This window comes from Lepisosteus platostomus, chromosome 4 (genome assembly GCF_059453375.1).
Source record: "Lepisosteus platostomus isolate fLepPlt1 chromosome 4, fLepPlt1.hap1, whole genome shotgun sequence".
In the NCBI taxonomy this organism is placed as follows: domain Eukaryota; kingdom Metazoa; phylum Chordata; class Actinopteri; order Semionotiformes; family Lepisosteidae; genus Lepisosteus; species Lepisosteus platostomus.
The window spans coordinates 11,779,084-11,904,929 of record NC_142614.1 but is presented as its reverse complement, the minus strand read 5'-3'; the positions used below and the strand labels follow the sequence as shown (position 1 = coordinate 11,904,929).

The following is a 125,846-nucleotide window of genomic DNA, read 5'->3' as shown; positions in this document are numbered from 1 at the left end:
TATGGTTGACTTGTAACACACCTGCCCCTAGTGTCAGGTGTATTTTGTGCTGCTGGAAAGCACTGCTGAGTCCAACTTAATAATTACCTGTCTCTCCAAAGTCCTACTGTCCAAACAGAGCAGTATTTTAGTATTATTAGCAGCATTTTTGATGTTCATTTTGCTTTTTGTAGTTGCTGTTTTAATAGCCTTTAACTGAAGAGAGACAGTGAGCCTGACTAGTGTCCAGGTTTCTTTGTTAGCACATCTTGGTGGGATATAAATGTGTCCAAACACTGCGAAATCAGATTTTTATATATTATTATTATTATTTCAAAGAGGATATACATTAAGATCTATGTATTTAAAAACATTTATTATTTAAAATCCCCATCTGTGTTACATTCATAATATTTAAATTTCCTAGTGAAAACTGACGCTGAATATTTCCTAAAAAGTTAGGGTTTTATATAATGTATACCTTTACTACCACAACTATTGCCACCCCGTGTTGGAAACAAGGTTTATCATTAATTAAAAAAAGTATTAATTGATTATTAAAATATAAATATCTCTCACAGGAGCCTCGTCTTAATTTATGGAACACTCACAATCAGTGCTAGCAAGTAATACCAACCAATAGTTGAGACATTTCAGTGGGCTAACTGGAGTCTGATACAGTCTGCCGATTATTTGATCTGAAGCTGCATATATATATATACAAAATGTATTGTGTATATTTGACACTTAAATCCATTAGACAGTTTTAGAGTGGATTTGCTAATTTTCCAGGAAGATAAATGGCACCAGGTTAAAATGTGCAGGAAAGTGAAAACGCAGTCCCCTCAAGCTCATTTTCTCCCGTGGGAAGGTCCCTCTCACTTGTCCTGTAACACAGAATGCGTCTTGCCCAGTGATTGACGTCAGGCAGGTGACAGGACAGCTGTGTGGCACCGAGGACCCCAAAGTGACATGTTCAGCTGTCACAAGGGAGAGCTATTTTTACCACCTGCCCTGACTGCACAATTGGTGGGCCATCTTTATCATGGACATCTTCTGTTACAAATGGTGTGTTTGGACAGCAGCTTCAGCGTTTTTTCAAGCTCCATATGTGTCACTCTTCTGGGGCAGCACAGCTTAAACATTTCTCCAAGCAAAAATTCAGTTTCGCAGGGGAGCATTATTTTAAAACCAACTCTAAAACCATTTTAAAACCAAGTCTAGGTCCATGTGCATTCACTCCCTTAAACAGTATGCAAAGCATCCACTAAAATTCTTTAACGTTATAAAATGACCTGTAGAGACCTCTGCTGTCCAGCCTATGCTCACAAATATTAAAGATTTCAGGATTTTCACAGAAATATTTTAGTCCTTCCTAATGCGTTTCACATAGATTTTTAAATCATTGTACTGTAGATCCACACAATCATACCTATTTAGTTGTACTTTTTGTGATATTATTTTAGATGGATTTTGCATTTTACAGTAAATTAATCTTGGTTAATACAAATATCAAACACATGACTCTAAAAACTTTTCAGTTTGAACATTTTAGTTTGGTAGTGTATTTAAAACCAAGAGGAGGAGGTATTTCTTTACACAAAGAGTTATGGGATTGAGGAACAAGCTGCCCAGCCATGTTGTTGAAGCAGTCAAGAAATGAGATGAGATGAGATGTTTGGAACAATATACTACCAACAACCCAACAGGGAAGATGGGCCACATGGCCACCTCTTACTTATAACTTTTCTTATATTGTTCCTATTACTAAAAAGTTGCAGCAGTAATTTGGTTGATATCTTTATTCAAAACAGCTTAACACAATAACATTATGAAAAACACAATGCATAAAGAATATAATAAGAAGCCTGCATGTGCAATTATTATAATAAAATTGGTTTATCCAAAACAACTTGTAACAATTTTTTAAAAAAGCAACACATCATGAATGCACTTTAAAATTGCATTCAATTTCTGAACAATATGCATAGTAAGACAATTAAATAGCTCATTAGGTTTTAATTTGATACAGTAATGAATTAGCTGCCTAATTAATACCCTGATGCAGTGGTGCATGGCTCTTAATCAGCTCCTCTTTCTTGCAGAGTCTCTCTGATTCTTATCCATTCGCCTGACAGGGGGCTCCCAGGCTGAGGTCGTCTGAGCCGAGGGCTCTCCAGCACCGATGGCTTTAAGAATAGTTCAGCTTTGTGTGGCTCACCCAGCTTCTAGCAACCTCATAACCCAGGATCCCCTCTTCTGAATGATCCTCAGTGACTCATCACATGAGTCAGCAGTTTCTTCCACAATCTGTAGTGTGCCTAAATTTAGATGGATGAAGCACAGCTGTCTGGCCTCTGTTCATGCCCTTATAAGAGTTTACTGTGATATTACTGTGTGTAGTAAAACTAAAGAGGGTTAAATCATAATGACACTGGTAAAGGAAGGAGTGGCATTATTAACCTTAACACAAACTGTGGCTTTAAACCATGATTAACAGAGAGAAAGTGTCACGAATAAGTCTCAGAAAAGGGCTACAGTGTTCCAGGACAGATAGCCCTCCATGTTAACCCTCTTTAAAACGGATGTGAGTTTCAGAATTTTTAAACAAGATTTGAAATGCCGACCTCTCCACTGGTGGCTTGTGAGACCCGAGCACACAAAACTCCCAGTGGACAGCAAAAATTTTTATGCTAGGAGACTTTATTCACCCAAACTCCTCTAAACACAGCAAGAAAGACGTAACCCAATACCAACCGAACGCCAGCTACAACCAAGAGTCTTTCTATAGTTCGGCCTAGTCCAAATTGCTCCTTCACCAATTATGTAATTAATCAATTAATCCACCTCACATGAACCTCTGTACAGTACTAGAAATTGAAGCCTTAACGGATTCTAGTGTTCTGGGCTGAGGCATCGCAAATGGTCCAATCGATTGAATGTCAACACCGTGCTGAAGGAGGCACCATCCTTCAGATGACTTTAAATCAAGGTCCTGAGTTTCTCGTCATCACGGATCCCACAGTACTGCTCGTAAGAGGTGGGGTGGCACTAAGTTCTGGTCAAATTCTGCATACTGGCCATTCTAAATGGTCCCTGTTAATTCAGCATTTCATTGCACTTGTGTATATGACAATAAACTGAAATAATTCAACTGGTGAAGTAATTCCTGGCTTCTCTGATCTGTGATGCAGTGGGGCAGAACTGCTTCCATGCAGCTCTTGAGTGGGACCTGCTCTTCAGTGCTTGATGAAGCTGCTCCTCTCCTGTATTTGGGATTCTTCAGGATGATCATTCACAATGTAAGCCAAGATCTTTCCCATCTGATCCTAATGACACACCTTGCAGGCTTGTTGCTGTTCAGGCTGCTGTTATCAGTTCCCAGTCCATTGCTGAGACATCTGCTCTGGGCTGACACACTTCTTTGTTTCAAACGATTTACTTGCACTTGTGTATGAACACGGTGATTATCACTCACAGCTCACTGCCTTTCCTGCATCACTCTTGGGCTGCTCTCTGGGCCTTGAACAGGACTGGAATGTCTTGTTATTGATCTGCAATCGGACCATCACTGGTGTGTGCTACGAGTACAGCAAGTTAACGATCCATATCACTGAAATGGAGATGAAAGTATGTGAGACCAAGCAAATCTAGAAAGTACCTCTCTGCTTAATAACTCACTTAAAATAAAACTAGAGTAAAGAGTTTCTACCACAGTACCACAGAGCTACCACAGTATTACACCTATATTTGTGAATTTCTTAGAACAGAGATAGAAAATAGATGGATTTAGGAAGGGCCACAACCAAAAATTTCTTTATGCCTCTGTCCATTTTCCCCTTTTTTTCTCCTATTAGAAGAAGAGTAAGAGCCATCTAGCACTGACAGCAAAGTGAGAATTGATAGGCGGACTGACAGCTCACAGAAGCTCAGCTCCTCTCTGTCTGCTCACATGTTCACCTTGGTGACAAGTATCTCCAGTAATTATACAAGAGGAAAGGCTCACACCAATTCTCTGCACTTCACAGCAGTAATCTGACTGTTAATGAAACCAGAGGTCTGTTTCGGATAAATCCCAGCTTTAGTTTCCTGCTTCGCTAATCCCTATAAAATGAACAGCAGCTATTCAAGGCTGGGTTTAGTCGTTAATGGGTTGTTTTTATTTAAAGGGGATGCTTTTGTTGTCCGATTTGTCTGTTTCTATGCTGTTCCCTATTTCTGCATATTTCCTTAAGAGTTACCCCAGCAAGAACAGCTAAAGAAAACAGCTTCGTGGAGAGGAGGGAGGAAAGAAGGTGAGTGTACCAGTCTTGTGCATCCTCAGGTGTGTAGTGTCTCTCCGGCTGGGTTCAGAGCATTTTGTAACTAAGGATAATTTTCTGCTCAGCCTTCATCACTTCAGACTGATAAGAACCTCTGAGACAGTATTTTCTTCTAGAATATTTCACTTGGAGATATTAGACTCTAGGTGTGAGGGGCAGATGGACAGAAGGGCTGCAGAAGAAGATGGAATTTAATTTTTTGGTTAATTAAGGTAGTTGGGTAAAAGTCTATTTTGGGGGGATGGCACAGTAGCACAGGGGTTAGTATTGCTGCCTTGCAGCACTGGGGCCCTGGGTTCAATTTCTGCTCTTCATGTGGGTTTCCTCCAGGCACTCCTATTTCCTCCCAAAGTCCAAAGACATACTCATAGGTTAATTGGCTTCTGGAAAAACTGGTCCTAGTGTGAGTGTGTGTCTGTGGCTGTGTGTGCCTTGTGATTGACTGGTGTCCTGTCCAGGGTGTGTGAGTGTGTGTGTCTATGTGTGTTCTGTGATGGACTGGTGTCCCATCCAGGGTGTATCTCGCCTTGCGCCCATTATTTGCCAGGATAGGCTCCAGCTCCCCTGCACCCCTGAATTGGATAAAGTGGTTAGAAAATTAATAAGTGGCTACCTTGAGGCACCTAAGGTGCCTTGTTCAAGCGCAGACTGAACTATATGGCTCCAACTGTATTTCCTATCTGGGTGCCATTAGTGACCAGCTGTGCACTGTCTCCATGGTGGGACAGACTTCACCAGGTGCCTCTGCAAGTTGCTGGAACCACTATTGCATGGAATGAAGAAGACTCCTCAAAGGTGGATGGTTGTGTCAGCCCAGGAATCTTGCTTTGCTTTTCCGCTCTCTGACCTCCCGACTTTCACCTCTATCCCCTCTTGTCCTCCTCTGACTGAGATCCCTCTCAGAGATGTGGCAGCCAGTTTCCTGTTTATAAAAATCTGTGCCGTGCCTTAATTTTCACGGCTATGCATCATGTTAGCACTTCAGGATTTATTGTCACTTAATTGTGGAATTCTGCAACTCTTAAGGGCAGCTACCAGCACCCACAGGGACTTCAGTGCATTCCAGCTCCTCCTCCACACTTTATCCCACAATCTTCCCTAGTCTGCACATTTATTTCTTCACAAGTTCTGTTTTGCAACCACCTTTTCCTGAGCCGTGTTCTCTGAGCACATAAGAGCGATTACAAAGGAAAAGAGGCTCATTTATCCTGTCTGGTAGCTAACAGATCCCAGGATCTCATCCTGTCCTTTCTTGAGAAAAGCCAGAGTTTCAGCGTCAACAACATAGCTTGTTCCCCACTCCCACCACTCCTTGTGTAAAGATCTGTCAGCTGCTCTAGGTCTCAAGAGCACTTCCACATAGTTGGATTTTGGGTCCAGTCAACCTGAATTTTATTATTTTTGACACTTAGGACTGTCAGAGGAAACAAGATAACTAAAAGTCCAAACAGGCAAGCAGATCAGTTAAGTCATAATTTTGTGCTGGTGGTGTAAAACGTGGCTGGGATGAAAGCCAGCAGGTACAGTGTTCCTCATAGAACTGAAAACCTCTGTTCCAGCACTCCATGAAATTATTATTGAGAACGTGATTTCAGGTTGGGGTATAAATTGTGCCAAGGTGAATACTTTTTAAAATAGAAGCGATGGCAGAAGAGAAATGGCGTCCCAGTGGGAAAGGAAGAACTTTTTCCACTAATCAGTGTATCTAGGTTTCATCCTTGGGACTAATATACAAAACTGTTCAAATCAATCCAGGCATTGTAAAACACGACCAAACACACCATAGCATCGAAAAGTTAATATACAGTGAGAAGTGATATCTTTGTTAATGTAAAAAATATATATAATAGTCATTTTCTTTAAAAAGTTCACTTTTTAAAACACTGTTTTCATTTTAAAGCATAATTGCCAAAAATAACAAGATATAAACTGGAATCTCAATGGATTAACTCTCCCTCATTGATTATTAATATTTAGGTTCTTCTAGTAACCCTAATGCTTCCTGGGATAGGTTTTGGCTCCCCTGGGATTAGAAAAAAGAGTGAATGGATGGTGGCCCTAAACCACCACAGTAAGCCCTGCAAATTGAGGTAACTTCCACATTGTATCCCCCTCAAAGTTAACTGTTAAGGGCTTAAAGCTTTTTTTGGTGAGTGTAATTCAGCAACCCTTTGTCATTCAAGTTGCACTCTTCATAAATTAAATTGATTGCCCTGCTCTTATTGCAACTCGCTCGGGTCTCCGACGATAAAGCAATCAGCCAATTGCAAATAATAGGAGGGAATAAAAACCACTGTTCCGTTTTAAAATTATGATGGGCAGGAGTTTTACAATACCTGCTTCTAATTAATTTAAAACTGTGGTACGATGCACCATTCACTCTGGCAAAACCGGACCTCGTTGGTTTATTAAAACTTATAAACACACAATTTATTATTCTATTGCCCCCCTGTGGACATTCTTTGATATTGCAGCCTCTTTTTGTCTTGTGTTATGATTATGATGAGGCGTTGCTTTTTATAATTATGGGGTACTGAAAACAGTCGGACAGAGGTAAAGAACAGAACCAGTTAATTAAAGGGTCTTCTAAAGAAGAAGGTTTTGAGTCCTTTTGAAGGGTTTATTTTAATCTGACTTCTAAAGTTTTGCGTATCCTGCGCACATTTTCACCAGGGATACGTACTGTATTTCGGCCAACGCAGACAATTTCACTGTGAAATTCGTTTACCGTCCCTGCCCACCAGAGGGAGCACTACATTAGAAGGACGTCATCAGCACGCCTGTCCGTGTTGTGGACATTATCTGTGCTCGACATGTACTGTATGTGGACCACATTCCATTGCACCATGTTTACCAAACACTTGTCTGGATTGACCAGACAAGTAGGGTAAGTGTGCCCTACCTTGAAATCATGGATATCTCAATGCCAAACCCGTGGAGCCTTATTATTTTTTGCTATGTAGCTATATTTAACCAAAGCTAAAGAGAACTACTTTCTTAACTAACAGGAAGGTAACGTATTTAACACTTAACATTATTACCACTTGTTGCTTGAGCAATGCAATTGTAATTTTTCATTCTGGAGTTAACATTCTGGTGCTTGTAGGGGACAGAGAATTACATCACACCCGTCACTAATGTAACGAATATGTCCCTGCGTATCACAGGGATCTCAGCCGGGTAGGCTGGGGGAGCTCTCCTTTAGCTCAGCCGACAAGTTCTCTGTTGCGTGACGCCAGAGACCCCGGTTCGCGTCCAGGAAGTGAGGGACAAACTGGCAGGACAGGAGCGGGCGAGGGCAGAAACCCAGTGGTGATTTGTGAAATGGATGACAATTTCTTTACTGCGGTAAATTATTGTTCACGGCACACTACTCCCTTTCAAACTGTTTTTTTCTCTCAGTTTGCACTCATCCAGGCTTTTAGCACAAACGCTTTTCTCTGTGCATGGAGAGATAGCCGATTCACTGCAAACATAAATGCTTAAGCACTTTTCCGTGAGACCGTGTCTCCCATCGCTTGTGTTTTGCCATTTATAACCTGATCGCTCCCAGGGTGCGTTTGTTGTGGTTCGGCTATGTCCTGAGGCTACTCATCCAGAGCCGCTTCCTTTCCTGACGAAAGAGGCGAGTTGCTGCGCTTCCTGCTGTGCGAGCCCTCTGCTCTGTGTTTTAACATCTTCTCACGCTCGGTCCCTTCAGTGGCGTTCGTCAGGCCTGTCTCGGATCCTGCCGGGTTGGGGCAGGAAAGAGAGACAATTCAAAGAAAAGTTTTTGTCTCACTGTCTGCTCCGACGTTTGGGAGCGGACGGTGAGGGAGAGCGGTGATTTCTGACCTGTGACAAGGTCACATGGCTCTGCACAGCGGCGCGGTTTTGTATGAGGTTCACCGATCACAGCTGGACTCTAAACGTGCCTACAATCACTGGATGGTGGCTCTCTTTTTCTTAAAAAATACTTCAAAGCAATTTAATTGGATATTATAAATGAGCAGCATGGTGGTGCAGTGGTTGGTATCATCATCTTAAAGTGCTGGGGCCCTGGGTTTAACTTCACATCTGGGATGCTACACTGGAATATGAATAGCTTTAAAAAGGTGAAGTTGGAATTCAAGAAGCAATGTGCTTCTAAACACAGCAGAAACATGCCAAGGAGTCTGAAAATGTTCCATCAGTGTAACTCAGATGACTAGGTTTTTTAAATGTTCTTAGGCCAGAAATCACCTTCCCAACTCCTGGGGAGCCCCAAGCATATTTTATAGTTTACTATTATATCACCAATTTCTAAAGATCGGAGACAGTTCCACTGTGATCAATTAAACCAGTGATCTATTAAATTAAGTAATGGAGTTTTACTGAGTTTGCATGTTCTCCTCATTTTCATGTGGGTTTCCCCTGGGTGCTCTGGTTTCCTCCCACAGACCAAAGACACACTGGAAGGTTAACTGGCTTCTGGGAAAACTGAGTGTGTGTCTTTGTGTCTCTTTGTGCCCTCCAATGGACTGGCGTCCTGTCTAATTTGTACCATGCCTGGCACCAGTTACTTTCTGGGATACTCACCAGCTCTGCTGCAACCCTGAATCGGATAAAGCAGTCAGGAAATGGACGGCTGGATATACAGTACTGTGCTTTTAAGCCCAGATGTCTACACTTGACTGTTACATATAAGTATCCTCAAGTATCCTTAAGTACAAGAAGTATCCTCAGGCCCAGAGATCAAGGGCATAGAAGTTCGAGAAACAGATGACAAAGAAAAACTACTGCAGTTTTTGTTAGGATGTCAAACATTTCTTTCAATAGGATGAATCAATCACAGAAATGCCGTCTTTTCTGCATCCTCGATAGTAGCCAGGATAGAATAAACGGCATGTTCAGCCCTTCAGCTCAATAATGTTGAAGGGAGTTTGTCCTGTCCAACCCCATCTATTGACGTGGCTGCTTTTAATGACTGTTTACTTTGTCAACAAAAACAATTTCCTGGAACAAAGCCAAGCAAAGAGATGGAAACTGGGAATGACAAAGCAAACTGAGGCCATTCATCCTGTCACAGTCTCTTCATTTCTAGCATGTGATCTAAAAATTTCATCCAGGCACAGTCAAGATTTAGTGCTGCCCTATGAACACTGATAAAAATTGGAAAACATTGTTTTAATGAATTTTGTTCCGAGTTATCAATAAAACAGACTTCCACATCCTGGTTTTTGTACAGAAATGCAAACGAGAGGTCAAACGAGTGGAATGTATGGTCTCTCATAACCAAATTGGGCATAAAAAGATCCACCATTATCAGATTGTGGATTGCATACAGGACCATAGACTAAACTCTAAACTTCACTGGCAGCCAGAGGTATCTATTTCTCTGCACCTGATGTAGGCAATGAAGATTGTAGAGGAGGTACAATTCACAGAGGGGGGAAAAAAAACTACTGATATTTCTAATAAAGGTTTAAATTTCAGTTACAAGAATTATAGTTAGTGTACCCCCCCCCATTTTTTAACCACTTCTTCTAATTCAGGGTCATTGGTAGAGCTGAAGCCTATCCCAGCAAGCAACAGACACTGGGGTTGCCAGTGGAGACTGAGGTATGCCAGTCCATTGCAGGGCACACACAGACACACACACCAGGGCCAGATTTCACAGAAACAGTTAACCTACCAGTATGTCTTTAGATTGTTGGAGGAAACCCACACAGCATGGTGAGAACATACAACCTCCACGCAGACAGTACCACAGATCCGGAATTGATCCTAGGGCTCCAGTGAGGTAGCGATGCTAACCAGTTTGCCACTGTGCGGCCCTAAAGCCATTTACAATTAATTCCTTTTGCTTGCTTAGTACCTATTTTGTATTCTAAACCGCGCAAGGACTACAGACAGCACTCATCTACAGAAAGACGCAAGACAGTCGGATTGATCATTTCAAAACCAGAACATCTGATGTTGGCGAACACGTAGCTGAAACTGCACATTGCAGCTTTGAAACGCCTTTACGATTTTTTTTCCAGTACGCGATCTATAGCACGTCCCAACATTTTACAACAGCTCTGCCGCTTTAAGAAAGATTTAGAACTTCTGCATGAAGTCCTGGTTGGAGGGTTTCTGCTTTATGCCCCTCGGGAATAACGAAAACAACAGGGACCGGACTGGGCTCGGATCCAGTTCAAACACCAAGCACGCGCCAACAGGGAAAGAAAAATTTGCATTGCTTCAGAGATCTGATCTGCTGCCGTCTTTCCTAACTCGCCCTAACAAGTCGGCACAGAAGACCAGCGGTTTCTCCTTATGGAGACAAGTGCCGCAAAAGCATCTACAATTCTGGGAACACTCAAAAGTGCGCCACAATAACAGTTCTGTTACGGCAAGGTAAGCTTTTGTTCAATATTTGTTTTTCTCACAAATCCTTTATGCTCCACCATTACAAGTGTGGTGTATTAAAAAGTAATAGATTTGATTACTTCAGCACACGCTAAAAAGAACCAGATGTCTGTACAGAAGCCAGCGTTTCACAGTTTTCAATTCTGAATTAAATCGGAATATAAATAGCTCCATAAATGCTCCGTCAGAGTCACTCAGAAGACCAGGCTTTTAAAATATCCTTCGAGCAGAAAGATCACCTTCCCAGCTCATGGACAGCCAGCCCTAGTCTAGCATATTTATAGATTACAATTAAATCACCAGTTTCTAAAGATCTGGGACAGTCCCACTGTGATCAATTAAAACCGAGAATTCGTTAAATTAAGTAATTCAGAAATCATATAGGACTAAAATAAAAAGATATCTTCAGATGACTATCTTGATTTATCGATAGCTTACTTACTGTTGTTACCAATCTATAAAAAATGGTGATCCTTATGAGTAACCAAAATGATCCTCTCCTGGACCAGGGCCTGAAACTCTTCTCTTGAGAGAGAGAGAAAGGTGTTTATGATGACACACAATTTAAATCTTTTATCTAGGAATTGTGGGGGAAGCAAAAAACAGGCAATAATTTACAAACATCTTAATTATAAGGTTTAAATTAATGGGTGATCTTTTAAAATTACTTCGAATTAGATTAGAATGACACAATCTGCTAGAAATGCATTTTTTGACAATGTGACATTTTGACTATCATGATAAGAAAACAGATTGTCAGCTCAATTACCTACTAGTTCAGGTGGGTAGCTGTGGCAGCATGCGTAGGCTGCAAAGGAACAAGTAATAGGTTTATTCTGAACCTTTATGCTGAAAAAAAGAAGAAAGAGAACACAACGTTTCGGCCGTGAAGCCCTCTTCAGGTGTGAGAGAGACAGGGCAGTAGGCAAAGGTAAAGTAGCGGGAGAACAAAGGTTGGGAGAGAGGAAGAGTGAGAGGCGGGAGCAGGGGACAGAAAGAGAGGCCAATCAAGAGGTGTGAAGTCAGAATGGGTGCAGAGAGGTTTGAAATGAAACTTCCAATGAATGGAGAAAATTTAACAGAACAGTAGTTTGTCGTTAAGGGAAGGGAGAATGTGTGATCCTAGCTGCAGAATAATTTTAGTTTCGGTGGTCTTTCTGATGTATGAGTTCGGAAAACCGTCTTTGAGAACACAGACGGAGAGATTAGAGTGGTCGTGGCCGTCAGAGGTGAAATGAGAAACAATGGGCTTGGAGAGATCTTTAATCTTCACAGTCCTGATGTGTACTCTGAAGCGGTCTCCGAGTCTCCTTCCTGTTTCTCCAATGTAGATGGTTGGGCATTTACTGCAAGAGATACAGTAAATAAGGTTGCTGGAGGTACAAGATGCTGTCTGGGTGATCCGGAATTGTCCTGAGGGGCCTTGAATGAGTGTGGTGGTGGCTGTGTACTTGCAGGTGATACAGCGAGCTCTGTTGCAAGGGAAAGTGCCTGGTGTGGATGGTTGTTGAGGGCGGTCAAGGGAGCTGTGAACAAGGAGGTTACGCAGATTAGGTGGTCAGCGATATGAGATGATAGGGCGATCAGAAAAGAGGGCCCCAATGGAGGGATCATCCTGTAGGATGGAAAAGTTGTGGTTAATGGTCCTGGGGATCGGAAGTGTGTTAGGGTGGTAAGGAAGCACCAAAGGAATGCGGTTGTTACGGCGGGAGTTCCTGATCGGGTTGATGGTCTGGGGGTGGTTTTTGGCTCGGGCAAGGGCCCTGTCAATCACACTGCTGGGGTATCCTCTGTTGATGAAAAATGAGTACATTTCGAGGGCTTGGTTCTCGAAGTCGATGTCGTCGCTGCATAATCGTCGTAACCTAAGGAACTGTGAAAAAGGAAGAGAGTTTTTAGTGTGGTTGGGGTGAAATGAGCTGTACAGGAGGTAGCTATGTGAATCCGTGGGTTTGTAATAAACTGAAGTGGACAGTCGGGGGTAGTTGATAGACAAGTGGATGTCTAGAAACGGAAGAGTGGTGGAAGATATGTTAACCTATCTTACCTACAATTACCTACTTGCAATTAACTCGTGGGTTAATTAGACTCAATGGCCTCAACTTGTAATCTTTCTAATGCAGATATACTTGTGTATTGAAAGTCACAAAAATCGGCATTTTACTGAAATACAAGTAATTTAAGAGCATAAATGATTGAAGTCTCTCAAAACTTTTCCCAGAAAATAAATTGCAACACACTGTACTTCTTGTTAGTGTGTTACTGGTGGGTGGTTTAATTGTAATAACACCACAGTTCATACAGTAGATACACTACTTAATGAATGATATAGAAAATAGAAGTAATGGTCATTAATCAAATTTAAACATTTCCTGTTTCTGCACCATCAAAGGAAACTCAAAATTCCAAGTAATGTATTGCAGAACATTCTCGTCTTTATTATTCCTGTTAATTCCTTCCTGTTGGCACAGTAAATACTCTGTTTTATTTTCACAGTAAGCTTTGACAAATAGTCTTGTGTGACAGGCTGTTGTAGGTATTTCTGATCAATTCACTGAGAGCTACATCTTCTTTCATCATACCTGGGCATTTTCATCATGATAATTACCCAAATGTGCAAGACTGAATCTAAATAATTACTAAAACTGTCCATTCATTTTCTTGCTCCAATTCAGAGTCACAGAGGAGCCTGATCCTATCCCAGCAAGCAACAGGTGCAAGGTAGAATACACTCTGGACAGGATGCCAGTCCATCACTGGGCACGCACAGACTCACACCAGGGACAATATTCCCAGAAACCACAGAATGAATAACAGGTATGGAAATTGATCTACTAACCTCCCTACTGAAAAAATACAGGATAAGTAGTTTAACAGTAGGAAATCTAATGTAGCTGGGATTAATACAGAAGAATAACTAGGATTCCTTTGAAAACGGCTGATCAATGACTGTGCTCTTCTGAAACTGGTTACATTTTCTTTAGGTTAAACGTAAGATTACTACATACAGTATACAAGTCCAAATGTGAGTATTACAATTATACAAGCAGTACTTATATGCTGTACATGGCCAGCATGGTAGCACAGTGGTTAGTATTGCTGCCCTACAGTGCTGGGGACCTGGGTTCAATTCCTGGGGTGTTATCTGTGTGGAGTTTGTATGTTCTCCCCTTGTTTGCATGGGATTCTTCTGTCTTTGTCCCACAGTCTAAAAACATACTAGTAGGTTAATTGCCTTCCGGGAAAATTGGTCTGAGGTGTGAGCATGTTGGTGTCTGTCAACCCTGTGATGGACTGGCGTGCTGTCCAGGTTGTACCCTGACAGAGCACCTGTAATTTTTAGACAAATAATTAACTGTTTAGGCTTGTAAGAGTAAATATTCTGACTAAATTCCCCTCTCTGCTTATATAATGTGGCTTTTCTAAAGGTTCTACATAATTCATGTGAAGCAATTTCTCTCTTCTCTGTCCGATTTCCTGTGCAGTGGGGCTGTTGTGCCAGCAGGGGGCAGCACTGCAGTGTTGGATGAAATTGCTTCTCTCCTATGCTGGATCGATAAAATGCCTTGCGATCTTTTGAGATGTTATACACAATACAGTGGATTATGTTTGACAAATGAGACTTAGAGAAAATAAGAAATTATTCTTATTGCATCAAACAAAAGAGAAGTTATGAAAGCTCCTACTTCAGAATGAGCATCACCTTTATTCGCCAAGTACATTTTATGTACGAGGAATTTACTGTGGTGTACTTGGTACTGAAAAGCAATTCTCCATGTACCATTCACAAGAAAGACAATAGGAATCATTAAGGAAGTGTACATGTAACTAGGAATTCAAGTTAGGCCAAAAGACAGCCCTTGGAAAGAGCCTGCTCAGATACTGGGTTGTTCTGGTTTTATGAGACCAGTAGAGTCTTCCTGAGGAACATTTCTGAAACAGGGAGTAGCCTGGTTGGGAGGGGTCATCAGCGGTCCTTTCTGTCCACGTCTTTACACTGGAATTGTACAAGTCTTCAATAGAGGGCTGATGACAGCCCATGACCCTCTCTGCAGTATGAACAAGAGGTGCAGGCAGATGTGTTGCCAAACTAAACAGTCAGATGGAAGAATAAACTTTAGTCTTACTTGATCTACACCGATGAATCAGAAGCTTCCGTAAACATACAGCTGTATGTCTCTCATATCTGTGGCAAAAAGATTAGATTTGACCATACAGAACATACAGGACAAAGGAGGCCCAGGGGTGAGGAGCCGCACCCAAACCCACAATCAATCCAAATGGTAACAGGCGTACAGATAGCAACCCACAACAGAGCAACATAGCAGGAGCAGGCTGTTGTACGAGATGAGAGAATAACTTCACAGCTTGGTTGAGGACTGAACTGTAAATGGGTGCTGGTGATGCTTACTCATGCATGAAATTGCAGCAACCTGGAGTACAGTAGCTGTTGGGACTGTGGACCAGAGGGTTACAGGTTCAAATCCTAGGCGGGACACAGCTGTCGTCCCTCCTCTCCAACTAAGGTGCTTCACTTGGATGGCTCCAGTAAACATCCTGCTGTATAAGTGCGTGTCCAGGTTGCTGCATAAGTAATGTACTGAGAAGTAGGAAGACAGCACTGCAAGACATCCTTACGTTACTATGACAACCACACTCACCACAGTAAATTCATCCCTACGAGCAAGTCTCCTTAGCTTTGGTGCTTTAGGTCATATTTCAACACGAACAAGAACTTCTCGAACAACCACTTAACTCTCCACATTGACGACCCTGGCTGATCCTGTTTGTCCAGGGACCTTGCTCTTTAACCAAAGCTTGCGCCCCCGATACAAACTGCTAACTGGTTTGTGGCTGTCCTTTACTCTTTCCAAGATTGTGTGTCACCAGGGAGTACTCAGAACTCAGGGTCCGTGCCATCTAGACTCCACGCAACCTGGCGGATAGGAGAGCACCCAGAGGAAACCCACTCGAAAATGGGGAGAACATAAAAACTCCACACAGATAGCACCCCAAGAATTTAACTTTGGGCTCCGGTATTGTTAGCAAATACTTTTTTTTTGGTAAATAAAAAGTATTTGACAAAATTCTCCATTAAATACCCTCGATTCTTAGAAAGGAAGTGATTGTTTTCATTGGAAATGTGCCGAAAAGTGCATTCCAACAAATTATGGAAGGAGAGTGAAAATAATACATATGCATTGAAATAAATATTTGGAAATGTGACTGTTTTCACAGACATTCTAAACATGAAAGGCTGTGATCTTTAAGATGTTGATCCATCCATCTGTTTCAATCATTCACAAAAATGCATATATGCAAAGTATGTGCTTCTGCAGGCTATAAAATGCTCATCTGGAAAACAGACTTTTTTAGTGATGTTAAGACACACAGGCAGGAGGGATTCTGTGCTCTTGTACGTACCCTTTCCTCACTCTTTTGTGTACAACAATGCACAGCTTTTCCTTCTTCACAATTATTTTATAACTATATTCCGATCATCCTTCTATTTCGCTTGGGACGGACTTGGATAAGATGTGTCTTATTCAGAAGTCCTCGTAAGCCCTTAGAGGTCCCACTGTGAATATATTCATCTTTTGTTTCAGTGCGATGTGGATTAGGGCAGTTGATTAGGATGTGCAGTTCTGTAGTAGATTTAAAACAATTGGACCTTTGTAAAAGGCAAAAGAACATTTGAATTGAATTGAAAAAGCATTTGAATTCCTTTTTTTTCATTTCACTCTAAGAACCTGTTATTCATCATTCAAAGAAGGAAAATAGTGGTTTAGGTGTTATGTTACAGTGTTTTTGGATATGCCTAGTTTCTGCCATAAAGCTTATCATTACCATGTTTAAATATTTGCATATTATTTTGTTCTGTTCTGTGTTTTGCTCCTACTTTGTTTCTTGTGTTCTATATAATTTTTGCAAGCATTGAATTTTTCATCTATACTAGAATTTGGGGACCTCAGCGTATAATGACTCATTTGTTAATAAGATGCTATGTCGAAAGCAACTTAAAATTGATATTTTACTGGCTCTGCTGGGCCTCACTCTCAATTCAAACCCATAACCTTCTAATGGCACATCCAGAACCCAGACTAGCCTTCCATACTGGTCTGGTATCTAGTTAAGTCAGTTGCATCCTTTTGTTAAAGTGTGGTTACCAACTTTTTGCCAATGAGCTGTGTTAACACCATAACAGAATAAAGCCTTTTGCACGTCTAAATAACAGTAGCTACCTTCTTATTGGAGCAAAGCAATTCTATAAACTACTGTGGATGTACATAATAAGGCATGTAGTGGGATCTGGGATTGTTAGACCTTTGCTTGTTTGTGGAGAGCCCTAGATCTTTGATTGCCCAGATAAAAGCTGTACTGCAAGGGTATTACATCTTGTTTTATTTCTTGCCCTGTATTGCTGATAGCTCAACATACAACCTGTACACTGTTTAATTTTTTATATATTTTTGTCTTTATCATGAATGTCTTTTTTGTTGTTTTGCATGATTGTCACTGTATTTCTTACTCACGCATAAAAAAAAAATCCCAATGCAGAGTGAGCCATGCTGTTACTTGAGTGATAGCAGTTTTGTTCAATGCTGTTGTTCTCCAAGGATTGGAAATTAACATTATTTCTACGGCGTCACTTAGCTCAACTAGTTAATGCATGCTGTCAGTGGAGTGGTTGAACCTAATAGCCCAATTGAGCACATCTACAGGTCTTCATTGTGCTTGTGAGACACAGGACACATCGTGTGACTTTATCATAAAGGTGTGAGGTTGCGCATATCTCTTTATCACAATAATCAGGCCACGGGGCTTAGTGGCTAGACAGCAAGGCACTGTTCCAAAATATTATACTTTTGTGTTGACTGAATCTTATCCTTCTTGAGATCAATTGTATCTCCCAGACTCTCCTGGCTGCCAGTTGCAGGCTTTTGGAATCTGTACAGATCTGGGATTCTGTAGGCTTGTATAAAAAGCAAGTCGCTGTCAGGTGCATGGACCACCTGAGCCAGTCACACTTATTCACCCCAGTGACCGTAATAATCATCAGGAGAACATCACTAGCTACTCTATGCATTCGAAACAAATTAAACACCTTCAAGCTGATAAGTTGTGAAAAACATGACTGATTTATTTTTTGATCCATCACTTTAGGTATTCCTTGTTTTAGAGGATCAGACCAGGCCTACTTTTAATTACCCACTTAGAAGAATGACATCAGCCTTTGAACAAACGTTCACGACTGGTTTTCCATGTTTTCAATTTCAATGAAATGCTGAATGAAATTGAATTTTGAGTCAGTGTGCTATGATGTATCCTTGTTAAGTACAGTATGCTTATATTTCAGACTTTTGTTTCTTTATATAGACTTTAGTTTTTTCAAGTTGCTGACTGCTACATTAACAGCTTCATTCCATATTTTTTTGTTCATTTATTGTAGACAGAGAAGAGAATGTAGCAAGCAGACTGGTTTGCTACTGCCCTGCCTACACACAATTCAGAGCTACAGATAATATCAAGATAAAAGTGTAAATCGATAGAAGAAGTCTTTCCACTTCCTCCTACCGTGAAAAACAGAAAAACCCATTTATTTTTTTTCTTGTAAATTGTGGCTAAGCTCATTTTCTACTGCAGAATAAACAACACTAGACTTGGGGTGATTAAGTGTTACCAGCTTCTGTTGGCCATAAGACACATTTCTCTGCAGAATAAAAGAAAAACAAAATGGCTTGCACTCTTTTTTGAAGATGGCAAGAAGGCTGCAAGGTTACAATAGATCACGCTGCCTTATCTCTTCTAAAATGTTTTCAATAATACACTTCTGTGACACTTATTCCCCTTCAAATGCCCTTCAGTTTAGTTTTACTTTGTATTTATTCTAATGGTATATTTGTTTAACAAATTATTGTCCGTCTAATGATGAATAGAGTTTTTATTTTATTAGTTGTTGCAGTTACACCTTTAAGGTTGTCATTCATTCTTAAAAACGCTTATTGCAGTGAATACATTTCATCAGCCCCTTTTCCTATAAAACCCATTAAATGTTTACCTTGGATTATCTTGGGATGGAGGGTGTATTCGTCTTTTGGGCAGAATTGTACAGATAGCTGTCAAAACCAGAACATACTGTAAGGACGCTATGTATATCTAGACAATTTTGAGAGAGGCAGAGGGTGTAGACCTCCTCATTATTTCCAAGACTCCAAGGAAGGAAATAAAAAATAAGTATCTTAGACTTAATTAACAGTGTATTATTCTGTGTAAAAGATCACTGGATTATATAAAGTTGTAGTGAATACATTTAACCAGGACAGATTTATATCCTCTGAAGCACTTAAACCTAATACACTCTTCTCATTGGAGTCTCATCTTGTGCAGCTTGTATGGGTTGCTGGACTGTGAAATCAGGTGGAAAACCTTGCTGTGCCAGAGATAATTTCACATGACATTCAGAAGGGACTGAAAGAAAGTTTATTATGTCCTACAATAAAGAGATACAGAAACACTGCAGACTATACAAACAAGAGGGACTGTAAAACAAAGAGGGAAGTAGCAAACTGGGAAACCATGGGTTAATAATTACCTAAGCAGCGCTCCATTTACTGCTAATCTGATGACTCAATTCAGTGTGCATCTATGATCAATAGCAGAACGTCCCCTCACCTTTTTAGTCTCTCAATCCGGACATGTCTGTTTGAATCTACCATCTCCTACCATCCTGACCTCATTCTTCAGTGAACTTCTACACAAATCCTCACCTGTATCACTGCAGGTATCTTTTGATCAATCGATTGTTATTCCTAGTAATATAGTCATGAATAATGGTGTTCGTCCATCCATATTCCAAACCGGTACAGGGGTCTATAATGGCTATCAACGGGCGCAAGACGGGGTACACTTTAGACTGGATGCCAGGGTACAGAGGGTACATACACACACAGACACCTGCATACTCACGACAATTTAACCAAAGCAAATTAACCTACCAGCATGACTTTGGACTGTGGGAGGAAACTGGAGCACCCAGAGGAAACCCATGTGAATACATGGAGAACCTACAAACTCCACACAGACAGCACCCTAGATCCAGAATTGGACCCAGGGCCCCAGCATTGCAAGGCAGCAATGCTAACCACTGTGTAGTCATGGCATGCATGATTACTGCAAAGTGGGGTAAAATAATATATGATAAATAGAACTTAGGTAATGCAGTATAATTTGATTTATTTTTAGAAAAACTGTAGGTTCCTTTAGGATAATCAGCGTTATTAGTTTTGCTTAACTAACTTTACTTTTGAACAACAACAATAAAGGATCCACACAGAGTCAATATTCATGCATGGTATATTGAAATTTGCAAAAGGTTTTTAATACACTTATAAAATATTTATTCTCCAATTACAAAAAGTGTTTGTATAGAGACATGGTTAAATTGTAGAAAACAAAGTATACAAAAAAGTGGCTAATGTTTTAATTGGGGTCATGTAATTAGTGAAGTACTTGGAACAGTGCTTATCTTTTTACAGTATATAAATGATCTGTAGAAATTTATGTTGATATATTTGATATCAGTGATGTAGTCTCCACAATGCTTAGTAAACTACTCAGGTATACAGAAATGAGGAGAATTAGCAATCTTAGTAGAAGCTACAAAGGCAATATATAGGTAAAATTTACGACTGGATAAATGACATATTATGTTAAATGTAGACAAGAGCAGAGTATTAGGTGCAGATAGTAAAAATATGCACTACAGATACAAAATGGGAAACACAAAGAAGCTGCTTGTAAAAATGAGTTCACATTCACATCATGATGTTATGAGGAAGCAAAAAAATGTCAAACCGGATGTTAGGATCTATAATTCAAAAGGTCACATTTACAGGTATGTTTTAATAACATTTTTCAATGCACTAGTATCAGCTTATTTAGAATATTGTGTACGATTTAGTCACCATAATTCTACTAGGGTACAAAATACAGCCCTTCACAGCCTTCACCATTTCTTTGTGTTTGCCTGTTTCTGATGTCAGCCTTTTGTAACAATGTAATAAAGCCATCCATCCACTGTCTCACCACTTCCAGCTCAGTGTTGCGAGGGAGCTGAAAGCCTGTCGTGACAAGAAACGGGCACAAGGGAGGGCACACCTTGGGCAGGACATCAGTCTACCACTGGACACACAGAGACAGACACACACACTCACACGAGCCCCAGTTTCCCAGAAGTCAATTAACCTACCAGCATGTCTTTGGACTGTGGGAGGAAACCAGAGCACCTGGAGCAAACCCACATGAATAGAGGGAGTAGCATAATAAATATTAAAGCTATTTACTGTTTGTCCAAACTATTAGAAGAGGGAAATTTCACATTTAAATTATGGACAGGTAAAGGTCACTGCCTGTACCTTAAAAGCTAATTATTAACCAGTGAAAAAGGTGGAACATTTACTGCATTGAATCAAAAGAACTAAACTTTTGTCTAAGTAACACATTTAATTAATTGTATATGTCAATGTAAACTGTAAATGCAATATTAAGCTTTTTAAATTTTGCAATAATTGAGGCCGGCTATTTTAATAAAGAAAACTTTTATCAATTATCATCAAGAACTAAACACCAGGTGTTGGATTTACTGTAAGCACGCAGGTTCTCATCTGTTTCATGCAGAGACACTTTAAAACATTTGTGTTCTACTAATCTGATAACGGTTGTTTTCATAATGCACACAGGCCATATAAGAGCAATGATATGACATCCAGCTCCTCACGGTGATTGCTTTCCAGTTCAGTAAAGAGGATATTTTATTGAACTCTTTGTCTGGCGACATTTTCAAGTTCTGAGAGAGGATCTTTAGGAAAGCATTGCACTCTGTACAGACATCAAAAGATGTCTCTGGAGAGGATGGAAATAGATGGAAATAGATAGCAATGGATTCTTTTTTTTTACTTTATGTAGTTTATTTTAATGTTCAAAGGTTTGGCAATATTTCCGCGCACGAGGTACAGGAGAGAGGATGAGGCCAAAAAGACCACAGAGAAGGAGAAATATCAGAAACAGAGAAGGGAGAAGACACGGAGAGAGAGCCTGATACTTAAAGTTCTTGTTCTTTACACTCTCAACAAAATGGGCATGGGGTTTTGGCTTTCACCAATACAGCAGAGTTATAATTTCTCCTCAATAAATTTAAAAAATGTAACAGACAGATTCTGCGAGGGAATCATTTTGTTCATCTCCTAGAAACCAGAGGACATCGGTCAAGTTGTTTGTTGACTACTGCTGATTTCTACCCTCATCTACTTTTGCTTCTTTAGCTATGCCATGCTGCTAAGCAGGTGGGCACAGTTCTTTACTCACGGGATTCTCATGGGATCTTCCTTTATTTTATGTTCTTTACTTACTATCTCCAGAGAATCAAGTGTCAAGGGAATGAGAGTATGATAGTGACTACCCCCAGGGGCTCCGGTTTTCTCCTGTAGTCTAAACGTGTGCTGGTAGGTTAATTGGCTTCTGTAAAATTGGCCCTGGTGTGAGTGTTTGCTTATCTGTGTACAGTATATGTGCTTATGATAGACTGGCGTGCCATCCAGGGTCCATACTGCCTTGAACTCATTGCTCGCCGGGATAGGGTACAGGTCCCCCATGACCCTAAATTGGATAAAGTGGTAGGAAAACTCAGGACCCCTGAAGACAGTAAAGTAGCAGCAACCTGATGTCTGAGTCATTTCTCTCTGTATGCGGTGCTAATATTAAAGAAGACTAATGCAAATGTCCCTGTGTTGGAATGCATTTCTCTCTTTACTGAAGACAACAACAGACCCGGCTAATGTGTCTGTGGGGACAGCCTCAAGGGTTAACAAGGTTGCTGTTGGCAGCAATTCCAGACAAATGTAGCTACTGAAATGTTACTGGTGATCTCATGCGTCTGTTGAATTGACTGGAGTGGGACCCACTCACTGTTGTGTTGAGTTGTTGTGTTAAAGCAGTGTAGCTATAAAATAGACTTATCTCAGTTGTCTAATAACAGGCAAGATTTTCTTTCTCTAGTCTATCTGTTTCCAGTTTCAGACAGTAACCTTCTGAAAGTAATTGCATTACAGCAATTTAAGTCTCCAAGAAATTAACACTGAAAATTTGATCTTCAAAAATGTGCTGGCTCACATTACATAGCTTGAATATCAGGAGCTGTTGTGTATCTAATGTGCCTGATAGAGTCATTTGCAGCCCTGGAAACTTATCTAGGCATGTAAAATCTAGGCAAATAGAATATCATTAAATTGGCCATGAATTGACCATGACTGATAATCAATGTAATTACTAAAGCAGTAGGTAAAGTATGGCTACTACGTGGTATCAATCATAATTTGTTCAAGTGTGATTTTAATTATGACTTTGTTTAATCGCAATTGCTTTATTGGTTTCTTAGAAGTAGTTTTCTGGATTAATATACTTGAAAATAAATGGGTTAAACTGTACATGCATTAAAATTTGCATACAATGTACTTTCATTTGCATTGCTTAAATATTAGTTTTTGATAAGTGACTCACAGATTATGAAGAAGCCTGCGCATGATCAGTGATTGCACAAAAAATAGACTGAAGGCCCGTATTATACAGGTGGAGGAAGCCTTGTTCTGCAATAACTGTTTTCTGGTGAAAGCGCAGGTCTTTTGCCTTTGACCCACCTCAGGGAAGGTAAGAGTAAGATGCTTGCATTCATGTTCAATCACTCAGTTATTCTGTTTTAATCACATCTGATTTTAAGAAGGTTTGCAGAACTGGATAGCTTTGTTGCCTCGCAGTGCTGGAGTCCTGGGTTCTCTTCTGGACCTGGGGTGCTATCTGTGTGGAGTTTGCATGTTCTCCCCATATTCGTCTGGGCTCTCACTGGGAGCTCTGGTTTCTTCCCATAGTCCAAAGACATTACTTGGTTGGTTAATTGCCTTCTGGAATAATTGTCTCTGGTATGAGTATGTGTGTCTGTGTCTGTGTGTCTGCCTCACGCCCGTTGCTTGCTGAGACCCATAACACTGGATTAGATGAAGCGATTAAAAAATGGATGGATAGGTGATTCCAAGAAAATCACATCCTATAAGTATACAGAACCATTCTGGTATAAAATTGTATCAGCTAGAAACAAGAGAAGGACTGAACAATAAAATATTTGTTATTGTTTTTGGTGATCTTTGATATAAAAGTTTACCGAAAGTGTGTGTCTAGCTGTGCAAACTTGTGCATTTGGTTTCAGTTGCCTTTTTTCAAGTTATCTGTGATACGTTAAATGGAGGTTTAGTGGCATGTAAGCTGCATCTTTAGCTGAAGTGAAGTGTGGTTTTGGCAGGCCTTATCGAAATATCTGCAAATATCCAGAGGTCAAAACCCTGAACTATAGAAGTGTGCACCATTGCAGCTGCCTATTCACAAGCTCTGTGATAATATTGCAAGTTTATTTAAGCAAGGGTGCACACATACTGTAAGTCTGAATGTTATACATTGGTCATGGCCTATTACTTTACTAAGAATTATGTGTTATTAAAGATTTGTGTGCCTTGACCAAGCAGCCTGGTGCCTCTCCATAAATGCAGAACGATGTTACAAAAGAGGCCCCTTTGATAAGAGACTTTGTAAAACTGTATCAATGCTGAACAATGTAGTGATATATAGTGCAGGTGATATATAACTGGTTATATGTCGCCTCATATAAACTGGAACATGAGTCCGTTTCCCCACTGACTTGAAGATCCTTTTTAAACCGATGGATTTCTAAACTGACCAACTGAGTTGCTTATAAGGGTGTTGCTTATAAGGCCGTTTTAATAAATAATGTAATAAATGCACTTACAGTAATGCAAGTTTTTGTACACTATTACAGGAGTAGGTATCAATAGAACATAATAAAAGTTACAAAGGAAAGGAGGCATTTTGGTGGCTGGAAGTTAACTGATGAAACACATTTTTGAAAGAAGCTGGGTATCGGCTTCAACAACGTGACTGGGCAGCTTCTTCCACACTCCCACCACCCTTTCTATAAAGAAAGACCTCCTGTTCTTAGATTTCTATGCACCTCCATATAGTTTCTCCTTGTGACCTCTGGTCCATGTTTCACTATTCACTCTGAAGACATTTGCTGGTTTGACTTTGTCAGTTCTCCATATAATGTGCTCTGTTTAAGACCAAAAAGCCTTCAGCCTGTCAGTGTAGGACACCTCTTTATACTTAAGAAGGTCTCTGGTTGCTCTTCTCTGGACTGATCAGAGTTGCATATATTTTTCTATAATGTGGTGACAGTATATTGTACAGGATACACTCTTAAACAAGGTCTTACTAGCATATTATAGAATTATAACCTAACATCCCTTGGTTTGTACTATACATTTCTACTGTATATATCCTAACATTTTGTTTGCCTTGTAATCGCTTTCTCAACTTGTCTAGAAGATGTAAATGATTGGCGTCTAAGTCACCGAAGTCTTTTCATAAGTAGCCTCTTCTCTCTCAGTTTCCTGCTTCTTATTTATTGTTTCTGTGTTTACTACCAGATGTAAAACCCTACTGTACATCTACTTCTCACCTGCAAAACTGACTAACTCTACCAGAATCTAGGTCATTGACAGAAATTCAGGGCTATTGTCATAGTCCATATCCGTGTGGTACTCCACAAGTTACTTCCTCCCCTATGAGTACCCTCTCTTTTCGATTTAATAACCAATTCTCTTTCCAAACAGTCACGTTCCTCTGAATGCCTACCCCCTGTAATTTGAGAATTAATCTCTTTTGAGACACCTTATCAAAATACACAATATCATATGCCCTGTGTGTATCTATTACAGTTTGTTGAACAAATTCTAACAAATTGATTACTACCTTTTCAAAATCTATATTGACTATTTCCTAAGATTTTATTTCCATACAGGTGATTCTCCAAATATTATATAAATAACTTGTTTGATCATTTCCAGATAAGTGCTTCCATCAGGCTTATAGGTTTTTAATTTTGTGATTCAGTATTCTCACCCTTATTATGGACTGGCACTGCATTAGCAATTAGGAAGTGTTTTGTCAGTGGTTTCCGAATAGCATCTCTCATTTTCTTGAGTAGCTTCTGGGAAAATTGGCCCTGGTATGAGTGTGCATGTTTGTGTCTATGCTAACCGCCAACACTGTGCCGCCCTGTAGATTATGATGTAATCTGTTCTACTAATTCAACTCCACTGGCGTATGTTTATGTATGAAAGACCTTGTTAGCTGATTTACTGGAATTTAAAAAAAAATCTGAGAACATTTTGCTGCAGAGGAGAGTATTGCAGATTGACAACGAGAATTCCCAGTGTTTGCTCATTCATAGGATTCTCATGGGATCTTCCTTCATTTTATGTCCTTATGATTGAAATGCACCAAATAGTAACAATGTAACAATGGCCACTATCTGGGTTTTACTAATCTTTTGTTCCTCTCTTTTATTGCCTGCTTATGGTTAAAGAGGATTTTCAGAAAAACATGGAAACTGGTTTGCGGTTATTAAGACCTTCTAATTGGCATAAAGTTCAAATGAGCTGAATAACAGTTAGAGTTAAAGTTTATGAGTAAAATAAAACTTAAAAGATTTTTTTCAATTCAATAAATGAGTTAAAAGTTAAATACAACATGTCACAGCATACATGTCACGGAATAATCGCAGAGATGCAAGTAATGGGATGGGCCAAGAAAGGGCAAAGGGCTAAGCATGTTATTAAAAATAATAATCAAAGCTGGAGTGCAAGTTCTAGCAAAGACTTTCTTTCCCTCCTGTGCAAACAAAAAATGAGATGTCTGTCTTCAGCTGTGCAATAATGAAATCGATTTTTTCATAAGCTGAGTGTCTGACTGATCCCCTGCTGTATGTCTGTAATTGAGCTGGTAAGGAATAACCCCATTTTGTCTATTTGCACACGTAGACCAAGATTAAACACCTACCAAATGCAAGTTAAAAATTGGCGCTTGATTTCAAATAATTGTTTCCGCATCTTGTTAACATGCAGCAGAAGCTGAACAACAATTCTAAAACTTGAACGTTGAGCTAGACAGGTGGTTCAAAGCGTACACCCAGGTATTAGCAGGGGGAGCTGGTGTGCAGTGATTGGACGTTCAGATTAATTGTCATATGGCTATACAGTATGTTCACATTTCCAGTGAAAATGCTTCGGTTTTAGTCTTCATCCAAGTACTAAACATCCTGCCTCCAGTACACCAGTACACCACTGAAGGAGTTTAATCTTAACTTGTAAGCATGATCATCAGTCTTTAGGTGTGTTATTGTTTAAGCCACATGGTGAATCCTCCAAGCATAGACTGGTGCATGTGATAAATGTGCAAGGTGCACTGCTACAGATAGGTACAAGAACATAGGAAAACATAGGAACAGTTCTGTCATGAAAATGATCAAGTGGCTTTCTTTTATTCATCCATTTTCTAACCACTTTGCAGTGGTTGCAGGGGAACTGGAGCCTATCTCAGCAAACAATGTTTGCAAGGCAGGATACAGTACACCCTAGAAGGGACACCAGTCTATTGCTGTCTGATGCAATACACACTCACACACATACACGTACTTCAGGGCTAATTTTCCCATTAACCTACCAGTATGTCTTTGGATTATGGGAGGAAACCAGAGCACCCAGAGGAAACCCACACAAACACAGGGAGAACATACAAACTCCTTACAGGTTCTGAATCCTTGATCCCAGCGCTATGAGGCAGCAGTACTAACCACTGTGCCACTGCTGCCAGCATAGCCTTTACAATACACCTTATAGTGTAGAATCAAGAGAAAATTACAAGGACCCTTATTTAAATACTTATTTCTTGCAAGAGCCGATGCAATAAGCAGGCCTTTCCAAAATCAGGAGGTGCAAAGCAGGGCTCCACCTTGGAAGGGATATAGGCCATTATCTTCATTTCCCTTCTGTGCTTACTAATCCCCTGTAATTGCTTTTTTAGAAAAGCCACTTCTTGCCTTCTCACTTTCCTACCTGCCAAAGCAGCACAGAATAAAAATTAATTAAACATTTAAATAGGAGATCAAATAAAGATATTTAATCTCATAAGTGGCTTCATCTTGAACATCTTAGACTATACAGATAAAAAAAAATATGATTAATCAATCTCCTAGGCCATTTTCTCATTATACAGTAGTTCTTTCTCAAATGGTTCTCTATAACACGGCTGTATTTGTGTTCTAACTGGGGCTAGAACGTGCTGATTTCTCCGAAGTCACACATTAAAATGAGTCTGTCATTTACAAATAGAACATGTGTTGTTAGTCTCAAAGAGTGTGTTAAGTTAAAAATTTGTCAAATATTTGTAAACTTTGTTTTTTTGTACCTCAACCTGTGTTAAATTTGAATCCTATTTTTCATTTTGTAAATTCCAGCAAAAATAGGGAAGAAAAAGTTCACGCCTCTTTAAAAACAGGGTTAAGGTGCAGGTCTTTTTAAATTAAGTAACAGCCCCAAAAACCCCTTCCACAAAAGCCTGAGAACACAGCATTCCAATAGAATAGGTAGCTCGGTTTTAACAGGCCCATAATGGGTCAATATTGATATCTACCTCCTAAGAAACAAAATGCAACACCTGTGAGTTGCGTTGGGATGCGTTGCTCCTGCATACTTGCTTTGACACATTGAGCTGGAAACTTAAAACCTTATTCTCTTTGAATGACTGAGAAAAATGCATTTCTCCTCCAGCCAGCATCCAGACACTGTGACTGGTGGTGCTCAGCACCAACCAAGTGCACTTTGTTGCTGTATGTCACACCTTTCAAACAGACTGATAATCCACCTTTAGACTGGATTAAAGACTGATGTCTGTTGTACTGTACCGTGCCTCCAGCCTTCATTGGTGACTGAAGAGTAGTCGAAAGGGCAAGAAACAAAAGCAACATGATTTTGGTTTTCAAGACATGTGCCACCGAGGACAGCTGATTGTGACCATTACCACATGAAGCACGTTGAACTTGTGGTACAACTGTACCCCCTTCTACAGTATACAGATTACAGTATCACAAGCATCTGCTCGACTTGAGTCATAAAAGACACAGAGCGGCAGACATGTAATTGAAAATACTGTGTCACTGTAACCGATCAGATTGATAATTCCTGCCACTTTCTAGGTCAGATGACATTATCTAGAACTAAAGGGAGATGTCGATTGTCTTTGCCTAAGAGAATAGGTTGGCCTCTCTGAACTGTTTACGAGTTCGGTCACAGACCCAGTGATGTGTTTTGGTCAGCCTTCTAGATCTCATCACAGAACCTCCTGATGTGCTCTGGGAAGTGGCTGGCATAACTCTCAGGCATGATGTATTGTAGTTCTGGGTAGTCACCCCTGTGATCTATTCAGGTTGTGCTGAAGCTCTGCAGGTGGTTTGTAAGACCTCATTTAGGATATACTGTAGCATTCAGTTCCGGTGACTGTCGGATGGCCGATCAATTAGCTGCTCGTTTATTTCAAACTACATCATAAAGTCTTTTTTTTTAGGAATTCTTTTCTCTAAATCATATCAGAGTACTAACTATACTTTTATAGATACTTTTATCTTACTTTAAAGGTTATAAAAGGTTGAATCAATTCCAAACCTCTAAAGAATAATAACAGTTTATTACTCACTTCTCTCTGTTCACCAGTCTCCTCTACCCAAAGAGCCCCCAGCTCTTCTGTCCCTCCTGGTTTATCACAGCTGACTCGTCAGCTTTGTCAACAGGTGTACTTGCAGTAATGGAGGCCTCAGTCTCAGTTTCACTGACTGACCACACCTGGTTCTTTTCCAGCTTCTCCCTACAGAAGCCTCCCAGAGGAACACCTCATCTGAACCCTCCAGTCAGGAATATAGGTTTTATAGCCTAAGAAATAGTACAAAGTAGAGCAACAGGAATGATCACAAATCAGTGGTCCTGGTCACAAATCAGTAAATTGTCCTATACAGAGAGATTGAGGGTGCTAAGTCTCTTCAGTCTGGAAGAAACTAGGTAAATTCTAATTAATAAGTATATAAAACCCTGAGGATATAGACTATCCCAGTTAGCGACAGACACAAAGCAGGATACACCCTAGATGGGACATCAGTCTATTGCAGGGCAGACACAAGCACAAACACATCAGGCCAAGTTGACCTACCAGTATATCTTTGGACTGTGAGAGGAAAACAGGAGGATCCAGTGGAAACCCAACTGAATATAGGAAGAACATGCAAACTCCATCCAGATAGTACTCCAGGTCTAGAATTGAACCCAAGCCCCCACTGCTGCAAGGCAGAAATGCTAAATGCTAATCACTATACCACCACTCCACCTTATTTTTATCTTTTCATCTTTAATTCTTCTGGGGATTCTTTAGAATTTGTATTAGAACCATTAATACAATTCATTATGAGTTGGATATAAAGTTCCTGTCTTGAATAACATCTTTGCTCTGTTTATCTAATTTGTTTGAACACCGGTGGAATCATGGAGATGCAAATACTGCTGTGACCAAAAACAAGTTACACAGATACAAGGAGCAGCTGAAACACGACACATTATAAATAAGGAAGTAAATGTGATGTAACATTTAACCACCAGAAGACTTTTTAAAATAAAGTTGACACCATTTTCATTTTTGTTCATATTATGGGAAAATAAATCAATCCCAAATAATATTTAAAGAAGAGCTTGTTTACACTTTAAGACTCTGTGTGACTGTATCGTATTTACAACGAAAGTGACTCATGCCATCTGTAATAGTAGAGCAGAAGTATTTAACATTGGAAATCAAATCAGTATAAGCCAAATTAAATCAAGAAGCACAAACTAACAGCTTGCAGACGTTGGCTCACATGCCTTTTGAGGTTGGGTTTTTGCTGCAATAGTGAGTGATTGCAGGAACTGACATTTCTTTTCTTGTATGGACTCGGACAAAGCCTTGGTCCACCAGCACAAAATACAGTTTAGAAACTAAGATGCATGGTCTCTCACAGTACTCTCACAGGCCGAGGCAGAGAAGCTCAGTGAAGGCATATTAGAATCGTAGGACATCATGCAAAGAGGGCCGCTCGGGGGCGCAGTGTTTAGCATTGCTGCCTCGCTGTAGTGGGGCCCTGGGTTCAATTCCTGGGGCGCTATCTGTGTGGAGTTTGCATGTTCTCCCAGTGTTCTCATAGGTTTGGGTGCTCTGGTTTCCTCCCACAGTCCAAAAGCATGCTAGAAGGTTAATCGGCTTCTAGGAAAATTGGCCCTGGTAGGAGTGTGTGTGCCCTGTGATGGACTGGCGACCTGTCCAGGGTGTACCCTGCCTTTTGCCCATTGCTTGCCGGCATAGGCTCTGGCTCCCCTGTGACCCTGTAATGGCTAAAATGGTTAGAAGATTGACGTCATGAGCAGAGCATGTCAAACCATGGTAAAAGTGCAAAATAACATTGTAAAAAGTGAACTATAGTAAACTTAAATTGGAGAAAGGCACAAGAAGCACACAATAGGAGCTGCATTCTGCCTTTCTCGCTGCTCCTGTAGCACATGTGTGTGCAAGGATCACATCAGTCCTGCTGCAGCACCCAGATGCTTCCTGGTGTGTAGTATTGAACAGTTCTGCTCTGGCCAGTTGTTCAAGATCCGCATGACACTGTGCAAACTAGAAGTACTGTTTTCAGGCCTTTAGTACCTCTGCTCTCCTGATCTTAGACAAGGAAGTCATCAGCACGACTCGTTCATTTTGCTGTCGGTGGCGTTCTGATCCAAGTGGCTCATCCAGCTGTTTTTTGAAGCATTCTAAAGAGTCTCCTTTCCAGAAAGGAGTTTGAGAATAAAGTGGTTGTGTACACAAAGAAGGTGTTCAGATTATGAAGTATAGAAGCATTAAGTCCCTTGTTTTGCTTTCATCTTGATCTCCTGCTCTCAGGTTGCTGGTAGTAAAGGTGACATTTGTGTTAGCAGACATTCGGTTACCAGTCAGGTATTTTGTTTCTCTCGAGGTGTGCACAAAACAGTCTTGCAGATAAAGCATATCAGGAGAACAATCTGCCTTTTGCTCTTCTTTTTTGCTATAATTAACTGGTAATTGGCCCATATCTAAAGGTTCTGCCCCTCAATCGCAGACATGATCGTGCTTATCTTTGAAAAACAAAACACAAGGCAGCGAGACATCGTGAGATGTCAGTGTGGTTTCAGCCACAGATCTCTTTCTGTGTCCTACCCACAAAAATTGGCACTGCATTAAAACTTACCCAGATTTAAAAAAGAAGGTTTGTCATGCAATTGAGAAATCAAGTTAAATCATTATTGTTCCAAAAATGAAATGCTAAAAAAAATACCCAAAGTTCTGTGGAAATCTCTCCAGCGGAGACAAATGTGAATTTGTGGTCACTGCTCCAGGAAATGCCAAGCAGTTGTCAGACAATCTTCTCAATGATGTTTTTAACAAGTGGGACTACAACTACTATTACTGTTTCAGAAGAGGAATTATTTTGCAACCTCCTTTTTTGAAAAATCATGATGATTGTGTTTCTAGGTACAACCACAATGTTCTGTGCAAAAGTGAAGGAAGTGAAACGGTTCCCAACTTGAGAATAGTTTCTTGTAACGGTTTGCTTAAAAGCTCTTAGCTAACATGCAATACTAATGCATCGTTTGATAAAAACTGGATCAAAATGAAAGAAATACATATCGCAAAGGAAAGCAATTTTTCTGTTCACATGGGTCTGAAAATGATCAAGACGTTTGTAACACTAAAAGATGTTCACTCAGTCAAAGATAGCTATTGATCTGCAGCAAATATGATTTCATTTGTATATAAAGCTGTGGAGGTGTACAAGTTTTGCCAAACATCGTTATTTCTTCAATTTAGATAAAACTGTACAATGTACCGCAAAAATTCCTCTCAAGCTTTGTAGCGTTCACATGTTTGAAAACAGTCTGGCTGAGGATGAACAATTTTATTTCTTTGCACCCAGAAATCTGTCTCCTGGTTTATATTATATTACATGCGCTGATGTGGAAGCCAAAGAGAAGAGGCCTGGTGGCAACATAAACTCTTGAGACCATTGTCATGGCACAAATCGTGATGCATTCCACATGTAATTCTTTTTGTGGTTAAAGTCAACATTTTATTTCTGGAGACACAGGCATAACCAGGCTCAGCATAAAACAAGGACTGAATTGGATTATGGCTCCTGGAATGTATAATTGGTCTTCTGCAGGGGGCCAAGGAAAATTGTTTTTTTTTCCCAGATAGTTCCTGGTTTATACTGCCTTCCAGTTTGCTGTCTGAAGGACAGTGCTTTACTGTCCTTTACTCCCTCACTATGGCATGGCTTAAATAACCGCAGTCAAATCCTTTGTGTAGTTTAGCTGAGAAAACAGTAGTTAAAAGGAAACATATTCAGAATCTTTTAAAAGTGGGCTTTCTAAATTCTTGATCTTTTCTCCCTTAAGGCTTCCCTTAAATACATGTGTCTCTTTCTACATTCCTTAAATACTCATTATTTGTAAAGAAAACAATCTTTCAGTCCTCTGGCTGTATGTAAAACTTCAATGTCGAAAAACAATAAAGGCACAGCAAATTAAATAAGTAATTTGTATTTTAGAATCTTGGGAAGGATTGAAAAGACTGATAAATGTGGAAAAGGGAATATTGGTATGAGGCCAGGGGAGTGTTTTGTGACAGATAATTGACTTTCTGGATGAACGTATCCAGCTGGGTGTGGACTATGGACCTCGAGTCAAAGATTTCTTGCTCTTTTTTGTTGACCTCTGCTGTAACACATGCTAGCTAGGATGATCTAGTTTTAGGGAGATTGTGTGCTCAGCACAGGCAGGAAGGCAGGAGGCCTTGGGTCACAGGTCTACCGTGCAGGAAGGGCATCTCCACAGGCAGGTTTCTACGTTCAGCTTTTTCTTGTCTTTAGTGGAGATGGATCTGGAGAGTCAAGTTGTGGAGGAAACATTAGGGCACCTGTGAGAAGGCAAACAAAGATGGAGGTTCAAACAAAAGGGAGATTCTTGTGTGGACCACAAATCCCAGAATGCTTTGGGAAATGAGCTGCTGCCCTCAGTAACCCGACCAATCGTCTTACACCAACTGGTCAGCTGACTGAGGGCAGCAGCTCATTCCTCACATGATTATGGTGTGGACAAGAATCTACATACAGTATTGTGTAAACCTACTGGTCTCTCGTACCACCCTAGAGCCCAGTGCTCCCAGTGACAGGGAATCAGTGGTAGTGTGGGACTCGAGAGGCAAACATGGTGTTCACAAAACACACTGAATCTTTTATGGGGGTGACATCACACCCAGTCTTGGTGGAATTGCATTGGAAAGTTGTGGATCCTTGTATCAAGGGCAACTTGTTCAATTTCTTCAATTGAGGTTTCTCTTGGGCATGTCCAATGCAGCAGCCTTACTTCTGAATACAAACTGCTCAGAATGCAAACACAAATAGGATGTCTTGATGAGAAAAATGTACAGTAAAAGGTCATTTAAATGTGGTTTCTGTTATTTGATCTTTCTGGAAAGAAAAAAAAACATCAGTAGTTAATGCCAGTCCTTTTAAACGGTAAATTATGTCATGTTTAGGTTGTGCCTTCAATCTGTCAGGAACTGGAGCTGAGAAAGAAGTACCACACCTCATTCGGCTATGTAGGACCTGAGCCCAGATGCCATGACTGCCTTCAGTACTGACATGAAGAAGGGGGCATGAAGAAGCGAGTACCTCAGAATATCAGCAGCGAGCTGATCGCTTCCATTCCTGTAGATTATGCTGGACGTATTCCTGTTTGTGTGGCTTAATTTAAGTAGTGCAGACCTCCATCCAAAGCAAAAGCAACAGATGTTTCCTTGGAGGAGCCAAGATTCTGTACTTGTTTGGCAGTCTTCCAATGCATTATTTTGGATAGATCTGTAGTTTTTTTCTCTACTGTTGTTAAAACACAATGGTTTCCATCAATTTAAGTGACTTCCCTAGAGAGATGCTGCCTTACATCTAACCTCACCTCTGACCATCTGCAATCCTCCATCCCACTTCACAAAGTAAGCATCTTCATTTTCCAGAGCACCCAGAGGTAACCCACACGAAACTGGGGAGAATATTTGAACTCCATACAGATAGCAACCCAGGCAGATAGCCACTGTGCCACCCCCATATTATTTATAGTTTTTTTAACCCAGGAAATGACATCAGGTATTCTTTTATCCCTCCTGGATCTTCATTGAAAGCTCAGCATAGTGATTGGGAGTTTTAAATGAATGTGTTGTGCCTGAAAAGCTTGTGTTAAGCATTTAACCCTACTGTAGTGCAATGAAGACCAGAGTTATAGTGGCTCATCAGGAGAATGTTCATCTTGGTTTCCATGGTGCTATGTCATGGACTAGAGAGCATGGAACCACCCCCACCCTCCCAGACTGGTGGCCAGTCTGTCAGAATACTGCCCAGCTGTATGGACTGGTGCAACTGGGGTAAAGAACCTCTTTCAAGGTACAACAGTAAGATCTGCAGCAAGACCTCGGACCCACAACTTGTTAGAGCTGATGTGTGGTGAGCGTTCTGGTGCACTATGGCTGCCGTCGCATCATCCAGGTGGGGCTGCACATTTGTGGTGGTGGAAGGGAGTCCCCATTACCTGTAAAGTGCTTTGAGTGGAGTGTCCAGAAAAGTGCTATATAAGTGTAAGCTATTATTATTATTATTATTATTATTATTAAAGTATTAGTTATGACTCTTATTCTTGTTATAAATGCTTATTCATTAAAGATATATCACTTCCACTGCAGTGCTAATCAAAAATCTAGTCTAAATCTAGGTGCTGCCAAAACATTAACAAAAGACAAAATAACCCCCTCAAAAAGCACACTTGGTACAGGAATTGTACATTTCAATTAATATTCAAACCAAGGAGTTCCATATGATCTGACATCTAAACACATCTTTTACTGCAAACATAGAATAATGGTTCTATTTATAATTGATACTGTGATTGATAATGGATTCCTTTGGGACAAGAGCTTATGCCACAAATAAGATTTCTGAAATCATTCAAAGGTATGGGCAATATTCCCTAAACAGTGTGTGCATAACAATAGAATAATGTTTTAACATTTTTTGTGAATTTTAAAAGTTACCCCCCTCCTTCCTGCTCTGCCAACCCCTTTTCTGCAGAAAAGAAGTTGAACAGGAAGTCACTCGTCTGGACTTGATGCTAATGTACCACACAGGGTGCCTAAGACATTGTGAAAGAATGATGGTAATCTGCACTCGAGCAGAAAAAAAGCAAGCAATGTTCATGTTCGGTAGATATTTTGCACTGTTATTCAGCATCTCCAAAAAGTAGATGTAGTGTTGCACTGTAATTTCAAATGGCTTAAAAGGGCAAGCGAGCCGAGGAATCAGAATATTGAAGGAGAGAAAGCCAGTGCATTGGACCAAGCGAAAATCAATCTTCAGGCAATTCAGGATTATGTAACAAAACGTGTGATCAATATCGGACTATTTAAGAATGTGAGTAAGTCATGTTTTTATCAGGTTGTGCAGTCCATCACTTAAAACTGCACCTACAGCTCCTCGACACCTTCTTCATTTGTGACCAAGTACTTTATCTTGTACACTTTTGATGTGTCATTTCCTGTCCAGGGAGAGAAAGCAGTAAAATCCATGGGCTTTAAGGTTCAGATTAAGGTTCAGAATACTGCCGTTTACGACAGGCCCAGAGCCTTTCCACCTGACCAGGGAAATACGTTCCAGACAGTCGCAACTCCGTTGATAAAAGCACAGTTTCTTTGTGTCACGCCAGATGTAAATTACTTCAGGGGAACATGAGGTCGAAAGACAGCCTGCACCCCTCCCCCCACCCTTTCCATGAGCTGGTGAGGTACAGAAACACAACAGCACCAACTTTGGGAAAGGTTCACAATGCTTTTAATGGGAACGAAACAGGAGCCTTCCTTTTATTCAGATCTTTTCCTTTTCTGAGCTGTAATGCCAAGATAAATCACTTAGCAGACATTTATAACTATTCCTGCAAACACGCACCAAGGAGCTAAACAAATAATGTAAAATACCAGGATGAATGCTGGGGCATTCTCCCAAGCCCTGGAATTAGGGGTGTGTGGCCAGGATGGGATTTTTTCCAGACCCCATTAAATTTCTGTATGGAGTTGAACATTGTGACACTCCATTCCCGGATTGTATAAGCCTTTCATGGATGCATTGCTAGCCAGCATTTTAGACACAATTCTTTGTGATTGGGCGGATTGCGACAATTTATGGCGGGGTCACAGGTCACAGATTGTTCTGATTGGACAGTGCATGTGCCTGTCAATATTACAGTCCAATCCAACACAGCAAGATCGAATAAGGTCTGGTCTTGCCAAATAATGATGTTGCAGTGAAAAGAAAACAGACAATAAGGGATATCTTTTACAGCTGTTTCTAAACTCCTGACAACTCACTTGGGCATGTCGTAATGGTATCTTTAAAATAGGTGGGTCCAGGACAAAGCCCAAACACAGCTGTAAGCTTATATAAACAGTGCTCTTTATTTTTACATTAAAGAAAAAATATTCAAAATACACCACAACCAAAATAAACACCAAACAAAACTTTAAGCTCCTTTTGAGCTGCTGACTAAACTTCTTCCAGGCCCAATCTAGCATACGGGGTAGCTAAACTGCTGACCGGCTTCAAAACAAATCATTCACCCTCTGAGGCTCTTCAGTCTTCCATAAATCTCAATTTCACAGTTGACTTTCACCAAAACTCACAGATTCCTTCGGTCCTCAGTAGGTCATTCTCCCTCTGGTGAATCGCACACATAGAGGTTCCACTATCTGTCCTCCAGATGGCCAATGTCACTCCAACTGACCTACACAGGAAACCACCTTGTGACCAATTGTCTTCCAGCAAATGGTCAAGTAACTGAGAGCAGAAACCCCTTCCCCCCAGAGGCTTCTGGGAAATGTAGCTCTGACAGGGCTGTGATCTCACAACTGTAAAACTGGGACGTCCGAACATAACAAGGGAATTCATTTCCAGACAACCACTGCATCCTATTCTCTTTCCTCAGTTCGTTTCATTTTTCATTCCCAGTTTTGAAACCCTTGTCAATGTGTCACTACTAAGTGTAAAATAATCACCTGTGTTGACCCTGTATACTGTAAATTCACCCCTTAACCCCTTATACACCCCTTAAGATTTATGTACTTGGTCTCCTGTGTTCTATACTGAAGAGATTTAGCTCCTTTAATCTATAGTATCTATTTATAAGAATTCCCTGAAAAAAGGAAATTGTTTTTGTTACTCTTCTGTGAGCTCTTTCTAAACTCTGAGCTCTGTCCTTTTCATTGTATGGTGCCAAAAACTCAACACAATATTCTAAATTCCCAATTAATGGTATGATGAAAATCTTGAACTTGATTTTAACTCCACATTCTTTTAACTGTGCACCCAAATATTTTGTTTGCTGTTTGGCTTGTGAGAGCCCAGCCCCAGTAGGGACAACAAGATTCCTCTGGGAGAAGGAGCTGCTGATCAGTCACCTGACCAGTTGTGGGAAACCAACTACGACAGAGAATATGTTCCCTAATGGCATGCGCTCTCACATGCTGTAATGTATATTCCTACTCTCAGGATCAGTTTGCACTTAGTTTAATTTCACTGGTTGTGTGTCTACCAAATCCATTATGTTTTCTCAACCTTTGTGTAATTGTCTTATTTATCAGGAGATCAGGAGTGCTTCTTTCCAGTCTCACTGGATTGTTAAATTTCCTTGACTAATTGATTTTGCCATGGTAGACACCTGTTTGTGAAATGACTACCTCGCAGGTGCTTTTGAAACTGTGGGAAAGGGAGGCCAGAATCGGGGGATTTTTTTCATCATGACACTGCTTCTAGACTCAGGGTAGAGACTACTTTATGCAGGCTTGAACAAATAACACACCCTTTACACTGATAGCGGTACATAGCTCTAAAGTAACTTAATCACCATTGAGCCTGGGAAACCCAGTTCCACACAGCCCACCTGTCTAGAACCTGTGACGTCCCTCAGAGCAGCTTAAGCTGTATTTTCTCATGCCTCTCTAGCTCAGTGAGTCCCACAAGCCTGCAAACCAAACCAATCAGTCCCTAGAGAGAACTCCTCTCTGAAGATCTCACTCGCTGTCCTCCCAAGCGGCGAGTATTCAATTCAAACTTTATTGTGTCCTAGGAGAAATGTGTTTTACGGCACAGTCAAACACAACTCAATGACAATAAACATCATTAAAAGGGAAGAGAATACAGATGCCAGGGATGTGTAGATCAGGACCCTATGCAGACGGCAGAATCCGGAAGGGAGTGAAACAGACACGGGGCGGAGACAGCGAGGAACTGGGCAGGCTGACGAACAGGGGGGCATGACGACGGTGAACTGGTGCTCGGGGGAGTGTGACCATGGCAAACAAGTCTGAGGGAGTCCAGGGGGGATATCCAGGGCGAAGTCCAAGAGTCCAAAACCGGGAAATCCAGACGAGACGAAAACAAGACACAGTTAAAAACTGGAATGGGATCCGGTGCAGGGAGAAGGAGTAAAGATGGGATGACGGGGACAGGCGCTCTGAGCCCCGGACTGAGCTGGAGCCATAGGAGGCCTGTGCCCTCAAGCCGCGGGCATAGGGCGACTTGATGGTAGGTGGGCCTCCGGGCGTCCATCTTCCGGGAGTAACGAGAGCCCCCGCCTTAAATAAGCAGGGGCAGGATTGGAGGCAGCTGCACATAATCAACTAAAATGTGAAAGAGCCGGAGCACCCTTAAGAGGAGGGATTACAATCGTGACAACAGAAGTGTTACAGGAGAAAACTAACAAGAGACAAGGTAGTTACTTTGCATTGTTTAAGAGTGTAATTGCAGTGGGAATGAAAGATTTCCTGAGTCTGTTGGTTTTACACCTGAGGGCACAGAGGCATCTCCCAGATGAGAGAAGTGTGAATTCGCAATGGAGGGGGTGAGACACACACTCCCTGATGCTTTTGGCTTTCTTAGAGGGTTTTGTAAAGGATGCTTAAGCTGATTTGATTATTCCCAATTATTTTGCCACTTATATTCACTAATTTACCCAACCTGTTACAATTACCGGTACTTATGTTGCCAAACCAACAAGTGAAGCAGTATGTTAAGACACTTCCAATGAATGATTTGTAGAAAAGTGTAAGGATAGTTTTATCTACCTTAAAGTACCTGAGTTTTCTAAGAAAGAAGAGCCTCTGTTGGCCTTTTTTATAGATAGTATTTACAATATTTGTCCCATTTTAGGTTTTTGTCAATGACCAGTCCCAAGTACTTACAGTCATCGACAATTTCAACAGGCTGACCATCAATTGTAGTGGGTTGAGGGGGTGTGGTATTTTTCCTAAAATCAATAACCAGTTCCTTTGTTTTTGAAACATTTAACTTTAGGGAGAACTCGTTGCACCAGTTTGTAAAATCATTTAGAATGGGCCTATGATGGTATTCTGTGTCCTTTAATAAACTGACCAGGGCTGTGTCATCAGCAAACTTAATGAGATGTCTGTCAGTTTGGATATGCAATCATTGGTGTACAAAATGTACAGCAGAGGGAACAAGACACAGCCCTGTGGTGATCCAATTGATGTGTTGCGAAGTCAGATAAGCACTTCCCCAATTTGACCTGTTGAGAGCTGTTAGTTAGCAAGTCTAGCACCCACCTTATTAAGTTCTCATTCAGACTGAAGTGCTTTGAGAGTTTCTTTGCAAGCAACAGTGGTTGTATTGTGTTGAAAGCAGAGGAGAAGTCAGCAAATAAAATCCTTACAAAGGTCCCTGGTTGTTCCAAATGTTGATAGACCAGATTTAACAATGTGTGTATTGCATCGTCTACTCCCCTCCTTTCCCTGTTTGCAAACCGCAGGGGGTCAATGAGGGCTTGTGTGATCTTTGTGATGTGTTGCTTCACTATTCTCTCAAGAGTTTTCATTAGGAGATATGTGAGGGCTGCGGGCCTGTAGCTGTTAAGGCCACTAGGCTTGGCAGTTTTAGGAATAGGAATAATGATGGATTTCTTCCACAGAGAGGGAATGATCTGTAAGTTTAGGGACATCTGGAAGAGAAAACTAAATATTGCAAAGCTGATCTGCACAAGATTGTAGGACCCTACCACACACATTATCTGGACCTGCACTTTTCATAAAATTGATTTTATAAGAGTTCTTATAAAACTTTTCAGTAGCCCAGAGAGGTGGGAGATTCTGCCCCATTCTGCGCACAGCCTATCCTGACAGATTTCACTCCCTCGCAATTAACTGAGGGCCACTCTTCAGTCTGCAGTTTCGCCCAAGTCAACAGGTGGCCATATTGGCTCAAGACCACAGCTGGGCATGAATTATGAGCCAACGTGGTGGCTTTCTCTCAAAGCCACTTCTTACTACCTCACAAACCAGTAAAGGATTTTTTTTCAGTGCCTTGATTGGGACTGGGATTTCCCAAGCAGAGGTGGATAATTGGACAAAGGTCCCTAAATTTTCCAGCCAACCTGATGCCCCTCTCTCATTCTTACCAGTTCTGACTTTTTACTGGTACTAGAGATTAACCTAAATTTAGGCGTGCTGAAATGAAAGAGAGTGGAGCAGGTGTTTATTTAGACGCTATCTGATTGTGAGTTTTTGTGGTTCACTAAAAACATGAGATGTGTCAGGAAAGAAGGTTTCAAAGCAACAAGAGTACATTATAAATGATTCTAAGATAAATGTGCTTGTAATAACTAATACATTTTTTCAGAGAAAAAAGGAAATCATAAAAACACCTGCTTTAAAAAAGCCTCTTTATAACTTTCCCAAATAAGTACATTTTATGGATTAATTTACAGCTGCGGGTTTGCATTACACTGGTATTCTTTAATATTGGTTTAACAAGGGAACCAGAACAGGTTTGCTTTAAATGGGTCTAATGGCCTTCTTTTCCATTATGGTAACAATTGAAAAGGAAGAGAATGCACATTCCAGTCGCATGAATACTCAAAAAAAGCAATAAAATCCTCTTTGCTCTTTTTGTAAGCATTCTAAAATGTTAGCAGATACACGTTACAATATAGAAAAATGTCATTTTATGTAATGTGGAACACTAAAAGTGGAGGCATCACTCTTAAAAATGATCAGATTCAGCAAATTTGTATGTGTAAAAGTATGTGCATTTCCTTCAAGTGCTCCGGTTTCCACCCACAGTCCAAAGACATATTGGCAGGTTAATGTGAGTGTGTGCGTGTCTGTGTCTGGGTGGATGGCTGGATGGAATATAACATTTGAAAGATTTCTTTTAAAAATTCATGCCCAGAGAAACAAGCAATGCTGAAAACAAGCTTTTTACTAGCTTCTAATCTTTGGAAGAAGCAAAAATCATGAGTTGAACAGAAGAGTCAAGTAATCCAATCTGTAAATTAGTTTAATTTTCTAGCACTGTTTCTTGTCATGGGCTGTGCAGTGCAAGCCCAGGAATGGATAAGTGCAGCTGGATTTAGTCTGAAGAGAAATTTCAAGTTACACCCTGTCTCTTGTCAGTTTCTGCAAACAGGATATTAATGATTACTCTCACTTCGGTAGCTGTGCTTCTAAGTGAAGCAAGATGGCTTTGATAAATGCAAAAGACCAAGTGCTCTGCGGACCAGGAGACATACTGGTTTACTCTCCAGGTTCATATTGTACTAAAAGCAGGTCTGAATGTAACCACAACTTTGTGAATGTTGCTGGAAACCATTTTAGTGTAATAAAGCACAGCAATACTGAATTTAAGCCCAGTTTAAACATAGCTATCGGACTGGAGGAGTCACCCTTAACATAAAAAAGATTTTTGCTTGTTTGGTTTTCATATCTAAAATTTAAAAGGCATTGCTTTGAAGAGGCGCGGCCTGGATAACAGTGGGATTGAGAGGACTCGCCCCGCACAGTAGTGGACAAAAGCTGAGAGTGACTTTTAAAATAGCACTGGACACCTAAGAAAGCAGAAACAACAGAGAGAAAGCGCGTTTTCAATAGCGAAAAAGAATACAATAAGAGAAAAACGATATCGTTTGAACTTTACAAAGCAGAAAAAATCCTCTACAATTTGGAAAGGCAGTCTGTTACGCAACGCCCATGTCTGACATAAGATACAGTACATTTGAAGATTTCGTGTGAACACTTGCTTAGTTTCTGGCGCTTTTTCTTACGATGATAGCTCTGTCGCTTCAGCCTCCAGAAAAAAAAGTGGACGAAAAACCTTAGCAAATTAAAGAGCTATCTGTGATTCTGTTTGTGGTTTCTTCTTAACTCTGGGCGAAAACGTCGTTTGGCTGGCATCGACAGCGGCGTTTTAAAAAGAGAAACGTCTTTTCCTCCCCACAGCGACCATAGGAGCGTCAGGGAGATGCGCTGCTCCGCGAAGCGACACCCTTAGAGATCTCCCCCTGCTTTTCACCCCGACAGGAGAGACGCTTACCTTAGCACACCGGGTAACTTACCGACAGCCACGAACTCCGGAGGAACAGCGTATTTGTGAATGTGTGCGCTTGATCAGGAGGGAGCGTCATTAAAGAGCAATTGGACATTAAATATATTTTTATTAAGATCAACATTTTCGAAAACTGTGTTGAAACGCCAGGGTCAGTGAAAATATTTTTTACGTGAAAACATTTACTTGTAATACCTGGTGCTTATTTTGTCACCTTTTAAAAGTATTTAGACCTTGAACTGGAAAAGCAATAGCAAATTTGTGATTTGGAGCAAAAACGTGTATGTATATTCGTTTGCAAATCGACTGATGCATATGTGTTTGCTCAAATATCTATACTTTTTTTTTCCTTAGCTAAAACAAGCACGGGTGGAATTTCTGAGCCGAAGACAAATTCGTTCGCTTAACTTCTGATATGCAGTTGTAGAGGTAAGATAATTTTAAAATGTGCCTTGTTCGTAGTGTTCGCTACAGAGATTGTTGTGTTGACTGCAGAGACAACTCTGGTTTGGACAGCGACTTTAGAGACGCCCTTGTATGAACGTTAGAGTTAGCAGACGTTTAAATTTAGAGGAACAAGTAATAGGTTTATTCCTTGCTGAAAAAAGAAGTAAGGAAACACAACGTTTCGGCCGTGGAGCCTTCTTCAGGTGTGGAGAAGTTGACACCTGAAGAAGGCTCCACGGCCGAAACGTTGTGTTTTCTTTCTTCTTTTTTCAGCATGGAATAAACCTATTACTTGTTCCTTTGCAGCTTACGCATGCTGACGCAGCTACCCACCGGAACTATTTAAATTCAGAGTAATGGTTAACTGCTCAAGCCTATCATTTTAATCAAACGTATTTCACTACGTCCATTGTTTGCTGATTGCGAAATTTCCCACTATACGGCACAGCCTAACGATGATGCTGTTTGAACTGGCCATAGTTCATTAAAGGGCAGTCCCTTTTTTTGTGCAATACTGTGCAATAAATAAAATACTGACTGGAATACATGATAGGATGTATTTTTATTTGCCTATCTTTAAATTGCAGGGGCACTTCCGTAACGCTTTCCTTACGCATTGCACTATACTAATATGCGAGAAAGTTACCGTAAGTTAATGCGAGTTAAGACTTGCTAAATGACTTCCTATTAAAGATAAAATGTGAACACAGCTGAGTTCCGAACCCTTTGCGATGGTGCTCACTTTGAGCAATTTATGGTAGTGATCTTTGCTCTAGGCAGTTTTTAATACATGCATTTCCACACTGCCATCCTATTCAGAAACAAATGATTCCGCAAAATGTTGATCTTATCTGAACCACGGAATTGTGAAATATGACTAATGTTGTATATACGTAAAGTTTGTTTCTGCAGTTTACATTTATCTAAAAATGCATTCTCTGTAGTACAGTGCACTACAGATTTGTTATCGTTATTTTGATGAACCGCCCTACTACTAAAAATGACGTATTGTCCTATCTGAAAATGTGTGTAAAGATTTGGTCATAGACCACCACTTATACTCATCCTGTAAAGCGCTTTGAGAAGCCACCTTTAAAGGTGCTATATAAATAAAGTTTATTATTATTATTATTATTATTATTATTATTATTATTATTATTATAGTAATAATAATAAACACCACCCAGAAACATCCTAGTCATTCTCTTTAAGACTCTTAGAGTAATGCCAAATTAACTGGATATTCTGCATCTCTGCTTCTTGTGTAGTGTAACTGCCAACAGATCAGCTCATGGGTGAATCTACACCTTTCTTAATCTTGATGTAAAATACTCTTCTTCACCCAGAATACAGGAAAAGCTTGGTTTGATCTGAAGTCCATAACATAACACAAACCTTGTTCTTTGTTTACATCTGTGCAGATTTCTATTCCAATAAAAAATGATCTACTCCATCTCTTGTGACAGTGGATAGGGTATGCACTGAGCCAGAAATTAATTTCCAAGATACAGCTGTGTGCCACAGCTGATATGTGGGCACAGCCTTGACACGCCTCAGATCTGAAGATGTCAACAGCTTTAAGAATTTGTCAGTGGTACAAAGTGTTAAGCAGGATGGATTGTGTAACCATTGAGTTGGCTGTACGATATACTCCGGGAAGAGCACAGCACAGAGGGCAGTGAACTCAGATTTGAAGGGGCTAAAATTGTATTGAAATCAAAATGCTCCTATCAAGCAGACCAGTGAAAGAAAGCTCACTTGTCCCACAATTACTGAAACCATTACAAATTCATTGCAAATCTGGGACCTTGCCATCGGCACAATAACCAGTTTCTGGCTCACCACTGCTCTGGTCTTTTGATCCTGTGTTGCTAGCATTCTCAATCTGTTAATTGCATTATTTTTCAATTCCGATTACAAGATTGCACTGTTGAGGACAGCATGCAAGTGTTTAGATTTAGATTCTGCTGAAGAAGTAAGTGTGATTTTGTCTCAGCCCTCCTTGTTGTCAGATTGTGCTGTGCTTGCTTTTGAAGTCACAAGTAGGTCTGTGAGAGTGGACCGATCTGCCTGTTTGATGCTATCAGGCGATGTGGGTTAGGTGTTCAGATACAGAATATACATTTGTTGTACAAAATATGAGGGGACAACTTCAGTCCTCAGTTTCTGGGCTCCTTTGTTTTGAATTCAGATAAGAATATGGAATTCAATTAACGGAATAACAAGATAGCTCAACTCAGGGTGAATGAAAAAGTGGGAATTTTACACATAAAGAAGTGTCATGGTTCCAATTTTCTTCAGTTAACCCATGGGAAAACATAAATTGTCGTAGAAGATTCTCATTATACATTAAGGAAAAACCAACAAAACTCATAAAAACGTGGTCCAGTCCAGTGCTTCAAACTCTTGGTACTTAAGGAGTTAGTTGAACAAATTATTTAATTCTTGATTGATATTCACTGCACCTGAGTCCGAGTCTTTAGCAATTGAGAAGTCCCATGTAACAAGTCAAGAGAAGAATGTGATTAATCTGGAGCCAGAACCTTCTCTTCTTTTGCAAATCTTCCTAGGATCACATCTAAAGTGGGATTTCACAGAAATGAGCTGTGTTAGGGTGTGGCACAGTGGTTAGCTTCGCTGACTCACTGCACTGGGGTCCTGCGTTCAATTACTGACCTGGGGTGCTATCTGTGTGGAGTTTGTATGTTCCCCCAGTGTTTGAGTGGGTTTCTTTCTACAGTCCAAAGATGTGTTGGAAGGTTAATTGGCTTCTGGAAACATTGGCCCTGGTGTGAGTGTGTGAGTGTTTGTGTTCATGCCATGTGATGGACTGGTGTCTCTTCCCATTTTGTGCTTATTTTTCCCGTTCAGGTGCTCTGGTGCTCTGGTTTCCTCCCACAGTCCAACAACATACTGGTTGGCAAATTGCATTCTAGGAAAATTGGCCCTGGTGTGAGTGTGTAGCCGGGATAGACTCGGGCTCCCCCACGCTCCTGAATTGGTAGACGGGGTAAGAAGATGGATAGATGTTATGTGTTAGAAATAGTAATTCATGACTTATCTTTTCCAGGACATACAACAGGCATTTTTCTCACAAAACTGAGTTTCCTTAAGTCAGGACTCTCTAACCCTGGTCCTGAAAAGCTCTTATCCAGCAGGTGTTACAGAAATTAATCAAGAGGAAGAGTCACTTATTACCAGGTTATAAACACTGTGTTAATTGTATCTTCCTGTCTTACAGGTTATAAGTGATTTATATACAAATGTGCATCCGCCATATTGAAATACATTCCCGGAGTCCCTGTCACACTGTTCACTCTAAACTCCATGCCAACATCAGTACCTGACTAGGATAAGCTGCTCGACTTGCTCGGAGTCATTTTGGTCCTGTAGCACATGGCACAGAAATCCAAATTTAAAACTTCCTTCAGAAAGTCAAACCCTCGACATAGTGGATTTGAGAGTCCCATAAAAAAATAGTCAAATAATTCTATGAAGTATGTAAGCAAGGCAAATATTTTCTGGTACAAGTTTAAAATCAATTAACACACAGGAGGGAGTTTTGGGAGCTAATAATGGCTACAATGTTATTCTTGTGCTTCAAACAGAAGAAAAACAAAACTAAATTTTCTGTGGCGTGTTGTCTCTTGATGCACTGTCAGTTCAGTTTCTCTGACTGTGGCTCTGTTGCCCAACCCTGGTGTGCAATATCTGTGCCTTCGTCTCTCTCACCTCACATGATGGAGCACACGGTTTAAAAATAGCCAGGAACTCAGCCATTAGAGATCTGGATGTGCAGATGGTCATCAGAGCTGAGTGGCTGTCACATTTCCATCCATCCATTTTCTAACTGCATCATCCAGTACAGTGTCGTGGGAGAGCTGGAGACTATCCTGGCAAGCAACGGGCACAAGGCGGGATACACCCTGTACAGCACACCAGTCCATGATAAGGGAAACACAGACACACACACGCTCAAACACTTATGCCAGGGCCACATTTGCAAGAAGCCAATAAACCTGCCTGTGTGTCTTTGTACTGTCAGATGAAAACAGGAGCACTCAGTGGAAACCCATGCAAACACGGATAGAACATGCAAGCTCCACACAGACAGTGGTGGGAGGCAGCAATGCTGACCACTGGCCATGGTGCCACCCCTACTTTAATAGCTCACACCCTTTTTGGAACTTGTAGAGTATTACATACTACTCTCAACAGGTTTTGAGATAATAGTTGATTTATGGTCACCTTCTTGAGCCACATCCTATAATTGACTATTTTGTCAGGGGGGATAACATATTAAATACCATGTGAGTACATAGGTATTCAGGACAGCTCTGAGTCTTAAGTTTAAAAAACAGGGATTACAAGGGACGGGGAAGTTTTTGTTGAGTTCATGCAAGCCCTTTACATGTGAAAATATATTTAAAGTAAATATACTATTATCCAATTAAGGAGGATAAATAAAGATTAACATACCATTAATAAATTATTGTCATTCCAAATAGGAAATGGCTTAAATGATTTGGGCCATGGGTTTTTTCAGATCATAAAAAGTGCTAAGAGATACTTTGTCCATTGTCAAAGGAATACAAGAACGTTTATTATGTTTGTTCTGTTTGGAATTCAGAAAATCAAAATTGGCTTCCCTTAAAAATATCAAGGTAAAGGGATAAAGGTAACAGGGAACAAAATGTTTAATCACAGTAAAACATTTGTCTTCTGTTGTAACTGTTTTGCATTGCCAGGGCATATACTGTAGTAAGGAAACCGTCATTGCTAATCACATTAAATCTGATTAAAGATGGGGATGTAATTAACTTTATAAACTGCAGTGAAAGAAGAAACCAAGACAATTTTAAATCATCTGGAATTGTTGATTCCATCTACCTTTACATCTAAATTGAGTTTCATGAGCATTGATGGTGCCCAATTAATTCTGTCGGCAAGTTAAAACAATAAGGAACTGAAATCACAAATTATGAAAGAACAAGAGGACATGTGTTCACACAAAGAGCTTTGAGTGAATAGTCCAGAAAAGCAGTATATAAGTGTAAGAACGATGATGATGATTATTATTATTAAACTTGAGACAGCAGCTCCAAAGAGGGAGTCAGTATAGATGAATTGATATATCAAACTTGCACCATATATATAAAACCTAGACCAAATCCAAATACTTCCACATCTAACCATTCACTGCAACCAAACACCTTTTCGGTATCAAGGGAGAACAGCAAAATATTTTTGTGCTAATGTTTACGATCATAAATATCATAAATAACATGGAGGGCTGAAAGGTGGCACAGTGAGCCTTGCATTCAACTCCAGACTTTTGGTGCTGTCTGCGTAGTGTTTGCGGTCTCCCCATGTTCGTGTGGGTTTTGTCCGGGTGCTCTGTGTAGCGGAGCTGCTTGCAGCACGGTGACGTCACCGCCCTCCCTGCGCGTAACAGGGAACTCAGCCGCCCGGGCTGGCGGAGGTCTTCTTTAGCTCGGCCGGCTGGGTCCCGGGTTCCCTCCCAGTTAGGACAAACCGGCAGGGCGGAGCGGCGAGGGCGCGAGCCTGCGGGGAACTGTGGCGGTCACATGTGGTTTCCTCCCCCTGTTCAACAACATACTGGTACTGTAGGTAAATTGTCTTCTAGGAAAATTGGCCCTGGTGTGTGTGTTGCTGGGATCCCTGAATACGAAGAAGCAGTTAGAAAATGGATGGATCTGCTAAACTAATTAGTATGAAAGTTCCATAGAAAGAGAGGTAAAGGACTTACAAAATGGACTGGGCAGACTCTGACCTGGAATTGCTTTTGATTGGCCAATAGAATGAGGCCTGTGTCCTAATACAGTTGCTAGTCATGTTAGTCAAGTCAGATAGCACCCTCCCTGTCTAATCAAGTCCTTTGCAGCTGTAATCTGATTGGCTAACTACCTATGAATTGAGAGTGAAGTGTGTGGTTGGTTTTGCTTTCTCCAGGGAGAGACTGGAATTACTAAATTATTTCATTGAGGGCAAGACAGCCCTGCCCTTTGGCACCACACACAGCGCACACTGAGCCAATCTGCAGTGATGTCTGACATACTATAGGCTCCATGCTGAAATCACTCCTCACTCGTGTGGGCAGTGGGCTCAACCTACTGCTGAGTTCTGCCTTTTCTAGCTAAAAGTAAAAATTGTGCTTTTCATGTGGGGCAGCTCATGTCATCAACTGGTTCCCATTTTCTTGCTAACTGACCTGTCATCCTACTTGCCTATGAAAATCGAACTGATCATCATGAATTAACTTAAATGCTCCATTTTCTGAAACAGCAGTTACTGTAGATACAAGCCAATCCAACCCAAGTAGCCCAGTTGTTAGTTAATAGTTAATCGATCCCAGGATCTGTTCCTGCTGTTTCTTGAAAACATCTGCTTCAGCAACACAGTAGGGTAGATTGTTCCACACTCCCACAACTCTACGTGGAAAAGTAGTGGCTCCTGTTCTTGGGTTTAAATGCACACACAGCTTCACAGTTTTCAGCAAATCCACATAGCTTCCACTTGTTTCCTGTGGTTCACGTTTCACTCTTCATGTGAAAGCAATCCTCAGGGTTGACTCTTGTTACTTTTCAGGATATTGCATGTTTGTTCAAGGCCCACTGTAGTCACAGTTCAACACTAAAATATTCAGTTCTTTCAGTACATGTTAGTAAGCCCTATCATGTATAGTATCTGGCTGTTCTTCCCAGGACAGATTCCAGAGCAGAATAACTTTTCTATAAAGTGGTAACCAAAATTGTGCATAGTATTCTGAGGGCTTACTAATGTGTTATAGTATTTTAGCACAATAACAAGATGTAAATTCTTTATTTAAATTCTAAGTCTGTATCCTAGAATTTTGTTTGCCATTATTGCTTCCCCACATTGCCTGGCAGATGTGAATGGGTCAGCATGAAGACCTATGTTTCCCATTTTATATCTATAATTTTCCTTTTATCTACATGTAGTACCCTGCACTTGTGTCCATTAAACATCATCTTCAGGTGTTTTGTCCATAACGATCTTGTCTCCACTGTTCACCTCAAAACAGCATGCAGTGCAAGAGACATATTTTGCCCCCAAATTACCATTTTTGCCAATTTTGGCATGTCCACGTTGGAGTTCTGTGGTGAGGGTATTTAACCTACACTGCTGCGCGAGTCAGGCTGTGTTTCATGGAAAACAATGCCTGAAGAATTGGCAGTCAGTAATCTAGATTTCTATCTCATGCCTCATCGAGTTCCTTGGAACTCTTACAATCAAGGGTTGGAGCCCTGTACAAAGTGCCAGAATAGGAAGGAAAAACAAGGAGGGATCATGATTTGGATTTGTTGTCAATTCCAATTGTAACACTCTTAGCCGGGTCGAATTTGCCACCATGCCTCTGTAACAGTGCTGCACACCGCAACCCTTCTCCTGGAGAAATATAATGTGTTCTGTTTTTCTTCCAAGTGCATAAGTTACTTGGAAGAATTCCTAAATTGTTTTTCAGGGCTGTGCAAACTGACAATTTAAAGCTCCTGTGACACATAGGGTGGGCTGGTCACCACAGCCAAGCTCTTTTGACCTTCTCTTCTAGTTATAGATGGTTTTGTAAGTGCTGACAACATACCAGAGAAAGTTCCAGAATCCCGATCACTCCCTGATAAACTTGAATCTCTTTAACCAAAGGCGAATACTATTCCTAATACTGGGGTCTTAGCTCCCCTTGACTTTATAATAAACTCTGGGTCTCTTAACTGCTAACCAGCAACCAATAAACACAAGAAAATTACATAATATTTACTGAATCTGTACCAGCACGCCTTAGTCATCCAAAATATATATTTTTTAAAAACATCGCAGCCCCACCCTTATAGACTTTAGATTGCAATGGGCAGCACCTGGGCTCAATTAGCCATCTGTGATCCACCTCAGTTAACTTCAGTCATCAGCTCAAGTTGAGCTAGAAGCTCAGAAAATCTGTAAAAAAACAATTACATCTGCAGGAGTCCAGGCCCATAATAGACCTCCTCCACAATCTTACCCCATATTTTGACAGACTGCTTACAACATTTGGCAAGAATATATGTTTTTTGATTGTGGCTCAGGTTTTCATTGTGTTCAGTGACTTAGTTACTTTGTTCAGCAACAAACCCAAATGAAAAGGGGAAGTTTAACTTTTTTTTTGTGCAATTGGCCACAGACTATAGACTTCTGTTCTGGTGTATCTGGGGTCTTTCTCTTTCCAGCAAGATTAAAGTGTGACAGCCTCACAACAGTATACATAATCCAGTGTTCGTTTTCTACTTATGCCTTTATGCTTTTGTTGAAATAACGTTGGTTATATGTTTTGCCCTAGTCCTGAAATGGGCTTTTCTTTTTCTCCAAGGTAATAAACAATTATCCTTTTAGAGATCGTTCAGTAGCAATCTAGTGGCACTGCAGTGAAAGAAAATATTCCTTAGATAATGTACTTGATTCCTGTCCAGAACCCTGCTGCAGGAAGCCCGTTTGATGTACTTTACTTTTTAAAATTCAATCTTTTTTTTAATGAAAGCAATTTTGAATGAAGCCTGATTACATTTGCCATTACCAGGTGTGAAGTTTGCATTCCCCTGATTAATTATAAGACTCTGGTCATGATGGAGAGAGTGCTGTCAGGCAGACCTTTAGACTTAATGTTCTAGGAAAGTCCTTTTTTACCCCAAATGTAACTTTTATTAGTAGGAAGCAACTCGTAAAAAGCACAAAGATGTCTGTAAAGATATGAGCTAATGCCTTCAGGCAACATAAATATGTTTCATTAAAAAAACAGGACACACTTGTATCTTGCCAAGACTCGTTTCTGCCGCTTGAAGCACTTCTTTGAACCTCACGGCAATGAGGAGTGAAGTAGATTTCAAAGACGAATAGGAAGTGTGAAGAATCTAGCCATCAAGGATGTGGAGAAAGACAACAGATAACACAACAGCTCAGTATTTTTTTGCTTTTTCAAAAACAGGATATGTAAGGCAGTATGTCTTACAGATAATGAAGAAAAAGAGCTTTTATAGCAATGAAAATAGGACCGCACTCTAAAAAAGGCTAACAGCTAGATGCTACCTTTCCCCTGTGAACTCAGAAACAACGATGAACACTTATCTGTAAGACATGTAGTAGTTCCCTGTGAAAGTCACAATAGCACTGAGCAATAATATTTAACTCCTTTATAAAGAATGTATAGATATGTGTTACCTGTTGACATTAATACAGTAAATAAGTAAATCATATGTTACCTCAGTCTGGGTCCTGGGCAACTCTCGATTTTTCTGGGCTGTGCTCCAGCTCAGCTCTTAATTACAAGCTAATTGACTAATTGATGTTCAATTTGAGGCCTATTTTTTAAAGAAAATCCTTTCAGTTCTTAAAAATCTGAGTGACAGTTGTAATCGGTATGAACCCTGTTCTAATTGGGGACTTTCAGGACTGCCTCCAATCAGTTCAGTTAAAATGGGTTCATTTCTGGACCTGAGTTGCTATCTGCATGTTTTTCCTGTGTTCATGTAGGTTTCCTCCAGGTGCGCTGGCTTCCTCCCAAAGTCAAAAATCATGCTAGTAGGTTAATTGGCTTCTGAAGAAGGTGACCCTGGTGTGAGTGTGTCTGTCTGCCCTGTGGTGTGCTGGCGTCACATCCAGCGTGTTGGTTACCAAGACAGGCTCTGGCTCCCCCACAACCCTGTACATCTGTTTAGAAAATGAAAATGGATTAATGTTTCACTAACAAGGCCTGCACTGACCATGCATTTCACTAATCTTCCTCAAGCTGTGCTTCAGTAACAACGGACTAAACATTAGTTACACAAAACCCCTAAAATAAGTCTCGCAAGAGAATGTCAGGAGATACAGAGAAACTCACAAGTACTGTGAGCAGGTTACTGACACATAACAAGACTTGTAAATGACCTGAGATGACTTAGCTTTGACTTCAAAGAACAGGAAAACTTTGATTAGCTCTAGTAGTGTTTATTTCTCGTATTCTACATTGTTTCATTAAAATAAGTTGCAGAAGGTCAGACCACAGCTTGCTGAATTTGAGGAAATCTTTTGAAAATACTGAGAGACAGACTGCAGCCCAATGGTGATGCTGACTGATGATCAGATTTTTAACCAAGAGTCAGACTTCGACTCTCTAAAATAGCCTATGAACACCGGATGCTGACAATGTTTCTTTGAAAAAACTCATTATTTCAGCGTTGTAGAAATCTTATCTGCTGAAGATGACCTTTGTCACTTCAGTTGTCTCCTGACACATCACGTCTTTCAAAAGTCCTGAACAGAAGGGATTTTCTCCGTTTACTAAGCAGATTTTTTCCCCATCGTTCATGAGCACTTCTGCCTCGCTCTGAAAAGACTGATTTGTGCGTGATAAAACTCTTATTAGGGTGACAGGGTGGTGCAGTGGTTAACATTGCAGCCTCAGAGCGCTGGGACCCTGGGTTTAATTCCGGATCTGGGGTGCTGTGTGTGTGGAGTTTGCATGGTCTCCTCATGTTTGCTTGTGTTTCCTCTGGGTGCTCCAGTTTCCTCCCACAGTCCAGAGCCATACTGGTAAGTTAATTGGCTTGTGGTAGAAATCTGGCTCCCTTGCAACCCTGATCTAGATAAAGTGATTAGAAAAATAACAGATTCATTATAAAATAATTATAATGAAATAGCTACAGTGTGGAAAAAGTTATGTGCATTAAGAGAGCTTAAGAAATTGCAGATAAACTGACCCTCTAGGTTGTTAAATATTCTTTCTTTATGAAAGATCTTAATTTTTGAACCTCTGGCAGATCACTTCTTAAGATGTGCTTCAGTAAGTTTGCAGCTTCCTATAGATTTTACTGTGCATTTATGTGTTTATCTCTACATCAGGGCTGTCCAGTCTTGGTTCTGGAGGGCTGGAGTGTCTGTAGGTTTTCTAGGTCTCTTTAAAGTGTCGCTTTTTTCGCATTGAAAACACAGGGCTCCCTTCCAGGGTCAGGATTGTACATCCCTCCTCTACCAGCTTTACTGGTCTTATATCAAGACTGTTCCTGGCAGCACAACCCTCACAACCTGCAAACTAAAACAAAAACCTGAATGTTAGTTGAAGGAACAATGACACAAATACAGTAAGTTTAAATGACTAAAATACCAGAAAATTAAATTTATGCACTAACCTGAAGAATAGTGCAATTCCACAGATGAGATAAAACAGTAAGAAGAAAACAGTGTACAGAAAGGGGGAGATACAGAGCAGAGACGTTGGTGTGGATTGCAGATTTGCAGTCACCAGCAAAAGATTAGCAAGCCACGTTACCAGTTTGATCATTAAAATCATTTGTGCAGCACTGTGTAAGAGTTATTGAAGGACTGAGTTGGAAACGGGCGCATTACAGGTGCTATCTAAACCAGAGAGCCTTGAGCACTGCTGAAATGTGGTCAGGGACCGAGCTGCTCTGATTTCTGTTGAGGGAGGGTGGAGAAGTGAGTAGGTTGTGTAATGGCTGTATCACCCTGAACCCTTATCTTGTCAGACTTCTGAAGCCTGGGTGCGGTCAGCTTTGGGATGGGAGACCTTTGCTTTGGAGTATAACAGGTTGTGGCTCGAAGAACCAACTGGTCCAACTGGTCACCATATCGACTATGCCGATATGGTGAAACTGAGTCCGACCACAGGTTACTTGGCTGTTGTGGAAGATCAGGCCAGAAACATCCTTCCTTTTTTATCCACTGCTTTGTTCTAAAAATCACTATTGCCACTAACTTGTGGCTGGGACAGGTTGTAGGTATTTCCTTCCATGCTGAGCTCTTGTAATATCTCACCAGCTCATTATGAAAACCTATGGACCTTACATTGAATTAATCCTCTTGGTGTCTCTGATGCTGCACTGGGAATTTAGAAGTGTTAATATTTCTTAACTGTTTCAAATCAAATTCAAGTTTTATTGCTGTAACATACGAAACCTTATTAGCGCCACGGAAAAAAAAAAACTCGTTTATAGGAGATAGTATCTTGTTTAAACAAGAAAATTATTAAACACGTGTTGCGAACTATATTAATACTGTTAATTGATTTATGCTGTATATGCAATAATATTGCCCCGTGCAAAGTATTGACTTTAACAACAGCAGAATATAAAGAAAAAAATAATCTAAAGGAGCACGTGTTCTGTCTTTTGTATACATGATGTACAACACCGTGTCGGTAATCATCCCCAGGTTAAACACGTATTATTTTCGCTGTTTCTGTCAAGTAGAAATGACACGGCTTTCCAAACGTATGTTTTTCTGGATGTAAAGCTGCAGAAACATGTACATAGGTTTTTGCGTACTCTTTAAAAATTGAACAGAACGCATTCACGGTGACTTGATGGCAAGACTTATATACCAGTTGTTACTGTTTGTAACAGTAAACGGCAAGCCAACAACGTACAAACTGTATAACGGGTTGTGTGCTGTCCTGGAATTCTACTTTTTGTTCTGTATTACCCCATCTCTTTACATTGACTTCTTTGCAACCGGACACACAAATACTGCTTCTTCGCCCTTCGAAATACACTTTTCCTGCACTTTGCTGTGAAATTCCAAATTCAAATGCATTTCTTGTCAGCATACTGTAGTCTAAAATCTTTTGAGGATTTAACGACTGACCAACAATAACAGTAACAGTAAGCCAACAGTAGGTATTATATCTGAGTTTCAAGTCATCGTAAATGTATCCCATTCAATGTTTAAGGATTCCACAAAAACCCAGGTACAGTACACGTTTCTGCTGTTTCATGGGTTTCATGCAATAGCATACGTTTGGAAAGCCGTGTAATTTCTACTCGTCAGAGAAACGGCGACAAATACACGCGTTTGACCCAGTAATACTCACCGGCACTGTGCTGTACTTCCTGTATACAAGAGACAGTACACGTGAAACTGCACAAACATATACTGTACATGGGTTTTTGCACCGGGGTAAAGTTCGAAAACGATTTTGGCACGAAACCTCTTAGAGTTGCGAGAACACTTGCTTTGTGTATAAAATACATTGTGAATGCTTTCTCAGCCTTCATTTTGTCATTTTTATGACATTTTTTGGACCAAGCACGAATATTCTTTTGTCCATATCTTCGCAATGGAAGCACAGAACGCCTTCAAACCAAATGCATTTTAAAGACCACGACTTGTGGATATTTCCACAGCCTCTACATCAAACTATCAGTGAGCTAATTATCTTTTTTCATCGATGCGTAATTACGCACTAACTGGAACCCGGGGGACCGCTGTGTACACAAGTTCACATTGAAATACTGTTCAATACGGCTTCGTGCGAAAAACACGTATATGACCATAGGCAGCAGAATAGCGCAGTCTCCAATTAATCAGACTGTAAGCACGGGAATAAAGCTTTGTTTGATTTCTGAAACCCTTCCTTTACGTCCTGTTTTCATTCAGGTAAGGGTAAACTATTGTAACGCAACGGGGGCTCAGGCGGGCGCATCTGGTCGGCCCAAAGTATAGGTGGCTCGAACCCGGGACTTCCGCGTCTCTCTGCAGCGACCTAGCCCCGTGAGCCAAAGAGAGATCTCTCCACAGCCCACTAGCTGTGGTCCTGCTATCACAGGGAAGGGCGGTGACGTCACCCGCTCTGGTACGCCGGCTCTTACACTGCTTGTCGGCCGTAAGCGTTACACTATATTCACAATACTACTGACAGCAGGAAGATTAAAATATTCTTTACTCAGCAGCTTATTAAAAACAGCTCCCATGATGTCCAAACCGATTTTTTACACGGAACACTGACACAGCTTTGCGTTCTGAATCTCTTTTTCTCTGCTTTTATTTAATGTGGCACAATGCACTGGGATAGGGGTATTCTGTTCACAAACCAATCGCATTTAAACCACAGCACCCACAAGAGGTTTCGTGTAAACGGTACAGGCGTGCCAAAATCGTTTTCGAACTTCAAGCTAACTTTACCCCGGTTGTTAAAGTCAATGCTTCTTTGCATAGGACAATGTTATTGCATATATTATACAGTGCCATGGAATTTACAATATTTATATAGTACACAACTGCTGTGCTTATAATTATTTTCTCGTATAAACGAGTTATTTTTTTTCTCTTTGGCGCTAATAAGCTTTCGTAATAACAACTAGTTGCATAAAATCGGTTTGATAAGCTCATAAAATTAAAAGACATACAGTGCAATACAAATATACAACATGAAACTGATAATACACAGCATCCAGCTCAACTTCACATACCATCCTAAACACCAGTAGTACCAAAAATAAAATAATTAACAGAAAAACCAGATGACCATTCACATGAGAATGTGGATAATAAAACAATCAAGCACAAATACACAAAATCCACAAAAAACTCAAAATTCTGCTTGTATATTACAAAAGCCAATGCTTTCTTGGTGGGAATAGATTGGGTTATTTCAAGTCATTCTATATGTTAGATTTTCCTAGTGCTATTTCTTGGATTGGAAATACAGTTCATGTCCATCTTTGCTGGAAGCTTTGCTTAGATATTTTCCAAAAAGAATTCTGACACATTTTCCTATCAGTAGAATTCTGAAGTATGTTTAAAGAATTTGTTTTACTATGTATAATGTGTGTAACAATAACATTAACATATGATGTGACTGATTGAAGCTGTTGAGTATTATTTGGGTTTATTTTAGCATTTTAAACTTTATTAATAGATGTAAATGTTCATTTGCATCAGTAAAACCTGTGAAGACCTGTTTTTGTGAAGAAACGTGGGAATAAGCCATATTTATTGGTTAGATTTCTGTGTATTTCTCACATGACTACATCTCCTCTAATCTTAGTTCTTTCCATTGTTGTACTTCTAATAAGTGCTCCAAAAACAAATCTTTTCTAAGTGCTTTTTTGATTTGATCATGTGGTATTTAATTTAAACCTCATCTTGAGATGATTTGTGAAATAAAACCACAAAAACCTGTTGCTTACAGAACAAGGATGGCTATGTTTTAACCAAACATCATTAGCCTTATCTGGACTTTGAACACAAAGCTCATATGAGATTAATTGTTGCCTGATTTATTTTTTAGTGAATCTTTTTATTTAAAATAAATTTGAATAAAAAAAGATAAAATATCTGCAGTTTTGGATTAGATAATATTGCTGCTTGATTTTATTACTACAAAATGTTGAGCTTAAGAATATTTTTTTTGCTTTTTTGAATGAACTTTGCACTGGAAACACCTTACGTTTCTCTGGGCTTTCCTGATTTTTTGTTATCCATATAGTTGGTAGGGCTAGGGAGTAGGGGTCCTGGCTAATTTCCACAAACGTAATCTATCCTAACCCCCTGTCCATTGCCAAATGAACAGCCCTTTTCTATTTTATGAAACCAGACCAATTGTTCAGGCCCATTGATACTTGCCCCATTGATCATCTCACACTGCTAGCCACCTGATCTACAGTACAACCACCATCATCTCACACTGCTGACCACCTGATCTACAACCACCACCATCTCACACTGCTGACCACCTGATCTACAGAACCTTTTTCTCCACAGTCCCCTTAACTGTCCACAGCCACCAACGTCTCATACTGCTGACCATGTGATCTCCACAACATTCTTGTCCACAGTTGCAGTATAGGCCAGAGCTGCTGTATAACCTGTAAAAGCATATCCTACAGCACACACATACATGGTGCTCTAGAAACTTTGTGACACTCCAGAGGGCCTCTTTCTCATCTAACAATCTGTTTGCATTTCCCTAAAGGCTGTGATAACCCCTCTCATACTGACTATCTGAGTCCTTAGCTGACACTGCACATAGTGTTTCTTGTGGTTTTATTGTTGTTCTGTGCTGTGTTTATAGACACCCTTTGCATCTTGACTGGATCAATTGTAAGTCTGTGGATAAATACATTAGCCAAAGTAATACATGTAATGTCAATGGAATTTCTTGGAGAACATGTTCTACCATTTACCTTGGGGAAACTGAAAGAAAATTGACTGAGTATTTAGCACTTAATTCAGAGAATTGTCTCACAGCCCTTTACATCCACCCCCTGCCTGTCCCACCTTTTCCATGTCTCACCTCTCTCCCTCTTTTGCTTCTATACACCTTCAGTGTGGAATGAAATCCTTGTTCCTCTGTGGAACTGACAGCTCAGTCTGTTCTTTGTTTCTTCTAAATACTTGTTGTTTTTTTGTTTCGAGGAACAAAAGGACACCGAAAGAAGCTGCTCCCAGGATCCAAAGTGAAATGGCAGAGAATGCTGTGTACTGCCCTCTCATTAGGGCCATGATAAACGCCTCCAAGCATTCCAACAGTTCGGACAGGTCCTTCAGCTATGCAGCCGTCTGCTTGCATGGCATTGTGTCCATTTTTGGGATCCTGGAGAACCTCCTGATCCTGTGGGTGATTGGATTCCGGGTGCGTCGGACAGTGATCAGTGTCTGGATCATTAACCTAGCAGCCTCCGACCTCCTGGCCACTATCTCTCTGCCATTCTTCACCCACTTCCTGGCAAGTGGTGGCACCTGGACCCTGGGGACCACCTTCTGCAAGATCCACTCCTCAATGTTTTTCCTCAACATGTTTGTGAGTGGCTTCCTGCTTAGCGTGATCAGCCTGGACCGCTGCGTGGTGGTCATATACCCTGTGTGGTCCCAGAACCACCGAGATGTCCGTCTGGCCACGCAGGTGTGCATCGGGATCTGGATCCTGGCCGTTATCAACACGATCCCTTATTATGTCTTTCGGGACACCATCGAGAGAAACGATGGGAGGATCATGTGCTATTATAACTATGCACAATACAGGTCCCCCGATCAAGAGGTGGACAGCCTCTGTGGGATGAGGCAGGATGTCTTGGCCATCAGCAAGTTCCTGTTGTCGTTCTTCATTCCACTGCTTGTGATCATTGGCAGCTACATGGCCGTGAGCTCCAGCATCACGAGACGCGGCAGGAAGCGTACCTATCGGTTCTTCCGCCTGGTGGTGGCCGTCATCATCACTTTCATCCTCTGCTGGATTCCTTATCACATCTTCAGCTTGCTGGAGGCGGCCACTCATTATTACCCCAGTCTCGGTCGCCCGGTCTCCATGGCTCTGCCACTGGTCAGCAGCCTGGCCTTCATCAACAGCGTCGTCAACCCCTTCCTGTATGTGTTCAGCTGTCCTGACTTCTTGGCCAAGATCCGGCAGTCGCTGACCGCAGTGATGGAGAGCGTGCTGATGGAGGACACAGACTTCCAACACCGCCGCAGCACCACGCGCTCCTCGGTCAGCACCAGCGAGCTGTTGAGCCGCGGGTACAAGTTCCGGTGGCAGCGCGACAAGCTGAGCAGCATGGAGAAGGAGGAGGACCTGCCGACTGTGTTTTGACCTTTGACCTTGGCTCATGCCAATAGAGTCTGTCAACAGGAAAGGCAATGATGACTGATGTCCTCTGGGGTGATAGGTGTTATATAACTATAGGACGTCTGCAATAAGTTAGAATGGTGAATCTACGCTCCATGGGAGGGAATGAGGGAAAATGACTTGCCTGTCATGAATTCCTGTATAGAAATTCTTAGGCCATGTTTTTCAGCTCCTAAGTATAACTCATTATTTTTTTATGAAATTGTGACTTCACAAGTGGAATGCTGTGGACTTTGTACGATCCCTTGTTTTTAACAAAATCAACAAACTAACAATGATTGTGCACTGCTGAAACATTCACGGGCCAAACGGGAGCACAGTTCCTTTGTCCTGGAGCTCAAGAATAAAAACTGCTTTTATTTTTCAGAGAATATGCTGCCTTACCAATTAACCAAACTCAAACTAGCGTGAGCCATTCATTATGTGAATGAGACTAATGTTTTTTTTCTTTTTTGGGGGATAAACTCAACACCATGCAGCCCACCAGCCTAATTTGTACATACATATACATATGTAAACTAATTAATAGGAAATATGTGCATTATCAGTAAATTCACTTTTGTGTCTTTTTCGTGCTTGTAGGATTTTGAGCATAAGTATTGGAAAGCTGCATCTGAGTCACAAAATGTAGTCACAAAATTTAGCAACAAACATTTAAGCTCTTCTGCATGTATCAGCCACTCTTTCACGCTCAATAGTGGGAGCTGTTTCAGTGAATCGACTTTAACGTACTGGGTTTCCCTTTTCTATCCCTGGATCTAGTATCAGAAAGCCACTTATTCCTGGAAGAACAGGGTTCCAGGCAGAGCTACAACTGGGGGGGAAGACCTGTCAGTCACTGGGGGCACCCACAACTGGGGCTGATGGGAGGAAACAAGGGCTTGGGAGAACACTGAAACTCCACACAGAAGACACACCAGTTCAAGGTCAAATCCAGAAAAAAAGAGCTATGAAATAACAGTACTAACTACATTCACACCTATTATTAAATTTGATATATTTTTGACGTAACTTGACTAGAATGGGATTTGAAAAAGAAAGTGGAAGCTAGCATTCTACAAAATGACTGAGGTGATATTGTAGGTCTACAAGGAGTGAAATTCAATGATATGTTAATGTGTGGTTAAGTCTGTTAAATAGTGTAACCTGCTCATGGCTCCTAACAGTTCATTTTAACATAGAATAAAATTGAATGTAGTTTTGACCTGTGTAGAGAATGCCAGTGTCAATGCTAGAAGGATACAAGTCTAGACTGAATTAAGACCATTCCTGTGAGCTAATTGAATAGTTAACAGTGGCCAGGAACTCTCAATCCTGCTTTTTTTTGTTTTCTGCAGCCTTTAAATTGAACTGAATCTTCAATTAATCTTTTCTTGAACGTGTCTCCAGCTGCTAAAAACTTGCAAGATGGTTTAAAAACTCCCAAACTACCTTATTTCTGTATTTCAGAAATCATTCAGGTGTCTGGATTTTGAAACAGTTGTCTTCATGCAGAGCAACACGTATATACTTTGATGTAGAGTCATTCCCACTTGTGTTGGTCCATGAACTGGTCACATTGCAAGATCTGTTTAGACAGGAATGTGGGAGTGGTGCTTTAAGAGGCAAGGTAAAGAAGAAGTGAATAGGTCTGTGTGCTGCATTTCTTATTAACTCTCTTTAAAACCAAGCACTGAACAGAATAAATTGGGTTAAACCAGTTCTCGAGGAATGAAATGCTAATGGATTTCTTTCCACCCTAAGTTCATGAGTTTGTAATGGAACTAATCATTTACTTAGTCACTGTTGGCATTTCACCCCAGTCTATAGCAGCTATAAGAGATATAGGAGACCTGTAAATCCCTCAGAAAAATGGACCTCTTGGACCCCTTGTGTAAAAGGGTTGTTTTCTTCAGTTTTAAAAGCATGTTTGGATAGTTTGCACACGTGTCCTCTGATATATTTTTAAAATTCTCTTTTAGCCTGGGCAGCATTCCTTTTAAGTCTTGGAGTGTATCTGGCTGCTCTTCTCTGGATTGATTCGAGAGAAGCTATGTTTTTTCTGTGACTTGCTAGTTCATATTGAGTAAACCTACAACCTACAACTTAACTTATCATCCGTCAACTTTTATTCTACTCCTTAAGATACTGTATATGTTGGAATGGAGTGGCAGCTTGTCTCCGGGCGGAAGTTGTCTGCCAAGTTGTGAATTATTATAGGAATGTGGTGTTTCTGTGGACTGTGACCAGGTTTTAATTCGATGGTTCTGTTGCTATGCAGCTCTGGTGAGACTATTTTCTAATGTCTCTAACCTTTTCCCAGAGAACATGCATTCCAGGACCGGATACCCGGCTGTACCCTGACCTCTTGGTGTTTGTATAATTTGTGGGAAACAAGAACCTGCCTAATTTTAATAACATACTCTCCTCCGAGAATAATGTTGTCTGTCTGCCCACAGGAATGACCTCACAACCCTGCCTCTGCTTTCTGTTTCTTCTCATCCTCCATCATCATATGGCCAGCAGCCATATCACCCTGCAACTCACAACTGGCAACCCACTGCAGCTAAGCAGGTGTGAGCCTGGTCAGTACCTGAATGGGAGACCTCCTGGGAAAAACTAAGGTTGCTGCTGGAAGAGGTGTTAGGGGGCGCTCACCCTGTGGTCCACGTGGGTCCTAATGCCCCAGTATAGTGATGGGGACACTATACTGTAAACAGGTGCCGTCCTTCGGATGAGACGTAAAACTGAGGTCCTGACTCTCTGTGGTCATTAAAAATCCCAGGGCGTTTCTCGAAAAGAGTAGGGGTGTAACCCCGGCGTCCTGGCCAAATTCCCCATTGGCCCTTACCAATCATGGCCTCCTAATAATCCCCATCTATGAATTGGCTTCATTACTCTCTGCTCTCCTTCCCACTGATAGCTGATGTGTGGAGAGCGTTCTGGCACACTATGGCTGCCGTTGCATCATCCAGGTGGATGCTGCACATTGGTGGTGGTGGAGGGGAGACCCCATTACCTGTAAAGCGCTTTGAGTGGAGTGTCCAGAAAAGTGCTATATAAATGTAAGCTATTATTATTATTATTATTATTATTATTATTATTATAATTATCATCCTACAGTCCAGACCCACCTTCTTTGAGGGCCAGAAGCCCTCAAGGAATTTGTATTTTCAATATCTGGATCCCTGAATTATTCTGTGCTCAAGACCACAAAAAGACAGTTTGTTTGTCAGGGTGGGACATTCCTTTAAACCCGGAGTTGTATCTGGTCACCCTTTGGATTGGTTATAGAGCAACAATATAATTTCTGTAGAAGGACGACCCCAAATATACTTCACGAAATTGAGAAGAGCTCTTATTGTCAGCACGTGTGAAGATTTTCAGATCTTCTTTATCACCGACTTGATACACAGAATTTTTACAGGACCAAACAACGTAAAAAGAGGCCTTATGTCTACACAGGTTAAAGAAATAGGACAAGATAGTACTCTTTTATTCTGCATTTCTAGAACCACCGGCTGTTTGAAATAAATTGCCTTGTGAAAAGTCTGAGTGCTTTATTCCTATCATGTCTATGTAGTGTGTATTGCACCTTTCCCTATTTCTTATATACAGTAATATTGGACTGGGCATTTCTCCTGTCAGCGCCCGAATCCGAACGGAGTTTGTTTCCCCCTAGTGGCTAAACTGAACACTGCATTCATTAACTGTGGTATAAGAAGCTCAAATCCCTATGTGGGTTCTAATATTGCGTGAAAGCAGTTGCTACACTGAAACAAAAAAAAAAAGCTAACCACACCCTGTCGCGTTTCCCTGTGAACTGTTCACTGTGCTTCAGCAGACGCTGTGAGCCTCGCATCATGCAAATGAAAGTAAAGCGAAGTCTAAAATCCATTTTTTTCCATGCATCAAGTTCTTCTGTTTTTGCATAGGAGTGGGATAAACTTAAAAACGTACTGTATGCTGTGTCTGACGACATCTTGCTGAATTTATGCTGTTTAAAGAGTACTGTTAAGAGGTCGTAACAAATTGTGAATTGTAAAGGTGTTGCGCCTACTTTAAACATGTTCCCCTACAGTACATACTGTACCTGCCCAAATAATCTTCTAATTATTACTGGTGGGAAGTGTTGCCACTACATCCATCTATTTCTAGATAAACATGACTGAAACGGGCAGAGAAACAGCATCATCCAGCATGATTTTGAGCTATAAGAGGGAACAGAGCCCCCAGAGAAAGAAAAAGTGCAGGGAACATATAAACTCCACACAAAATGTGTTCTCTAGACTCAAATTCCACCCAGGTCCCCAGAGATTTGAAACAGCAATGCTTACCTCTATACCTATTTATGGTTTTTATTCTATGCTGTATAAATCTATTTTAGTCATTTGTTTTGTGTTTTTTTTTTTGCAAATGTTCAACACTTGAAAGTGTTGAGTCAAAAGACAGTTTCATGAGAAGTTTTTGAATGAATGAAGAACCTGATGAATAATATTGAAATGAAACTCCGTTAACTAGACAAAGAAGGTGAGAGTTTAAATAAAACAAAAGCCAGAGACATTGAGGAAAGCTAACACCCCACCGGGCTCATCAAATAATACTTTGCAATTTGCATGAGATGCTGCAGCTGAACAGAATAAAATCAGTTTCTGGATGGTTGTGTAGCCCAGCATCCTGATAAGTCCAATATATTAGCAAAAATGCTTGAGGGTTTTTTTTCATGGGAGCATGGCAGGGTACACCTTGGACGGGACACCAGTCTGTCGCAGGGAAGACACACACTCACACCAGGCACAATTTTCCCAGAAGCCACATAAGCTGTCCATACTGTATGTAAGGAGGAAACCAGACCAACTGGAGGGAACCCACAGAAATTCAGGCAGCAATACTAACCAATGTGCCACTGTGCCACCCAGTAAGGTGTAAATGAAATTCTTAATTCGTTTTTCTGATAGCTTTTGGATTTACATATTCCTATGTTTTTGAAAAAGTGTCTCATTTACGTTTCCTAAAGATTGTGCTATGTAAACTGTAATATGTACCTTAAAAGTTGCTGAACCTGTTTATTTTTTCAGATACTCTCAGTGCACAGTCTGCATTTGTTTTTGTTCATTCTGTACTGTGGGGAGTTCCAATAGCTCAAAACCTCACAAGACACCAATGGACATCCCTCCCTGTCATTCCAATCAACAGACAGCCTTTGTCAGCTAACTTGTGTTGTATTTTACATTCTTTGTCCAAAAGAAAATTATGTGCAGCTATGTTATTTTTGTCCTTTGTCTTTGAAACTCAAGACGCTGTGTCCTGCAACATTTTCCAGAACTGATGGACTGAGGCTCACCTGACTAACACAAAGGGTCAGAAGCTGTACTTTTATATGCTTTCTGCAAAGGATTTATGCATGTCTATTAGAAAGATGATTGCTGAAAATATACTTCTTTATTAACCATTAAATAGTTGGTTTTCAGAAAAAAACTGATTGATTCCACTCTTGTGGAATTAGAACTGTTTAGCAAAAATACTGGGTTCATTTCTTTGCAAATTTAGATGTTGCAAGGGCTGGTTTAAATTACAATTTTATATTTTATTAAGATGTAGGCACTTATGCCAGTATAGAGCCTTTTTGTGTGTTGTTTTTCAGAATACGTTGGATATACATATTATTTGTAATGCCTTGGATTAAGTTGTATTTAGAAGGGTAGAGTAGAAACTTTATTCATGGTCAGATTACTATAGATTGAGTTTCTCTAGAATCTGAACCCTTTACTGCCTCATTTTCTGTTTTGTTTGTAAAAAAAATAAGAATTGCTCATATATTGTAGGCCAATATTTATATCTAGCTCTTTGGGGGAAGATCTTTGAAGAGTGTCCAAATGAACTCTGTAGTCTAGTGTCATTATTCAATGAAAATTATCCCTTTCTTCTCTTTGAAGCCCAAAGCTATAGAGAGTTATTATTCTTTTCCTACTGGCAAGACATGCAAGCACAAATCCATCCATCCATTTTTTAGCTGCTTTATCTAATTCCGGGTCCTGGGAGAGCAGGAACCTATCCTGGCAAGCAACTGCTGTAAGGCAGGGTACGTCCTGGACAGGGCAGTAGTGTGAGGCAGGAATGCTAATCACTGCACTACTGTGCTGCCCTGTGAACGCAAATTCTTGCTCTTAATTTTAACAACTAGAGACTACAGATAGATACTCAACATTCTATAGTACCTCACTTTTTGGTGAAACGATGAGTAATAGAATGTCTACTAAGCCTTTTAGACACCTATAGATATTTTAATTTTAGTCTTCCAGAGTGCTGATGTACTGCTGAATATACGTATGCTTTGACAGTATGGTAATTCACATACCGTTACATACAGTTTGACAGTAAGGTAAGATGGTGTTATTTGTTTCATTTGGGTAGGGTAGGGAAATAAGAATAAGAATTTTCCCTTTAGAGAAAGGTAATGGGAGCAGATTTTACCTCTTGCTGGATGCAGACAAAATGCAAAACGTCTCCCAGGAGAAGTTCAAATTCTAAGTCATTTAACAATGTCTGATGTTTAACCGTCTGCTAGTCTTTTGTTGCACAACAGAAAAAATAAATTTGAAAAAGCTAATTTTAAAATGGTACTGTATTTGTGAAGGACACATTCACCATTTTGTTAAGTATTTCATTTTATTTTTGTTTAAAATCTTTGTTTTTGAGTTTTTTTTTAAATAAAACCTACATTCCAAACTTGTAGATGATTTTTTTTCTGCAGCAAGAACTGGGGTATATGGAAACAAACTGCTAATGGCATAATTTCAGACGACCAAGACAATGAGCATTAATTAAGTGCAGCTCACAGTGAATGGGAAATGGGAAGCATTAACACTAATTGGTGGGCAGTTATTTCTTGTAATTAAAGGCTAACTGATGTAGAACTACTGAGCTCTGGATCTTTCAACTTTAAATATTGACAATAACCTCTCCATTTCCTTAAGTTATTAATATTTGTGTTCTGTGCCATGCCTCTGCTTTATTGTGCTCTAGTGTTCATTTTTAAATGATTTAAGACATATAAAAAATGTACAAAATGTGTAGGGGTATTCCAACTTCGCTATGCATGTGAATGTGTGTCTCTGGAGGTTAAAATGCTCCCCACATATCCTGAGAGTGATGTCTCTTAGGAAGAAGCAGCACTCGGTGTAGGCACAATTGAGTGCCTTTCTGCATTTCTTTATCATGAAAAATGTGAAAGAAAACGACACATGATATTAGTACTTACAAGGAATAGGAAATACAGTAGAGAGGAAAAGTTTTCCTAAGTATTCCTAAGAAGGTTTTGTGTTAAAAAAGTGAATAATAATAATATTCATAATCAATTAAACTTTATTAATAATAATTCATAATGAATGGCATGGTGGCACAATGGTTTGCATTGCTACCTCCCAGTGCTGGAGCCCTGGGTGGATTTCCAGAGGTGGGGTGCTATCTGTGTGGAGTTTGCAAGTTCTCCTTATGTTCGAGTGGGGTTGCTCTGGGAGCTCCGGTTTCCTCCCACAGTCCAAAGACATGCTGGTAGGTTAATTGGCCTCTGGGAAAAGTGTGCCTGGTGTGAGTGTGCACATGTTTGTGTCTGTGTGTCTACCCTGCAATGGACTGGTTTCACATCCAGGGTGTGTCCTGCCTTGTCATTGCTTGATGGGCAGGCTCTGGCTCACCTGCGACCCTGAATTGGATGAAGAGGTGAAACAATGGATGGATAGACAATACATTACCATCCAGGAATGATGCTATCATAGCACAATGCACCATATTTGGATTTGTTTATTTTTTTATTTTTACAAAAAAAAGTATATAAAGGAATACCAGTCATATCAAATATTTCATTATGTAGAAAACTAACTGCCCAATGAATTGATTAAAGGAAACACATTTCCTTTCTGAACACTTGATGTCAGCAAAGACTAATTTTGAGAAACCCTGTTCTGTGCCTAACAGAAAAAAAGAGTTCTTTGGAGCTCCTGGGTGGAGCAATTTTCTTTGCTCTTTGATCTTGGTTCAGTGCAGAAACTGTTGATTACAGTGTAGTGAGAGAGTAGGAAGGAACACTGTGAATAGTAATGAGTTCAAATGCAGCTGAAAGGCATTAGCAATGACTATTATTTATGACACAGGGCAGAACAATATTGGTCACAATGGAATAAATATCTTACTGCACATACTAATTAAAACAAAACACAGTGAACTGCATAGGCTGAAAAGCAACAGCAAAAAGCACCTTAAGAAATGGTGAAATATTACTGCTGCAATGCATTAGCCAACAATAAATCACACTTTGAATTACTTTAAAAGAGAAAAATGTTACAAGGCATAGAATTACTGTATACGGATAGAGTAGACAAGTCAAGAAACAGCATTTACTTTTGTCATGCCTGTTCCAGTCGACAGAAAAGAAACATGGACAGGAGACATTTGACAGTACTGATATTCTCTGTCGTTTCTTGCAATCAGTCATTTCCCAACATACTTTTAATGTCCTTATTCAAAACGCAACAGAACAAGATGCAGAAAAATTATTAAACTAGGGACTGCACAGTGCAGCTTATGATTGCTGTCTCACAGTGTTGAGGCTCTGGATTCACTACTCTTTTGGTGCTACATGTGTGGAATTTAAATGGTCTCCCCATGTTTGTGTGGGTTTTCCACTGGTGCCCTAGTTTCCTCCAAAGAGTTTCTGGCAGGTTAAGTGGCTTCTGGGAATATGTGAGTGTGTGCCTGTGTGCGCTGAACTGGACTGGCATCTGGTCCAGGCTGTATCCTGCCTTGAATCCTTTGCTTGCTGAGATAGACTGCAGCTCCTGTGTAATACTGTTACCCAAGGGAACGTAATTGATCTGGTACACAATATTTTAATATGATCTGGATATCACATTCATGTTATTTTGGCCCACAATAAACCCAGAGAACCTGGAAGACTCCTTTCCTTAGTCCTCATGTTAGCCAGAAATCACACTTTGTAACTTATGGTGTCTGTGGGCTTCACGAACCAGCGTTCCTGTAGAGTTTCAAAGCATTCAAAAGACAGCAACAAGGCTAATCCTTTATTTAACACCACCCACAGTCTAAAGAAACTGAACATCTTAAGTTCTGAACTGAGGAAAAGGTAACTTCAAGACAGCACAAGCAATAAAGGCATTTAAATTCCTGAAAGGAAATGATCGTGTCAGCTCAGTGATGGCACTGAGGGAACTAAAAAAGATACGCATTTAGGACTGAAAACAGGAGGTATTTCTATCACCCTCAAAATTGTTTTAAATCTATTATCTTGGATTATCTTGACTATTGGAGGCACCCAGAAACTAAATATTGAAATATTTTTCATATCCATCCATCCATTTTCTGAGCGCTTCTTCCAATTCAGGGTCATGGGTTTCCTTCAGTTTTTTTCCCACAGACCAAAGATAGGTTATTTGGCTTCTGGGAAAATTGGCCCTGGTGTATGTTTGTGTCCATGTCTGTGTGCCCTGCAATGGATTGGCATCCTGTCCAGAGTGTTTCCTGCCTTTTGCCTCCCGGTTCTCTGGTTTACTGGCTTCTGGTCAATTGGCTTCTTGGAAAATTGGCCCTGGTGTGAATGTGTCCACCTATGGCTTGCCAGGATAGCTCCAGCATCCCCCCTGTGACCCTGCACTTTGTAAAGAGGTTTAGAAAATGGAAGGATGGATGGTTTCAAATTTAAATACAGAGGTTTTGAATTTGACCACAGTGGCTGCTGCAGAACAGCCTGTTTTCTTACAGTGATGCAATTTCAACATTGCTGTTGAGTTGGACTTGGCTTTCCTTTCTCATCTTGTATGCCCTCAGGCATGGCAGGGACTTCTTCAGCTCCTGCCTGATGTTATCGCAAATGAAGATGTAGAGGAGGGGATCCAGCAAGCTGTTGAGGCTGGTGAGCCCGTAGCACAAGCGGTAGCAGAGGAAGAGAGTCCTTTCCATGTCACACTTGCTGTCGGTGATGAAATAATACACAAACTTGTAGCTTCCTACTAAATGGTAAGGGCCAAAAACCACGATGAAGATGACTGTGATGATGCACAGAATTCCGACAATCTTCCTCCTCTCTTCTTGGGTCACAGATGGGGAGGAACGCAGTTCCCAGCGGATTCGGACAGATGTGTACCTGTTGAGGACGGGGGGGAAAAGACATTAGGTGCAGCATACTTCATTAAATAGCTCTCAGCATTTGTGCAATTCCTATCACTGCCTCACACTTAAAGGGTCATTAGACATTATACCCATCCATCCATTTTCTAACTGCTTCTTTGAATTCAGGGTCTGCAAGGCACAGTACACCCTGGACAGGGTGGCAGGCCATTGCGGGACACACACATTCACACTCATACTGTACCAGGGGCAATTTTCCCAGAAGGCAATTAACCCACCAGCATGTCTTTTCACTGTGGGAGTAAACCTGAGCACTCAAAGGAAGCCCGCGCAAACTCCATGCAGGTAGCACCCCAAGTCCCGACTTGAACCTGGGGTCTCGGTTCCCTGAAGGCAGCAATGCTAACCACTGCACCACCGTACTGCTCCAAAGGCACCACCCACACAAATTGATTATAAGTATCCTGATTTGACGTGTTGAAGAAAGAGAAAATCAGACAGCAGTCTTACATACCCTAGAATGCAACAAGGCACCAGGAATCCCAGGATAACGGTTCCTATCTTGAACATGGCATACCGCTTGGCAACAGGATATTTTTCCAGGCAAAGTTGGTTTTTCTCGTCGTAGACAGTGGGGTAAAGCCCACTGAGGCAAAACAGGAAAGTGACCACCCACACAATCACACTGGTGACCAGTGCCACCTTGACTGTCCGGAACCCTCTGCTTCTGAGGGGGTGAACGATGGCAAGATAGCGGTCCAGTGCCACCAGACTTAAGAATGCCACACTGGCATAGAGGTTAATGTAGAAGAGGAAACCCACAAAGTTACAGGCACCAGCCTGAAAGGTCCACTGGTGCCCGTTTTTCAAGTAGATGATCCACATGGGGAAGGTGAGAACCTGGAGAAGATCAGACACCAGCAGATTAAAGATGAAGATGGGCATTACGTTGCCGGAACGGAGAAGCCGGTAGAGTCCCCACAGTGATAGCAGATTGCAAGGCAATGCCAGTGCGAACACCAAGCTATAGATGGATATCAGTCCTACACTGTCAACAGCTAAAGTAATATTACAACTGTCCTCTGCCATCTCTGCCGCACACAGCTTACAAATTTATACTGCCGCACTAGGACAATAATGATAAACAGATTCTTGTGGACAAAAAACGCAGAGTTACAGTATAAGGAAATCTTGTGTTCCTTCACATTGGCATTAAGTAAATTAAAAAGCCAAATGCCCAGTGCCAAGCAAGGACTTGTTATTTCAGTTCAACAGAGAGCTGTATCTGGACAACAGTTTTATTTCTTGCATTCCACAGGTTCTGACACTTTGCAGCGTGGTGTTCTATTTCTAACCATCTATTATGCAAATGAGAAAAAATATCAAACCAAAATATGCAAGGAGGAAGGGAAGTGCGCCAGGAAAACCACATGATGATGCTGGTGTTCGCACATGTCCATGTTGTGTTTTCAGCTGAGCTTAACAGTGAACAGCCCTTCTGTTCTATAGATGATCACAGTCCATTATAAAGCATCGTGGTCTGTTTCTCCACGTTAGCTGGCAGAGTGACATTCAGTCCATGTGAAGCTGGAATCAGATACTGCAGATCCTAAAATAAATGAAAATAAATCATCAGGGTTCATTTCCTTCTTGTGTATGTAACCTTTATTTATGTACAGATAGAACATGCACAGCAGAAAGACCTATACTTGGAATTTTTAATGCTTTTGATACATACTGACTTTTATGCAGCTTTTTTACTCTTAATTATAGCTTCTGATCTTAATACCTCTAGATTTTGTTATTTGTAGGAATTGTGCAGTACTTTTAGCTGGGTGTAATGAAAGACAATGTGCCAATAAAGGGGATTAGGAAGGAATTGGACAAAATACAGATTCTGTATTCTTATTCTGTTTACGTAGGGTAGTATGTAAACAGAATGCCATCCAATGAATGAATGAATCAATCAATCTTGTTCTTCACGCCACAGAGCAGGTTACATAATAGTATTGTGTTCAACAGTTCTGGGCACAAATGTGGGCATGGAGGAGAGAAAGGAAAACCCAGGAGGTCCCAGGACTGATGGCTGTCCTCACTCTAGGCAATGAATTTATGATTCGTTAATGATGATAATTATAGCTGTGCTACTGAGATAGGATGGCTGCAGTAATCCTTTCTTCTGACATTAATAAAATGTTTCAAATAATTGATCTCCCCCCACTACAAAAGAGCATCACATTCATGGAATTCTTGCACAACAAAATCATAACCAGGTGTTGATCTCATCTCCTGCAGTAATGACACCTACTGTACATATTATCTGAAGATGCTCATGTGATTAAGTTGGTAGATTAAATGATACTTAGTACCTAATAATCCTCCAGTATTGAGAATCTATACGGAAGTACCATTTGGGGATCACTGGCACTCAGCTACTAATTGACTAAGAAGCCAACTGGGTTTCACTTCAACACCCTTGACAAGTTGACTGAATGGGCCACATCAGATGCTGTAGTCTCTGCACTTTAGAAGTCCCTGCTTGACATAAAGATATGGATTAAATATAATTTTCATACAACAAACTGCTACTAGATAAACTCACAGGTTCCCAACATCAGCTTTGCAAACTTGGTGATTCTGTTGCTGATACAGTATGTAAATTACACTGGGTCCCTGTGAAATGTGAAACGTATCTTTTTTTCTGTGTTTATCTGGAGATGAACCAACGTCTGCTAGTTTAACTCCAGAGGATCAAAATTGTATTCCATGGCCATAACTGTTTATTGTAATTTGGGAAATATTTTCTAATGGGACAGGTTAATTGATTGATTAGACAATTGCTTAGATTGTTCAATTTTCAGACTAAACAGATTAGAGCTAATTAGATTGTTTAGGTTATGAGTATGCATTGGACCTCTTGAGATTATGTTAACATATTGCTTTTATTGTGACTTTTCGTAAAGAACACACAAGAGAATGTCATTGGGCCCAAATAGCTTGTTTGTTATTTAGTACCTGATTGATCCCAGGATCTCATCTACTGTAGCAGTTTTTAAAGGAATCCAGAGTATAAACTTCAACAACATGGCTGGGTAGCTTGTTCCACACTCCCACAACTGATTTTTTTAATTCCTGCACATTTGTATTTGAAGAGACATGTCAAAACATTTCCAAGCCTGTCTCACCTAAAGCAGGCCACACAATTAAAATATAGTGTTATATCATTATGTTCTTTTCCTATTACTTTTCCTAGTTTTTTTCACTATGGTGTATGTACAGTATTTTCAAATTCCCAGTATGATGCTGTATTCATAGCCCTGGTATCTAAGTAGTAGTCTTTAGTTCCATATTTTCTAACTGTAGATAGCAAGAGCAGATCAGTTGGAAATAGAATCCTGGAAATCCTGGTGCTGTAGATCTTAGAATTTCCTAAAGGCTCATAACTGTTTTCCAAACTGTTTCGATAATAATTACGATCTCCAGCACATATTATTTTCCTATACACATCTATGTACAGTTTATGTATGTAGCAATTATCTAATGATTTTTCTTAAAACCTAAAATAAGCATAAACTGAGGTGAGGCAATTATCACATTCATTTTTTTTTCATTTTCTTCAAACCTTCTCATTTGGAACTAAATGTTTAATTCATTTTAAGAAAAGGATTGCGCCATGTTTTCCTATAAATATATATTGTGAAGATGAATATGTCTGCGTTAACATTAAATAATTGCCTAGATATTAATAGCAATATTCTAGACTATTCCTATTTCCTCTCGGGCAGCGCTGAATTTTAAATATTGTTCAAACGTAGAAAAAAAAAACAACAGAAAACCAATATCCTGTGCAATCTGCATCACTCTGTTAGTGGTGACTGCTGCATGCCTCGCTGACTCCCTGATGTTTGAAAAGTGAATAGAAAGTGTAAAAACATGGCTCACCGCAGAGGAAACAAAAGCTATGTTACGCATAGTGGCACACCATTAAAAACAAGCAAAAAATCTTAAATACTTACTTTTATCAGTATCTCTTTGTTGCTAAATTCTGTAGTGGCCGTCAATTCACCACATTTCTGTTTTCTTTAAATGTAGCTGGATGTAGCTTTTTTTCTGCCTCAGCAGTCTCAGGTGCCTATTTTTAATCTTTAGAAAGAAGGAGGGTTGTCAACTGTTGCACCACATCCTGTGATGTCAGTGATAAAATGTTTGTTCTAAGAATTCTAGCTGAACCAAAAAACTAAGAAACACCAGAAAAAGAGCCAGATAATGAATAAAAAGATCAAACATGTTTATGTATTTTATAGTTTTCTTGTTGAGATAAGAATAGAGTCAAAATGTATTCTAGAAGTAGTCACACATTACTCCATTGTAATTGAGGAGATAATCTCATTCAACCAGCTCTTGAAACAGGATACAATCACATATTAATTTTTGAAAGTATTCTTTGGCCACAACCATTCCAGTTATCAGTGCTGATTCTTTTTCCTTAGTTAGTCATAAAGTCTTCATTTTAACATGATTTTGACACTATGATTTTAAAGAGGATTATTACGTCAAACACATATGTCCTATATTTTATATAGTTTTCTCTCTTTCTCCTTCATGTATTTTTGACTTTAGAATGGATAGAGCTCATCAGGATAACATTAATTATCAGAATTTGAAGTGATGTCCATAGATTTGAGAAGGTCTTGTGTGAAAACTTTTTGTTTAAATTGTTCAAACCAACAAGGTCATTAGAAAACACTTAAGCATATAATAATAATAATTATAATAATAATTGCTTACACTTATATAGCGCTTTTTCTGGACACTCCACTCAAAGCGCTTTACAGGTAATGGGGACTCCCCTCCACCACCACCAATGTGCAGCATCCACCTGGATGATGTGACGGCAGCCATAGTGCGCCAGAACGCTCACCACACACCAGCTATCAGTGGGGAGGAGAGCAGAGTAATGAAGCCAATTCACAGAGGGGGATTGTTAGGAGGCCATGATTGATAAAATTTATATATGCCACATATTTTTCTATAGACTATATAAGCATATTTCCGCAAAGCTTCTGAAGAGCTCCATCAAAGATGATTCAAATGAATAATATGGGAATCCAAAGAGATGGCCATGGGACAATAAAGTTACAGGCCCACTGCTTTTCCAGGTCTAGACTCTGTTTGAGTTGGCAACTATTTAATTTTGCAATTACTTATTTTGCACTTGCAACTTACACACCTACTTGGACCAAATCATGGACTGGATACATAATTTTCAAATAACTTTAATATTTATCTTTAAATACTAGCATGCAAATCACAGCCACTGTTTTGCTGAAAGCCAATTGTGATCATATAAGATCACTTTATTGGCCATATACAATTTCTTGTGTTAGGAATTTGTTTTTTTTGCATACCCCAGCTTGCTCTCCATGAAACTGACAGAGGGGGAGAGAGGAGCTTGGGGTCAGAGTGTACGGTCAGCCATTTATACAGCACCCCTGCTGGCCGCGGGATGGACAACAAGTGCTCTGGACAACAAATCCCAACACTAAACCCAGGAATGCTCGGTCAGCTGTGCACCACTGTTGGGAGCTGTCACGAAACGGTTTTCAGGACCCTATGCAGGCAGCAGAATCCGGAGGGGAGTGAGACAACACGGGGAAAAAAGACTAGGATTGGGGCTGGAAGAACAGGGGGGCGTGTCCAAGGTTTGCCGGTGCACAGGAGGGCGTGCTCCAGGCAAACAAGTTTGAAGGTGCTTCCTTAAGAATATCCAAGAGTGAGCAAAAGTCCAGAGCCGGGTAATCCATCCTAGAAGAACAAGACAGGAGTTAAAAGCCGGAGCGGGATCCGGCGAAGGATCGGGGGAATAAAAGGGGGTTACGGGGCCAGGCGCTCCCAGCCCCGGACCCAGATGGTCAGGACGCCGTTGCGAAGCCTATGCCATCGAGCCCCTCCTGGACTCGCTGGTAGGTGGGCTTCCGGGCATCCATCTTCCAAAGCTGAGCCTGGAATGGTGGGAGCATCTAGCTTTTAAAGGGGAGACTGGAACAGGAGGCAGGTGCAGGAGATCAGGTAAAGCGTCCTGGAGCGTCCTTAAGAGAAGGGGTTTACGATCGTGACAGGAGCATCTTGGTCACTGTCAGTTTGTGACATGACCCACGATCAAACTCATGAGGCCAACCTGCACTCAGTGGATGTGCCTTTACTACCAGAGCCACTTGAAAGCCCCAAATAACTATTTCTCCAGACGGGGCATATAAATTGACTTCTTCTATTTCACAGTTTAACACCCCAAAAGTATTTTTAAAGCAGAGTCACTGAGTCACACCTTCTCAACATGTGTCTGCTGGTCCTGATTTTAAATACCACAATTAAATTGATTCTTCTTTTTTCCTATATCGTATTTATTCTGAGACCCAGAACTGGTTTGATCTGTAAATTGATATTGAAGTAAATAAAACAAACACTATTGTCCAGCTTCTGAAGTAGCTGTCTTTCCATACCTGGCAGTTGCTTCTTCATGATGTCAAATATTTCTCACTTTCTTTAGTCACAATACAGTGTATTTGAAACACTGACTGCTGATTTGGAACTTCGTTGTGAGTTTCCTGCATTCAGTTGTTTTAGGCAATTTCCTGTGTGTCTTGCTTGTCAGGTCTATTGAGATTGATTTCATTTACATTGACTCTTTAGCCAGAACCAGTTGCTGTGCAGTTGTGCAAAACGTTTTGAAACTGAATTAGGTAATTGTATTGCTTGAGTGAGTTTTAAGTCATACTGTAAATATCATATGTTTTCACTGTGGTGTCAAATTGAGAGATTTGTAGAAATGCACAGTTTGTCATTTTGTCAACACGAAGGAGAGCATATAACAGTTCAGGCACTGGAACAAACAAAAGTGTCTGTTTTAGCAGAGTAATTTATTTCTTTGCAACCACTGTGAATTTTGTTCTTTTTCACTTTTGCAATTCCAGCTGGACTGCCTTGCAAAACAACAAAGCACACTTTTGCAAGAACTTAGAATATGTTACATTTTAGGGCTTTTGTTTTATAATTTGTCCGTGTGAGTTCATTTGTGTTTCAAAATTGAAGATTCTTTAATTTATTCTTTCTTCTCAACAACAACAAAAAAAACTCCTTGTAAGATTATATAGACTCTTCCTACTCTTTAAACTCTCGGCAGAACAGCTACTTCCTTATCTTATAGCACTGTAACCAAAATGGGGAAGATAATTGTAAACTGAGTTGGACTATTAGGCATTATTCTTTTTTCATGAGGAATAACGACGTCCAATCAGAATATAAATTATGAATGTTTATTTGAAAAATTTAGATATGAAGAGTTCTCGCTTAACTTAGCTGAAAACTATCCATCTGGCTGTAGGATGAGGCAGGTAGGACCCTCATACAGAGAAGTAAAAACTAAAGTGCATCTGAACAGGTAAAGATGAGGAGGAGAAGGGATGCAAAAGAAAAATGTGAGGAATTGAGGGATTTAGTGTGATTTTGTATAGCATTTTGAGATATGATGTGAGAGAAGGGGAATTTGGATGCGGTCTTTGCTCCTGAACCTTTCTGACAAACTCCATTATTCTCCTTTTTTTAGTTTATGTTGTATATACATCCAACCATTTTCTTACCGTTTTTTCCATTTCAGGGTCATGAGGAAGATGTAGCTTATCCTGGGGAGCAACAAGCACAAATCAAGGTACACCCCGTACAGGACGCCAGTCCACACACAGATACAGACACACACACACTCACACCAGGGCCAGTTTTCCCAGGAGCCAATTAACCCCCCAACATGTCTTTGGACTGTGGGAGGAAACCAGAGCACCAGGAGGAAACCCATGCGAACATGAGGAGAACATACAAACTCCACACAGAGAACATCCCAGATCCAGAACTGAACCCAGGGCTCTAGCACTGTGTGCCATCCAGAGCGTATCCCACCTTGGCACGTGTGGCTTGCTGGGACAGACTCCGACTCCCCTTGTGACCTTGAATTGGATGGACATATATTTACAGAGCCAATACTGGAGATTTCAGAATTATTCACAGCACTGTATCTCCAGCGACCATCTCTGCTCACATTTCCATTGCTTCATATTATTGACTGGGGAAGTTGCGAAACATTAACACTTTGCTCCTCCTGCGTGTCCTATCAGTGTGTGTGAAGGTCACATTACACCACCTCACACACCCCTGCCCACAAGCAACCAGACTGCAGGCTACTCTCCTCACTCCTCAACGAAAGGCCAGTCCTTGGTAATAACACATTGCATGGGCCTAGGAGCTATGTGACACCCGCCCAAACTTTATTTTAGAATTTCAGAATAGCCGTGACACATCTATGTTTCTGTGGGCAATCAGGGTTCTGTAGACCCCCGATAAATTTACAACACCACCCCTCGCAGATTGCCTGCAGCTGAAAAGCTGGTGCACCTCACAAGAGGCTGAATAATTTTAAAATAAAACTGCAAAAATTGCAAGTTATTGTAGAGCTGCTAAAGATGTCACAGTGTAGTTCACTGAAGGTGAAAACAGCCATTTATGACAAAAAACAGCCATTTCTGTAGAACACTGAAGGAGACGGACACAAGGAGTATTCACCACTGATCCTGAATTCTAGCAGTATTACAGCCGGTTTTAAAATCTCTGTACAGCCATGGTCACCCTGTTATTACCATGAAATGGGAGTTTATGAGGAACCATTGCCTATGTATTGAAATTACAGAAGACACTTCCACAAATTCGATCTGATCCAATCCACCCCAATCCAATTCAGTTAAATTCAAAATACTTTATTCATCCCAGGAGGGCAATTTAAGCAGCAAGCGATGCAACACAAAACACAAGACAAAAACAAAGACAAACAAACAAAAAAAAACGTTCAGAAAAAGTATACATAGGTGCAGTATAACAGCAAGCAGTACAAGTACAAGCGGCAGTACAAGTTGATATTTGCAGTGTTTTTCCAGGAGTAAGTAGCTGTTGGACATAATTTAGTTGAGTGGAGAAATTATACTTTTCGCAACAAATTTGTTTAGAGCCTTGAAAGTCAGTAACAAGATCATAATACAGGCAATATTTCTAATGTGAAAGACAGTCTAAATCAAATTTTTCACGGGGCTCAAAAGACAAGAGGGGGTCAAGTTTGCCGCCTAGATTCCTGACTATGGCTGACACATATGTGGGGAAGCCATCCATGATAACTGTGAAACCTTTAAGTTTATCCAGCTGACATTTGCTGCCCACCAGCAACATTTCTGTGTTGTCACTATTTAGCTTCAGGGGATTTGATGTCACACAAACAAGAGATAGGTGACAGAGGGGGAAGAAGTTTTAACATAAATCTGAGTATCATCTGCATACCAGTGAAACTGAAGACCATGTTTGTGTTTAATTTGGCCGAGAAGTAGCATATAAATAATAAAAAGCAAAGGGCCCAAGACTGAACTCTGAGGCACCCCATGATTGACTGAGGCCATGGGGGATTCATGAGGACCAAAGGAGAAGAAAAAATGCTGCCTGCCAGTCAGATAAGAGCAAAACCAGTTAAAGACAGTACCACTGATAGACAAGAATGTCTGCAAGCGACTAAGCAACACTGAATGATGTACTTTACCAAAAGCAGCACTAAAATCGAGAAGCAAAATTATACTTATAGCCCCCGAGTCAGAGGCAATAAGTAAATCTTTCACAATCCTGGCAAGGGTAGTCTCAGTGGTTTGATTTGAGCAGAAGCCAGACTGAAATGGCTCAGACAACTCATTAGCCATCATACAGTACAGTATATGTCTGTATTTGATGTGCAACCACATGCTATAAAACTTTCAATAGAAATGGTAAATTAGAGATTGGTCTGGAGTTCATCATTATATCAGAGTCCAAGCCAGGTTTCTTCAGTATAGGAGTGATAAATGCAGTCTTTAAGGCAGTAGAGACCACACCCAGGGAAAGGGAACTGTTGATAATGTTGACAATTAATGGGCAGATGTCTGGGAGGTACAGTAAACTTTCAATAAGGAGGTAGGGATGGTATCTAGGCATCAGGAAGTTGTTTTACAGGTTGCATGGGGCTCGGAAGGAAGCCAGCTAGCTCCAGATGGTATATAAAACTGTCACACCGTACACAGCAATTTTTAGAACTGTGACTCACATTTCACATGTAGTACACTTCTTTTTTCTGACACATATGAATATTAGAAAAGGAAGAAACTAACTGTGACACTTACTGTACAAGCAAAGGATATAAAAGCTGTCAGCTGGGATCCCTACACACTGATTTTTGTTGGAACGCTTGTATTTGTATATCACGGGGTGAAGAAATAAAAAAATGGTTGACAAAACATTTCAATCTTGTGAAAAGCATAGAATTAGTTAAGGAAAGTTCCATTTAAAGTTATGCAACAAAATGGCAGGCCTTCATTAAGGTTTCTGTAGGTTGTTTAGTTTGACATGTTACAAAAAGGATATTGCTGCACTGGAATCAGTAAAGCGGAAGGCAGCTGTGTTAACTCCAGGCTGTAAAGGAATGTCTTGTACAGACAAGCTAAAGGAAGCAAACCCCTTCAGACTTCGACTGAGTGGAAGTGTTCAACATCCTGAAAGGCACATTTAATTGAGGCTCCTACTTCAGGACTAATGGTAGAGAATAGATATGAATTAATTACAACAAAAATTGAATCTGTTCCAGACTGAAATCACAAAACATTTTTCTGCAAATGTTTGCGGGAGTCTGGACCAAACTTTGAGGCCATCTTGTTGAAGCTGATTCCCTGATTAAATATTGCCATTAGATATCGATTCCATCCTATGTTGTCTTTGAGTTTTGGAGAAAAGCTGATCAATTATTTTGTCTTTTCTAGGATTGATTACTGTAACACCCTATCTAAGTATCCAAATCCACACTGAACAAATTCCAATACGTTCAGAATTCGGCAGCCAGTCTTTACATTGGCTTCTTATCAGGTTTTGAGTAACCTTCAAAATTCTCGTGCTCACCTTGAGTATAAGGCTCTACACGGCTTGGTACCTCAATACCTACAGTATCTGACTCATTATCTGTCAATTCTCCACCTTGAAACCTTTGTTCGTCTGTCTTTGGTCCCCTAGATGTCCCTCAAGCTTGTGTACACTCTATGGGTGACAAGACCTTCTCTTGCTACGTCCCAAAGCTCTGGCATTCTATCCCCAAGGATATTAGAAAGTCACCTACCCTAAGTGCATTCAGATCTAGACTCCAAACCTTTCTATTCAGAAAGAATTTTACTTAGTGTCTGTGTCTGCTCCATTTTCTAATGACCATATAATTTGTGCTGCAGTTCTAACTGCTTGTCTTTCTTATACAGTATCTGCTCATTTTGTAATTTGCTATTCACATAATTGTTTTTTTGTTTGTTTTAACAGTTTTTACACCTACTGTAAAGTGCTTTGAGATGTCACTTTTAAAGGCAGGCGAAGCATTACTTTCTTATATTGGTAAAACACTGATATCTTCACTATCTGAACACGTTTTACAATATAAAATGAGAGTCTGGGCCTTTTCACCTGCTTCACTGGACCTCCCCTCACATGTAAAGAATTACAAGTGGCAAAAGTTCAATGGTATTCATCTCTGTTTCTGAGACATTAAACATTTAGACCACTAATGTGCTTCCATAATCTTTAGACAAAAAAAAAGAAATATACAAAAACCACAACTAGTCAGTTGTATTTCTGAAAAATAAGTGTAAGTCCACTGCCTTCTCCATTTAGACAGAGGGACAGACAATATTGTCTGTCCAACTGTAGAGTTGTGTAAAGTCTCACCTGCAGAGTAAAATGTATGCATTATTTTAAATTGAATTAATCATCCTGCACATTAAACGGAATTGAGCAGCACACCTTGACATATATTGACACACTGCACCTTCCTTCTCCATGTGCTGTCATGTCCCATCTGAAATACTATCAAGAATGTTCTCCTTATTGAAATGTATATATGACTGTATTGGCATACATCTTAAAATGAGTATTATTGTTATTGCTATATACTGTATAGCGAAAAGGAAAGTTGTTTTAAAAAGAAAGCCTTTGCTGTTCCTAATGCTAGGGGTTGGTTTATGAATTAATAACAACAGGCGGCAAACAACATTTGAATGTAGACAAGCGCAGGGTATTGCATGCAGGTAGCAAAAACATGAAGCATAAATACAAAATGGGAAGCACTGAGCTACTGTAGGAGTTTATGCTCACTTATTATTTACATGTTCATGATAATGGGGGAAAGTAATCAAAAGTGGCAGATAACACTTGGGGATTGTAATGAAGCAGCTGTTGCTTTGTGAGGTTTAAATTAAAGCTATTGACTGAAATTCAGGAGGGACAGCAACGACAAGTCAGTGAGAAGCTGTTTCCAATCCCCATCATTGTGAAATGAGCTCTATAAATTAAACACAACCCCCCCACATTTGTCTCAAACTACCCTCCTCCACCCAATCTCTGCCTTGAAGTTTACTCCTCTCTCTGAAGGGGGCTCGACTGCCCATTAACCAAGCCTGTTAAACCAAACCTTTTTCACCAAATATTTACAAAGCATCTAATTGTTGGAAGCCATTGCCTCTAGTGAAATGATTTTAACATCTAGAAAGGGGTTTTAGGTTTATCAAGGTCATGGTTTTGAGGCTTATTTAAAGAGACATAAGTGTATGCAACTCAGGTGGTTAAGGTATCTCTTTAAAGAGATGGAAGGAGACATATGAAGTCAGAGAAAGATTTGCCCAGTTAACCTCTGTTTCTCTGTTGGTTACTTCCCAATAAGTACTGTATCTTTAGAGGACTGATGAAGGGGTTAAATATTTTCCAAACCAGACTGAGACAAAGTGTATGATATACTGTACAATGTATTTTAAGCCACTTGACGTATGCACATGAACAATTAAATATTTTAAGCTCCAGACTGCCATGCAGTGTTAAAAGGGGACATTAACTTTAGGGAAGTAATGGAATGACACTCCTGAAAAGCCATCGGAATCATCAGACTTTTGGAGAAATAATACCTTATGACCTTAAGATAACACTTCATATATTTCTCCTAGGAAAAATAAACTACGATCTGTTCTTTTGTACACCCAGATTTTGGGAGTGTTTTATTTTGAGATATTTTGAGAACTTAACTTCATGAAGTCAATTTTAAAATGCTGCACAAAATTACAATGCCACATAAGGTCCACCCCACATTCTGAAAGACATCTCACACTTTGTGATAATAATGTTTCCACAGATAACACCAGTGGAGTTTAGCTACAGTATGTACACCTATTTACTGAAGATAGTGCATGTTGTATCCAAAAATGCATAGGTGATTTGCTTTGCACATGTGTGGTTTTACTTAAGGAAATATTTTTTTGGGGATAGATATACCACTGTTACCACTTTGTGTTTCTTTGCTCTTGGGGTTTCCCTTGTACATTTTAGTGCTTCTGTTTTTCATACTAGCTAACCATAAACGCTGTTTATGTTTCTGTCACGCCGGACATCCCTCCCTAGAGGGCGCTCCACTGCTCTCATTATTGTTTGTGTGATTTAGCTCTCCAGGTGTACCCTTTTAGTGTTATTATTTAAAGACCAGCTCCTCCAGTCCTCGGGGCTCATCATTAGGGTAAGATGTCGCAAGGCCCGCCTTGCACCAGGAAACCCTACGTCCGTCTCCTGAGGGCACAGGCCTCATCCCCGACACCTCCCACTTCCTGAGCCTGGGGTCTGGAGGATCTCGCCCCGTCACCCTTGGACCTCCATGTTTCGTCTGTCCGTGTGCTCCCCCCTCCTGGGGATTTTAACTTTGTCGCGTCCCAGGATGGATTTCTAATTGATGGACTCTTGGACTGTGCTTTGACCTGCCCTTGGACCCGTTTGGATTTGGATGCCGTTTTGTCTTCCCCTGTACACTGTCTCACGGACTGTCACTATTATTTTGTGCACTATTAAACCCCTGTGTGTTCCTTTTTACCACGCCTCCTGTTTTCTCCAGCTCTTACCGCATCGCATAGGGTCTTCTATAAGATCTGACACGTCCGTGTCCGTTACAGTTCCTCTGTATTGTCGTTAATGGTATGTCTACTCACTTTGCATTGAGAATATTTGTGCAGGCTACTATTGGTCTTTATTTGATAGCTATGCTCCAAAATCCACACAATAAAGCTATTTTTGTACTTAAACAAAAAATTCCCTTGATTTATTATAATATGACATCTCTTTTTTGACAAAGTTGTGGAAACCTTACCTCTGCCACTTGTTAGGTGACGCAGGCAGGAGCAGGTAGGACCCTACGCGTAGCTGTTTCCAGTCTAGTCTGGTCAGGATGTTGTTAAATAGGAAAGTGTGCAGTGTTAATTGGTGCGTGGACGTTTTCGGTGAAGAGTGCTTGTGAGAATGCGAGAACGTTTGCATGTGGTTCATGACACTACTTTAGTCAACATGCTTACAGTCTGAGCTGAGAAAAGACATAAAGTGTTCTATGCACTCTAAAGGTCAATAAAAAATGCAATAGTGCAGTGGTTCCCAGCCCTGTTCCTGGAAGACCTCTGTGCCTTCTTTCTTTTGTTCCAGTGGACTTTTTAATCACAGGCTGAATTTCATTTTCTCTTGGAGACAGATTTTCACATCTGTTTCAGCCTTTAAAAAAACACAATGTGATATACAATTACTATCAGCTCTATGCCAATTTCTGAGTTTGAGAACTAGCCTCATTTGTGTTGTCTCAAAAGTAACAAATTGGAGCTCTGCATGTTTTCAGGTGCTTTTGTATTGGTGTTCAGGTGGAATTGTATTAGTTGGATTTCCTTGTCACAGAGAAGACAACTATGCTCATGATAATGTGCATTCTCGCTGCTATTGAGCATATCAACAGTTATGTATCCAGAGGCCGACTGAAATTTCAGGTGTTTCAACATCAGACTCCTTTGCCCAAGTCTGGCAACGCATGTCAGGCTTAACTTGTTCCCAAGTGGCATTAAGCTCAAACATATGGAAATATGAAACCAATTTGCCTGTGGTTAAGAACTCAAGAAAAATGCCTCTGCTTCTCTCCTATTTTCCAGAGTCTTAAGGTGTTCACAGGTTATTCCCATTTCCCCAGCGGTTAGATGTGGTTAGATTGTGGAAATATATTTTTTTTAAATCTTAGTCCAGTATATTCCTTTTCCTCACCTGGTCCTAGCGATGGACCTGGTCAGTTGATCTTACTATGGTAGAAAGATGTTGGCTCTACATTGAAATCCATCACATTCCTTCCCCATACTGTACATCATTCAATCCTGTCCTATTGCAGCATGACTCAAATGGAGAACTTCGCTACTTGGATTCATGTTGCTGTTATGGAGGACAGAGGAATCTTGGGGTTCTGCTGCTGGCACTGTCAAGCCCTCATTGCTTGGTACTTTCTGCATAGCTGTCTGCCTGTGAAATCCTTCAGAACAGGCTTTGAAGGGAAGGTTTTAAATGTTTTTAGGAAATTTTATTTTTTATTTACATTTAGGACATTTGTTTTTAAGTTTTCTAAAGCAAGCACTGTAAGATGTAAGGCACAGCTCCATGTACTGGTTAATATGAAATAAACAGATCAAGAGCAGGGAGTATTGTAGTGTCTGTAATGATAGTACATTTCTGCACAGTAATTACAATCAGTGCGATCTTTCACAGGAAACAGTTTAGCTACAGGCCACACGATTAGAGGTTATAGTTGTGTAATTCACAACAAACTAAAGCTAACATCATGTAACACAAAATGCACATCATCCAGGAAAACACACATTTTTCATTTGTATACTGTTAACCACAGTTATGTTAAGTTCTTAAAGTTTATTCAAGGTCCCATTGCATTTTAATGCCATTTTGGCAGTGATCAATCAGAAAGCTTTAAAAAACTAGTGAAAATAGTTATTTATATATATATATGAATAGGAAGCCTTCTAAATATAGCCACTTGCTTCAAAATAAATCAGTTTCAGAAAGGAAGTTGCAATATGAGTAGCTTTGGTGGTACTTTGGATACATATCTTTTCTTACAGGTACTGTAACCAGACATTTCTGAACCAACCTATACAGACAAGTACTCACTTTTCTTAAAGTTCTGCATTTAGCTGACTCATTTGGCATTAGTAAGACATTAAAAATACTCTTGCAAGATTCAAACTTAAATATTGGAAGACAAACCCTTTTCCCTTTATTAGACTGCTGTGTACAACTATATTCTATTCCCAGATAGTAATTTAAAATAACATAATATAGCATAGGTAGCATACAAAAAATCAGTATTTCCTTTACTGATATAAATCTTTGGTCTTTACTGAGACAGTCAACAACATCTATATATCTGAGGTGTTAGAAATATGTGAATTAATTCTGGATCCCATCTGATCAAATCAGGCTTTGGTCCTATTGCCTAATAAGCGTTGATATCTCACAAGTTAATTGTCCATTCCTAGACCTGAGGTGTTATCTGTGTGGAGCTTCTGTGTTTTCTCTGTGTTCATGTAGGTTTCCACAAGGTGCTCTGGTTTCCTCCTACAGTCAAAAGACATAGTAGAAGGTTAATTTGTGTCAGTAAAATTGGCACTGGTGTGAGTGTGTGCATGTCAATATTTGTGTCTGTGTGTGCCCTGTGAAGTACTGGTGTCCCACTTAGGATGTATCCTGCCTTCCACCCATAGCTTGCCAGGTTGGGCTCCAGCATCCCCCATTTCCCTGTCCTGGATAAAAAGGTTTAGAAAATAGGATGGATTGATATTGCCCATTGGAAACATTATCTGTTACTGCTTCAAGAAATGCTGTATATCTGCAATATCTTAGGGATGCCCTTCCTTTTCCCAAGACTTTTCAAATCTTGTCTTTCCCATGTCAAATTAATCTGACAAACCATGAGATCTCAGGCTTCGTATTGCTGCAATTAAATATTGAAATAAAAAAGGAAAATAATGGAAGTTCTGATGTAACAACACAAAAGTGTAATTTATTTTACCCAGGTTTGGGGTGTTAATTAAATTGCTTCCATGTTGTCAGAGGCTAAATATACTACAGAGGAGTTAAGAGTTTCTTCAACAAATGGTGAGAAACCCACGTGGTACTGGATTTCTTACACAGTCGTTGAAGGCATGAACACAGATTACAATTCAGTCATATGCACAATAAAGAAAAAAGAAATATGAACACACTGGAAAGAACGATGGCACAGTATTTGCCATCTAAAGAGCCAGCAGAATTGGGGGCTCTTTCTGCTCTCTGGTTAATAACGGACTCCTGGAGGAAAGCCGGTGGCCTGGATGATAATTAAATTCATTCCCGTCTTGCGTTTCTTAATCTCCCGGGCAATCTGGCACCAGGAACAGATGTTGCAGAAGGTCACGTACATGCAGTCGTGGCAGATACTGCCCTGTCAACACAGAACAGAAGTTATTCAAACATCCCTGAACTCTTCTGCATGTTTTCCTTATGTGTACCATTGTTGTGCATTGGTTTCCTATGTTTAAACTTGGCTCTGTAGTATACTTTTATCCCGTGTTTATGCTGTGTCCACCAAACAGGAAGGTAGTGATTAAGGCAGAGTGGATCCGGCCAAGTCGAAGACAAGTTCTACTCGTAAGGGATGAGAATGTGATATGTGTGCAAGTCATGGACCAGTTTCACTTTAAAAGGTTAGATACAAAAAAGCTGGTCCTGTCACAGCCTAATTAAGGTTATAGAAGGGGGGCAGTGTGTGCAGATTCCCTATACTTGTAGTATAAAGGGAATTGCAAGGGACATTAGAATGCTTCTGAGAGATTAGGGGAATGATGTCTATAATGATTTCACTGTTTTCCATGAGCCCTGATACAGCCTCTTCCTAGCGAAGAAAACAATAAAAGCACAGCAAAATGGAGAGAAAATGGGATACTTCTGAGCTTTGAAAATCATGAACCAGGCTGGCAAAGGAAGTTGTCCTGATGCCTTTAAAAGAAGAGAACAAATCTTTCCTAAAATCAGTTTAGACTGGGGTTAAATATATTCAAACGAATGCACATTGAAACATGATTAAAAAACATACATTATTAAGTTGTGACATCACAAGGACTGACAGGAGACTGCACCTTTGACCATGAGAAAAGTCATTTTCTATTATTAGAGAAAGCATATATCAATGATCTCTTTTATAATATTAATTGATTAAGCTGCATTTTGGTTAATGGTTTTGGTTTAGTTTTGTGCACAATTTTGTCTAAATTCCTTAAGATAAAGACATTTATGGTAGGAACTTACAGTAAGTTTTGCACTTTCCCACAATTACTTTGGATGTGATCTGGGCTTGAGTTGTCCCAAATTAATTATTTTCACAAAGTTTCACATAGGAAAACGTATTAGTGAAGTAGTTTGTATTGGGGAAACGTGGACCATAGCAATATGAAGTATTTGAAATTACTGAAATTGAGCACAACCCAAAGGACCAGAACTTCTCACAGTGACTGAAACCTGCTGAATCTGTTGGGCTTCTGAGGGTGACCGGTACCTTGATATGATAACGCTCCCGGACTGCAACTCGCAAGGCCAGTGACCCAGAAAAATAGAGTAACGGCAGACAGAAGCACTCTCCAAAATCACTGCTGGTATTGCCGGCGAAACAGTGGAAACACCAGGTAGCACAACAACCTTCAAAAACAACATAGACATTTTTCCTTGTTAACTCCAACAATATTTCTGTAGTTTGGTCACACCCTAATTAATGCACCTCAGTTCTTTGAGACAACAAGTTGAAAGTCTATTTGGCATGACTCGCCTGGCTGAGGAAATGGCAACCCGCCAGTGAGAATGAAGCTGAAGGAATGAGTCAGGGAGCTGCTGTATGGGTGAAGACGGAGTGGAGGGAGGGGTGAGACGAAAGTGTGTGTTCACGAGAAGAGATATTTATAAGTAGGGGAGTACAAGTGGGTGAAATTAGAATTTGACCTCCTCCTGAGCTTCTCAGACAAGATGGCGATCTTCATTTCCCAGAATTCTGTGGGGGAATGAACCTGCTGCCCTTTGTCATCATCCTGAGAATTCATCATCCTCCAAATAATGGTCTGGTGAATAAAGGGTGCATTATGTACTTCAGAAAAGATCCTATATCTTGTCTGAACCTAAGACCCTCTTGCAACACATGTGAGTAGATTTTTCTATTGTTTTAATGCCCAGATTCTAATTTTTGGTAAAAAAAATTTGTTAAAGGCGAAGTGCTGTCCCAGTTTCTCAGACCATGTATTAAATCTGGGTCACAAAATAAATTAATTTACGGTTTTGCAAACTTTTACAAATTGTGAGTGAAGGGTAAAATCATGAACCTTCTGATAGTACTTCATGTTGCCATGTTGTCACAGGCAGACAACAAACCGCTGCTCTCGCCAAGGGCAAGAGCGAGAGCTTGCACGAAACCTAAAAATGTCCCTTCGCTGTAAAGGAATGGGAAACTTGTTCTCCTAACAACATGAATCCTTTATTTTGTCTTTCTGAACTCACATACATACATGTATCTCAAACATTGCCTCACTGTTGAGCATTTGGCTGTTCAGAACATTGTCGTCACACACAAAGCAGTGGATTGGATTAGTAGGAAGTCAAACTATTTCCTTTTCCAAGGGATTGTCACCTAATGAAGAGACTGGTAATAGACATGGAGCTTAATGCTGGTCCCTTAGACTTTCATGACAAGATTCGGCGTGATGTACATTCGAATAGGCACAGGTTGTGCAGCAGACATTTCAACCCAAATTTATCTGTATGCTGAGTTCACACATAGTATTTGTTGACTAAACCATCTCAAAATTGCTATGTTGAATTCAATTCAGTTTCACTCATTCAAATCAACTGTTCAGGTTTGAAACACAGCTGTTTCAAATTTGAAAATGAATATGTGAGTATTTTAGTTGGTTGGCTGGTTGCTCTTTTTTTTGCAACCCAAAATATTTTTTTGCATAGATAAAATATCTATGAAACATGCCACCTTGTATGTGTGGGTTTCGTGAAAATATTTAAAATTTATATAATAGCAAAATTCAGTTGGTCTAAAGCATGTTTACAATGAAATAGAGGCACCTTCATGTCACTGGGTTTTGAATCACAGACAATGAATTGATGGCAATATGGTACTATGCATGCATTGAAACTTTGTAATTTGAAGAATGTACACTTCAAATTATGTGGTAGTTTTATTATGGTTTGAAATATACTCATCATTGCTGATTCATCATAACCCCAAAATGTAAAAATAGTGTTGCAGTTCCCTTTAAATAAAAACCTACCCCAAACAGAAATCTTGCAATTTCTAAAATATAGTAATGAGCTGAAAGTCTTTCATGATGCTGCATCTATATGTCTCTCTGTGCACAAGCACATACACACCAATAAAGAAATTGGGAAGAAGTGACCTTTTCATGTTGTACACAAGAATGAGGAGATGGTCCACCAACACTATCTCAAGTACAAAACAGAGAGTTGGACTTACAGATACTCATGTCATAGCAGCAGTCGGTGATGCTTGTGCTCCACTGATTCGACTGGAGCTGAATTACTTGCTGCGTCATGACTGGCTGGGGCTGCTGGTAGGTGATGTGTGTTGCCATGCCAACTTCGTGTCTGAAAACAGATACAGTATGCAGCTTTGAATATCATTGTGTTTTTCTTATAAGTAACATACAGTATATTGTTTAAGAAACAAAATTTCCTCTTCCCTTATTAATACAAGCAGGTATCCCTGAAAATATATGTAAGAAACATGAGAAGTTGGGATGGCACCAGTCCAATCAGTGCCATAGATGAGAGGAATTATGGTACACCCTGTCTTGCTCCTGTTTATCTTTTGATACAATGGTCAGTTCTTTCTGTCACAAAATCAGAAAAACATTCTATCACAAAAACATATCCACTCTAGACCCTGTGACAATGGTTTACTGAATTTTGGGAGGAAGTGAAATGTATTAAAGTTAAAATTCGTTTTGTGTTGATAATGGTTGAAAGACACAATTTTTGGAATATTCCTGTAACATCTGCAAAATTAAAAAAAATGTCCTCTAAGAAGGAATCGATATTTCTGACTGTAGGGTCACTGGGAGGCTTCCGTAGATAGAAGCCATTTCAGAGCTGGAAAAGAATCAGGTGTGGTCAGTCAGCGAAACTGAGACTAAGGCCTCCATTACTGCAAGTTCACCTATTGACAAAGCCGACGAGTCAGCTGTGATAAACCAGGGGAACAGAGGAGACTGGTGAACAGAGAGAAAGAGCGAGAGAGAAGTAAATAAAATAATTCTAGTTAAAACATTATTTTTTAGTGGTTTGGAATAAACTCGACCTCTAGTATAGTTGGGGAAAAACTTCTTATCAAAGTATAGTAAGAAGTTCAATAGTAGTTAGGTTTTGTTTTGGTTATTTTCTTGTACAGAAAAGATTTGCTGAGAAAACAAACTTTGCAACATAATTTCAAATAAACAAGTAGTTTATTGATTTCCCATCCATCCCCCCTCATTATTTCTGACACTGTGTGTACCCTTTATGATTTTCTATACTTAATGGTCATTTGTTTTGTTAGAAGAATCTCCTTTCATCTGTCCATTAATACAATTCCCATGGGATGGTAACCATGGCTGGACCATGGTTGTCACGTAGTTCAGCCAAATGCCAGATGGGATGGTCCACTTTCAGGGAGGGTGGGTTGGTTTATGTTGAGAAATTGCAGTTAAAAAAATAACACTCCAGCCCTCATACATAAATACATCCAATTTTCTATACTACATAATTTATTGACCATCTCATTTGGTACTGCCTCCCTCATTCGAGACTCCCAGTGTCATTATTGATTTGGATTGGTCCAAATGACCAATTGAGCCAATGTGTCACATCTAAGAATATGGACAATGACCCTTTTAAAGCAAAAATGATAACACAGATTTGGAAGTTGTCTAAAACTGCTCCGTGTGCTTAAACAAGTCAAACCTGAGCCATGTTAAATTACGTTCCAATTAGAATCCCAAGTTTTGTTACACTATTGAGTGGGAAATAGTCATCTGAGTTCACCCTAATATCTCCTCTGTTCTAGATTGTGGGAATTTAACTATTTTAACCTATATGTATATGACAGTCCTCAAAGACCAGGAATCATTCTTGTTGCTAATATTAAACTATTTCTAACGCTACTTTGTCTCTTTTGTGGTATGTGTAACCAAACTGAGCACAATGTTCCAAATTAGGTCTCAGTAGAGTATGGCGTAGCTTATGCATAACATGCATTTGAATTGTACACGTTTCTGCTATATATTCAAACTTTCTGTTTGCTTTTTATTGCTTTCCCACATCAACTTGATGAAGAGATTTAAGAACCTAGGCCAAGGTCCATTTCAAACATGACTATCTGTAATGCTGAATCACTCTTGTGATATGTCTTACAGCAGATGCTCCTACAAAGGTAGCTTGGTCTGGAGGACCTAAAAACATATTTCTACAATCAGAAAAGCTGAGGCCAAAGCACCCCTGCTCTTTGTTTCAAGACTTCTTTCCCTGGTTTGGTCCTCAAATCTACAGGAATTCTACTTTCGGTGTGGCTACAACCCTATTAGAACTGGCTAGTCCTGTTTGGCCAGGGACAGGTATGATGCCTGCAGTACTACTGCCTCTGATACAGCAAAAGTGGGTCAAGAAAGTTTATTTAACTTTTGAGAAAACATCATATTTCCATCTCCATCCCTGTAGACCCCTTATTTTCAGAAGTCTGACAAACCTGTCAGTTTGTTAGTTTCACCTCTGAACCTGTAATGTACCGAGAACACCACTTGAGATCTCATGCATGACACTCACCAGTATAACCCAGTATAACCCAGCTGCTGGATTACACCCCTTTCTCTCTGAGATGGTTTACATTGCGAAATGAGCTCGCTGACAGCTGAAGATCATATCACCCTGCAACTCACATCTGGCAACCCACTGAAGCTCAGCAGGTGTGAGCCTGGTCAGTACCTGGATGGGAGACCTCCTGGGAAAACCTAAGGTTGCTCCTGGAAGAGGTGTAAGTGGGGCCAACAGGGGTCTATGTAGGTCCTAATGCCCCAGTATAGTGAGAGGGAGACTATACTGTAAAAAGGCACCGTCCTTCGGATGAGAGGTAAAAGCGACGTCCTGACTCTCTGTGGTCATTAAAAATCCCAGGACGTTTCTTGAAAAGAGTAGGGGTGTAACCCCAGTGTCCTGGCCAAATTTCCAATTGGACCTTACCAATCATGGCTCCTAATAATCCCCATCTATGAACTAGCTCCATTACTCTGTTCTCCACCCCACTAATAGCTGATGCGTAGTGAGCGGTCTGGTGCACTATGCCTGCCGTCGCATCATCCAGGTGGATGCTGCACGGTAGTAGTGTTGAAGGGGAGTCCCCCTTAACCGTAAAAAGCGCTTTGATTGCAGTGTCCAGGAAAGCGCAATATAAGTGTCGTTCAAAAATTATATTATGAAGATGATTTCTCCAATAGGCTCAGCCCGTGAAGCGTTCTTTGGCTGCCCTCTAGTTTTCTACTCCTGTAACTACACCACAGATTCCTTTGCTCTGTTACAGCATATTCATTTTGGCTTCCATTTCTGGAGCAGAAGCCCTTGCATTCCTGTGAAGGAACAGTACTTTTCTGCCTGCTCTCTCTTTCTTCAGCTTCTCTTGCATTTCTACTATTAAAACATCATCAGCAGGTTAGCCCAGGAGTGAAATGGCAGGCCGATACAATCCTGCACCACTTTCTGTAAAATGCTTTAAGACAGAAAGCAATTTGGGACAACAACAGCAAAAACACAATTGTTTTTTCAACACACTTTTGAGATAAATGCGTATAGGACATTCCTGTTTGGCCAGCTTGCATATCAATAAGCTATATTTATCCATTATCATAAAGCCCTTTAGAGCTGATAAGGGTTGTGGCAACATAGAACCTGCCCAAGAAGCACAGCAGTAGAGACACCAATTAACCTAAGAAGCAAGTCCTGGATGATGGGAACATTAAGGAGACCATGGGATCTCCACGCCAGAATCGAACTCAGCCCCTGAGAGCTGTGAGACAGCAGCACTAACTGTCCATGTTTTACCAGCTACTTAGTTTTAAAGGACTGAATCCCATAAACAAAACCAAATACCACTGACATGTCAACACCATGACCACACCCTGATGCGTGATAATTCTGAATTACACAAAGTTCATTGATCATACACTTCAATGAAAATATTCTGTTTTTCTCAAAGGAGGAAATTGCTAGTGAAGCAGTTGAATGTGATAGAAACTGCATTTCTATGTCCTATTTCTAAGCTACAGTATATGTTAGTAAATGTCTAACATAAACAGCACAAGGTTGCATTTTTGTAAGCACGTAATGTGTCTCTGAAACACCTGTGTCTGACTTTTTAACTAAATGTTTTATTGTTATTACTTCCCACAAGAAAAAAAATGTTTGTGTTTGATAGTAGCAAAGTGTTTCAGACTATTTAGAATTTTCTATAATATTGGTACTGTTTTTTTTTTACTGATTTATGTTATTTATGTCTTATACTGAAGTGCCAAAAATACACCTGGAATGGAATGATGGAATAAAATTTTTATTTACTACACAATGTTTTAATTTATTATTTAGTGTTGCATTCCTGTTGCCTTGTATTTGCTAAACCTCAATAATATGATTCACAAATAATTCAAATATTTAGATTTTTTAAAAGCAGCAACTAAAACGAAAACGAAAAACTTTGATTAATTGTAATTTTTAACAAAAGGATGTTTATAAAAACTGAGCTCACTAAAGCTGTTTTGTCTTACCTGCTGCTGGTCCAATTTGAAAGTGGAGTTGATTGGATAGAAATAAAGGGAAGAGAAAACTGACACTGACTAACAGAAGCAGAGCTCTTTTACTTGAAGAGGTACAAGGAAACTGTTTTGGCCACCTGTATTTGTAGTGCCTGTCCAATCACATTAAAGGAGAGTATGGTTTGTTCTTATCTCCATTTAATACAGTATGTTTTTCAGTTAAATTGGGGAAGCTTTATATGAATGAAATTAAAATTTGAAGGATTCAGGTTTCCAAATAACTAATACTTGGTTGAATACTAAGAGAATTCAATACACTACCACACAGTATCCATTAGTGTCCCTTGGTTCATACTTGACTCTGCAGAAGTCTGCTGGGTTGAATTTATCAGTACCACTGAAGATTTTGAATACTTGAATCAGATCAATTCATAGCCTTCTCTGTTCAGGACAATAAGGGTTCAGGTATTTTAAGATTTCAGCATACAAAATGTCTTTCGATCCCATGGTTTGGAAATTTGGAGTCAAGTGCTGTAATATCTTCATGCAACATGGGGACTATTATTGTACACAATATCCTAAAATCGATATTAGTAGTGCATTCGTGTATAAGAAAACCCTTTTATTTGAATTCTATGCTTGTAACTATACAATTAAACATTCTTTTAGACTTTTCTTTTCTTACCCCATATGGCATGAAAGATGTAAGGGAGGTGTAAGTGAAGTACTAACACTGAAGTCTTTATTACAACTACAGTATCTTCTTATTGCTGGGCAATACTATCTTCATTCTTTAAACTGCAAAGCTGGTCGCTAGGGGCTATCTATTGAACTAAATTGCAATTTACAAACTCCAAATTGGGGACATCCAACAGGGTACCCATCACATTCAGCTTCGGTGCCCTGAGAGTAATTGAGATACCCAGGCTTTATCTTTGCCCTAGGCTAGTAGCCAGACAGCAGGGTTTAAAAATAACAAATGCCAATCTACATCTGAGATAGACAATATTCTGTTTTTTCTCTTTCAAAGTTATCTACACAGAGAAGCCATTCACTAAGATGTGGTACTTGGAAAGACATATTTTAATATCTGTTCATTTGAATGGGAAATTATGGCACGGTGCTTGGGTCATGCATTCATTTCAGAAATTAAAAATGAAACTAAATAGGCCAGATTGTTTTTTTTATCATTTTAAATATTTAGTCACTAAATATTTTAAAGGAAACAGTGTGGTATTTAAGGAGTGTGTTTTTTTTTTTCCTGGTGATGAAATGTTATGCACACAACAATTAGGTGTCAGCTATGCCTGTATGCTTCATTTTCTCGGTGAATTGTCGTTCTCCACATCGTTTCATATCAAAGGAAAGGAGGTAACAAGGAGTCATTTTATAAAACCTCCAACTTCTTGCAATAAAATAGGAATCTGACTTACCTCATGATTCCTGGCACTTGGAAAGAGAATGGCTATTTGTATGTTACAACTGTCTCAGCCTTTACCAACTTTGGGTTTATTACATACTGCATGTACATAAAGTGTGTGATGTTGCAAGGAACTGCCAAAGGTTTATGCAAAGATGTTGTGGTAGGGAATCAGATTTGCATGCGTTTGTGAATGCTGGATGCTTTAGCGTTGCACGTTTCCTGAAACCCAGTCAAAAGACAGCATTGTCAGATAATTTGATATTTAAAATCATTTAAAATTATGGGAGCTTTTTTCCATCACAATATTAAACCTAGTTTTGGATCTTATACTGCTTTAGAATCTGTGCATTTTCAGCAAAGTATGAAGTATTCTTTCCCTTTAGATTCATTAGGTAATTTCATCATTCTTAGAATTTCACCATTCTTCCATTTTCTTGGTGCTTTGTCCAATACCTGGAGCCTATTCTGGGAAACAAAAAGCACATTTGGAAGGGGGTTCACCCTGGTCGGGACACCAGTCCGTTGTGGGGCGTCCACACAAACTCAGACATAAACATGCGGGCATTCATACCTAGGTCAGTTTTCCCAGAGGCCAGTTTTCTTTACAGACTTCACACTGATAGCCCATCCAGGTCTGGTATTGAACCCAGGACCCTAACAGTGGGAGACATCAATGCTAACCTCTGTGGGACCATGCCTTTAAGTTCTCTTTTGAGCTTTCTACTTAAAGCAGCTTTCTACTTAAAAAGCAAGAACTTCTACTTTTTCTCTTGCAGTATATTTCAAACCATTTAGGCCAATGTTATTCTGTCTCATATAAAAATATAGTGTGACAATCAAGGCTGGTGGAAGAAATCAGTCTTTAGATAAACTAGGCAATAGTTAAGAGTACTTTTTTAATACAGTTTTAACAGCAGCATTATACAAACTGAAGTAGTTAGTAAATCAGACTGCAATCCAAAGGCAATTTATTTCACATTTACCCCCAAAACATCTGATAATGCATTTCTTCACATTGTACTTGTTAATATAAAAACATAACTGGCTATTATGCTTTTCTGAGATATGAAACAAGAGCTTTAAAAAGGTTATTTTACATTCTTACTAAATAGATCTGTGTATCCAGAATTCCTGTTTCCAAGGGAAATCGAAAAGGGATTGTGGTCAAGTTAATTCCAATTGTTAATAAGGTTATTTGACAAGCTCAGGTTTGTTTTTCCTTTGCAGCACAAATTAATTCATCACTTTTTCTTTCATTTACAAGATTGTGTGCTTTGTCTGTTGCGCTCCCAAGTCCTTCTTCAGGGACATTACTGCTTCATACGTGTTCAGAAGTTGAAAAAAAAACTTTCAACCTTTTCTGGTCTTCCAGTTTTCTGTGCAACAGAAGGAGAAGATGAAGACTGTCCTGGTCAAGATGAAGGCTGGCATGGTCTTTTGGTCATGCCAAGTGGGATGTGACAAGAGAGACCGGCTTAGCATTAATTAAAGTGACATTTTGGGTTCGTGCTTTCATCTCTCTGGCTATCTGGCACCAGGAACAGCAGATGCAGAACGAGGAGTATAGACAATCCTTGCAAATGCTACCCTGCAAAGAAAGAATGAAAAGATGCTTACAGTAAATGTATTTTCAACAGTGCTTTAACCCCTGGTAAAATCATAGATGTTTGCGCATGAAACTTGGTTTGTGTCTGATATTCTCTGCCGATAAATTGGATTTTTGTTTTAAAAAATTACAGATAATGTAAATGGAGAATTTTCTTTGCAGCTGTCTCTGGGACCTCCATCTCAGGGATCTTATTTTATTCACATGCCACCAAATCACTGAAATTCATGGGCAATGTGTGGGCATTGCACACAGTACATTTCTGATTGTGTACATTTTATATTGCACCGAGGTTCAGCCTATAACCCCATCATTCTTTTTAGATAAATACTTTATTGATCCTGTGAGGGAAATTGCAGATCTAGATAGATACTTTATTGATCCCGTGAGGGAAGAGTAACATTTTAGGAGTGCAACATTTCAAAACCTCCTAGATTAAGGGTTCCCAGCCCTTGTCCTTGGGGATTCGTGTGTCTCATGGCGTCCATTCCAGCTGAGCAGTCAATCACAGGTGCTAAATGACATCTTTAATTGGTTTTGTGAACCTGTTCCTGCACCCAGTCTTACATTTCAAAATATACTAAATCTAGTGTATTGCTTCAATGGTTTCAGCATACAAAAATGTATGCAGTCTCTCCTCAACTCTGAATAAAAAAGTTTGATCAGAATAAATAATTTTTACTAGATGGTCAACAGAGTGACACCTTGGGTGAGCTGGTCACCACAGCTGGGATTTTTGTGCACAATGGAGATTGTGGAGACATTAGGAAAGAAAAATAAATAAAGGAAAATAAGAAATAAGGGAACATAAAATACTCCTTCTTTTGGAGGACTAAGTACACATTTTCCCCAAACCCTAATTCATCCAAGAAAAACATAAACATTTTCCTGCCTTTACTGTTCAGAATAATATTCACATAGCTCCACGAATGCAGGAAAACCGTACAATTTGCCTTAATTTTTCCACAGCCCATTGAGAAATGTAGTTCCAACTCCTTCCAACACAAAATGGACACAGCTACACAGTGTAGAGACTATGTCACGTCCTAGACCCATAGTTGACTCCCCTTATAAATATACCCCATATTCTGTCGCAGGTGAGAACAATAAAATGAACACTGATTTTTCCCTTTGCAGGTACAGTATGTCCATTTGGTTTTAGTCAATGAACTTGAATGAGTCAAATTATGAAATTGGTACAGGGTTGATATCAGTTCTAAATCTCTTTGAATTTTGTTAGAGTTATTAACATTTTAGAAAGATTGACCTTGACTCGAAAATTATATAAAATCCATAAATCAATTGCCATTAAGAAACAAAAAGCAGAAGACCCACACAAACATGCAATGCTAAATCAGAACAATGGGTCTAAAATTAACTCTTTTTATTTGATAAAATGTTATTACATTTGAAGTGTTCCAATCTTGCCTTGAAAATAACTGTACAGTGTACAGTATGTTACACAAAGTTCTGTGTGAAATTATAATTTAATGTTTACTATTTCTTTAAAACCATCTATTAAGAATCCTATATTATATTTGAAATTGCCAGTACTAAATAAATCCTTTACATTATTGTTTTGCTTCAACTCCTTCTGTAGCTCTTCGGACGAGATAAGGTTTAGGATGTATTTCTACCTAAAGGCACCAGAGGGCCTCCAAAACTCTTCTTGCTAAATAAGACTTTACAACAGAATTGTTCCCTAGCCCATGTGAGGAGTTAGCAAAAGAGAATCATGTGGGAAATTCAGTAAACCACAGGTTGCCCTCGATCTAGTGATCAGCATAAAGGTGACAGCTTTCTGAAAGGAGAATCATCTTCCATTCAGCTTCAGTGGCAGGGTGTGTTGATACTTGATACCTTTTAAATAGCAGTGTTCAAAGAAGGCAGCACTGTAAAGACCCAACATCTTTCATCCTACTTACGGTCTTGCTGTTAGTCCAGCCTGTTACAGACTGCTAGATAACTTGTAGCCCTATTAATTCCCACAGAGATACCTCAAAACAAGGATTTTCCTCAGATCAGCAGAGTTCCCTTTGATTTGAGTCCATCAAAGAACAAGCAGGCACCAACATTTTTCAACACAGCCTGAAATGATTGTTTTGCAGATTGTCCCTGTACAGACAGTCAGCTGGGCCAGTCACTTGCTGGGAGTCAGCTATTGCTCTTCAACAGCTCCTGATTATTCAAATGTGTGCTCCTTCTCATCAGGTGAGAGTGCACGGAGAGACAGACAGAGCCAAACACAAAAGAGAATCGATGGACAGTCCAAAGACAACGAGCCAACAAAAGTCTTTTCATGAGATTCCATGTTCAAGGAATAAAAAAAGCAGTGCCTCTCTTTGACTTTTGTCCACAAAAATACCGATGTGGTGCCTAATATTTTCCAGCCTGTGACAGTCCCATTTTCTCTTCACTTACAACTCTTACTTTTTCTGCTTGGTGCTCTCTCAGGTATGGAGGGTTGGCAATAATTTCCTCCGTGAGGCCTACACTTTCCTCTCACCTCTCTGTGCCGATGTCAAGAATGTTCCTTCCAAGTCACTTCATCTCCATGAAGACTACACTAACACTTCCTCAAGGTCAGCCCCATCCATCTGAAGCTGAAGTGCCCTTACCTTAATTCCGTAGCGTTCCCGGACCGCGACCCGCATGGATAGAGATACTGCCGGAATTACGCCATTGAAGGCATCCAGCAGCGGCAGACACAGGCATTCTCCGAAGTCCCTGGCTGTCTTACAGGCATAACACGGGAAACACCAGAAGCCACAGCAGCCTGAAGCAAGAGAAGTGTTTTTGAGGCAGCTTCTATTACTGGGTCACCAGCTAGCCCACCTCTACACTGTACATGGGTACAGTACAGAATATAAGTCGTTTTGAAAAAAGCAGCAGCCATATAAACGAGAACCAAGGAGTGGCCACTGCTAGTGAGAGCACAATTATAATTAATCATCCATCCATTTTCTAAACTACTTCTTCCAGTTCAGAGTTGGAAGCATAGGGGAGCCAGAGCCTATTCCAGCAAGCAACAGTAACAGGCACAAGGCAGGATACACCCTGGACAGGACACTAGTCCATCACAGGGCACACACAGACACTCACACCAGGGTTGGTCTTCACCGAAGCCAATTAGCCTACCAGTATTTCTTTGGACTACGTGATGAAACTGGAGCACCCAGAGGAAACCCATGTATGGAGAACATACAAACTCCACACAGGTATCATCCCAGGTCTGGATAATTATTTCTCTATTAAGTATTTCTTTTTGAAGTGTTTAAGTATAGTCTGATTATATGATCACACAAATTGCTCTCTCACCTAACTCAATAAAAGGAACATTTTAAAAGTTAACAGCTAGCAGCAGAAAGACAGAAAATCTTTTTTCAACTTTCTGTAGTTATCCCAGTCCTACGCGCCAGTGTTTGAAGCAGGAAGACTTTATCTAACAATGACGTACAATGGAATGTTATGTTTGACCGCATTCTTTAAATTTACAGCACCTGTCTATTTTTATCATTTTATCTGATCATTTCTAGTGGAATATGGTGGTGTAAAAATAAAGTTTGCAGAGCTTTGACAATGTTTCCTGGAATTAATGGCTCACCTTGAACAAGAAAAGTGTCTCAGACTGTGTGAGGGCGATCCTTTAGTTTGCTAGTTAGTCCCAATTACTCCAAATCACCATCTACAAGACTGTGCTGAGGTGCCAACTAAAACTATTAAACTAATTGCAGTTGACTTCAGCCGGTGCCCCAAGATTATTCCTGACACAGGGGAGTAAATTGAACCAAACACTTCAGTCTAGGTAGGACAGTTTAAAAGACCTGCCACAATTAGATGCATTAAAGCTAAGTTTTGTTCCAGATATTGCTAATCTTCTAAGATGTAAGTGGATGAAAAAGGTTAAATAATGGGTGGCACATTGGCACAGTGGCTAGAAGCACTGCCTTGCAGCATTGAGGCCCTGGGTCCAATTCTGGGTGCTATCTACATGGAGTTTGTATATGTTTGCTCGGTTTACTCAGGGTGCTCAGATTTCCTCCCACAGTCCACAAACATACTGGTACGTAATTTAATTGGCTTCTGGGAAAATTGACCCTGGTGTGTGTAAGTGTCTGTGTGTCTGCTGTGCGAAGGAATGGCATCCAGTCCAGGGTGTACCCTCCTTGTGCCTGTCGGGATACACTTGGGCCCCTCTGCGATCCTGAATTGGAAGAAGCGGTTAGAAAATGTTTGAATGGATGTTTTAATAATGTGTTCTAATAGTTGGTGCTAATAATGTGTTCTAATAGTTGTTGCTAATAGTGGAACTAATTGTGCAGGAGGAGGAGATTTCCTTTGATACTTTTTATATGTCTGTGCACAGGAGTCATTTAGATATAACAAGAAGTTTTTTTTTCGTTTGGTGAGACTAACAGCCTCCTATGAAGAGTGTGTGTACACAATTTAGGAATTAAATAAGGACACGCTTCTCCATTAGTCAGGTTACTGATTCAAATATGTTAAGATGTTTGAGCAGCACACTTGATTGAAACAGAAGCTTGAAAGGAAATTAAAGGAGGATTCAGCTTTTTTATGCATCTAAACTGGGGCTCTTCACTGTTAGAAATGGTCAGACACTTAGAGAAAAGATGGCATGACAAGACAGCAGTCATTGTGAGAGACACTTGCCTGGTTGGGGTGTCTAGAAAAGTATACAGTACATGAATGGGTTGTGGGTTAATATTGTTATTAGATAGATCATACAGGATAAGTGCACAGATTTGCCCTGATCTCTCTAATAACCTTATTAACCCATGATCCCTTGTATACACAGGAGGGTGGTCTGGACACTTGCTAATTTATCATAAATTTGCTTAGTTGCAATTTGGTCTGGCTGACGGGATTTTGTATGGAAGAAGAGCAGAGCAGGATAAAACTGAGACAAAAGCTGGATTTACAGGCTCACTGTTTTATTGCCCTTTTCAATAGAGCGGGGTGTGCTAATCACAGAGCAGGGTATTAGCTTTAAAGGCAGAAAGAGAAAGTGTGGGCATCCCCTGGACACAGAGGAGGGATTCATGTTGTTTATTGTAGCTGATCACTATAACTTTGTGATTACTGATTAGCTTATCATTGTTATTTTAATTAAGCCCATGCTTTAGTATTTTATTTAAAGCCCATGCTTTAGTATTTTAACTTTTTTACATACCATATGTCTTTTATCCACGGATACTCTATACTGTAGTATATTATGTGACGGTAAAGGGATGTGAATTTGACTGTTCTGCACTGAAACCTTGTGAATGTCGAGACCCTGTTGTATAGTCTTCTAGACATCTCAACTATGCAATCTTCTCTGACAACAACTGCTTAGATTACAGCAGATGGGCAGATGCTCATGACATGACATGACATTAGTCAGGCAGGAGGAAGGCACTCACACTCGCCCAAGTCCTCACAGCAGTCACAGATCCCTGTGCTCCACTGGTCTGACTCAATGGCAGACTTCACTGGCTGGGGCTGCTGGATAACAAACTTTGTTGCCATTCTAACCTCGGGAGAAAAAGGGAAGGAATTAGCAGTTCCCACCATAACAAATTTCAGTAGTTTGTTCAAATTTTAACAATGACAAAACGACGTAATGAATATAAAGTAATAATGTACTTAGTACTTTAGTGTTAACTCTCCTAATTGAGAAAATGACAGCACTGGCTGAAGATCACTTATAAGGAATTAACCAAGGAGGCAGCTGCAATGGTGAATCTGGGGTGGAGGCAGGTGAGCTACAAAAGATTTAAAAAGGAAGTCTTTAAACGTGAGAGAGAAAGTATGACATTAGACTTTGACCTCCTCCTCTGTTAATCAAAGTCTTTTGTTTTAAATGGTTTTGTCATCCTTTTCTTTGGTGAATCTATCCCAAAACATTAAACAGCGTGTTCTGAAGAGTCACCAGGATTAGTCTTTTGTTACTGTAATCATCAATAATTCCTATTAAGCTATAATTTTAATAAGCTGTTATCAAAAATCAGCTCCACCTACTAGATTTTGAAGCAAATTTTTAGACTTTATTTACCCCTTTCAGAATACTCATTGTTTCCATGGAGTTTTCCATGGTTGGATTCTGAAGCCAGACAGTGCTGTTATGACCTACAATTATGAATTCAGTTCACCCAGTAAAATGCCCTGCATACTCAAAGGGGTACAAATGTAAGGCACTGTGGATAAATGTGTCACCCAAATGAATAATTATCCATTCCTTTCCGAACCATTATCAGAAAGTCAGTTAATGATGACAAGTGTTCTGGAAGCATAGTAACTAAATTACATTTTAGATAGCATAGCTTAGGACACACACTATGACAAAGAGACAATTTAGAGACACTAATTAACTTTGCCAGAGGATTCCAAGGCACCCTACAGAAACCCATGTGAATATACAAATTAAATAATAGGTACATTTTTTAGTACCAAGTTTTATTCATTGTCTTTTTTGTAAATCACTGACCAGATCAGTAACAGAAAACAGAAAAAGAAAATCCAACAATCCAAGAAGCATCACTCCATAGGTAAAAAAATAAATGAACAGAAGTTAAAATCAATCAGATTTTTGTTTTCAACAACTACCACAATACCAAATTTCCAGACTCCCACAATCCATGCATTAAAAGTCACATACAGTCTCCTTAAAAGGGAAAGAGGAATAAAATGAAGTTATCCTTATTTCTGCAGAACCCGAATTAGCTATTGCTTCAGTTCTAATGAGCAGATGCTGTTATGCTGCGTTGAGAACAGACGGTACAGCAGAAAAACCTAGACATCAGCCTTTTTTAGTGATCACCTCGGTCCTGACAAGATCCATCTCTGGACTGTATTCTCATCAGATCACATAGCAGATCACTCAGTTGAGTGAAGAGGGCCAGATTGTTTGGAAGAGAATCTAAAAATAAACACCCTGCGCTTGTCTGGGCCTCAAGAAGAGTCATCTTCACATATCATGTTGGGTTCTTTCGGCCTCTTAACATTCCAGACATACCAGCTTCTCTGCATGAGTGTTCAGAATTTTATTTTGTGCCTGGAATTCTCCTGAGACATCATGCAGTAAAGACTACCCAATGGCTACCTATTATCTGAGTGTGGAAATTTCTCAGCATTCCGGCTGGTCAGCTCCACGATCTCAGTTTTCACAAGCCACGCCTGCTGACCACCGCCTTCTCTAGCAAAGTGGCCATCTTTGCCAGTCCAGAATCAGCCTTATTAAGCTTTTTTCTTAGAAGCTGGAGAAAAGGCTGACTCAGTTCTTGTCCCTGCTACCTCACATAAACCTGGGGCTTAAACTGAGCACAAAGTTAAGGTATGCTACAAAACAAAAACAAAACAGTAGGCAGGAAATTAGGATATCGAATTAAAAAATATGGCTGAGCATCTTATTTCATACTCTCAAAACCCTTTGAGTAAAGTAGTGCCTCTATTTTCTTGTTTTTTGCTGGCCAGCTACAGTGAACAACACTTTTGCCATTTAGTTGTCAACATTGTTCATTAGCTCTGACTTGAAGTCTGAATTCAAGGCTAGATATGTCAAGTTCTGCGGAGAGTCAATGCTGTTTAGGCAACCTAAACACAGTTCCTTGTCTCTTTTCTCTTCTAACAAATCTTCAGCATTGTGGATCATAAGTGCACAACTGAGTATTGGTTACAGGCAAAGGGAATAAGCACCTGTAAGTTTTAGTGAAATTCTAGTATAGCAGTTTTCTGTGCTTTCCCTTATGGAAATCCTGAAGTAAAAAGTACTATTATAGTGATCCAGTGTCTCCTTGTGGGCAAACGGAGAATTCCATATCCAATCAGTCTGATGTGCCAAACAAGCAATAAAAAGGGGTTTGGTCCCTCTAATCTCATCACAACATGCAGGTCATGTAATCCCAAATAATATCCATCCATCTACTGCAACAAACACCTACTGTTGCATAAAACAGCAGACAAAGGATGCAAGACAGGCTATAATCCTTGGTGGGATGCCAGTCCATGACAGGACTCCAGTACACACATACGGTATTAGAGACCATAAGACCCATGTAACTATGGAAAAACATATGTTAAACTCCACACAGAAGGTGCCCCAGGCATGCACCAAATGCAGTGCCCAAGACATGCAAGGCAGCGATGTAATGTGATGTCACCCAGTAATATCTAGTTTTGAACACAATATTTGAATAACATTAACTTACTTAATTTAACTTATTTAAACTAAACAATGCTGAAACATTAAACAAGAAGACGGTAAAATGGAGGTCTGTTACCTGATAAAAGAATGGCAATTTTAACTCAAGTAGATAAAATCCCCCATTATTGTTATACACATATGCAATATTTCTGTTTCTACACTTTACCTTTCCATTTGAACTTAGTGGCTTCTCTTTCTCCTAATAAATTGAAATCCATAGACTCATACGTGTAGACATCTTAAGCCCAAAGATTTACAATATATGTATATCAACAATTAATAACAATGTACTCAAAGTCTCCTATAGTGTTTGCTCTTAAAAAATAATTATGACTGCTCTTAATACAGCTCAGATTCTCATGTAGCACCTCTAATTCTCATTGATCAGAATTACATTATCATAACAGCTCAAGTGTTGTACCAGCTAATCCATCGCACCCACTAATCAGATCTAATTAATTTCCAGATTTTCCTCTTGACATAGTCATGAAGCTTTTGTTATAAAGGTCCTCAGATCTATCAGGATTCGCTTAGTTTAAAAGTAAAAATACATGTAACTTAGTTTAAAACAAAATGAAATAACATTTCAGGAGCACATCACCATTAGATGTGTTTTGTGTAAGAAAGGAAAAAAAACACTGACAAAAATTAGTAGAATAATGCTAAAAGTCCAAGACACCACAATAGTGTATTAATTATTAAATGATACGAATACAGGTTTGTTTTTGTTCAAAAACAAGAAATGTCACATGAATACATATACTCTCTGGAGAAAAATAAATGATCTTTAAAAGTATTACTGCTCTCATGCTATCTTACTGTACCTGTTTACTGATCCTAGCAAGATCTCGGCTGTAGTGTGCCCAGATGATTAATCAAGCTGTTTAAAGACCGACAAGGAAATTGTCTGGAATATAAATGGAAGCTCATCTTTGGTCCAGCAATGCATTCTTATAACCAGTCATGCAAGCTTAACCTGATTTTCTTTCACGACATTCTGATAGCCACTGACAGCATGTCTTTTGTTATTCATCACTGAAGGGGGAAGGTGAAGGTTCAACAGATTTCTTAGAAGACTTTGTTATAGTGCTAAAAATATCTGTAGGTTTTGCAAAAGAGCCTAAATGTTATTGGGTACCCAAATGCATGTTACTGTTTGAAAATGGTATTCAAAACGAAGAAGTTCATGTGGGTTTCCTCCCACAGCCCAAAGGCATACTGGTAGGTTAATTGGCTTCTGGGAAAACTGGCCCTGGAGTAGGTGTGTGTCTGTGTCTGTGCGTGCCCTGCGATGGACTGGTGTCCTGTCCAGGATGTATCCTATTTCACACCCATTGCTTTTTGGGATAGATTCCAGCGCCCCCACAATTCTGAATTGGAAGATGTGGTTAGAAAATATGTGGATGAAAGAAGAAAAGATTTATGCCATTCTAGGACTGAGTGGACAAGGAGACTTTTTGATTCATAAACTCAGTTCAGTAATTGAGTTTAATTATAATGCTTGGATTGTTCTCTTTTTGATTGTAAGCCTTATTTCTGTAAAATGGAACAATTAAAACTGTTTGTATTGAAAGAATACAAAGTATTATAACAATACTATAACAACACATTATCCAAATGGAAACTGCAAATAATAAATAATAAAATGAATTAACAACTACAGATGTCCAAGTTTGAAGTTCATATTTTGTCCTCAGTTTGTTTAGTATTATTTCATTTGTGTCATGCTATCTGTGCTCTGTCACCTAACCAAATGACTTAATGTAACTTTCACATAGTTTCAGTACTGTCAACAGCAACAGGAAAGTTGAGACCTTTATGATTATATTTGATGTGACCACACAGATAATAGGGATTCTTTACAAGACTTAAAGCATAAGAATACAGCTATGCATGTGTCAGCTCTATGAATCTCAAGATTCAAGTATAATTTTCTCATCACTGCAGATTGTGGCATATAGAATTGAACAAAGAGCCCAATACCCATAAATAGACCCCATGCAGAGAAATTGTACCTCTTTCTGCACAATTGATGTTCACTGCATTTTAATCATATGTTCATAACTTTCATGGTTATGCTGTTTCTAAGAGCAACCATTAAAACTATTACATATTAATAATTTAGTAACTAATTACACTTTCTCCAATCTTGCTTGCTGAGTTGTTTTTTTTAGGCTGACATATCTTCAAATTCTGTAGCTTATTAAGTAAAGAATTGCTCCTTAAATTCTCAATCTTATTTTCTCAAAATGCCCATGAATTTGATACTCCTAGCTACTTTCACTTTTTATGTTACCTTTTAGAAACAGAATTTATTTTCTAGAAACTCATCAATTTAGAATGAAGACTGTATTTGAATATAAACAAATGTGAACTATATCCATATTTGGTCAATAAAGAACTCTACTCCAGTGATAGTTTCTGTTTGATTTATTCTGAATTGTTTGAAGTGATATAAGTAGTGTTTTAGTGTGTGTTTGAACAGTAAATACTGCTACTTATTTGGTGGCTTTTCTGCATTTTTGAAAAAATGCCTTACAACTACTTTTGAGACTGAACACATCCATTGAGAATAACCAACTTTTTTAAAGTATTTCTCACTTCTCAATACTACCCTCAACAATACTACTACTAATATTACAAGTAATAGTACTACTAATAGTAATCATAATATTACTAATACTACTAGTAGTAATAGTGCTACTATTAATAATAAATTACAAATAATGGGGGCTCCCCTTCACCAACACCAATGGTAGCTCCACCTGGATGATATGACGGAGGCCATAGTCCGCCAATACACTCACCACACACCACTATCAGTGGGGAGAAGAGTGTTGAAGTTAATCCATTGATGGGGAATAGTAGGAGGCCATGACTAGTTAAGGCCAGGAGGGAAAAATTGTGAGATGCACAATTTTTTTTATATAACTGCAGTGTCAACAAATGAGGAACTTGGACTAAGATTAAATAAAAAACTGACTCATGATCCACCTGACGAGGAAGGAAGTTTTCTTGTTCCTTCTTCATACTGTCCTGTGGGCGTGGTGTGCGCAAACACTGTGACGGGAGGCTCAGATTTGATCTCAGACTTCATAGATGAATTGACATCTTGATTACACTCTGCAAAACCTCAGGTGGCCAATAACAGGGATGAAAAGCCCTTTTGTACAGCAGTGATCTATAGTCCAACTACTCTAGGTGGCTTCAATCGTGCTTAAAGATAACATTTATCTTGACTAATGAGCTCATAATTTGTCACATTAATTAACTGAAAGGTGTAGTTTCAAGAAACCAGAAGATTCTGTAAATTAGGTATAAGCACCAAATCTTCTCAGGAATTGAAATTTCTCCTGGTTTGATGCACATCTGATCTTCATAACGTCCTAATTTACATAAGAGCCAAATTATCTGTTTTCATGTTTCATTCGCTTGTTAAGGAAAAACTGTCTATAAATCCTGTAGGGTTCCAGCAATTGAGAATTAAAGGAGCCAATCCCTGATATAAATTATATAAATGATATAAATAGCCAGTCCTGGTACTACTGTAGGTGCTCCTAAAAAATCCACTTTTCATGATCTGCTTGCAGGAACAAACTGTTGCAGTAGGTCCGAGGGCTTTGCCAATGGATTGTTGCACAGTACGTTGTCCCTCAACCTTCCTCCAAGTCATTCTTGTGGGAAAGGAGATTCCTCCCTATGTCAACACACTTCCACCATCCTACTGGTTGGCTTGGTTTCTGCAATCGGCAGCAAAATGGTGACTGTGACATCTCCACGGGGTCTTCTATTACACTTCACAAAGGCAAGATAGTATTCATTACTGTCCAGTTCTCGGTTTGTGATGAAAAAGGCAGTGGTCCGTGAGCCATGTGTTGAACCTGGACGAAACAGGAAAACAGGGTAGCAGCAAGAAAGCATGTAAATACAGTGTGTTCTGGGTCTACTACCAACCACAGCGTGTAATTCCCCCACCCCCAAAAAAAACAAACAATTCCACATATTTATTCATGTAAGCTGAGTACAGTTTTTACTGAAATTTTTTTTTAAAACAAATTGCTAGTGTTTATCAATTTCAACTAATTGCGCAGGTTTGACAGTTCTAAGTAGCAGTGCGGAAATTGATGCTTCCAGATTACACAATCTTCGGTCCTTTAACTCCCAGTGACACTTTTTAAATTCCATTTATTTCTAAGTTTTGTGAGCGGTATTTATTTATTTTTTGTATTATGCTTTTTAAATAACGGTTATATCGAATGTCAGACTGTTTTATTTAATTATATTTTTAATGTTAAAGATCTCGATGTTGGCGGTCGTGAGATTTAATGACATTCAAAATTGTTTGTATGGAATCTTTTATTAAAAATAAAAATACGATGTTATTCACATAGTAGCTTACATCAACAATATTGTTCTCCTGGAATCCCCGTGCGAAACAGGAACTAAAATACTCGGACGGGTATTTCACTAAACACAGGTGTCTTGCATCGAGTGGTGCAGTATAAAAGCGTCGCTCTCAGGGAGAGAGGATAGATCGATTACGGTGATCAGGCATCGTACTTGAAAAGAAAACCAACCTTGAAATCGAATTAGTGAGAAAGATTTGTTCCAAGAGGCAGTTAATAAGCGTTTAAAGAATGCTCGTTAAATCCGGAGCGTCTGAATGTAGACGATACAGTTTGGTGTTTTCCTAAATAAGTCATTATTTTTCTAGTTTGCTTTTCGGTATTGTTTTGTTAAACAACACACACTATAACTTTTCTGAACCGTGTTCTACAATATCCACAGAAGTATTATTTTTCTCCAGCCGCAAACCTTCGTAAAATTCGTACTCTTGATTAATTTTATGTTTTCATAAGTAAAATAAACTGATTTTGTCTTGAAGTGGAATCGGTGCCTAATGGGGAAATCCGGCACTGGGTGGAATCGCAGGGAAAAGGAATGGACATCCGCGAACTTTGGAGACCCACGGCCAGTCCGATAATTACTGTTCGGTCTTGATATGGCATTGTCTGGATCAATTCATTTACATGTTCACTGAAATCTGTCTGCTTGCTTTCAGTGAATCCCCTGGCCTGTATTTCATATTCTAAGAACCACATCCATGAATGGGCCCTTAAAAACAATTTCTTTGTCGGCCTAATTCTAGCTCCTTCAATGTAGTGTATGTCAACCCTCTCAGACCTGGACCCATTGTTTGTGTTCTTTGAGTTTGTTCTAAAGCTATAATATTGTTTTTGCTGTATTAAGTTAGGATGAGATTGGGTCTTATTAGTGTTTTGTGAGACTTTTCTGGGTTTAAATTCCACTCACCCACTGGCAATCCCAGTCAGCACCCTTATGATAAGATTTATAAAAGATTTATCCAAAGTAGATTTGATGAAGTCCGTATTCTAGCTAAGACGACAAACTTCAGGGAACTAGAATATTTGGTCTCTGAATGTGGGTTTTAAGGACAGGGTTGACCAGTTCTTTGGGTTTTCTGAGATCATACCTAAAGCATGTCATCATGACTGAAGAATGAGCCTGAGTTTCAGTATTGCACAACTGGCTTCAAAGGAGTTCTTATGCAAATTTTAAACACAAGCAACTTCTGTATTGAAAAAATCATGCAGCCTGACATAGGTGTGTACAAAAAAAGAAACACAAAATTACTTTCAGACGATTGTTAAAGAGATGTCCTCTATGATAGCATCTATTATACAATGTATAGTGTATACAGAAAAGGAACAAGTAAAAGGTTTATTCCATGCTGAAAAGAAACACAACATTTGGGCTGTGGAGCCTTATTCACACTCAGGAAGGCTCCACAGCCAAAACATTGTGTTTCTTTTCTTCTCTTTCCAACATGGAATAAACCTTTACTTGTTCCTTTACAGCTTACGCATGCTGACGCAGCTACCGATGTGAACAACTGCATACAGTATGTGACTTTACATTACATATAGTTGTTTAACTATACAACAAGTGTGTGTCTGGCAGCACTGGGCTCAAGGGGTAATGTCTGCCTGGAGGACAGACCGCCTGTCCAATACAAAGCAGACCTACATGGAGACAATCTGAAGACACCTGTTAACCTAGACAGCCTGTCATCCCATGACACTGGTTAGGACATGGGATCATCTGTTGAGCACCTCAAGAACATGAAGACACTCTAACATGAAATCCAACCCAAGACACAATGGCTTTAAATTGTTTTGATCTTTGAGTAAGTTCATTCCAGCCAGTAAAATAGCTCTTGTCTTATTTGAGCCAGTCGGATCTTTCCAAAGTTTGTAGCATCTTGAAACAACTCGATACCTGTTAGATGTCTAGAATCAGAGTGAATGAAAAGGTTCTGAATTTTTTTTTAGAATGATTTCTCTTCTTTTTTCAAAATGTTATCAGACTTTGTTAAACACCTTATGTTTTTACAGTGCTGGACAAAAGATTCTAAGCAGAGTTATTACTACTTATTTTTTATCAGCGCCTGGCTAAAAGAAAAACACGTTTAGTATAGTTAGATTGCTGACTTATTCGTCTACGTTTTTCTTTTGTTAAAAAAACTGCTGTTTGTTGTTTGTATTGGTGAAGTTTAATGAACTCCAAGCAATTTCTGTAGGCATGTATCTTTGTTTGGCATTAGCATTTCCTATCTGTTGTTCAGTACGAGCTAGTGTAGCCCTTTATAAAATTCTGGAGTGCGCCTTGCTTCTCTGTGCTCTCTATACAATTGCGTCTATACTATTTAAAAGTACACTGTGCGTGAATGTTTGAATGCTCAACGTTTCCTCCGTGGATATATGGCAGTGTGACTTCCCCTAGTGGTCACTGTCACATGCGTCTGTGTTCTGAACTGAGAGCTGTTGGAAACGAGTGTTGCAATAAATCCACTTCTTGGCACAGGAGTAGTCCGTGCATATCTTTTTCCTGAAGTTCTATTTCTTAGCAGGACATCAACATTGTCTCTTAGTTACCTTGTTAATATTGATTTTTGTCCGAATACAATCACATGGTTCAAAAATGTTAACCCGCTAGGCTGAGGGCTAACCTCCTGGCCACAGGATGAGGAGGCTGGGACCCCCAGGCAGAGTGAGGAGTGACCAAGGGGCAGCCGCCCAGGTGGCGATAAGGTAGAGGAGGGATGCGAAGAGACAAATGTGAGGAAGAGAATTGGGTCATGTGTAGTATTTATATTGTTTAAGTGAGGAAATTATGTCTGTTCTGATTATGAATTACTGACAGCTGGGGCTGATTGAACTTGGTTGTTGTCATCCCTCTTGAACCTTCTTTATGATCTCTGTTCAGCATGGCAATGCACCACATACAGTACTGTATGTATAATGCATCACTGACAGATAACAAAAAATGCCAATAAATAAATCCATCAATGGAGTTTGTTTATTAGTATGAAAATTACATACGAATACTCAAAAGGCTGAAACAATTCTTAATTTGCTGGCAGATACATTTAAAATTCCATCAAAACTTTCTACCAATCTGTAGAAAGAGGCGTCTCCATAGGGCACAAGTCCTATCTCGTGCCCTATAGCTCTGAGATATATAGACCAGCTCTTATAATGCAGCATTGTGATGATGGATGGAAGACATTTTCCCAGATGATCCACTCCTGTTTCAATATGTTTTTACAAACAATCTGTCCTTCCATTTTTCTTTCTAAAACAAAACAACAGTCTGCAATTAGATTGAAAAAAAAACCAAGACTGGAACCCAGGTATTCAAGTTCCTTTACAATAAATGCACAGTGTACAGAAATAAAAACATTAAAACTAGAAACTGAATTATAAATATAAGGCCGCTGGTCCACTTAGACTTTGTTAACAAGTGGGTTCTGTGGGTTGTGAGACCTCTGTACAATATAGCATAAACATGAAGGAGTACAGAAATACACATCAGTTACATTACTGTGCACAGCAATCAGTGCCTGGAGCAATATTGTTCCAGGTCAAGAGAGCTGGCTGTGTGGAGCAAGGACAATATTGACTGGTCACATGCGTCTTGTAGGGACAGAGCCAGAGTTGGCATTGACTAAAATGATCTGTTCATCGCGTGTCTTCATCTCTCTGGAAATCTGACACCAGGAGCACCACGGGCAGAAGGTGGCGTATAAACAGTCCTTGCACATGGTACCCTGCAAACAAGGGAAGAAGGCAGGGAGAAAGGTTAGTTTCTTCCGAGCACTAGTGCATTTGGGTCTGTCCTAGCAACACACAGGGGTCATACTTTATATACTCCGGCAGCAAAGCCCCACTACAAATTGCTTAGCAGTCAGCAAAATGAGGCTTAATTGCACCACTTTAACCTTCCAAAATAGACCTGAAAGTTGAAGTTTATTTAAGGAGACCTATAGAAAAGTATTGCTGACCTTCAGATGTGGAGGTAAGTAGCTCTGATGCTGGTATCTTGAATATACTAATATTAATGGAAGCTTTCCTGAGTCAGATATGCTCTTCAGCATCCTATTTTTGACATGAAAATGCAGGAACATATAGTTACAAAACATGAGATCTAAGTGATTTAATGGGTCCGTACCTCAATACCGTAACGATGTCGCGCTCCTACCCTCATAGCCATAGTTATGGGTGGGACAATGCCACTAATATCCAGCAGTGGCAGACAGAGACATTCCCCGAAGTCTTTGGCGGTCTTGCAGGCAAAACAGGGGAAACACCAGAATGCAAAGCAGCCTGGAAAAAGAAACTTGTTTTTGTCTTCTTGTCAAGAACTAGAAACACTATTGTTTTTAGAATCATGCAGCAGGATTAATGGATGTTTGGTGTTGAGTATCCTGGGGTGACTGTGGTGGAGACCATATGTTCACCCCATGACCATGAAGATTTCGGCTGGTTGCTCTAGTTTCCTTCCACAGTCCAAGACCTGTTGTTTACTGTCTCTTATGTGTGTGTGAGCATGCCCTGCAACAGACAGGTGTCATTTCAGACAGGTATACTCTGCCTTACATCCATTGTCTGCTGGACATGGGCACCGGATCACTCCAAACCTGTATGCCCTAAACAGTACTGTGAAAACGTCTGGATTTTGTCATAGAGGTTACCTCCAGTGGTTCAATGAGTAAAGCTGCTAGCTCATGGCACTGGGTGATATCTATATTCAGGATGGGCAGTATGCCTGGGCCTACCCAGCAACACACAATTGACTGCTTAGTTTGGTTGGGCTGAGGCATATAGGATTTTTTATACAATACGATGTATACTGTATGAATATGATATTACGTCACTATGTCTGGCACCACACAATACCTTTATCTTATTTTAGCCCAGAAGTGTAAAATTCCAAATAACTGAATGCTCTTAATGAAGTGAAAGACTTCATTAATGAAGTGAAAGACAAAGAAACATCCTTGTGCCTTCCAGGAACTTGTTTTTTGTCTTCTCCGTTTGAGCCTGTACTAAACGTAATATTGTCAAGTCCAAGATGTAGTCATTGCTATGGTGAAGTTCTTCATCAATGTGAAGGACTGTTTATCAAGTCCACTGTCACTACTGTAGTTTCACTCTCCTGGAAGAGGGGTGTATGTTCCATTTAAGACAAAAACCTGCATGTGTGCAGTAATTTTGTATTCAAAGGAACTCGGGTGTTTGCTGAAGTTTGTGATTTAACCTTTCCCCCACGGCATGTAACGTAGAACATCCAAAACTGTCCAGCTTGTGTGGGACATGTCATATGGGCAAACTCACAACCCAGTGCACAGCAACGTGGACTTTTAGATGGAATATCCTCAGTCAGAAAAGCTCAAAAACTCTTGTAAGCAGACAGCAGGGCCTAGGCTCCTGTTTGAGAATACTTGAGAGTTTATGTCATGACCGCACACAGGGGGACTTACAGCTAGGAAGGTCTTCACAGCAGTCGCAGATGCCTGTGCTCCACTGGTTGGACTGATTCACACCATACATCTTCTGGGGCTGCTGGATAACCACCATGTTTGACATCCTTGCCTCTGACCTATCAGGAAAGAGACAGGCTATCAGACCCTCTGCTCTCCTTTGTTGGGAAAAAGGAATGTCATATTTCTTTGGGAAGAAAAATAGTGTATGGCATATACCTTCATATATGGATTCACTTTGTCCCTGCCACAAAAAAACAAAGTTTAAAATATACTGGAACATATGCCATTATCTGTTTGGTCACATAATGGATAAGCACAAATTTACACCTGTAAATTTGGTATTCTTAGAAATTTAAATAATGGTCATTTGATCCTGTAAATCTGAAACTGTCACGACTATAGTCCCCCCTCCTTAAGGGTGCTCCAGCCCTTTCACTAAAGACTTCATTCTCTGCACCTGTTTCCCATTCCCTGCCCACCTTAAAAGCCAGGCGCTGACGCTCTTCCGGGCTCTGCATCTGATTTCCATATCGTGCGAGTCCGGGACCAGGAAGCGCCTGGTCCCGTTAAGGTTTTAACCCCTGTTCCTTGTCCCTGTCCGCCGGTTCCGACCCGGTCTTCGTGGTTTTTATCTTGTTCTGATGGATCTTCTGGTTTTGGACTTACTCGTGTGTTTTTGGATATTCCTAAGGATTACTCTTGGATTGTTCGCCTCGGCCACACCTCCCCCGTGCACCAGCGCACCTTGGACACGCCCCCCTGTCTTCAGCCCAGTTTTCCTGCATGACATTTCCCCAGTGTTCCCCCACTTCGTCGGATTGTGTCGTCCGCATAGGGTCCGGAAAGAACTGTTCGTTACAGAAACCTGTGCTAATGTTTGTACCACCTACTGTATGTTAAGGTTTGCTGGGCCATGATTCAACTATCTGTCCACGAATGTTTGGACAAGTTCCTTCTTTTGTGCTTTATCAACAATAACAAACCAAAAATGGCCATAGAACATAACAGCTTAACACTTCTGGGTTTGGAAATTCCTAGGCTTCATTCTTGAGTCTAGAAACTGGGCAGCACCTGACTGCCCATCCCTTCTCGAGCATTTGAGGTGAAGATACACAATATAGCCCTTCCTCAAAGGTTTCACGTTTCACGGTAAACAAGGTATTTTCTGAAAGTGATGGCGATCACGATGTGAGGCCATGAATAAAATCTAAATTCATGTTTAGATGGCTTATTGCATTTGGTTTTGTTTCAACACAGAACATCTGAATTTGAATTTAAATGCACCCCTAAGGGAATTGGTCTTGCACATAAAGAGCTCATAAACGTATAACATTTACAACAATAACACAACACAACAAGTTCACTACCATAATACAAATCAACACTGAATAACATCCTAGCAAATGTCCCATGGTTAATCAGGTAAACCCAACGGAAAGTAAAATATGGGACAGGTAGCCAGGGTATAGGCAGGAAAACAAAGATTTTGCCCTGCAAACAAAAAGGCCAGTGTAACATAACCAAGGTGTGCTTTACTTTTTCATGAAGTTTTGCCGCATAATATTTTAAGAAATTTTGAACAACATTAACAACAGTCAGAGAAAAAGGGAGTTAACCTACAAACATTTTACATTCAAATGATGGAAAATTGAAATGTTAGCAGCTTTGTCACTTAGTAACAAATTTATCTGCCTTTCTGGCTATATATTAAGAAAATGCCAGCACTCACCTTTACCAAGAGCTGTTTAGTTGCAGTTGTGGGGTCTCAGGAGCATATAGTGTGAGAAGAAGCAGTGCACTGTAGTCTGCCAGACAACAAATCAAACGCGCTTCCTTACTTGTCTGATGGAACTGAAGACAGAAGTAACCCTGATGTGCAACTTTGTTCCAAGGATGCAGTCACACAGTTGGTCAATCGAGTTTAACCTGATTGTCTCTATTTAGAGCAGAACTTGTTAATCGTCAAAAAATGTCTGGATTCCTTTCAGGGCATAAGGGCATAAGGAAAGAGATAGGACAGAGGATTTGGTTTACAATCAACCTCTGAAATGATGGTTCTCTCGAACACTCCAGAAACATACAGTATCTTCAAGTCACTTTCCTCCCGATCAGCTGGGATCTACAGTATGTTACACAATAGAAACAAATTATTGTGAGGAAGTAAGTGCAACATAAGTTTCTGTTTTATTTACAGATGAGACAGGTTTATTTAAAGTTTTTGCTCCAATAGAATCAATCATTTCAACCAATATAATCAATCAAACATATAAACCAATAGGACAGTTCATATGTAATGACTAGAGGATTTGAATGGATTGAAAGAAAGCATTCTAGCAAACACTTGTAAGCCCTAGAGTTTTTACAGGTGAAAAAGCATGTACCGTAGGCAGGATGTCTGACAACATGGGTGCAGGGGTGTCGCTGTTAGACCTTCACATTCCCTGTTAGGCCCTGCGTTTTTCACACAGCTCCTCGAGGAAAGCAAGAAGCAATCCCAGACTTGAAGCAGCAACCTCTGGACTTTTCTAGGTCTCAGCTTAAACAGAGCAACTCATCTACCTGATAGAATTGTGAGCCTGGTGAATGTGCTGCTTTTAACAGTGACAAGAAAGATGGCAAATTTAACTTTAAATGGGATTTAAATAATATAGTAGTTCAGGTGGGTAGCTGCGTCAGCATGCGTAGGCTGCAAAGGAACAAGTAATAGGTTTATTCCATGCTGAAAAAAAGAAGAAAGAGAACACAACGTTTCGGCCGTGGAGCCTTCTTCAGGTGTGGACACCTGACACCTTCAGGACACCTGAAGAAGGCTCCACGGCCGAAACGTTGTGTTCTCTTTCTTCTTTTTTTCAGCATGGAATAAACCTATTACTTGTTCCTTTAAATAATATATATATACATTTACATTTTAATGTATCTAGCTACAAAGTACATAATCCTTAATTTATATATGTAATATTTTGTATTCTACTTTTTATTGCCATAAAAACAGTGACAGTAGAAAGAACAGAAACAACATAATATAGCTGGAATCATTGGTATGCAGACCTGTTAGTGCGAGCATGTAATTCTGTCACAGGCCACTGTGAAAATTCATCCAATAAGCAGGAAGGAGAATTTCAGTATCTATATCACAGGGAGGATTTGGTAATTAATTACAACTGTCTACTTATTTAGGATGTAGTTTTCACTTCTGCTGAGTGCAGCAGGATTTTTATGACGCGTGAATGGGCTCTGTTAAAATATACCTGAACAAAGCTGGTCTACACAGCACCACTGAATAGTCTTTGACAAGACTGTCCAGCTTGGTTTGTGTGTGATTTGTTTTCTGTTCTCCATCAGAATGGTATATAAAAGCTACTGTGAGAATTGCTTAGATATGTCTCCTGGTACTGTAGTCTGTATACAGTTGTTTAAATAATTAATTGCTCTTTACTGTATTTCATAGCGTTCTCTGCTTACTTTGCTATTGCTCTCTCCTTTACTCTCGTTCACTTTGCCTTCCAGCCAGAAATCAGCCTGAGTATTGGCATAGTGTATATTATAGAGATGCTGTCTTCCTAAGAACCCAGACGTGTTTTGTCTCTTCGCAGGGCATCTTCTGCCCCTTGCATGGCAGACACAGACATACTCACACACATCGGGGATAATCTTCCCAGATGCCAATTAACCTACCAATATATCTTTTGATTGTGGAAGGAAACCCACATGAACATTCAAACTCCACACAGAGAGCACTCCAGGTCCAGTATTGCACCCAGGTCCCCATTGCTGTGAGGCAGCAGTGCTAACCACAGCGCCACCATCCTACACTAGACAGACAATCAGATGCGCCTTTCTCTGCCTGCTGTAGTTTAGGTGAAAGAGAAATGTAGAAGGTTCCTTGTGTATTTGGGGTTCATTATTCTGAAACCTTCTACCTTTCTATCTAAACGTATGGTTTCTCTGGCTAGTTTCAATTCTTTGGTTAAGACTCTCATTTACAAGTTAGCTTCTTATTCTCAGCTATTAATGTCTACCTTTAACTCTATCTTGAGATTTAACACATTAGGTGTTTTTTAAATGTAATTTCTAATTCTACATCTAATTATAATGTATTCTATTATCTCACACTTCTAATTGTTATGACTTCTATTTATAAATGTAATTATAATTTTATCATGCTTGGTTATAGTTCTATTTCTCTATTAAGCACATGAATGCTTGAGCATCAAAGGTGCATGATGATTTAATGAACCAACAAATGTATGAAAATCCGGACATCTGTGAACATCTGTTGGAGCGATACTTTGATGTGTTTCAGCCTTCATTTCCCCAGGAGATTAATGCCCTACAACTTGAGGAATAGTAAAATGGGTATGACTAATTAATTAATCAAATGCCTATATTTTGTGATTATGGGTTAGATGAAAATGTAAAAAATACCACCATTAAATCTTTGAAACTGCAAAGCATTAAACCCACAACAAAGGACTGGGTGGATTCGGATTCTGGGTGGAAACACACCTGTTGTTACTTTACATAAAGTATAATGGTCACTCTGAATTGACTCATCTGCTTGATAAAGGGTTAAAAAAAAACACGTTCCCGGCACTGTCCTGCTCAGATTAAGACGTAATGACTCAAGTGGAAAGAATAACTGTTGGGCAATACACGTGTAAACAGTACATGTCAAACTGGATATCTTGCACAATGTTTTCTTCACAGTCTTTGAAAGAATGAAATATGCCATGTTCTACAAAAGGATTTTGAAGTGCTTGTGACAGATAGGTTTAGTGAATAGTTCAATAGAAGAACAGTTTAACATCACAATGCAATGTACTCATTGACAGAATTCAGATGGAACTGATAGCTACATGGAGTGAAAGTTGTGTCTGCCTGATGTGAGAAGAGGCTTTAAGGGTTTTTACTTTTTCAGCTGGGGAAAGAAGAAGAATTTTGTTTCCCCTTCGCACACCCTAAGATTACATCCAAATAGGCTCTTGAAGATATCTGGATCTGTCATGATTGTAAGCCCCTCCACTTAAGGATGTTCCGGCTCTTCCTCGTTTGTCCTGATGTTTTGCACCTGCCTCCTGTTCCAGCCCCTCCCTTCAAAAGCCAGACACTAATACCATTCCAGGCTCCGCTTTGGAAGATGGGCACCTGGATGCCCGCCTACCAGTGAGTCCAGGAGGGGCTCAACGGCATAGGCTATCTGGGTCCGGGGTTTGTTGCGCCTGGCCCCCGTTTCCCCTTTTTATTCCTCCTCCCTGCACCGGATCCTGCTCCAGTTTTTAAACTCTGTCATGTCTGTCTAGAATAAATTACCCGGCTCTGGACTTTTGATCACTTATGGATTACCCTACGGACTCCCTTTGGACTTGTTTGCCTTGGTCACGCCGCCCCGAGCACCAGGGTACTGTCGACACGTCTTATAGTTGCTTCTGATCTGTGGAATAATTAAGTCCATAAGGAAGGTTATAAACCAAAAGGAGGCCATTCTGTACATCTAGTTCATTTTGTTAGTATCCTGTTGATTCAAGAATCTCATCCAGCCATATCTCAGAGAAAGCCAAGGTATCAGCTTGAACAGCACGGCTGTGTGAAGAGAATGTTCCCCACTCCCACACACCTTTGTGTAAAGTAATGTTTCCAGCTCTCAGTTTGAAATGCACTTCAGCGTAGTTTTCACTATGTCCACTGGGTTGTGCTGCAGTGTTTATTCTAAATGATTCTTACTCTGTTTCCCTTCTATTCCAGCCTAAGTTAAAACCTTCCTACCAGTTCTGTCAGTAATACAGTTCAGGATTCAGGGGTAAATTCTGGTTCAGGGACAAATTCAGTTCCCTTGTGAGCTTCTGCCTCTATTGCTGTTGTTGTGCAGCAACCTTTATTAGCAGTGCGGCAGGACTCTGTTTCCTTAAGTGGTTCTTTAAAATATTCACCAAAAACATATCTACAGTACATGTACACTGTACACTGTATTGGAAGTACAATGGAAATCTACAGAACTACTCTATATAGAGGCCCGTAATGTTTTCCCCTATGTTACAAAAACACACTTTTAGAAAGTAAGACTACTAGAATATTGTCACACCCGCCAGGTAGTGGCTACAAGCAAGTCTAACTACCAGTGATTATGAGTCGAGTTGGTACACATTGTTGAAAACAAAGACTGCAGGAATGTGATATTCATGACAGGGTTGCAAGCAAGATGTTTCTTCTCAGGGCAAACCACAAAAGGTGTTGACTTGAATTTGTACTACTACATCTGAATGACAGGTGGAGCCACTGGACTTACTCACTGGGGAGAAGTGTGTTGTACAGATGGTGAACCTCATGCTACGCTTGTGCCCACTGTGAAATATGGAGGTAGGAGATTGGTTTTTACAGATTTCAAGTAAATCTCCTCAGTGGTATTATTTACAGTTGTATTCACTGTTAAAGCACTCACATGGCCTTCAGTTCGCTTTCTCTGACATGCTCTCTTGATTAAAAGGGTACTTTAAGGAAGCAGATTCACTCAAAGATGCAATTAGATCCACATTAAGTCATAATAAAAATCCTAAAATGTAATATGTAATCAAGAAGACTTTACTTCCACATGTCAACACAAAGAAACACATCTGCCACATACGATACACTACAGATTAAGTGGAGTAAAGCACACTAACAGTTTTCATTTCATATCCAATAAAACAGACATTTAAGGCTACTTTATTTGCCTAAATTCTATTGTGATCCACAAAGAATGTGACTACCGAAAAGTTGTAGCCAATTAAGAATATACTGTACATAGCTCTACACAAATCATGACAATGACAGCACAACTGTTGTTTAAGACCTGCTCCATGAATTAAATGGAAAGCCATTTCAATTACTTTTTTATTGAAAGTGTCTGAACATACTGTCTCCCTTGTTGGCTTGACAACATCAGTAATGGTAATAGGTGATGAAAATTAGTGAAAATAAATAGCAAACTAATTCAGGAAAATCAAATCAACTTAAATATCCTCAGCAAACAGTGGATTGTAAAGACGGGCAAGAGAATTGTGAGCTATTGCGAATTTTCACTGCTCCCATCTGGGGGACATCTCTGTGTCCCACAGACTTAAGAAATCATTCATCCTCCCATGCAATATCACCCTCAAAACTCTGTAAAATAACGGCCTTATCTCCTGTAATACTACTGTACTGTCTTCTCTGTTGGTAATTTTCATCTTCCTTGTTGTATTGTTGTACTGGATTTTTTTGTCAAACAAATTTCCCCAAAGGATAAAGAAGCTTGAACTTAATTGAATTCCTCTACCCTAAGAGCAATCCTAGCCATACGCTATCAGTATACAGGGTGTGCTATATTCCATATAAAGTGGAGAAACATTTTTAGATACTGTACATAAAAGATTCATCTTCTTGTATCATTTACAGAAGTGTCTTTTTCCATAGCGTTTTCCTGCAGCTCTCCTTTTCCCCAGAGAGAGCTATAGGCTGTGTGCATCTGTCTTCCGGGTGTGTGAAGCTGTGGCGCTGGAGTGGAGAAGTGAAGGGCTACTGTTGGATGGATTAAGAGAGGTGCTCGCTCTTTTCGTTGGAGAGCGGGAGGAAGCCCGCGGTGAGGGTGGAGGCATGGGAGTTGGTGAAGGTCAGCGACTGGTTGCGTCTCTTGATTTCCCGGGAGATCTGACACCAGGATAAGGGGTAGCAGCAGCAGCCATAGAAGCAGTCGCTGTAGATATTTCCCTGTCAGAGCGAAAGGGTTCACAGTTTTTTACATTGGGTGCATTCTTCTAATTTAACATGAATTAACTGCATTTTTTTCACAGCTGTTCCTAAAGAAAACCAACATAATGACACATCTTTCTTCAAAAGCTGATTTGTAGAACCATCCAGGTTCTACATTAGTAAATATCTGTAATAGGTTTTTTTCCTTTACAAAAACAGGTTTCAAGGTAAAAAAAAGTTTATTGTGGAAGTGGGGAAAAAATATTGACTGTGGCATTTTTATTGTGCCTGCTTTGAAACAGAGGGTGATTTCAACACACTGTTCCAAAGAGTTCCAGAAAAATGTGTGAAAAGGTTTCAGCTGTGTTTGTACTGGCCTGTGCATGCCAACACAGAGCACGGAACTCTAAACCATATCAGCAATTTAGAATCTTGCTCATTGTTTGGTCACCCTACTCTTTATTGAGTAGAATTAAATTTCATACAAAAAGTGAAGTTTGCAGAAAAGAACCTTCATGAATCCCAAACCAGTCTTTATTATAATAAGTAGTAATATCCTTTTGCCATACTGTTATGGATGGTGAATCATTAGTGTGTGGTGTATTGGCAGACGTTTACCACTTGTTTTCACCAAAGAATCATATTACTAAACCAGGCTTCAAAAACCAATGGTTTTGGCACAGACACTAAGCAGGAGAATAGGGGAAGAGTTCCTCAACTCACAGCATAGAGAGAAGCAGGTACTGTAGATAAGGTCTAAACTATGCTTCATTTAATAAAGCCTATGCTACTACCTGTATATGTTAAAGATCAATCACAGAGATGCCAATAAAGAAATAGGTACTGCCCACGAGGATGGCACAACACAAATATCTGTTAGGATTCCTTGCTTATTTCATAAACAAACTGCCAATGAGCTGACATACACAGGTGACAACACAGAGCCTAAAAATACAAAGGGAGTGACTGTTTGCCTTCGTCTATACTGTAAACTGTCCCCAAGACAATGTAAATACAGGGCTTCCATCTTATGTGTTAATTTAGGGCAAGGGTTACTAACCGAGATTCTGGACACTGTATCAGCTGGATTTCATTCCAGTTAAACTCTTTCTCCAGTGCTAAA

At 40.0% G+C, this 125,846-nt stretch overlaps 6 protein-coding genes across 25 annotated transcripts in view; 1 reads left to right on the top strand and 5 right to left on the bottom strand.

Annotated features, from left to right (window-relative positions):
- Positions 1–9,828: 9,828 nt before the first annotated feature.
- Positions 9,829–67,382, top strand: LOC148672651 (prostaglandin D2 receptor 2-like). Of its 15 annotated transcripts, none has more exons than XM_088628472.1 (6): positions 9,829–10,661; positions 13,349–13,490; positions 43,044–43,199; positions 43,504–43,578; positions 46,468–46,606; positions 59,812–67,382. In XM_088628472.1, the coding sequence occupies exon 6, from the start codon at positions 59,849–59,851 to the stop codon at positions 60,971–60,973; it is 1,125 nt and encodes a 374-aa protein (XP_088484598.1). In that variant the 5' UTR covers positions 9,829–10,661; positions 13,349–13,490; positions 43,044–43,199; positions 43,504–43,578; positions 46,468–46,606; positions 59,812–59,848; the 3' UTR covers positions 60,974–67,382. The 15 variants fall into 15 exon arrangements, 13 of the variants coding, with proteins under 13 accessions (XP_088484598.1, XP_088484600.1, XP_088484597.1 ...); XM_088628473.1 differs by having other exon boundaries at positions 9,830–10,661; positions 43,044–43,150; positions 59,803–67,382; XM_088628469.1 differs by having other exon boundaries at positions 9,830–10,661; positions 59,803–67,382.
- Positions 67,383–68,776: 1,394 nt separating this feature from the next.
- On the bottom strand, positions 68,777–79,281 carry LOC148672650 (G protein-coupled receptor 4). 3 transcript variants are annotated; one of them, XM_088628480.1, is made up of 5 exons: positions 79,082–79,281; positions 75,148–75,274; positions 72,520–72,740; positions 71,646–72,031; positions 68,777–71,147 (listed from the first exon to the last, which is right to left on the bottom strand). In XM_088628480.1, the coding sequence occupies exons 3-5, from the start codon at positions 72,589–72,591 to the stop codon at positions 70,760–70,762; spliced, it is 846 nt and encodes a 281-aa protein (XP_088484606.1). In that variant the 5' UTR covers positions 72,592–72,740; positions 75,148–75,274; positions 79,082–79,281; the 3' UTR covers positions 68,777–70,759. The 3 variants fall into 3 exon arrangements, with proteins under 3 accessions (XP_088484606.1, XP_088484604.1, XP_088484605.1); XM_088628478.1 differs by having other exon boundaries at positions 71,646–72,740; positions 79,082–79,278; XM_088628479.1 differs by lacking the exon at positions 75,148–75,274 and having other exon boundaries at positions 71,646–72,740; positions 79,082–79,278.
- A 7,465-nt stretch (positions 79,282–86,746) lies between these two features.
- Positions 86,747–97,476, bottom strand: LOC148672649 (cornifelin homolog). The gene is made up of 4 exons (XM_088628464.1): positions 97,374–97,476; positions 91,623–91,753; positions 89,652–89,791; positions 86,747–88,541 (listed from the first exon to the last, which is right to left on the bottom strand). The coding sequence occupies exons 1-4, from the start codon at positions 97,376–97,378 to the stop codon at positions 88,395–88,397; spliced, it is 423 nt and encodes a 140-aa protein (XP_088484590.1). The 5' UTR covers positions 97,379–97,476; the 3' UTR covers positions 86,747–88,394.
- Positions 97,477–98,240: 764 nt separating this feature from the next.
- LOC148672648 (cornifelin homolog B-like) lies at positions 98,241–108,149 on the bottom strand. 3 transcript variants are annotated; one of them, XM_088628462.1, is made up of 4 exons: positions 107,997–108,149; positions 104,393–104,499; positions 101,588–101,745; positions 98,241–98,951 (listed from the first exon to the last, which is right to left on the bottom strand). In XM_088628462.1, the coding sequence occupies exons 2-4, from the start codon at positions 104,496–104,498 to the stop codon at positions 98,805–98,807; spliced, it is 411 nt and encodes a 136-aa protein (XP_088484588.1). In that variant the 5' UTR covers position 104,499; positions 107,997–108,149; the 3' UTR covers positions 98,241–98,804. The 3 variants fall into 3 exon arrangements, with proteins under 3 accessions (XP_088484588.1, XP_088484589.1, XP_088484587.1); XM_088628463.1 differs by having other exon boundaries at positions 104,393–104,504; positions 107,997–108,093; XM_088628461.1 differs by lacking the exon at positions 107,997–108,149 and adding an exon at positions 106,910–106,990 and having other exon boundaries at positions 104,393–104,504.
- A 6,888-nt stretch (positions 108,150–115,037) lies between these two features.
- LOC148672647 (cornifelin homolog A-like) lies at positions 115,038–118,902 on the bottom strand. Its single transcript, XM_088628460.1, has 4 exons — positions 118,749–118,902; positions 117,017–117,135; positions 115,705–115,859; positions 115,038–115,303 (listed from the first exon to the last, which is right to left on the bottom strand). The coding sequence occupies exons 2-4, from the start codon at positions 117,120–117,122 to the stop codon at positions 115,160–115,162; spliced, it is 405 nt and encodes a 134-aa protein (XP_088484586.1). The 5' UTR covers positions 117,123–117,135; positions 118,749–118,902; the 3' UTR covers positions 115,038–115,159.
- A 4,650-nt stretch (positions 118,903–123,552) lies between these two features.
- The window catches only part of LOC148672646 (cornifelin homolog A-like), an 11,015-nt gene continuing 8,721 nt past the window's right edge, over positions 123,553–125,846 (bottom strand). For both annotated transcript variants that reach the window (XM_088628458.1, XM_088628457.1), the window contains exon 4: positions 123,553–124,741. In XM_088628458.1, the coding sequence (XP_088484584.1) occupies positions 124,565–124,741 (177 nt within the window). In that variant the 3' untranslated portion in view covers positions 123,553–124,564. The remainder of the gene's footprint in view (positions 124,742–125,846) is intronic.

Coding starts and splice junctions, on each gene's coding strand:
- LOC148672651 (XM_088628474.1), top strand. CDS start 59,849: ATGGCAGAGAATGCTGTGTACTGCCCTCTCATTAGGGCCATGATAAAC.
- LOC148672650 (XM_088628478.1), bottom strand. CDS start 72,220: ATGGCAGAGGACAGTTGTAATATTACTTTAGCTGTTGACAGTGTAGGA. Junction 71,148..71,645: donor GTGCCTTGTTGCATTCTAGG/GTATGTAAGACT, acceptor CGTCCTCAACAG/GTACACATCTGTCCGAATCC.
- LOC148672649 (XM_088628464.1), bottom strand. Junction 89,792..91,622: donor CTGCTATGACATGAGTATCT/GTAAGTCCAACT, acceptor TTGTTTTTGAAG/GTTGTTGTGCTACCTGGTGT. Junction 88,542..89,651: donor GGGAGCGTTATCATATCAAG/GTACCGGTCACC, acceptor CTGTGTTGACAG/GGCAGTATCTGCCACGACTG.
- LOC148672648 (XM_088628461.1), bottom strand. CDS start 106,975: ATGGACTGGCATCCCACCAAGGATTATAGCCTGTCTTGCATCCTTTGT. Junction 101,746..104,392: donor CTGTGAGGACTTGGGCGAGT/GTGAGTGCCTTC, acceptor CTCTTGCTTCAG/GCTGCTGTGGCTTCTGGTGT. Junction 98,952..101,587: donor GGGAACGCTACGGAATTAAG/GTAAGGGCACTT, acceptor CTTTCTTTGCAG/GGTAGCATTTGCAAGGATTG.
- LOC148672647 (XM_088628460.1), bottom strand. CDS start 117,122: ATGTCAAACATGGTGGTTATCCAGCAGCCCCAGAAGATGTATGGTGTG. Junction 115,860..117,016: donor CTGTGAAGACCTTCCTAGCT/GTAAGTCCCCCT, acceptor TTCTTTTTCCAG/GCTGCTTTGCATTCTGGTGT. Junction 115,304..115,704: donor GACATCGTTACGGTATTGAG/GTACGGACCCAT, acceptor CCTTGTTTGCAG/GGTACCATGTGCAAGGACTG.